We start from the raw sequence: 144,179 nt of genomic DNA on the forward strand, positions 1-144,179 counted from the left end.
TGGAAAGTCACTTAATGCTTTTCAGTAAAGTTTTTCCATTAGACTCTATATGTACATATTTTTCAATATCTTAATGTGCTGTATATTAGACATAAGAACATATATAACATGAAACCACAGTTTAAACAGCAACAGCAATAATAATAAAAAATGAATATTTGGACACATTTATTTTAAAAAAGGAAATTACCAGTTCCTTTGAGGCTCTTCAGTTTCCCTTCTGAATACATGTCTGTCCCATCCAGAATGAGCCATTCTCCTGAAGTTGTGTTAAACATGCTATTCATTTTCTCTTTTATTTTACCACATGTATTTATGTTTCTAAATAAGTTTGTCCATTTTTACACTTTATATACATTGCATCATAATATGTCTATTCTCCTGGAATTTGCTTTCTTTAAATTATGTATTATACTTTTTTCTTCTTTAGATTATTGTTATGATTAATTTTTCATGGCTATATATTATTTTGTTGTATAAATATTATGCAATCTATGACCCAATCTATTATTTTATATAGGCATACCTCAGATACATTGTGGGTTTGGTTCCAGACCACTGCAATAAAGCTAGTCACATGAACATTTTGGGTTCCTAGTGCATATTAAAGTTATGTTTACACTATACTGTAGTCTATTAAGTGTGGAATAGCATTATACTTAAAAAAAAACAATGTACACCTCTTAATTAAAAGTAATGCTATTGAAAAAATTGAAAAAATTGAAATTGAATGCTATTGAAAAAAAACTGATATAATTCTTTGACACAGGGTTGCCACAAACCTTCAACTTGTAAAAACTGCATTACCTGTGAAGTGCAATTAAGTAAAGTGCAATAAAATGAAGTATGCTTATATAGCATACTTTTTTTCAGTTTTTGCGGTACGCGGGCCTCTCACTGCTGCGGCCTCTCCCGTTGCGGAGCACAGGCTCCGGACGCGCAGGCTCAGCGGCCATGGCCCACGGGCCCAGCCGCTCCGCGGCATGTGGGATTCTCCCAGACCGGGGCACGAACCCGTGTCCCCTGCATCAGCAGGCGGACTCCCAACCACTGCGCCACCAGGGAAGCCCTTTTTTTCAGTTTTTTAACCTCATTATCTTTGCCGCTATTTGTTTGTATGGTATATCAAATACTGGCAGGGCTGGATTAAAATCTTCACTATTTTGATGGATTTATTTCTTTCTTGTCATTCTCTGAGTTTTTGCTTTGTAGGGTTAGATGTTAACTTACAGATTTATATTCTTATATATTCCCTGTGAATTAGGCATCTTAATCTTCTTTGAAAGAGTCCATTTCTACTAGCTATATAGCTAAACCAGCTTTATTTTCAATTTTTTTTCTATCCCTTTTCTTTCAAATTTTCTATATTCTTATGTTTTAGATATATCTCTTCTAATTGGCGTATAACTGGATTGTGTTTAAAAATCCTGATAATCTTTAGAAAGAGAAAATTTAATCTATTTTCATTTAATGGAATTACTGAAATATTTGGATTAATGTCAGAAATCATATTTTGTACTTTATGTCCCACATTTCCTATTTTTAAAACTCCATTTCTTTTTTTCTTTTTAACATCTTTATTGGAGGATAATTACTTTACAATGGTGTGTTAGTTTCTGCTTTATAACAAAGTGAATCAGTTATACATATACATATATCCCCATATCTCTTCCCTCTTGCGTCTCCCTCCCTCCCACCCTCCCTATCGCACCCCTCTAGGTGGTCACAAAGCACAGAGCTGATCTCCCTGTGCTATGCGGCTGCTTCCCACTAGCTATCTATTTTACATTTGGTAGTGTATATATGTCCATGCCACTCTCTCACTTTATAACAGCTTACCCTTCCCCCGCCCCGTATCCGCAAGTCCATTCTCTAGTAGGTCTATGTCTTTTTCCCGTCTTGCCCCTAGGTTCTTCAAGACCATATTTTTGTTTGTTTTTTAGATTCCATATATATGTGTTAGCATACGGTATTTGTTTTTCTCTTTCTGACTTAGTTCACTCTGTATGACAGACTCTAGGTCCATCCACCTCACTACAGATAACTCAATTTCATTTTTTTTTATGGCTGAGTAATATCCCATTGTATATATGTGCCACATCTTCTTTATCCATTCATCTGTCGATGGATATACGACAGATGTTGTGGATATACTTAGTCATAAGATTTTTCTAAAAGTTGCCTGAAAGGATCTTTTCTTGGCTCTGAATGTTTGCAATTGTTGCTTTGTTTGAAGTGTTTTCCCTGCTAATATTCACATAATTTACTCTCTCACCTACATCTCGTTTAAATGTCACCATTTTAGTGACACCTTCCTTGGTCATTGTTTCTAAAATTGAGGTGATTTTCCCACCTCTTCCCTTGCTTTAATTTTCTTTAATTATTTTCTCCTTGCTTTAATTTTCTCCTTAGCATGTATCAGCATCTAACATACTATATAGTTTGCACCTTTATCTTGTTTATGTTCTGCCTTCCCCACTAGAATGTAAACTTCATGAAGTCTGAGATTTGCCTGGAACAGAGCCTAGCACATAATGTTTGCTCAATAAATATTTGTTGTATGAATTAAACGAATGACTATGACCATACTTTATTTCTCTGAAGCCACAGAGCCTACACCTGCCTGTAAGTTGACATTGTAATGCTTCAGCTCAAAAATAGGCATCCTTTACTTTAAAGCTCTACACCAGCAATCTTAAACTCAAATGTATTTTAACAGCCACATGATTCAGTTTGAGCCTCTAATAATTGTATTTCCCATCTTATTCTGATATTCAGTGAGCTCTTTAAAGGTTTCTTCAGCCCACATTGCATATACATTCCTCTTTTTGTCCCCAAAAGATGTCAAGCTACTTGGGGACTTAGTGGTCCTTCATTTCACTCTCAAAGGAATGTGAAATTGAATGATATAATTGTCACTTGTATCAAGTGTTGTCAGGAGACTGACTCAATACAGCAATTAGCTGCCTGGTGTCATTTCAAAGGTGACGTCAGAATGATAGAACATCGCAAAGGCCAGTAAAGTATTAGATAGCAGAGATCAGTGGCTACTTCATCAGTTGTGCAGAACTTCAGGCATGAGTAACTCTGTTAATCTGTCACAGGAAATTCTACTTCCTTCTGTGACCCTTTCACAGTAATTCAAATAAGTGTAATCAAAAAGGAATTCGTTGCTCTTATAACTTGGGTGTGAGAGAATGGTCCATCCAGGCTTGGGTTTGATTGGATCAGGTTCCAATGATGTTACTGGGGTTTCATCTCACCTAGTACCTGTCCCCTCTGCTCCACTTTATTCTGCGCGGAGGTTGGTCACGCAGAGTAGGCGAGGTGACCACCAGCAGCTTCAGACTCTAGTCTTTTCTTAGCAACTCAGAAAGGGATTTCTTCCCCAAGTTCATGTGGAAGTCCATAAAAAGATGTCTTATTGGTCCAATTTTGCATATTTTCACTCCTATGGCCAGAGAAAGTCAGGAAACTGTGATGGAAGGTTTCACTAAGGCGTCATGAAATGGGGACTGGTTGTTCCTGTAAGGACGTGATGCTTTAGAATAAAAACAATATGCTCACGACACCTGGTTTTAATATCTCCAAAACGGAGCTAAATTCTACCTCATAGTGTTGATAAATGATACTATGTTGATTTCTTGGCATTTGATTGGCACTCAATAAATGATAGCCATTATTATCATTTGAGCTGTGTTAACTGTGCAACGTTCTCTCATCACTGAATAGCCATCCTTATTTCTATAATCCCACCTAACTGTTATGTTATCCAAAATAACTGTCCATTGTTAGTGAAGAAAGAGGGGGAACATGTGACAAATTTTCAGCTTTAAATTATTGAACATTGTAATTGTCTATTATTTTATGATTTTAAAATGTTTTTACACACATTATCATTTAAAATCTAACCAACAACTCTGGGAGCTCGGCATGATTATCATCATCACTTTACAAAGAAAGAAATGTAGAGTTAGAGAAATTAAATGTCTTGTCTAATATCACACAGTTGGTATGTAATGAACTCAGTAGTAAAGGTGAGTTCTTTTTACTCTAAATCCTGTGTTCTTTCTGAGATACTATGCAATTATGGATTTACTTGTAGAAGGTATTAAATTTTTCATAGAACCAGGGTTCTAATGGAACATTTTAAAATTGAACACTATTTTGCTTGAAAATCGGACAACTTATAGGAAGCGTTTCATAGAGTATGAGAAGCTACACCGTCATAAAGAATTTTGACTTTGACAATGAGGGTGTTTTAAGCTAATACTATGAAAATGGCCATGCTGATAAGTAGGTAGGAAGGTTGAGAGGATAAAATTCAACTTTCCCTCAGTTTTGTTCATCTGCAGAAGAGATGACAATGATGATCAAATCTCTCAATGTTTAGGTCTCTTACAAAAGTCACAGTTTACAACTATTCTTTTTGAGGCTGTGAACTTCATGCCGCCAATGACCTGTGTTTATAAAGAGGTCAGAAAACCACTTTTTCATGATTTGGTATGGATGCCTTGTGCTGTTTAGGGCGAATGACAATATCAGTGGTCTCCAAACTGGGGCTCTTAACAATATACATGATTTGGCCCTTCCGCAGAATTAAGAGGTCACTGGAGCCTAAATTGTGAGTTGCTTTTAAGAATTCTTTTAATTCTGAGTCTGTGGTTCTCTCTCTCTATGTTCGCTATTGATCCATTTTTGAGGACACTAATATTATCAATAAAGCATATATTCAAAGATTTTCAAACTATTATGTTTTTTTATCTAGTGAGTAAATATAGAGAACCCAGACCTGATTTTTCCCATCATATAAGTTAATATCATAATGCATATTCTGAAAACCAGATATTTAGGGGAAAATGCTTTTTTCTTTCAGCTACTGTTTACTGTATAATAACCACCCCTTACTTCAAGACTTAGTGCTTTATTTAATTTTGATATGCCCTGGGGTGTTCTAGGACACTATCAAGCACTCATTCTTTGCTCCAGGGCTTTTTAAATTACCTGCCCGTAAACCTCTTTGTGCAGCTGCATTCAGTTCCCATGGCAACCTACTTGATGTCAATATATGTTTGAGCATATTCAGGTCACTTGAAAACCAAAAGATGTGCCTAAAAATGTGATAAATAAAGCAAATGCAAAGTGGATGTTTGAACATTATTATTTATTTATTGTTAGATTTACAGAATATAAAAGAAAAATAATCAATTGACAGCAGGCTTTAAGATGTCTGCAGAGGTCTGGGCTCAGGTTTACAAGCCTAGAATGAGAAAATAGATTTTTGATCTCGGAGATGACTAATAGTTGAGTCAGCTGCTGATGGAATAAGAAAAGCTCTAGTTGTCCATGACATATTGAGTTTGTCAGACTCTTTGTGATGAGTTATGATCAATAAACCAAAAGGCAGAGGGATGAAGAACGAGGCTGAGCTCTGTTACCTGAGGCTTTGGAGACCACAAGAGGTAAAGTCTCTATTTCTGCACTGGTACTTGACAATGGGGTATTCCATAAGGAAGATCTTCTGAGGGCACTTTGGTTTGGGTGAGCAGAGGGCACTCGTACCTAGAGCTGGAGTCACTGCAGATACTGAGACGAAAGGCCCATTTAGAATATACCTTTATACACATCTACACACGTTTACACATTGATACAAGAATTCCTTTAATCCCTCCAGAGCTTTTTATTTTTAATCAAGGGATAATATACATACAGTGATAGGCACATGTGATAAGTGTAGTTCGGGGATTTTTGACAAATGCCTCTACCCATGAACTCATCACCTCAAACAAGATATAGAACTTTTCCCTTGTTCCAGAAAATTCGCTCATGCTCCTTTCCAGTAAATGACCTCCTTCCAGAGGCATAGATTAGTTTTACCTCTTCTAGAACTCCATCTAAGTGAACTCATATAGTGTTTATCTTTTAGAAGTCCTTTTTTTAATCTTAGCAAAAAGTTTTGAGATTCATCTATGCTGTTCTGTGTGTGAGCAGTTTGCCCCATTTAATTGCTGAGTAGTATTTCATTGTATGGATCTACCAAAATTTGATGACTTACTCTTCTGATGAAGGACATTTGGGTTGTTTCAAGTTCGAGGTTAACATTAATAAGGTTGCTAAGTGGCATTTGTGTGCTGATATTTGTGTGGAAATGTGCTTTGGTTTCTCCTTCACCCAAGTGCAGTTGCCAAGCCATAGAAATGTTATACTACATGTTTAACTTCATAAGATACTGCCAAACAGTTTTCCAAAATGACTGTACTATGTTACATTCTCAATGGCAATATTTGAGGCTTCTGAATGCTTCACATCCTCGTCAATATCAAGTGTGTCATTCCTTTTAAATTTAGCCGCAATTACAGGTGTCTAGTGATGTCTTTGTGGTTTTCATTTGCATTTTTCTGATGACCAATGATATTGAGTACTTTTTTGAGTACTCATTGGTCATCTGCATGCTTTCCTTTGTGAGTCGTCTGTTGATTTACAATTTTTGTTCAATTTTTTGCTCCATTTAATTGGCTTTTTGTTTGCTCTTTTAAAAATAAAATTGTAGGGGTTCTTTACATATCCTGCATACAGAACACTTTTTTTTTTTTTTTTTTTTCGGTACACAGGCCTCTCACTGTTGTGGCCTCTCCCGTTGCGGAGCACAGGCTCCGGACGCGCAGGCTCAGCGGCCATGGCTCACGGGCCCAGCCGCTCCGCGGCATGTGGGATCTTCCCGGACTGGGGCACGAACCCGTGTCCCCTGCATTGACAGGAGGACTCTCAACCACTGCGCCACCAGGGAAGCCACAGAACACTTTTTCATATATATATGTTGTGAATACTTTCTTCCAGTCTGTGTTTTGTCTACTCATTTTCTTGACAGTGTCTTTTAATGAATGTGTGATTAAGTTTTGAGAAAGTCCAATTTATCGACGTTTACGTTTTTTTGTTGGCAACTTCTGTGCCCTATTTAAGAAATCTTTTCCTGCTTGTGAAGACATTCTCCTATATTGTCTTCTAGAATAACACTTTCCATTAGAACTTCTATTTGCCTTTTCCAATATCATAACCTTTAGCTACCTTGGTTGTTAAGCATTTGAAATATGGCTGCTGTGGCTGAGAAATCAAACTTTAAATTTCACTTAATCTTAAGCAGTTGAATTTAATTATATATGGTCACATGTGGTTAATGGCTATTGTATTGTACAATAGCACCATGTGACATGTGGGATCTTAGTTCCCTGACCAGGGACCGAACCTGTACCCCCCTGCATTGGAAGTGCAGAGTCTTAACCACTGGACCGCCAGGGAAGTCCCTAAAGCTTTAAAGTTTTAACTTTTATATTTATATCTACAATTCATCTCAAATTATTATATTGTTAATTTCATTATTTGAGATAGTGGCAGAAAATCATTTTTCTCTTCATTTGTTTACTCAATTGTTCTACTATCATTGAATTGCATTACCAAAAACAATTGACTCTCTACATATCAATCTATTTCTAAACCCTCTATTCTGTTCCATTGATTTATTTGTCTGTCTTTATACTCAAATATAACGTTGACTTGATTACTGTAGGTTTATATCTATGTCTTAGAATCTAGTAGTATTAAGTTCATCAAAATTTTTTTTTTTAATGTTGAGCCTTCTTTTAATTTATTTATTTTTATTTTTGGCTGTGTTGGGTCTTCGTTTCTGTGCAAGGGCTTTCTCTAGTTGTGGCAAGCGGGGGCCACTCTTTGTCGCGGTGCGTGGGCCTCTCACTGTCGTGGCCTCTCTTGTTGCGGAGCACAGGCTCCAGACGTGCAGGCTCAGTAGTTGCTCTGCGGCATGTGGGATGTTCCCAGACCAGGGCTCGAACCTGTGTCCCCTGCATTAATAGGCAGATTCTCAACCACTGCACCACCAGGGAAGCCCTCAAAATTTTTTTTAAGGTTGTTCGGCTTTTCGAGTCTTTTGCATTTTTATGTAAATTTTAGAATCAACTTTTCAATTTCTAAAATAAATCGTTGCAGAATTTTGACTGGGGAAGTATGCATCCATAGATGTTTTTAAAAAAGCCCTGATGTATGGTGACAGATATTAACTAGACTTATTGTGGTGATTATTTCACAATATATACAAACATCGGATCATTATATTGTACACCTGAAACTAATATAATGTCATATGTCAGTTATACCTCAATAAAACAAAAAACTTTTAAGAAATACTTTTTGTTATAGACTCCATTTCAATTGCTCAGTTCACCATTTTGTAATCAATCAGATATGAAATAAAATTCTCAAGGTCACAGGGAGGCCTAGATTTTTAACCTAGACTTTTCTGGTTCCTTGATTTGCACTTTTGGTAGTATTTTTACTTGCCAACTTATAAAGACATAATTTGTTGAAAATAATTGATTTTCTCAGAAGAGTAGTTTCAAGGGAATATATATGTATATATATACATATAAATGTACATAAATGCCAGTTATCACTATTCTTAAGATAGCTATAATTTTGTCCCACATCCCTCTCCCCTATATAGCAGCACAATTTCATATCCTATTACACTATTGCACAGGGACAATTCATGATTTTTAGTTCTCTTCCTTATACTTATATGGAATCATACATTATTACCTTCTATTTCGCAACTTTCTCTCCTGAGTTGGGGAAGGGATTATCTAACTTGCCTCATTCCCACTCACCTCTAAAGAACCCACACACTTACATACACATACGCTCACACACACACACGCGCGTGCGCACACACACACACACACAAATTAGATTTCATCAACATTTAAAACGTTTTCTTCTCAAAAGACACTGTTAAGAAAATAAAAAGGTAAACCACAGAATGGAACAAAGACTCTTATTTAGAATATACAAAGAACACATAACTGCTTATTAATGAGTATCAACATCCTGATAAACAGAAGGATTTGATAAACAAAAAGAAAAAGATTTGAACATTTTGCTATAGAATATGTGTACATGTTATATATATGATAAATATATACATCTATTCTGTAGTATATATATATATAAATAAATTATAAATATATATATTTATATATATATAAATTTATAAATATATATTTATATATATATTATATATAAATATATATATAAATAAATAAATATATATAAATTCTCTGAGATGTATATATATATGTAAAATAATAATAAACACTTAAAAATGCTCAACTTTACTCATTAGGGAAATGCAGATTAAAACCATAAGGAATTACAAGTACACTTTGATTAAAATATCTAAAAATTAAAAAGATTGACAATACCAAGTGTTGAGGTGGATATGGAACAACTTGAACTCTCATACAATGTTGGTGGGAATACAAAATGATACAACTGTTTTGGAAAACAGGTTGGCAGTTTTTTAAAAAGTAAACATACACTCAGCCATTCTATACCTATGTATTTACCTGAGAGAAATTCATACAACCATTCAAAACTTGTACCTAACTATTCATAGCAGCTTTATTTGTAATAGACAAAAAGTGGACACCATCCTAATGTCCACCAATATGTGAAGGGATAAACATACTGTGGCATATCCACATATTTCCCCCTAAAGTGATTTCATGACCTACAGTTAAAAAGACACAAACTTATATGACGTGGTCAAAATAAAGCCAAAGGTAACACGTTAAGTTTGGGATAGCGCTCCTGCAGTTGGCCTCGTATGCTCCTGCAGCCTGGCAAACTCCTACACTGTATTTGAGATGCTGCTTTGGCATCTCTCTTTGGCCATATTCCCACTCCTTGATCCCATAACAAAGTTTATTACTGCCTGCTTTGGATGACTATTATGGAGTCCATTTATTAAATTAAGTGACTGATAATTTTGTAACAAAGACTATATCTTATTCATCTTTGCTTCCATTTCTTAAACTACAAGGATACATAGATAAAGGTATGAATGCTTATAGAAAAGGTGCCCCAAATATTCTCTAGGTGGGTGTACGGCCATATGTAACTGAGCTGCCCCTTCTGGGCTCCTTAGATGGACTAAGTTTCACTCAAGTTTTGCAGGAAAGTCGTGGATTTTACTTTTAAAAAAGATTTTTGAGAATATAAGAGATTGTTTCCCTGTTACCTGACAAAATTCTGTGTAGTTCAGAGCAATAAAGAATTCTGAAGTGCAAGAGTAGCCTTGCATAAAATCCAAGGTGATAAATGTCATTAAAAAACCAACTTGCTTTTCTAGCCTGGCCTTGTGGGCTATGTCTTGTCAACATATGCTGTGAAATTAAGAGCTTTGGTTCTTCCTAGTAGTACAGTGGGCCACTGTCAATACTTAGCTTAATAATTTAACTTTTAACCTATTGGCTGTTTGAGAGTCTGATGAAAATTAAAGAGACTTTTCATAGCAAAAAATTTACCTAAATACATCCACAAGTTTATGTATAATATCAGGGACTTGACTTTTCTATAAACCATTATGATAAAAATTCTGCACCAGATATTAACAGGATAATATCTCACCAGGATAATCTTAAATGATGCCTTTTACAATCTCCTTGATGAAAGACTTCTGAATCTTTTCTATCTTTTTCATTCCTACCACCTCCTCCAGAGTTCAGAATTTAATAACGTCTCTCCTGAAGAGTAACAATAGCCATGTAACTAGGCTCCCCATTTCTATCTCCTTCTCTCTAATCCATGCTGCACACTCTTACTAAGTTGTCTTTCTGAAGAGCCCATCTCTTCACGACTCCATTTCCACTAATCTTCGAGATAAAGTTCAAATATATCAGAAAGCACTTGAGCACCTGAGTTTTGCCTTAGTCCCTTGCTTTCTATCTCCCGCCACTCTCCATCTTGACACTTGTCTCTAGCCGTATCAATCCTCCTAGAGCATAAATGATATAAGCAAGCTGCTGCCTCCCTCTATAGTATACTTGCTTCCTTCCCTGGTCCCCAATCAACCTCCAGCCCTGTCAGTGGCTAACCCTGTTAATCTTTTAAAAATTAGTTCTGTTATTGAGAGCATTAACTGAGCTATCCTCAGCCATCTTTAGCTAAGACAGTGGTAATTCTCTTGTTATCTCAGAGCCTGTATCTACCCTCCTGTACTTATCCCTCTGGGATTAATCACTGATTTTCTTGTCTGTCTCTCTGACCAGACCTTAGATTGATTTAGGGCGAGAATCCTGTCCTAGCACTCGAGTGCCTAATGCCGAGGTCTTTGAATGAATGAATATATTTTGCCTTTTGCTCTCCTTAGAATGGGTTTAAAAGAGGGCAGCCCCCTGAGCCCTTGGTCCAGGAACACTGGGTGAACTTGCTGGGGAGGTTTTCCTGCATCGAGGAGGCCAGCTTTGCATGACTCAGCGTCTGATCACCTTTGCTTCAGATCCTTCTAGCTTCTGCAGTACATGAGAGGCGTGACCTATATGTAGACTTTATAATTCTTTTAAAAAAATATTTTATAAAATTTTATTTTATTTTTATATAGCAGGTTCTTATTAGTTATCTATTTTATGCATATTTGGTGTATATATGTCAACCCCAATCTCCCAATCCTATAATTCTTAACTTAAGAATTAAGCTTAAATATGTAATAGGAGGGGAACTTGTCCTAGTGTAGGGAAACATCACTTTTCAGAAGTCCAAGATAATAAAAATGAAGAATTGAAGAAGCAAAGTTGCTGACAATAACGGCTCAGAAAGTAGGACAATTTAGAGAAAGTTTCTTAGAAGAAAAGGGCATTCAGTGACCCTGGAATTTTCTACTTTTCTCAAAGAGCTCCTTATGTGAAAATGACACTTTTGAATCTTTTTGACCATCTCAAGGATATTCCCTGGTGACCATTAATCTTCCAATCACCACTACAGACACCAAGCCCAAGGGTGAGAGAGGCAAGGGTCCCCAGTGAATATTCAGTAGCTGAATGCCTTTAAAAATTTAATCTCAAGTTCACTCTTGCATTCATTCAGGCTTTCCTCCTCTGAGAAATGATTTTTTAAACCCTTACTCTTTGCCAAATCTCAGGCTAGGCTCTGGGGATTTAGATATAATCAAGTGTCAATCTGCCACAGAGTTTGTTTCTTCCATTTATTTTTAGTGTGGCTGAAAAAAGCATAAAATCCACCTTTCCAACAATTTCCAAGAGTACAGATCAATACTGTCAACCATATGCACATTGTTGTGTAACAGAGCCCTGGGCGCCACCCTGCCCACCATCCTGCATGACTGAAACTCTACACCCACCACACAGCTACTCCTTATCTGCCCCCTCCCCCCAGCCCCTGGTACACCTTCTGCTTTCTGTTTCTACAAGTTTGATTACTTTAAATACCTCATGTAAGTGGAATCATGCAGTATTTGTCCTTCTGTGACTGGCTTATTTCACTTAGCATAATGTCCTCCAGGTTTGTCCACATAGCGTATGGCAGGATTTCCTTCTTTTTTAAGGTTGAATAATAACCCATTGCAGGCATACACTATGTTTTCTTCATTCATCCATTGATGGACATTTAGATTCTTCTACATTTTGCTTTTTGTGAATAATGCTTTAATAACCGTATGTGTGCAAACATCTCTGAGATCCTGTTTTCAATTCTTTTGGATATGTACCTCAAAGTGAAATTGATGAATCATACAGTAATTCTATTTTTAATTTTTTTAGGACCCTCCATATTACTTTCCATAATGGCTGCACCATTTGACATTCCCACCAACAGTGAACAAGGGTTCCAGTTTCTCCACATTATTGCCACCATTTATAATCCTTCTTTTTTCATAATAGTCATCCTGACAGGTATGAGCTGATATCTCATTGTGATTTTGATTTGCATTTTTCTGATGATTAGTGATGTTGAGAGTATTTTCATATGCTTGATGGCATTTCTTTGTGCATGAAACATATTTCAGTATTTCATATGCTCAACTAATTTTTACCACAACTCTATGAGGTAGATGCTTTTATTATTTCTGCTTTTTAGGTAAAAACCTGAGGCACAGAGAAGTTAAATAATATATTATCGTTTTTTCAGTTATACATATATTTATATATTCTTTTTCAGATTCTTTTCCATTATAGGTTATTACAAGATATTGAACACAGTTCCTTGTGCTATACAGTAAGTCCTTGTTGATTATCTATCTTTTATATATAGTAGTGTGTATTTGTTAATCCCAAACTCCTAATTTATCCCTCTCCCCTCCTTTCCCCTTTGGTAACCATAAGTTTGTTTTCAATGTCTGCAAGTCTATTTCTGTTTTGTAAATAAACTCATTTGTATCATTTTTTAAGATACCTCATATAAGTGATATATGATATTTGTCTTTCTCTGTCTGACTTACTTCACTTACTGTGATAATCTCTAGGTCCACCCATGTTGCTGCAAATGGCATTATTATTATTTTTAATGGCTGAGTAATAGTCCATTGTGTATATATACCACATCTTCTTTATCCATTCATATGTCAATAAACATTTAGGTTGCTTCCATGTCTTGGCTATTGGAAACAGTGTTGCTATGATAGTTTCTTAATTTAAAGAGAGTTTTCCTTATTATGGAAACATTGTGACCACAATGGATTTATGTAAATTGTGCTGCTGTGAACATTGGGGTGCATGTATCTTTTCAAGTTAGAGTTTCCATTTTTTCTGGATATATGCCCAGGAGTGGGATTGCTGGATCATATGATAAATCTATTTTTAGCTTTTTAAGGACCCTCCATACTGTTCTCCATAGTGGCTGCACCAATTTACATTCCCACCAATGGTGTAGGAGAGTTCCCTTTTCTCCACACCCTCTCTAGTATTTATTATTTGCAAACTTTTTGATGATGGCCATTGTGACTGGTGTGAGATGATATCTCATTGTAGTTTTTTTTTTTTTTTTGGTACATGGGCCTCTCACTGTTGTGACCTCTCCCATTGCAGAGCACAGGCTCCGGACGTGCAGGCTCAGCGGCCATGGCTCACGGGCCCAGCCGCTCCGCGGCATGTGGGATCTTCCCAGACCAGGGCACAAACCCGTGTCCCCTGCATCGGCAGGCGGACTCTCAACCACTGCGCCACCAGGGAAGCCCTCATTGTAGTTTTGATTTGCATTTCTTTAATAATTAGTGATGTTGAGCAGTAATAGAATCTAAAACTTTCTTGTACTTTTACTTTTCCATAATGTATAGATTCTTCTTCTGAAGACCTTTTTAGGCACAGATATCTCTGCAGAAAGGATAAGGATCACTGAGCATTAGGAAAGTAAGGATGCACACTACTGATCTCTTGATTTATGGAATGATTACAATGCATATTGTTTTGATTTATGGAAAGAGATATAATTCCATATTCTTCATGAAGCAGAAGAGAATTTGAATCTCTGAAATATGCAAGGTCTTGAAGCTAGGTATCGGCTTCAAGGTCAGCTAGGCCATATCACCCATGCCCCCATGCTTGTGGACATTCTTGGTGTGGTCATTTTATCTACAGGAAAGGATGCAAGAGCACACTCATGGCTACTCCAACTCCTGGTCCCAACTTCGACCATCACCCATCTCTCTGTTTTGTTTGAACTCAATCACATTATCTTGATACAGGTCTGCATAGTGAGCATTAATTCTTTAGTCAAGAGGGACCCATGAGTCTTGGACCTCGTAGATGGCTCTTGAGGTGCAAATCTTTTCAGTAAATTTCAAGAAACAGAACCCACTTTTAAATTTCTTTCATGTGGGCCTTATTCTAAGTCAGATACCAAGCCAGACAGTCCCGCGATAGAATTGTAAAATTTGGTCTCTTAAAGAGTTAATCATCTATGGGAAAAATAACATTACAGCTTGATCTTGTCTCAGTAAACATGCATATATTTATATTTGTGAATAAAAAAAATGTGGAAGAACTTACAATAAGGTATTAGTGGTTATTCCTGACTGTAGGAATAAAGTCATCTGATCTTCTTACTGTGGTATCTGTTATCTTTAACTTTCTACTCTGCATACAGATACTTGCTACATAATAAAAGTTTATTTTTTTAAATTAATTTTTATTGGGGTATAGTTGATTTATAATGTGTTAGTTTCAGGTGTACAGCAAAGTGAATCAGCCATACATATACATATATCCACTCTTTTTAAGATTCTTTTCCCATATAGGCCACCAGAAGTTTACTTTTAATAAAAATAATCTACTGGAGATAGAAATCAACATAGTGAAATGTGAGCATAAGGTCAGAGCAGGTGAGCAGCCTCATCACCTACGTGCCATCCTATTGCCCTCAGGTTCTTTACGTTCCCAGCAATGGGAATGAACTGGTCTTGGAGGAGTGCTAAGTGGCTTTAGCTGGGAGACCTCAAAGCCCTGGAGCCAGGGGTTATGGTATAGACTCTACCTGGTAGTTTAGGGACTGAAAGGGAATGTGTCTGGAGATTTAGTTGTTGAGGGGCAGGTTTTCACAGGGAGAGTGTTGGCTCACTACCTGAGCTCCCTGGGTGAAATCCGACACTGGCTCCCTAACGGAGGGCAAGAGAGACTGAAGAAAGAGGTAAGCCACTCCAGATGGGTAGGAGGTAGTTTTAATAAGCAAGGGAACTGAAGTTCGAGGCTTGTCTGGGACAATCATGAGGTGAGTAGATCTCTGCACCTACCCACCAGAACTGTAATAGTTTATATGGAGACCATTAACAGGGTTCAGTCACTGTCCAATTCAGGTGGCCTCAACACATCATTCTCTCAAGGCTGCGTCCTTAAGTGGCTCCTAGCAGGGGGACAGTGGGCCAGTCGTACATTATAAGTACAGGGGAAGGAGTAAGGAGCCTTTGATCGTTCAGGTCCAGTTCGAGGTTCAACCGGTGTCACACCCTCTTGATGACCTCCTCTAACAGAGAGATAAGTGGGAATAGTTAGGTTGCATGAACAAAGTGGTTAACATTCACTGGTGCCTAATTCATGTTTAAGCTCTGACTCTCAGCTGCTCTCTGATCACTTAATTCTTGATTTTTTGGGGTGTTATTCCTATACATTATGATGAGCCTCGGAGACCACAAAGTGCATCTTGCATCTCTTTATATCCATCGCTCAGAACAGAGTTTTGTTTTTCATTGTTCAAAACATGCTGCTTTTGGTTTGGTTTCATTTTGATCTCCCTTTCTATGCAGTGCCAGTACAAGGGCCATTCACAGGCAAATAAAATGTTTTCCCTTTGGAGATAACACAAGTTGGTTAATTAGACTCTTTACATGTCTCCTTTAATCTCCTTGATCTGTAATACTTGGTGTAGAATTGCATAAAAGTTTTCAAAGAAGAGTCTCTACTCACTGCCCTGATTTCCTGAACTCCCATTTACTTTGTACTCTTTTGCATCTGGTTTCCATCACAGCCACTCCATTGAAACTGTTCTCATAAGGTCACCAATGACCAAGTAATTACCAAACTAAAGTGGTATTTTTGGTGTTTTGTTACTCTGCATCTTTGTTTCAACGGACACTGTCTTGTAAACTACTCTCTTGGCTTGTAAAATCCCACGTGCTCCTTATAATGTAGCTACTCTTTGCAGACTTCTCTTCTTCCTCCACAGTCTCTCAGAAATGTTGTGGAGACTCTTTCCACTTTTCATATTCTTCCTGACTAATCCATTGCAATTTCCTCCTAAACTTTGTTGATCGCCAAATTTATATCTTATACCCCAAATATGTCTAATGAAATTTAAACTTGCCTATCTAATTGCTGCGTGTATATATATCCTCCTACCTGTCCAAAAGTCACTTAAACTTCAGTATTCCTGAACTGAACTTATATCTGTGGCCACTTTCTGTATCCTCTATGTCACCTGGAGGCAATCACCTAGGTAGTCACCTAAGCTAAAACCCTTATTTTTATCTTCTCCCTTTCTTATCTTTCACATTCAATTATGTAATCCTGTCCATTTTTTTCTCCTAAATATTTCTTGAATTTGTTCCCTATGCTCTATTCCAGCTACCACTACCTTATTTATCTCTTATTACTCTTAACACTTATCACTCATCACCTCTGACCTGGTTTGAGATGGTCTTTAAACCAATCTATTCTCCACATTGGGATCACCCACATGTAACATGTAGCTCTTCAGCTTAATGCTCCTTAAAGGGGATCATTACCAATAGGATAATGTCCAACTTTCCTACATGATACATCTCTTCATGATCTGACTTTTGACTTCTTGTGATCTGACTTTTACCTACATCTCCAGCTACAAATATTACTAATTTCCTTGTTATGATTTCTCTTTGGTGGTATGAATTTGCCTGAAGTCTCCTAATCTGCTATGCTCTTTTTCCTTTTAAAGCTTTTATTCATATTGCAGTGGAGAGAGGTGACAAACCCTTAATTTGGAAAGTAATTGGAGAGCAAAAGACTCTTGAGATGAAATAGTTTATTTTCTTGGTCTTGACAAATAATATGAGTGGTGGAGTGATCTAGAACCACAATTCTTAAATGTTAAAGTGTGTATAAAATACCTGGAAGTCTTATTAAAATTCAGACTCTGATTCCATAAGTCTGGGATGAAGCTTGCAGTCTGCATCTCTAACAACATTCAGGTGGTGCTGGTGGTCCCGGCCCATGGACCACACTGAGGAGTAAGGCTCTGGAGCCCCAATGTTCAGTATGGCAGCCCTTAGCCAGGTATGACTACTTAAACTAAAATTAAATACAATTTAAAATAAATTCTTCAGTTGACATTAGTTACAGTGCAAGTGCTCAATAGCCACATGTGAGTAGTGTCTATCATACTGGACATTTCCATCAATGTGGAAAGTTCTACTGGACAGGATTGCTATAGAGAAAATAGCACTGCACTATATGGTAGAAGATCTGTGCCCAGTTCTCTGTTCTATAACTTACTAGATTTATCAACATTGGACTTCATATCTATAAACCTCAATATCCTGATCTAAAAAATGGAAATAATAATGACAACCTCCTCAGAGGGTTTGGAAAACTTAAAATAGTTAGCAAAAGTGATTGACATGTTATACTCGATAAATCATATTACCTAGTGGTTAAAAGCATGTTTCAATTATGGAGCCAGACAACGTAAATTAGCAAATTGATATGTTGATACTACCACTTATTGGCTCTGTGGTCTTAGTCAAGTTACTTAATGTCTCTGTGTTTCAATGTCATCATCTGTAAAATGAGTATTATAATAGTAATGGTCTGTGGAATTTTTAAGAGGATTGAATACCTAAATATATGTAAAGCTCCTAGAACATAGTAAGAACTCAATGAATATCAATAGGAAAAAAGCAATAATTAGTTCAGAATATAATGAATGTTCTTGACATTCATCTAGACAGTTTAGAATAGGGATTCTTAACCTAGAGTATTTATCAGTGAACTTCAGAGAAACTTGGTACTCTGAATTTAAATGAATTTAAATGCATATGTGTTATGTGCATTTTTTTCCCAACATTCATCCATTCCTTGATCTGAGACCAAGAAAAAAAGGAAGGATTATTTAGAAGAACTTTTATTCCCAAGAGAGTCCTTTATCCAATGGCGACACGCTCTCAGCAACTCACTCTCCCTGATGATTTTTTTGACAGCAGAATTTATACTTGGAGTTTGGGTTCTCAGGAATATAAGAAATTTATTTTCCCAGAAATTAAACATTTCATTTCAGCTCTCTGAGCGTCAATTTCTTCATCTGTAAACTGCGGGTGCTGGACTGGATAATCATTGAATAACACTGGAAATCTAACATATGTTATCCTAAGACAAATGGAGTGCTGTTAGTAAAATGGCCACTCTGTCAAGGACCTTGGACAGATTTAAAATGAAAGCTTGACTAATATATCTTTATCAAATCTCTTAATCTTTAAACAGGAAATCCAGAGCAAGGAGCTTTAAACATAGCAGATCTCTGAGCAGGGTAGCACTGTTTGCTGCGTTGCAACCTCCCAGGCTGGAGAGTGCAAATAGAAAACTGCAGGATAGCTGAACAGTTGCAGGAGGAACCAGAACGAGGCAGCTCAGTTTTTTTTCTGCAGAAGGAACCCTTTAAGATACAATAAAGCATTGCCTAGACAGTGCAGCAGAGTTTTGGGCGTGGGCAAAAACCTCTGTCAGCCACACTGTGAGTATACAATAAATTGAAATGTGACATCCGTTTTAGAACAAATAAATTTGGTCCAAGATTTATGGTAAACAGAGACAACTCTGCCTTAAATATTTACACGTATGTGACTTTAATTATTTTATCGCAGAATATTTGTACATAGCCACAACCTTTGTTTCTGAGCCCAAAGATCTATAAAGTATGTTATTTTTTAAAAGATAAGTTTAAATAGAAAATTGCTTGAATCTAAGTCCTTAGTCATTTTGTTGAAAAATTAAATATTTCAGTTTATTCTCTTTTTCTTTATACCAGTATATGCCCAAATCATCTTTTTTCCATCTCACAATATGCTTCCTTAAGAGATCATTTTTTTGTTCCTGCTAACAGCTCTAAATGTTTGAAAGTAAAAGTCATCACATTGTAACGATGCAGAGAATCTAATGATTTTCTAATCCAGATGAAATTCATAAACCACATATTATCTAGCAGTCTCATTGTGGCAGCATATTTATACATAAATTTGAAGAAAAAGAAGGAAAATTTCTGCCTTGGAATCTTTCTGTTTATCTAGTTTATTTAGAATCACTCTCACGTTCACATCATGATTTTATTCTCAGCTAATATTATTGACCCAAATATTTCCAAGTGACAGATTGTTCTGTCTCAGATATGAAATGCAAACTGTCATATTTCCTGTTGACTGAGTCAGAAGTCACACAAAATCTTTTCTGAAACTCTTATTAAGACTATAGTTGTCATTCATCTCTGTCTTGTATGCAGTGTCTTTGCCTTTCACTTGACCTCTATCCTTGTTAAATTCAGGATCTCAGTTTTTTCTCAATATCACTAATAATATCTTTAGCTTATTAGTAAATTTCAACCATTAGCCAACCACAGGGCCAGAGTAAACAGAGGATGTGTGCAGTTACCTGATGCCTTAAGAGCAGCTCATATTTCTCCAGAGTTTCTAAGGTGAAAATGAGAAAAGGTGAAGTCAGTCCTTAACACCATAAGGAGTACACAGAACTAAGACGGTCTCAAATAAAAAAAAATGGGTACCAGTTATTTTGGTTAATTTTGTTCCCTTGCTTCTACCTGGAGAATGGGTCAGTGGAAGGAAGGAGTTGCCTCCAAAGACCATGGAAAGTTTTCTAAGTAGAATCCAAAGTAATTTTACTTTCCCCGTATCTAGAAACTCATAACCATCCCCCACTCTTCCCTCCAGCAGTATATATAGCACTTTTCTTTCCTGCCCACACAGAACTTTGTGTTTTACTGAGTAGGTAGTATTTTAAATATCAATAGAACTGATACCACAGAACAACTTTCATAAAATAATGCAGAGAAGGTAGTCTTTTGTGTTCTTAATGATGACAGGATTGTACTGATAAAAGAAGTGAAATGTATTTAAATTAACTGCTTTAGAAGACATATTTTTACCATACTACCTGCCAAACAAAATTCCCAGCCACAGAAGTAAATATTCTGTCTTAATCTCTGGCTTGGGTGCCTATATAAATCAAATAAACTGCAATTTCTAGTGCCCCAATTAATCATACAATGTTTATATTCTCTAGAACTGTGCAATTGGATATGGTTGCCACTGGTCACATGTGGCTCTTTCCACTAATTAAAATTAAATTAAAAATTCAATACCCCAGTCACACAAAACACTTTAAGTGTTCAACAGCCACACGTGACTAGTGGCTACCAAATTGTACTTTTCAGATATAGAAAATTTCCATCCTTGCAGAAAGTTCATTGGAGGGAACTGTTCTGGTATGTATGTTCCAGGTGTTCTCAACACCCAGAAACCTCTAAATACAGCCCTGCCTGCCCCTTACTGAGAAAATCAGGAGCCTCATCTTTTGGCTCTCCTTCTTCTAAATTCATGGTAACCTCTCTATTCATGGAGTTCTACCTCCACCCATCTTCCAGCCCCTTCATTTTCATCAAGAAGAACTCTCATATTTAACAAGACTGACCTCTTAATTCCACACAAAATACGCTTATTCTTAGCAATCTTTAATCTCCCCACCCCGCCCTTATATAGCATTTTGTAGTAGACATTACCAGAGGGGGACATGAAGTGATGCAGATGTACCTCTATCAATTCAGCATTGCATAGATCCTAACAAATATAGCCAGAATAATGAAGATCAAGACATGACAATTTAAGGATTGCATGCTGAGCAACTGGGGAAGAAGAAACAAGAAGTGTTTGCAGTAAGCACAGCAGCTCTGATTCACTTAAATGGACCCAGCATGGGTCAGCTTGGGACATAGATCAGCACAGGACTGGAAAGCAGATCAAAACAATGACTCAGAACAAGAGTGGTGAGAAGGAACCAGAATACAAATAGGCTCAGATTCAGTAGTGGATGGTGGCTAGTTACAATGGATGAACAGAGAATAAATGAAGACAGTTCAATCCATAATGCAGCTTAATTCTACTCAAGTAAGTACTTTCCTCTCTTTTTAAAATAAAATCTCAAATAGAAAATTCTGTAGTTTCTTGAGTGCAAAAATACTATCAAGCTCCTCATTCTGTTATTTTCATTGCTCTTTCCAAGGAGGAGAGATACTAGTTTGAGAGTCATATAGAAGATGGAATCCCTGAAATAGAACCCAGATGACTTAGGAAAACTGGCTGCTGCCTGTACCCAGCCCAGTTTGCCAGAGTTCTCTTCTCTTGGATTTCAGGGGAAAGTTCCACCCCCAAACTGCTGTTTTGAACAATTCACAATAGATTGGTTTAAACAAGACACATGATTGTGTTAACATTGAAATAAAAATGCTATTACGGTGGTGTTATGACCAGGGAAGCCCAAAGTATATGAATTCTTCCCAGGATATAGTGATGCCACCTCACCAGGTCTCTGAGAGAAATACTTGGCAAAGAAAGTCAGCATAACAATAAATTGTTAGGTGGAACATTCACCTGAAATCCGAATGGTGGGCGTGGCAAGCCTGAATCCTGGGTCAGCAGGAGTTAGCCAGTCGCCAGGGACTACTGAGATGGGCCTGGAGGCTGAGGCTGCAGGGACCACCTGGCACTGGGGTGGGGCGGGAGCCTGGGTCCTTGGGAGCCTGCCTGGAGCCTGGTGATACTGGGATGGGGACCCTGGGTTCGTGGGAGCTGCCCTGAGCTTGGGACCACAGGAATGGCTCCCTGGGGGAGACAGTCAGGGCTGGTGTGGGCCTGGTGCTGGGTCCCTGATGAAGGTTGGTACTCCCTTCACTTTCCTTCTCTCCACAGGGAGGGTTTCTGTGGGCTGCCTGGTGTTGGGAGAGGAGTGACAGGGGAGTACTGTGCAATTGCCTTTCCTACCGTCTTCAATGCGTCTTTTCTTACTTCTGTGCTTCACCCTGGTGTTCTAATCCTTCAGCTGAAATTCTTAGCTCTTATAAAGTTATTTTTGTGAGTGGATAGTTGTTCAAACTGATGTTTCTGCGAGGAGATGCACACTAGAAATCCCTATAATTCCATCTTGTTGATGTCACTCCACCCCCACCATTTATTTCAGTCATCCTAATTTGTGTATAGTCATTTCTCACTATGGTTTTAATTTTTGCATTTTCCTAATGGCTAATGATGATGAACATCTTTTTGCATGCTTATTTGCCATTCGTCTTGTCATTTTTGATGAAACGTCTGTTCATGTCTTTTGCCCATTTTTCTAATTGAAAAATCTTTTTGATGTTGAGTTTTAAGAGTCATTTATGTAATCTAGACACAAGGGTTTTTTTTTTTTTTTTGGTCAGATATGTGGATTGCAAATGTTTTCTTCTAGTCTGTAGCTTATCTTCTCATCCTCTTAACATCTGTCAACCAAAAGGACCACAAACTGTAAAAAGGAAAATAGGCAGTGTATTTCATCTTTGAATTGCAATTTGAAGATCACAGATTCTTGGAGGAACCCAGAATAGTATTCCACTGGAAGAAAATGGGCAGGGGTTTTTATAGGAAAAAGTGGGGAGTTAATGCAGGCTTATACCAAGTGTTTACCAAGAATTGGATTGGAGGGTAAAATTATTCTATCCATATGATTGGCTTATGGAACGCATCTCATTTACTGCTAGGGAAAGGTATATTTTCTTTAGTCCAGAAAAATTCCAGTTGTCAACCTTGTTCTTTCTTTTTAGCAACTCAGCAACTGTTAAATTGCAGTTTTAATTTAGAATGTCCAGCAAAAGTCCAGTATGGGCAGCATAACATGGAGGTCCTCAGGTCATGTCTCAGTCATTCCTAACATAGTTCTTTTTACACATCCATTTGCTAAAAGGTGTATCCTTCCTACACTGAATTTACTTGAACTTGTGTCCAAATTCAATTAGATATATTTGTGTGGGTCTATTTCTGGGTTTTCTGCTCTGTTCCATTGATCTACACCTCTTCACACTGTCTTGGCTACTGTAGCTATGTAAGTCAGTCATCTGGTAGAATGATTTCACCAACTTCATTCTTTTTCAAAAGTGTTTTAGTTATTCTAGTCCCTTTGCCTTTCCATATAAATTTTATAGTAAATTTTTTTATACATACAAAGATCTTGGGATTTTATAGAATTTGCATTAAACCTATATATCAATTTGGGGAGAATTTACATCTTCCAACCTATGAACACAATATGTCCATTTATTTAGATCATCTTTGATTTCTTGCATCAGTATATTATAATTTTCAGCCTGCAGATCTGGTACATTTTTCTTGTTTTTAGGCTTTACTTAAGAATTTCATTTGGGGGAATTATTGTAAATGGCATTATATTTTAAATTTTGGTCTCCACAAATTTGTTGCTTGCATATAGACATATGATTGATATGTGTGTGTTGATTTTGCATTCTGTGACCCTGATGAACTTACTTAATTTTAGGAACTATTTTTCCTTTTTTTGTAGATACATAAGTATTTTCTACATAGACAATCATGTCACCTGCCAAAGATATTTTTATTTCCCCCTTCTTTCCTTCCTTCCTTCCTTCTTTCTTTCTTTCTTTCTTTCTTTCTTTCTTTCTTTCTTTCTTTCTTTCTTTCTTTCTTTCTCTCTCTTTCTTTCTTTCTTCTTTTCTTTTTTTAAAACATCTTTATTGGAGCATAATTGCTTTACATTGTTGTGTTAGTTTCTGCTGTTTAACAAAGTGAATCAGCTAGAGGTATACATATAACCTCATATCCCCTTCCTCTTGCGTATCCCTCCCACCCTCCCTATCCCACCCCTCTAGGTGAACACAAAGCACAGAGCTGATCTCCCTGTGCTATGTGGCTGCTTCCCACTACCTATTTTACATCTGGTAGTGTATATATGTCCATGCCACTCTCTCACTTCGTCCCAGCTTTCCTTCCCCCTCCCCATGTCCTCAAGTCCATTCTCTACATCTGTGTCTTTATTTCTGTCCTGCCCCTAGGTTCTTCAGAACAATTTTTTTTTTACGTCCCATATATATGTGTTAGCATAGGTATTTGTTTTTCTCTTTCTGACTTACTTCACTCTGTATGAAAGACTCTAGGTCCATCCACCTCACTACAAATAACTCAATTTTGTTTCTTTTTATGGCTGAGTAATTGTCCATTGTATATATATGCCACATCTTCTTTATCCATTCATCCATCGATGGACACTTAGGTTGCTTCCATTGTAAATAGAGCTGCACTGAACGTTGTGGTACATGACCCTTTTTTTTTTTTTTTTTTAATTTTATTTATTTATTTATTTACCCTTGGCTGTGTTGGGTCTCCGTTTCTGTGCGAGGGCTCTCTCCAGTTGTGGCGAGCGGGGGCCACTCTTCATAGCGGTGCGCGGGCCTCTCACTGTCGCGGCCTCTCTTGTTGCAGAGCACAAGCTCCAGTCGCGCAGGCTCAGTAGTTGTGGCTCACAGGCCCAGCTGCTCCGCGGCATGCGGGACCCTCCCAGACCAGGGCCCGAACCCGTGTCCCCCGCACCGGCAGGCAGAGTCTCAACCACTGCGCCACCAGGGAAGCCCACATGACCCTTTTTGAATTATGGTTTTCTCAGGGTATATGCCCAGTAGTGGGATTGCTGGGTCATATGGTAGTTCTATTTTTAATTTTTTAAGGAACATCCATACTGTTCTCCATAGTGGCTGTATCAAATTACATTCCCACCAATAGGGCAAGAGGGTTCCCTTTTCTCCACACCACCCCCAGCATTTATTGTTTGTAGATTTTTGTATGATGGCCATTCTGATTGGATTGTGGTGATACCTCACTGTAGTTTTGATTTGCATTTCTCTAATGATTAGTGATGTTGAACATCCTATTATGTGTTTGTTGGCAATCTGTATATCTTCTTTGGAGAAATGTCTATTTAGGTCTTCTGCCCAGTTTTGGATTGGGTTGTTTGTTATTTTGATATTGAGCTACATGGCTGTTTGTAAATTTTGGAGATTAATCCTTTGTCAGGTGCTTCATTTGCAAATATATTCTCTCATTCTGAGGGTTGTCTTTTTGTCCTGTTTATGTTTTCCTTTTCTGTGCAAAAGCTCTTAAGTTTAATTAGGTTCAATTTGTTTATTTTTGTTTTTATTTCCATTTTTCTAGGAGGTGGGTCAAAAAGGATCTTACTGTGATTTATGTCATAGAGTGTTTTGTCTATGTTCTCATATAAGAGTTTTATAGTGTCTGGCCTTACATTTAGGTCTTTAATCCATTTTGAGTTTATTTTTGTGTATGGTGTTAGGGAGTGTTCTAATTTCATTCTTTTATATGTAGCTGTCCAGTTTTCCCAGCACCACTTGCTGAAGAGACTGTCTTTTCTCCATTGTATATCCTTGCCTCCTTTGTCATAGATTAGTTGACCATAGGTGCATGGGTTTATCTCTGGGCTTTCTATCCTGTTCCATTGATCTATAATTCTGTTTTTGTGCCTGTACTTTATGGTCTTGATTACTGCAGCTTCGTACAGTAAGTTTTGTACAGTACAGCTTTGTACAGTAAGCTTTGTACAGCTTTGTACAGTAAGCTTACAGATTACTGTAAGCTTTGTACAGTAGTTTTGTACAGAAGTCAGGGAGTCTGATTTCTCCAGCTCCATTTTTTTCCCTCAAGACTTCTTTGGCTATTCAGGGTCTTTCATGTCTCCATATAAATTTTAAGATATTTTGTTCTAGTTCTGTAAAAAATGCCATGGGTAGTTTGATAGATATTGCATTGAACCTGTAGATTGCTTTGGGTGGTAGAGTCATTTTCACATGTTGATTCTTCAAATCCAAGAACATGGTATATCTCTCCATCTGTTTGTATCCTCTTTAATTTATTTCATCAGTATCTTATAGTTTTCTGCATACAGGTCTTTTGTCTCCTTAGGTAGGTTTATTCCTAGGTATTTTATTCTTTTTGTTACAATGGTAAATGGGAGTGTTTCCTTAATTTCTTTTTCAGATTTTTCATTAGTGTATAGGAATTCAAGAGATTTCTGTGTGTTAATTTTGTACCCCTGCTACTTTACCAGATTCATTGATTAGCTCTAGTAATTTTCTGGTAGCATCTTTACTATTCTCTATGTATAATATCATCAAACTTTGTCATCTGCAAACAGTGACAGCTTTACTTCTTCTTTTCCAATTTGGATTCCTTTTATTTCTTTTTCTTCTCTGATTGCTGTGGCTAAAACTTCCAAAGCTATGTTGAATAATAGTGATGAGAGTGCACACACTTGTCTTGTTCCTGATATTAGAGGAAATGGTTTCAGTTTTGCACCATTGAAATGATGTTGGCTGTGGGTTTGTCATATATGGCCTTTATTATCTTGAGGTAAGTTCCCTCTATGCCTACTTTCTGGAGAGTTTTTACCAGAAATGGGTGTTGAATTTTGTCAAAAGCTTTTTTTGCATCTGCTGAGTTGATCATATGGTTTTTATCCTTCAGTTTATTAATATGGTGTATAACATTGATTGATTTTCATATATTGATGAATCCTTGCATTCCTGGGATAAACCCCACTTGATTATGGTGTATGATCCTTTTAATGTGTTGCTGGATTCTGTTTGCTAGTATTTTGTTGAGAATTTTTGCCTGTATGTTCATCAGTGATATTGGTCTGTGGTTTTCTTTTTTGTGACATCTTTGTCTGGTTTTCGTATCAGGGTGATGGTGGCCTTGTAGAATGAGTTTGGGATGTTCCTCCCTCTGCTATATTTTGGAAGAGTTTGAGACGGATAGGCCTTAGCTTTTCTCTAAATATTTAATGGAATTTACCCGTGAAGCCATCTGGTCCTGGGCTTTTGTTTGTTGGAAGATTTTGATCACAGTCTCAATTTCAGTGCTTGTGATTGGTCTGCTCATATTTTCTATTTCTTTCTGGTTCAGTCTCAGAAAGTTGTGCTTCTCTCAGAAATTGTCCATTTCTTCCAAGTTTTCCATTTTATTGGCATATAGTTGCTTGTAGTAATCTCTCATGATCCTTTTTATTTCTGCAGTGTCAGTTGTTACTTCTCCTTTTTCATTTCTAATTCTGTGATTTGAATCTTCTCCCTTTTTTTCTTGATGAGTCTGGCTAATGGTTTATCAGTTTTGTTTATCTTCTCAAAGAATCAGCTTTTAGTTTTATTGATCTTTGCTATCATTTCCTTCACTTGTTTTTCATTTCTTTCTGCTCTGATCTTTATGATTTCTTTACTTCTGATAATTTTGGGGTTTTTTGTTCTTCTTTCTCTAATTGCTTTAAGTGTAAGGTTAGGTTGTTTATTTTAGATTTTTCTTGTTTCTTGATGTAGGATTGTACTGCTATAAACTTCCCTCTTAGAACTGCTTTTGCTGCATTCCATAGGTTTTGGGTCATCGTGTTTTCATTTTCATTTGTTTCTAGGTTTTTGTTTTGATTTCCTCTTTGATTTCTTCAGTGATCTCTTGGTTATTAGTAGCGTATTATTAACCTATGTGTTTGTATTTTTTACAGAATTTTTCCTGTAATTGATATCTAGTCTCATAGCGTTGTGGTCGGAAAAGATACTTGATACAATTTCAGTTTTCTTAAATTTACCAAAGCTTGATTTGTGACCCAAGATATGATCTGTCCTGGAGAAAGTTCCATAAGCACTTGAGAAGAAAGTGTATTCTGTTGGTTTTGGATGGAATGTCCTATAAATATCAATTAAGTCCATCTTGTTTAATGTGTCATTTAAAGCTTGTGTTTCCTTTTTTATTTTCATTTTAGATGATCTGTCCATTGGTGAAAGTGGGGTGTTAAAGTCCCCTACTATGATTGTGTAAATACTGTTCCATTGATCTATATTTGATCTAAAATATTGATCTAAAATCCCCTATAATTCAAATGTTGGTGTGTTTAATGTTGTCCCACAGGTCTCTGAGACTGTCCTCAATTCTTTTCATTCTTTTTTCTTTATTCTGCTCACAGTAGCTATTTCTAGTATTTATCTTCCAGGTCACTTACCCGTTCTTCTGCCTCAGTTATTCTGTTATTGATTCCTTGTAGAGAATTTTTAATTTTATTTATTTTGTTGTTCATCTTTGTTTGTTTGCTCTTTAGTTCTTCTAGGTCCTTTTTAAATGTTTCTTCTGTTTTCTCCATTCTATTTCCAAGATTCTGGATCATCTTTACTATCATTACTCTGAATTCTTTTTCAGGTAGACTGCTAGTTCCTCTTCATTTATTTGGTCTGGTGGGTTTTTACCTTCACCTGCTGTGTATTTCCGTGTCTTCTCATTTGCTTAACTTACTGTGTTTGGGGTCTCCTTTTCACAGGCTGCAGGTTCATAGTTCCCATTGTTTTTGGTGTCTGCTCCCAGTGGGTAAGGTTGGTTCAGTAGGTTGTGTAGACTTCCTTTTGGAGGGGACTGGTGCCTGTGTTCTGGTGGATGAGACTGAATCTTGTCTTTCTGGTTGGCAGGACCACATCCAGTAGCGTGTTTTGGTGTGTATGTGAACTTATTATGATTTTAGCCAGCCTCTCTGCTAATGGGTGGGGTTGTGTTCCTGTCTTGCTAGTTGTTTGACATGGGGTTTCCAGCACTGGAGCTTGCTGGTCATTGAGTGGAGCTGGGTCTTAGTGTTGAGATGGAGATCTCTGGGAGAGCTCTTGCCAATTGATATTACGTGGGGCCTGGAGGTCTCTGGTGGTCCAATGTCCTGAACTCAGCTCTCCCACCTCAGAGACTTAGGCCTGACACCCAGCCGGAGCACCAAGATCCTGTCAGCCACATGGGTGTGGCATGCACCTAACACTTGAGAGAGCAGAAGTGTTTAAAGTCAGAAGAACTGGGTGAAGTGATGCTTCAGTCTCTTGCTGGTTGGGGAACCCAGGCACAGCCCAAATCTCCCTGAGCCTGTTTCTCACCTCCACTCAGCCCGGGGCTGTTTCAACGTTGTCAGGGTTCCGCCTGTCGCTCGGGGCTGGTGCACCTCCTTCCCAGTGTCCGGCCCTGAGTTGACCTGGAGAGATGCCGGCTTTTTACATTTTGTCTTCCTCCTGACTGAGGATGAAACTGGTCGAAGTGGTGCTACCGTCGGATCTTTTCAACCTGCCCCTGTGGTGTCTTGGGCCACCACATCCACTAACAAAGACTCTCAGGGTGCGGGGTCCGAGTCACTGGCATGGGCTGTGGAAGGCTGTGGGCTCCAGAGTGGGAGCACAGAGACTGCAACCATTGTATTTCTTCTTTTCCAATCTTTAGGCCTTTTATTTGGGAAAGAGTAATTTTGCTCCATAAGGCAAAACAATCTATTCGAGACCCTTTTCATAACAGCTACTCCTGGAAGACAATGTCTATCTAGACATTATTCATATAGCTTGGTTGATTGGAAAGAAATTCAACCTTTTTTTTTTTTTTTTTTTTTTTTTTTACTGCTTTAAGAGAAAAAACAATTTCTATGAACAACTTGAATTGAAAGACACATGTCATTTGCTTCTTCTCACATATTTGTGAGTGCAGATTTCTTACTCCTTCAAAGAGGAGCTCCACCGTGAGTACTGGCCTACCCTGGCTGCAGGCTCTGAAGACTTCACCCAATCCCTGAATTTGTCCTTCACTAATGAGTGCCAGGCTACCCTCAGACGAATGTCTAGAGCTGAGATTAAGACTGTTTTGCTGTACTGGATACTTGCTGAGCTTCTTTTATGAAAATTTCTCTGATCCTCACATTCAGAATTATTCCATCTTTTGTGAGTTCCCACAAAAAGATGCCCTTTTGAGAGCATTTTATTATGTCCTTCCTCTCTCTCTCTTTGCCTATTGAGGTGGATAATTCTGTTCTAACCCTCACTCTTTTCACTGAGGCCATAAGATAGGGTTTTGTGTCATTTCTTGTTTGTTTTCAAACTCCTGCTGAGACAGGAGCTTGCCTTAAATCTCACTTTCCTTGACTGAGTCCATATACCTTGTTAAGCCCTTTTTATTCCCTTTCCCTCATCGATGAAACCACTGGCTTATATCATAAAAAACAGGTGAAAATAACTCCCCTGAAACCAAGACCATTTTTCTCATCTACCTATCATGCCTACCAGATTCTTGAAGCATTGCCTCCACTGTAAGATTGAGACCTTGGAAAGGTAAACTAAACCATATTTCCTCAATAGAGACAGTAATTTGGATGAGTTGACTCTCTTTTTAGAAACTAATCTGTCTTGATATTTGCATATTTTCTACCTCCTTATAGTTGGCCTTTGACATCTCATCCTATCTCATAAAGGAACAACAAGGAAGAGAATATCTTTGCCTTTTTTTTTTTTTAGATTTCTAGGGTTATGGTGGTTCATTCTCCACACTCTATTAAGGCAAAAATTTATTTAAACTAACCAAAATTTATTTAAACTAAATTTATTTAGCCCCCACCCCCACCCCGGATGTGAAGTCTCAAGTAATTTCAGATGCTCACTAGCTGGATGGAAATATAATTATATACCCTACTATGTACCCATCAATGTGATGTGTAAGCAAAGAGATGTATAAGACATCTCTTGTACAGTTACAGTCCTCTCAGGGTATATAATCTGACTGAGGACACAACAGGCACAAACAAACACACAATTCATCCTGGCTCTGTGATAAAATTAGCTGTGATTCATGACCTCAAGATAGCTTCTTTATAGTTAGCTTTTCCAGAATTTTTTTTTGGGGGGGTGGTTAGTTTTCTAATCCATAACTTCTTTGCTCCAATTTGCTCTGTTGTATGTACCAAATAGGTCACTTCTTCAACTTGACATATTCTAGTCTCTATAAGCAAGCAGGCCTTGAGAGATGTTGGGATTGCACTGCCAGTCAGGATCTTTTTATTGGCTTCTGTGTTGCTCATGACCAGCCTGTGAATCATTTTACCTAAAAAACTGAGATGAAAATTGACTGCTCTGTGGAGTTCCCTAATGCTTTACCACACATCACGTGCAAGTGGGTTAGCTACAGAAAAGTTGGTTGTGTAGAAGGTCATTTGAGATTGCTATGAACTCTGGGTCAAACTGTGAGTATCACAGAACTGAATTTCTCTGTTCTGATAGCCTTTCAAACTTCAAATTGCATTCTACTTTCAAATATTTACTGAGTGTAAGGTTTTGTCTTGAAGGCTGTATAAATTATTCTTCTTGCAAGGTTCGTATAGTTTGGGAAGGGACAGAAAATACACACTATCAGCTGTAGCACGAGGTATCCTGTGGTAAATGCCATCAAAAAGTTGCTAACAAAGACTGATAGGGACCTAGAGCTGAGAAAGTTTCTGACCCAGAGATCATGGGGAAGTTGGTAGAATTGGAGTGATTTATTTTAGTCTGAGTAGGAGGGTCACAGGTAAATTTGTGGAGAGGGCTTTCCAAGCAAATAAGATGGAGAGTAAAAGGATGATAGTAGGGGAGAAGTTTATGGAAAATGATGAGTAATCTGAACTGGCTGGATTTGGATTTGTGAGGCTATAGCAGGACACAGGACATTTATATTAGTGTTAGTGTCTAGAAATAAGGGAATTGGACATTGTTGACATTATTGTGTGGCCAATACAGTATTCATATACAGAGGATGCAGTCATAAGTTTGTTGTTTAAGGAAACCAACTCAGGAAGCAGTAGAGTGCATGGATTTTGTGGACAGAGAGTTCATTTGGGATCTGCTTCTTCATTCATGTTGGACATAACAGAAGCTTTCTCTAGGGCAATAATCATGAAAATGGAAAGATGAGATCAATCTTGGTGACTTTTGGGGATGACTGGAACCCTCAGGTGTTTCTTTTCTTTTCTTTTTTTTTTTGGATGTTGGTGTATAAAAGTACCTTTGTAGAATGTTGGATCACCACTATTCAATAGGAATATAATCAAAGTCATAAATGTAAAATATATGTAATAAAAATGTTTAAGAGCTGCATTAAAAAAAGGAAAAAAAGAAACATGTAACTTTAATTTTAATAATTGTTAACTCAAATATAAAAAATATTACCATTTCAACATGTAATCAATATAACAATTATTAATGAGATATTTTCATTCATTTTTTTCTTAGCAAATCTATGGGATCCAGTATGTTCTCAGTACTTAAGAACACATCTCAGTTTGGATGAACCATATTTCAAGTGCTCCCTAAAGACATTTGCTAGCTAGTGGATAAACTTTTACTTATCTACTTATTACTAATCTACTTTTGCTAATCTACTGTTACTTGGATAAACTCTACTAATCTACTTATCCCATTGTGTCATATTAATTTGTTTCAGTGACATTGAGCTTCTAGAAGTGTGGTCTGGTTTTACTGATGTTTAAAGCTCTAAGGCATGACAGGGTTTCTAACAGAAGTTAAGTCCTCCCAGAATGATTACTATATAGGTGGAGCAGAGAATGTTGATTTTAGGCCTGATATTATATTTGGAGGTAGAAATATGGATGTAGGTGTGGGGATAAAAGGGAAGGTTTATACTTCTTAGCCTAACTCAGCCCTGACTTAGGAAACTATACCTTTCCCCTGTAACCCCCACTGAAGCAAATGTGGCTGAGAAAAATGAGGGGTATTTCTTTCATTCCCATATTTATAAGAAGTACTCACAGACAAGGAGTTGGTATGATAAAGTTGTTTAGAGGCACTGATGAGAGATTCATTAAAAATATTTAGTGCTAAAAAAAAGCATCATGGCCGGAATGCATTTTTTTCTATTAAAAATGGCATCAATTGTTCCCCATTTTAAAAATGCTTCTTTTTAACACCATACAACTGATTTTCTTTCTCTTTTCCTTATTGTATTAATCATGTTATTAATTTTCATTATCTTACGATGTTTTGACATCTTAAAAATCTTGCTGGCTGGGGAGGGACTGCCCCTCCCAGGGCCAGCCAATTCTTAGAGAAAAAAGGGCTTGTCAGGGAGTATGCCTTTCTTATCAAAATCAACCAATCTTGAGTTTATACCCCCAACAACCCGCTTTATTACCTTACATACCAACTCTTCTACCCTAAATCATCCCAGGGTTAGGTACCAGGCAGCTACAGACTCCTAGAGATCAAAATCTGCCAAAATATTCAAACTAGCCAATCCTAAATTGTTTCCCCTGCTCTGTCTTGCCTTTTCCATGGAAACCCCAATAAGTGCTCTGGCCTAGGCTTTACCCTCACTCCTTCTTCTGTGTCCTGACCAAACTTGATGCTTCCCATGTGGCCCTGCATAGCATGGTGTGTTCCCTTGTCTCAAGAGATTTAAATAATAAATTCTTCTTTCAATAGCAATGACATCTCTGTGTTGTCACTCAGTCACCTCCATAAATTAAAATCCCATGAGTAAAAATGAGACACCTGTCTGCTTCTTTGTGTCAGTTATTTTACATTTCAATTATGCTGAACATGTATCCTTGCCAGAAGGTAAATTTAGGACCCATGCTGAAAGGTACATTGAAGGATTTTTAAATTGTACTTGCACAGTGAAGGGAAGTCCCCTCATCCCCATTGTGTGGGTAGGGTGGTGTGGTTTGTGGGTAATGAGAAAAAAGGGAGCAAAACACTAGTTAAACATTCTTATAAAGAATATTATGAAATTATAAAGAAGACTTAAAACACCAGAATGTGGATTATGTATCTAGTACATGCTGGGTGATTTTTTCTATGCTATCTCATTCAATCATCCTCAGTATACAGGTGAGATACAAAAAGATAACTTGCTCAAGGTCACACAACTAGGTGTAGGCTGGATTTGAATCAGGTCCTTCTTATTCCATCACCCATGTTCTCACCACTACATGACATTCTCCTTTTCTAAAAGATCTCAAGTTCTGAATAAAAGAATGGATCTAAACACTATCAAACTCTTAGAGGAAAACATAGGCAGAACACCATGACCTAAATCACAGCAAGATCCTTTTGGACCCACCTCCTAGAGAAATGGAAATAAAAACAAAAATAAACAAATGGGACCTAAGGAAACTTAAAAGCTTTTGCATAGCAAAGGAAAACATAAACAGGACAAAAAGAAAACCCTCAGAATGGGAGAAAATATTTGCAAATGAAACAACTGACAAAGGATTAATCTCCAAAATATACAAGCAGCTCATGTAGCTCAATATCAAAAAAACAAACAACCCAATCCAAAAATGGGCAGAAGACCTAAATAGACATTTCTCCAAAGAAGATATACAGATTGCCAACAAACACATGAAAGGATGCTCAACACCACTAATCGTTAGAGAAATGCAAATTAAAACTACAATGAGGTATCACCTCACACCAGTCAGAAGGGACATCATCAGAAAATCTACAAACAATAAATGCTGGAGAGGGTGTGGAGAAAAGGGAATGCTCTTGCACTGTTGGTGGAAATGTGAATTGATACAGCCACTATGGAGAACAGTATGGAGGTTCCTTAAAAAACTAAAAATAGAACTACCATACAACCCAGCAATCCCACTACTGGGCATATACCCTGAGAAAACCATAATTCAAAAAGAGTCATGTACCACAATGTTCATTGCAGCACTCTTTACAATAGCCAGGACATGGAAGCAACCTAAGTGTCCATTGACAGATAAATGGATAAAGAAGATGTGGCACATATATACAATGGAATATTACTCAGCCATAAAAAGAAACGAAATTGAGTTATTTGTAGTGAGGTGGATAGACCTAGAGTCTGTCATACAGAGTGAAGCAAGTCGGAAAGGGAAAAACAAATACCATATGCTAACACATATATATGGGATCAAAAGAAAACAAAAAGTGTTCCAAAGAACCTAGGGGAAGGACAGGAATAAAGACGCAGACGTAGAGAATGGACTCGTGGACATGAGAGGCAGAATGATAAGCTGGGACGAAGTGAGAGAGTAGCACTGACATATGTACACTACCAGATGTAAAATAGATAGCTAGTGAGAAGCAGCCTCATAGCACAGGGAGATCATGTCGGTGCTTTGTGACCACCTAGAGGGGTGGGATAGGGAGGGCAGGAGGGAGAGGCAAGAGGGAGGGGATATGGGGATATATGTATAGCTGATTCACTTTGTTATAAAGCAGAAACTAACACACCACTGTAAAGCAATTATACTCCAATAAAGAAGTTAAAAAAATAAAATAAACATACTTGGAGGGCTGCAGAATTAGTAATGTTTTCTTATTCTGGATGCCTGATGCATGGCTTATTTTTAGATGTAGTGATCAGGGGTCAGTCGAGAATATGGGGGAAGAATGCAGATTTTATTTAGCAATGAACAGGGTGTGAGGTATAGTGATTTGAGGTAATGTGGAAGACAATGACAGACCTTGACAGCCAAGGAGTGTTTCTCATATTAGGAAAGGAGCAATTCAGGCTCCAGAGGTCTGGCCAGAATGCCGGCAACTGTTGGAAGAAGTCTGTGCAGAAGAGAGGGACTTATATAGCTGCCAAAACAAGTGGAAAAGAAAAGGGAGTGGCAAGTTTCAGCATTTTTTTAGACCAATTTATGACTTCATGATCTAATTTATTAATTTTCTCAAGTCTACTATATTAATGCTATAACTCAGTTTGTATTTGTAAATTTTTCATGAAAACAGAGGCTCTGATGCTTTAGACTTAAGATACATAATTTGGGAGTTTCCTAGGCAATGAGTAAAAATAAGAGGAATGCAATATAACAATAGAACACTTACCTTTCATAGCTCCTCGAGGATAATGAATCATTCAAAGATTTTTCTTCTATAATAAAATACTTTATGTCAACACACTTTTCACATGGATAAATGAGTAGATAGGAAAAGAAGGATGGATATGCATAATAAACTACATGAAAAGCAAACCAAACTAGTGCCTCTGGAAAGGGCAAAGGAAAGGGTGTGAAATTGGATCAAGAAGGAAATATCATTGGAAATATGAGATTAGCTGGAAAGTAAACATCTAATTTGATTATCATAGGCAATTATTAAAATTATTTTTGCATTAAAATATTTATTTATGGTTTAATAGATTCTGATTATACTCACTGATGACCTCCTTGAGTCTTCAGATGACTTCAAATTACAAAATTTCAAGACAACAATTTCCCAAAGATTAAACTGAGACATAATTGGATTCCTAATACTTGGAAACTTGCATTCAAATTTTTAAATTAAATAGAAATGTGGAAAAGATAAAGTGACATAACATGGGTTTAGCAGAAAGATTCTCCATGTGTTCCCCTGCTAAATAATCTCTGCTCATAGATTACTGGAAAATGTCAGACAACGCAAAAGAAAGGATATTCCTATGCTGGATGAAGCAGTGAAAACTTGAAAAGTGACTCATTGCCTCTAAATAGGAGCTATTACAGTTCCCTTTTATTTATATATCTTTTAGTTCAGTGCAAGAAAATATAGTGTGACTTCTAGATGTTCAACATATTCTAGAGCAGATTTTGTTCTAGTTTCCTGAAAATAGATAAAATAACCAGAGTTTTCTAAATATAGAGATAGGAAGTAAAAACAGGGAGATATGGAGGAGGAATTAAGAATGATGAGTCAGTTGGTACTGAGCTTCAAGGACTCTTAAAATTAAATCTGTTTTCCCCATAGTACCAAAAGCAAGACAGTGACAACATAATTAGAGTTTAGCAATAAGAATGGGCTTTAAATTTAGTGTTTGCCAGAAGACTTTTCTCCCTTGGGCTCAATCTAATTTCCTTCTGAAAAAATATCCAGATTAAGGCATTTTGTGAAAGGATCCACCCTCTCAGTTTTTTTGTTTGTTTGTTTGGTTTTTTGTTTTTGTTTTTTTTTTTCATTCTGGAGAAGAGAACTTCTGAATTCTGGAGGAAAAGAAAATCTAAAATATGTGAGGTAATTCCTCCCCTGCAAATTCTGAATACACATGTAAAAATATGAAAGATAATAGATTTTCTTTTGCTTATAAATTTCTTGTTTTTCTGTGATTTCTTCCTTCCTTTGTTTCTCACCTCACTGAGGGCATTCAATAAGAGAAATGGAAAATAAAAAAACAAAAAGTTCTCATTTACAGTATAGTAGTGGTCTTAGGCTTTAAAAATTATGAAATATTTGATTGGGTTATTTATTTATTTATTTTGCTAGTGAGTTGTCAGTGTTCCTTATATATTTTGGAAATTAATCACTTATTAGATATATGATTGGCAAACATTTTCTTCCATTCTGTAGGTTGCCTTTTCATTCTGTTGACTTTTCTTTTCTGTGCAGAAGCTTTTTAGTATGATGCAGTCTCACTTGTTTATTTTTGTTTTTGTTGCCTGTGCTTTGGGTAACATATCCAAGAAGAATGGTTCAGCAGCTTTGGAAAACAAGATGGAGTTTCCTCAAAAAATTAAAACTAGAACTACCATATGATCCAGCAATCTCACTTCTGGGTATACATCCAAAATAATTGAAATCAGGATCTTAGAGAAATATCTGCATTCTCATTCACTGCAGCATTATTCATAACAGGCAAGATATGGAAACTACTCAAGTGTCCACTGACAGATGAATGGATAAAGAAAATGTGGTATATGGGTACAATGGAATATTATTCAGCCTTAAGAAAGAAGGACATCTTGCTATTTGTGACAACATAGCTGAACCTGGAGACATTATGCTAAGTGAAATAAGCCAGTAATAGAAGGACACATACACTATTCTACTTATATGAAGTATTTAAAATAGTCAAACTCATAGAAGCAGAGAACACAATAATGGTTGCCAGAGTTTAGAGGGTGGGAGAAACAGGGAGTTGCTTGATGGTTATAAAGTTTCAGTTATGCAAGATGAATACATTCTAGAGATCTGCTTTACAACATAGTACCTAAAGGGAACAATATGGTATTTGCACACTTCAAACTTTGTTATGTGGATAGATCTCACATTAAATGTTCTTATCATAAAAACAAAAACAAATAAACCCCACCAAAGCAAAGGGACACAAGAAACTTTAAGAGGTGATGGATATGTCTGTTACCTTGATTGCGATGAGGGTATCATGGATGTTTGCATATGTCCAGGGGCATCAATTGTGCACATTAAATATGTGCAGTTTTTTTGTATATTAATAGCTCAATAAAGCTGTTAAAGTTATGAAATGTTTGAAACTTACAGAAAAGTACAGAGATTAATATAAGTACAAACTCACATTTAACTATCACCCAGTACTTTCAAATATTAACATTTTGTCATATTTTCTCTTTTCTTTTAATGAAATCACATATTTCAGAGAAGTTTAACACTCCTGGATATACTTCTGTGATCCCATCTCCTCTCTCCCCAATGATAAAGCCAATTCTCCTGAATTTAATGTTTAAGGCTCCCATGAAGGAACTTTATGAGCAAAGAGAATCCTATTCATGCTGTCATCAGGTTTATAAATTGATAAACCTTTGAGTAGAGCAAGAAAAGAAAAATAATATCTTTAAGATAGATATAAACATTTTGTTAGACTATGCATTTTTAAGGCTTTATTCCCATTGGTTTAGTGAGCAGTAATCACACCCTTCTTATTCAAAGTGTGGTCCATGGACCAGAGCAAGGGCCTCTCCTGGGAGAGTGTGTGTTAGAAATGCTGAGTCTCAGGTTCCACTCCAGGTTTACTGGATTAGAATCTGCATTTTAACAAAAATGCCAGGTGATTTATATATGTACTAAAATATGGAAGCACAGGTCTAGAGAAGCTACTCTGAATTTCTGTGTCTCAGCAGGCTGATGGGTCATGATGAGTTGTGAGGTGAATACAAATATACTGTTACTGAGAATAAATAAAGACACACTTTTTGGGAAAGACTTTAAAATAGAACAAATTTGAAGTACTTCAAACAGTACCCTCACTCAAACTCATGTGCATTTCCTGAGTGGGAGACTAAGTATTGAGATCAGTCTTTAGAGATAAATATATGAACCACTACATACATTGCACATATCTGAGTGATTGTGTTGAGATGCTGTGGCTATTGGAGGGTAAGTTGGTGACTGTAGTAGAGTTATCATCACACAGAATATATAACCCAGTGAGTATCTGCTCTCAGAGATGATCATTCACTCAGTGAACAAATATTTACTCATCCCTTATACAAGCTACCTCCTCTGCTAGACCACAGGGAACAGTGGTGAACACCAAAGACACAGTGCCTGCCTGACAGTTTCTCAGGGGAGGCAGATATTTAACAAGAGATTGGTCAGTGAATCTTAGGGGAAGAGGAGCCTGAATCTTATGAACCTAACTAGCTAGCTAGCTAGATGATAGATGGTAGATAACAGATAGATGATAGAGAGATGATAGATAGTTGATAGATAAATAGAAAGATGATACACAGAGACAGAGAGAATGAGAACATATAGCAGAGGTACCTATTGGAGTCTGTGTGTCAGATCCAGAGATTAGAAGCATTTGAAAAATTAGAGAGAAGAGAAATGTCTGATTTAAACAGAATATGTGGAATTCTTAGAACATACAGATTCAAAGAGAAACAGGACAACAGAACTTTGGGGCATTTGCTTTAAATATAACCAGACATATCAGATTTTTTAAAAAATGTTATTTACTATGATTAGATATAACTATCTAGTAGGGCAGTAGGTTATTTGTGAAATGGCATTTGGAAACCTTGATTCAAATATTATTCAGATTTCTCAAGACTTAGTTTTTGAGTCTTTCAGAAGCACTTACTTAGTTTCTGAGGCTTTCAGAAGCACTTATAGTTTAATTGCAGATTGAACCCTAGACTTCTTCCCAGGCGCATGGAGCTGGAAGCTCACTCTCTCTTTCTTTCTCAAGGGTCTCACAGGGGATTCCCAAATTTCTTTAATTTGAAAAAATGAGGACACTAAGCTAGTTTCTTTTCCTTAAATGTATTATCTTCTACCTACTAATGCTATTTTTGCAGACTGCCACTGTGACAGAGAGGCAAGAAGAGACAAGGGGAGAATACAGGCTGCCCTGTCCAGTAATTTAGGTTTTGATTAATAGCGCAATGGTTTCAGGAAAATATTATAATATATACATATATTATATATTACTATATACAATATGCCATATAATATATTGTTATATAATATATAATGTATATATTATAAATAATATATTATATATAATAACACATATGTGTATAAATTGTGTGTGTGTGTGTGTGTGTGTGTGTGTGTGTTCTTCTGATATTTCCTTTTACTCAGTGGTCCTTCTGCCATTCCAACTTTATCACCTCCTGGGAGAAAGAGCAGACAACAGAAAGAGAAAACAAAAACAAAAACTCAGGGTTTTCCTCTGGGTTTTGAATTTCAAAAGTCTAGCCCAGCCTTCAGAGAGAAAAGGCATGAACATTAAGAGACCTCAATAAAGGAAACATACCCATCTTCCCTGATGATCAAATTCAATGAAGGTCCTTGGTGTGAGGAAGAGTCAGAAGGAAAATGAAAAGTGTACTGGGCCCTGGACAATGTGGAGGGTGAGAGGTTATTTCCCATGCTTCCTACAAGGCCATGCTTTAGGGGGATAATAAAAATCCCAGATATGTTTGGGGGACCAAGAGCAAAGACAGCCTGGACCTTGATTCTTGGGCAGAGTTGGGGAGGTGGCAGAACCCCAGATAGGGAATGACTTCATGATGAGTTTAGGCAGAGGGGCCTGAATTAACCCCGGGAGACTTTCACTTCCCCTGTGTGATTAGTACAAAAGAATAATTCTGATAGTCCAAAGTGGCAGAGAAGTTAGATGGTGCTGTACGTAGTTCAGTTTCCATGGTCCAACTAATATGGAAGCTATAGGATGAGTGTATGAAACCACAAGCACTCCTAGATAGCTACGGCCGAGCTGGACCTAAGGGCACCTGCAGGCAGGAAGCATGGAAGACACTGACCCACCTGGTGGACTGATGGCCAGTGATCTGATAGGAACAGACTCTTTCATCTGATGCCAGATGTATGTGTTCCCAGGCCGTACATTCACCCTTGGTACTATGTAAACCCTCTAGAATTTACCTGTAACCTCAATATAGGGAGGGGACTAAATTGCTTAAAATGTAGTTTTCTTCACTCAGTAGAATGAAGACCCAAAGTATAAATCGAGTTGAAGAAAAATGGTACATTTCTCCATGATCAAAATTTTGCCTAAAATTTGCGCTTATTGCAGTAGCTTTCTCAACATTTGTGTACGATTGAGGTTGGGGATGAGATATATTTAGGGGAGAAGGGGGTTGTCATCTCTCTTTTCTTTCCTTCTTAACTTAGGGCATTGGGTTATCTACAATAAAAGCATTTCTGTTCCTCCAGTACACTGCCATCTTTTCCAAATTTGTCCATCAATACCTCATTTATCCATTGCTGGTCACTGTCCAGAAATATGTCCAAGGACACCCTCACCCTCATATAACGCCATTTCTCACAGAATCATGCAGGTATCAGAGGTTCTATCAGCTCCCAAACCCTCTTACCTTCCTTTCTGAGGCCCAAGTTATTCTGGAGGCAAAGACACAAAGCCTTTTTAGCTTAGTGAACAAATACCAAACATGTATATGTAGGAAAAGGATGGACAAAATATAGGCAAACATGAAAAAAGATGGAAGAATTGACCTGGCGAAAAAGGAGACAGTGGAAATATGAGCACTCATTTTCTTGTTGAGAATGTAAACCAGTTTGCTGATGAGTCATTTTCCCTGCTAGGAGGAATATATTTTTGGTGTGATCATGCTGAGTAAAGTATATGCCATATGCAGAGACTTTGGTGTGAACATGGGAGCACTTGGGAGCAATGTCTAATTCTCTGGGGAGCTGGGGATTGTATTTGCCTTTTTAGAACCTTTTTCCTTTGTTGAGATAGATGCTGTCACAAGGACACTTGCTCTTGCTGCTCTGTTTCTGCATGGCTGGCTGCTTGGCCACTCTTTGTCAGACGGTAACCAGAGAGCAGAACAAGGGCACCATTTCTATACTGTGAGCAACAGAAGCCATTATTGTGATGACAGTGGGAACCCCCTTGTTTCCCCTCCAGTGAAGTTTGCCATGTGTGTTCCCCATGGGAACTGGCTGCCATTCCCCCACTGAATTTAATGAGGTGCTTGGTGTGGTGGGGCCATGGGTCATGGAGACCTGTGGACAGCTGTCCACACCAGTCACATTCACAGGGGAAATCACCCTTGATTTGTTTGTGTCTAAGACCAATGCTTGTCTAGGAACCAAAACCACAGCATCACTTAGAACAATTTAGAGTGGTCAGTGGCAAGCCCTGGGGAGACTGTGAGGAAGGAGGAGAGGTGTGTGTTCCGGGGATCTCTGGTTGTGGCTCTAACCTGTGTGGAGAAGCCAGCTCAGTGTTATCTCAAGCTCCAGTGTCGAGTTTCTCACTTTAGGGAGCAATAAATCTACACAGCTGAGCAGAGAGCTTGGGTGGAGGTGGGAGAGAAGAGGAGAGGCTCCATCGACCTGGGAGATGCTGCTCTATCTTTGTCTGTTTGCTTTTCTTTCTGCCACCCCACCCTTAGCATGTAATTCGTGTCCACTACATATTTGTTGAAAGAATAAATAAATATTTTGGGGTGAAATGGTTGATTCTACTATAGTTACTTTAATAATTAAGTGATTATTAATAATGAGTCTATAAATATTTTGTCTATTTTTTTTTTGTTATCTGCAGTTCTGTTATTTTTATGACCAAATTTTCTAACAATCTTACTAATAACTCAGCCGTGATGGTCAGACAGAAACATCATTGATAAAAATAACTATGGGTCCAATAACTCTGTGGATGTTTTTGTATTTCTGAGAACATGGTCTTAGGCCCCAGAAAAGGGAATCTGCATACATGGTGACATTAACTGACACTCCCTCTCCTCCAAAGGGAAGCATTTGGAGTTTGAGAGAATTCATTCGGTGACTGCAGTATTTATGATCTGATGGCTCAGACGCAGCCAATATTCCTTTATGTGAGAGGAGAGGGCTTTGCAATGAAAGTAGGGCAGGAAGGAAGCAGCAATCCTTGGATGCACTAATGTCGAGGTTTTATTCTCAAAGAGTAGAAGAAAAACCCTGCAAATGGGAAGAATGTACTTTCCTCTTAGGAGATTATACTCTCTTTTCTTTGGTGATTCTAGAGGAGCATGACTGCAGCCATCACTGGGAAAGAGCTTCTACTCATGGGTGCACAGCACATGGTTGCCCCCTTAGAATCAGCAGGAGCCTGGGAAAGAGAAAACTCCTAATAACACTTTGCTAAAGTCTGAGTTTGCAAAATGCAAAATGAAGTAAAGACATCAATAGACTTTTGTTCTGTGGGAGACGTAGGATTTTCCTGGAAGTGGAGTGGGTTCTGGTGAAAGGGGATTTTTCCAAGGGAAGAGGGAATCAAAGGGTCACTGTGGGAATGGAATGGGATTGCTAGGGAGAAGAGCTTAGGGAACAAGGGCATTCCCATGTAGGGGGGTTTCTCTAAGGGCCTGGATGGAGAAGCTCTATTTTCAAGGAAATGTGTTAATTAAATTAGGTTACAACTGGTCCTATGTTGTAATCCTTTCAGATACTTACTTGATATTTCTGTAAAAGATTATTCAGACTTCTGTTGGATCTCAGGGACAGGGGCTTCTTGGCCCTCTCACATCGTGTGTTACCAGGCAGAGGATGCTGACCAGCAAATAACCCCAGAGAGCTGGTAAAACGCATTCTATAACCTTCTCCTCTTGAGACACACTGATGATGCACATTGATCCATCCTTCAAGGTAAAAAGAGGGTTCTCTGCATTCTAGTACATAGAAACCCATCTCCCACTCTCTTTGCCAAAGACTGAGGTATCTTATGGGCCAATATGATCCTGCAAATCAGAATTTTTGTTGCTTGTGGTTTTAAGGAAGCTGAAATTTGAAGAGAGCATTACTCTTTCTTTTTCCATCTAAATTACACACTTAAATGACATTCCTAAATGAGAATTTCAATTATCCTAAAATATAAGAGGATAAAATTAGAAAAATTATTAAAAAAACTATTTTTGCAAGCTGTTAAAATTTCATTAGGCAAACTTCTGTTTACTTTAGACTTGTTCTTCATTTCATATATATTGGATATGTGACCTTATTTTCCAGATCATTTTAGTTTGCATTTTGTGTACATTTAAGTCAGTATGTATCTTTGCATGTACTTGGTGCTTTTAGTGGGAAGCCACATCTATTATATGTATTTTATAATTACATGTGGCACTTGGATATTGCAGATTCAATTGACAAGCCCTCATCAATTTGTTATCCTGCCTGTAGAATGAAAACATGAGATCCGTCTGTTATTTGAATCTAGGTCCTTCTTACCATTATCCTCTTTTGTAAGCAATTGATGTTACCTTAGCAACAATATTAAGTTAAATAGTTACTCAGGGTCTTTCTTCTAGGACTGTATTCATTTTCATCTTTTTAAAATTATTTTCATAAGCTTGCTTTGTTAATTATGGTTCTTACATTAAAGTACTAGTTGTTTATAGTGTTGCGCTCACCTTCACAATTTGCAGGGAAATCAATTGTTAAACCTCTGGAATTTCACCTAGTGCATGTCATGTGGTCAGCTGGCTCATGGAGGGGACACTTTTCATGGTACCATTAAGTATGCTTTTTAATTATATGGAAAAGACCCCAATATTTGAAAATCGAATTATTAATACCAACCATCTTGAATTTAGCTTGGGAAGTACTTAAGTAGAATACTGGGGACAAATTTTTTTTGTATATTAATAAATTGTTGTTTCTTAAAATTAATCTGATAGGAGAAAGGATAATCTTTTCAATAAATAATGTTGGGAAAACTAAATAGCTACATGCAAATGAATGAATTTAGACCACTATCTTGCCATAGAGAAAAATAAACTCATAATGAATTAAAGACTTGAACATAAGACCTGAAACCATAAAACTCCTAGAAGAAAACATAGGCAGTATGCTCTTTGACATCAGTCTTAGCAATAACATTCTGTAAATGTCTTCTCACTCAAAGGAAACAAAACAAAAATAAACAAATGGAACTACATCAAACTAAAAAGTGTCTGCACAGAAAAAAAAAAAGAGAGAAAAACAAAAATTCCCCTGAAAAGCCATCAACAAAATTAAAAGACAATATACTGAGTGGGAGAAAATATATGCAAATTATATATCCTAAAAAGGGTTAATATCCAAAATAAATACAGAACTCATACAACAGAACAACAACAAACAACCCAATCAAAAAATGGGCAGAGGACCTGAATAGATATTTTTCCAAAGAAGACATAGAGATGACCAACAGGCAATGCAAAGATGTTCAACATCACTATTAAGGAAATAAAAATCAAAACCACAATGAGATATCACTTCATACCTGTTAGAATGGCTATATCAATAAGCCAAGAAATAGAAAGTGTTGAAGAAGATGTGGAGAAAAGAGAACTCATACATTGTTGGTGGGAATGTAAATTGGTGCAGCCACTATGGAAAAAACACTATGGAGATTCCTCAAAAAATTAAAAATAGAACTACAATATGATCCAGCTATTCCACTTCTGGATATTTATCCAAAGAAAACAAAAACACTAACTCAAAAATTTACATATAACCCTCTGTTCAGAGCAGCATTATGTACAATTAACAAAGATATGGCAGCAACCTAAATGCCCATCGATGAATGAATTATACAGAACATGTAGAGAGGGCAGACAGCAGAAGCAAGAAGTACTAAAACCCTGCAGCCTGTGGAAATAAAACCACATTCACAGAAAGATAGACAAGATGAAAAGGCAGAGGGCTATGTACCAGATGAAGGAACAAGATGAAACCACAGAAAAGCAACTAAATGAAATGGAGATAGGCAACCTTCCAGAAAAAGAATTCAGAATAATGATAGTGAAGATGATCCAGGACCTCGGAAAAAAATGGAGGCAAAGATCGAGAAGATGTAAGAAATGTTTAACAAAGACCTAGAAGAATTAAAGAACAAACAAACAGAGATGAACTATACAATGACTGAAATGAAAAATACACTAGAAGGAATCAATAGCAGAATAACTGAGGCAGAAGAATGGATAAGTGACCTGGAAGACAGAATGGTGGAATTCACTGCTGTGGAACAGAATAAAGAAAAAAGAATGAAAAGAAATGAAGACAGCCTAAGAGACCTCTGGGACAACATTAAATGCAACAACATTCGCATTATAGGGGTCCAAGAAGGATAAGAGAGAGAGAAGGGACCTGAGAAAATATTTGAAGAGGTTATAGTCAAAAACTTCCCTAACATGGGAAAGGAAATAGCCACCCAAGTCCAGGAAGCGCAGAGAGTCCCATACAGGATAAACCCAAGGAGAAACATGCCAAGACACATAGTAATCAAATTGGCAAAAATTAAAGACAAAGAAAAATTACTGAAAGCAGCAAGGAAAAAATGACAAATAACATACAAGGGAACTCCCACAAGGTTAACAGCTGATTTCTCAGCTGAAACTCTACAATCCAGAAGCGAGTGCCATGACATATTTAAAGTGATGAAAGGGAAGAACCTACAACCAAGCTTACTCTACCCAGCAAGGATCACATTCAGATTAGATGGAGGTATCAAAAGCTTTACAGACAAGCAAAACCTAAGATAATTCAGCACCACAAAACCAGCTCTACAACAAATGCTAAAGGAAACGCTCTAAGTGGGAAACACAAGAGAAGAAAAGGACCTACAAAAACAAACCCAAAACAATTAAGAAAATGATAATAGGAACATACATATCGATATTTACCTTACATTTGAATGGATTAAATGCTCCAACCAAAAGACAAAGACTCACTGAATAGATACAAAAACAAGACCCATATATATATGCTGTTCACAAGAGACCAACTTCAGACCCAGGGACACATACAGACTGAAAATGAGGGGATCGAAAAAGATATTCCATGCAAATGGAAATCAAAAGAAAGCTAGAGTAGCAATACATATATCAGATAAAATAGACTTTAAAATAAATGTCACAAGAGACAGGAAAGGACACTACATAATGATCAAGAGATCAATCCAAGAAGAAGATATAACAATTATAAATATATATGCACACAACGTAAGAACACCTCAATACATAAGGCAACTGCTAACAGCTATAAAAGGGGAAATTGACAATAAGACAATAATAGTGGGGGACTTTAACACCTCACTTACACCAATGGACAAATCATCCAAACAGAAAATTAATAAGTAAACAGAAGCTTTAAATGACACAATAGACCAGAGAGATTTAATTGATATTTATAGGACATTCCATCCAAAAACAGCAGATTACACTTTCTTCTCAAGTGCACACAGAACATTCTCCCAGTTACATAACATCTTGAGTCACAAATCAAGCCTCAGTAAATTTAGGAAAATTGAAATCATATCAAGCATCTTTTCTGACCACAATGCTATGAGATTAGAAATCAATTACAGGAAAGAAATGTAAAAAACACAAACACATGGAGGCTAAACAATATGTTACTAAATAACCAAGAGATCACTGAAGAAATCAAAGAGGAAATCAAAAAATACCTAGAGACAAATGACAATGAAAACATGACAATGCAAAACCTATGGGATGCAGCAAAGGCAGTTCTAAGAGGGAAATTTATAGCAATACAATCGTATCTCAAGAAACAAGAACAATCTCAAATAAACAACCTAATCTTACACCTAAAGGAAATACAGAAAGAATAACAAACAAAACCCAGAATTAGAAGAAGGAAAGAAATCATAAAGATCAGAGCAGAAATAAATGAAATAGAAACAAAGAAAACAATGGCAAATATCAATACATCTAAAAGCAGGTTCTTTGAGAAGATAAACAAAATTGATAAACCATTAGCCAGACTCATGAAGAAAAAGAGGGAGAGGACTCAAATCAATAATATTAGAAATGAAAAAGGAGAAGTTACAACAAATATCACAGAAATACAAAGCATCCTAAGAGACTACTACAAGCAACTCTATGCCAATAAAATGGACAACCTGGAAGAAATGGACAAATTCTTAGAAAGGTATAACCTTCCAAGACTGAACCAGGAAGAAATAGAAAATATGAACAGAAAATCACAAGTAATGAAATTGAAACTGTGATTAAAAATCTTCCAACAAACACAAGTCCAGGACCAGATGGCTTCACAGGTGAATTCTATCAAACGTTTAGAGAAGAGGCAACACCCATCCTTCTCAAACTCTTGCAAAAAATTGCAGAGGAAGGAACACTCCCAAACTCATTCTATAAGTCCACCATCACCCTGATACCAAAACCAGACAAAGATAATACAAAAAATGAAAATTACAGACCAATATCACTGATGAATATAGATGCAAAAATCCTCAACAAAATACTAGCAAACAGAATCCAACAACACATTAAAAGGATCATACACCATGATCAAGTGGGATTTATCCCAGGGATGCAAGGATTCTTCAATATACACAAGTCAATCAATGTGATACACCATATTAACAAACTGAAGAAGAAAAAACATATGGTCATCTCAATAGATGCAGAAAAAGCTTTTGACAAAATTCAACACCCATTTCTGATGTAAACTCTCCAGAAAGTGGGCATACAGGGAACCTACCTCAACATAATAAAGGCCATGTACCACAAACTCACAGCAAACATCATTCTTAATGGTGAAAAAATGAACGCATTTCCTCTAAGATCAAGAACAAGACAAAGATCTCCACTCTTGCCACTATTATTCAACACAGTTTTGGAAGTCCTAGCCACAGCAATCAGAGAAGAAAAAGAAATAAAGGGAATACAAATTGGAAAAGAAGAAGTAAAACTGTCACTGTTTGCAGATGACATGATACTATGCATAGAGAACCCTAAAGATGCCACCAGAAAACTCCTAGAGCTAATCAATGAATTTGCTAAAATTGAAGGATTCAAAATTAATGCACAGGAATCTCTTGCATTCCTATAAACTAATGATGAAAAATCTGAAAGAGAAATTAAGGAAACACTCCCATTTACCATTGCAACAAAAAGAATAAAATACCTAGGATAAACCTACCTAGGGAGACAAAAGACCTGTATGCAGAAAACTATAAGACACTGATGAAAGAAATTAAAGATGATACAAACAGTTGGAGAGATATACCATGTTCTTGTATTGGAAGAATCAATATTGTGAAAATGACTATATACCCAAAGCAATCCACTGATTCAATGCAATCCCTATCAAATTACCAATGGCATGTTTTACAGAACTAGAACAAAAAATCTTAAAATATGTATGGAGAGACAAAAGACCCCGAATAGCCAAAGCGGTCTTGAGGGAAAAAAACGGAGCTGGAGGAATCAGACTCCCTGACTTCAGACTACACTACAAAGCTACAGTAATCAAGACAATATGGTACTGGCACAAAAACAGAAATATAGATCAATGGAACAGGATAGAAAGCCCAGAGATAAACCCATGCACATATGGTCAACTAATGTATGACAAAGGAGACAAGCATATACAATGGAGAAAAGACAGTCTGTTCAATAAGTGGTGTTGGGAAAACTGGACAGCTTCATGTAAAAGAATGAAATTAGAACATTCCCTAACACCATACACAAAAATAAACTCAAAATTGTTTAGAGACCTAAACATAAGACTGGACACTATAAAACTCTTAGAAGAAAACACAGGAAGAACACTCTTTGACATAAATCACAGCAAAATCTTTTTTGATCCACCTCCTAGACTAATGGAAATAAAAACAAAAATAAACAAATGGGACCTAATTAAACTTAAAAGACAGCAAAGGTAACTACAAACAAGATGAAAAGACAACCCTCAGAATGGGGGAAAATATTTGCAAATGAATCAATGGACAAAGGATTAATCTCCAAAATATATAAACAGCACAAGCAGCTCAATATTTAAAAAACAAACAACCCAATCAAAAAATGAGCTGAAGACCTAAATAGACATTTATCCAAAGAAGACATACAGATGGCCAAGTAGCACATGAAAAGCTGCTCAACATCACTAATTATTAGAGAAATGCAAATCAAAACTACAATGAGGTATCACCTCACACCAGTTAGAATGGGCATCATCAGAAAATCTACAAACAACAAATACTGGAGAGGGTATGGAGAAAAGGGAACCCTCTTGCAGTGTTGGTGAGAAAGTAAATTAATACAGCCACTATGGAGAACAGTATGGAGGTTCCTTAAAAAACTAAAAATAGAATTACTATATGACCCAGCAATCCCACCACTGGGCATATACCCTGAGAAAACCATAATTCAAAAAGACACATGCACCCCAATGTTCATTGCAGAACTATTTACAATGGCCAGGACATGGAAGCAACCTAAATGTCCATCGACAGATGAATGGATAAAGGAGGTGTGGTACATATATACAATGGAATATTATTCAGCCATAAAAAGGAACGAAATTGGGTCATTTGTAGAGACATGGTTGGATATAGAGACTGTCATACAGAATGAAGTAAGTTAGAAAGAGCAAAACAAATATCGTATTTTAACGCATATATGTGGAACCTAGAAAAATGGTACAAATGAACCGGTTTGCAGGGCAGAATTTGAGACACAGTTGTAGAGAACAAATGTATGGACACCAAGTGGGGAAAGAGGCGGGGCAGGGTGGTGGTGGTGTGATGAATTGGACAATTGGGATTGACATATATACACTAATATGTATAAAATGGATTACTAATGAGACCGTGTTGTACAAAAAAATAAATAAAATTAAATTAAAAAAATTAAAAAGAAAAGTTAAAAAATGTAATATATATATATATATAATAGAATACTACTTAGTCAATAAAAAGAAGGTAAAATTTTTCCATTTGTGACATGGATGGATGGACCTTGAGGGTATTATGCCATGGGAAATAAGTCAGATGGAGAAAGACAAATCCAGTATGATTTCATTCATTTGTGGAATATAAAACAAAACAAAATAAATGAACAAATGAAATCAAATAGAAACAAACACACTGATTAATATGGAGAACAGAGTAGTGGTTACCAGAGGGGAAAGGGGATGGAGGGAGGGTGAAATGCATAAAAGGTGTCAACTGTATAGTGATGGATGGATACTACACTTTTGGTGATGAGCATGCTGTAGCGTATACAAAATAGAAATATAATGTTGTACACATGAAACTTATATAATGTTGTAAACCAATGTTACCTCAATAAAAACAAATTTAATCTGATAAAGTATCATTTAGCAGATTTAGTCATTTAGTCAGTCAGTGAAATGCATAATGTTTTTCATTTAAGTTTTTTTTTTTTTTTTGCAATATTAAAATGCCTGGTAATTGACTACAACTCACAGGCCAAGAAGCAGCATTAGGGAACTCGAAGGGTCTTCTTACGAACGTGAAGAGAGAATGTGATAATGGAATTCACATCCTGCAGACATATGTTTGCTCATTATAATTTGGCTTCCTGCAGCTCCTCCAAATGCCTTTCAATGTGAGAAGCTAGACAAGGAGCCTACAGACCTGCCTTCTGTGGTCTAACTGTGTGTTAGTGAAGTAATGCAAGAGTCCCATATGACAGAGGTTAAGATAGCACTGCCTCTGCTATTATATGGAACCCAAACACCAGTCTTTTGAACTGTGAACTTTGACTTAATTGTTTGAATGGTGTGATAGAAGAGTTCATGGGGCAGGAAATCTATGTCACACACAGATTCTTCATATAAATCATATAGTATAGGGACAAAAATATATAAACTGGTAAATATACCAATAAACAACTTTTAAATAGTTTTTCCTGATTCTGGTAATAGATTGGTGAATTCATCTTATTTGGGAGGTTGGGAGGTCAGGAGTAAGGGGGGATATAGAACAATGTGTGGAAAAAAATATTACGTTCATGAAAGTGATTTGTAAATCCTAAGTGATGAGCAAATTGCAGCTGCCATTATTATTTTGTCTATTTTCTTCCATGATAATCTGACTACATTCATAGCTCACTGAATCACCTTAACTCAGGGACAATATTCTCTAGGTGATTTTCATTGTAATTGAATTTTCCAAAAGAACAAGATGGCATAGTTACTTTGCATTTTAGTAAAATGAAGGGTTCAAATCTCTAATACATTGCATGCAAGGGAAATAAAATTTCTTCAGAAAGTTCATAACTATGATCAAAATACAATTTGAATAACTAGGTAGTTACAACGTTATAGAAACTCCTCATTGCTTTTAAAAGGTCCAATTAGGAATGTGACTTTACAAATGGTACATTCCTTTTCTGCTTAAACAGTATAAATACTAGATGCTACCAAAATAAAATACCTAGTATTGTAGAAAAGTATTAATTAATTTTCTTGGAAAATATTTTGTTATTATGGAAAATTTCAAGGTAACAGAAAAGTTTATAGAAGCCCAAATATATATATATATATATAATTATCAAGCTCCAATGATTCCAGACATTCAGGAGGTCAGAAATTTCAAGAGTAAAACACTATAAATCTCAGATCATTTTTTTATTGCTGTGAATCAGGCATACTTGCAGATTTTGTATATATATGATATATATCATATATAATATATATTATATATATATTATATATTTTATATATATATATATATATATATATATATATATATATATATATATATATATATATATATATGTGATAGAGAACAAATAACCAGAAAAGGTGACTTAAAGTCTGGTTCCTATATGTGCAGCTTACATCTTGGGATAGCCATCAATCCTCCTTGAATTCCTGTCATGGAGTGGTAGTTTCTGGTCTCTCTTTTGATCCTGCCCTAAATCTGTGCTCTCTGCAGTGGCAGATATAAAACATTTCCTCCAACTTCAACAAATTTGGGTCTACTGAGTCCATCTCAAAGAATAACTTTCAGAATTCTCCCTCCCTACACATTTACTAAAAACAAAAACAAAAACACCCCAAAAGCAAAAAACCTTATTACACTCTGCAATATGGTTAGTTCACACCTATCTCCATAGGTTTATTCTCCAGAACAGATGACTGTGAACAATGTGTATGTCTCCCCATTCCTACCTCAACTATAGGCATTAATGGGCTCTAGAATATTAGGAAAAGAAAAAGTCTTTTTTCCTATTGAACTGAAATGATTTGTCACTAACTCAGTCTGTGACAGGCCAAATTACTCACCTAGCACCAGTCACACAGAATTTGGCAACCTCAACAAGGAAAAACAATACAAAACAAAACAAAACAAAAGAACAAAAAAAACCCTAGGCAAATAGATAAATGAGATGTGGAAAGGAGCACACAAGGACCAATATCAACTATAATAAGCTTTTGGCTAAACTTTCCCAAATGTAGCCGACTTTTGGGATACAGCTGGTGAATATGGAAGAGGATTTCAAAATCCCATCACTACTCCATTAACCTCAACCTCAGCCTCCTGCTAATGCTTACTGATATAAATACAGTCCATTCTTTACTTTCATGTAGTAACTGAGTTTTCTTTCAGCTCCTTTATTTAGTCTCAGTCAGGGGAAATTTGCACCTTAGGGGACTGTGATATTGTGATTTATGAGAAAAATATATATTTGGTTATTCAGATGGCCAAAATATATTTCTCATATATATTTGGTCTTCGTTCAGGGTTCTTGGCTCACAGCTTTCAAACCCCTTGGAACTGAGAGTGGGAAAGGTGTCTTTTTTATGTTAATGAGGTGACTTTTGGGAAGCACCTAAGGATGGGGGTTGGTTGCCAGTGGAACAGATCATGGGATGAGAGTTGGAATTTTCAGTCCCACATCCCTGATCTCCAGAGAAGGGGAGAAGTTGAATCAATTGCCAATGGCTAATTATTTAATCAATTATGCCTATGTAATGAAGCCACCATAAAAACCCAAAAGGACTGGACTTGAAGAGCTTCTGGGTTGGTGAACACGTGGAGGTGCTGGGAGAGTGGCTTTCCTGGAGAGGGCATGGAAGCTTCCTGCCCTTTCTTCATGCCTTGCTCCCTTCATCTCTTCCATCTGGCTGTGCCTGAGTGTCATTCACTTATAATAAACTGGTGATCTAATAAGTAAAATGTTTCTCTGAGTTTTGTGAGTCACTCTAGCAAATTAAATGATTCCAAGGAGGGGGTTGTTTGAATCTCTGATTTTATAGCCAGTTGGGCCAGAAGTACAATTAACAACCTAGGCTTGTGACTGTTGTCTAAAATGGGGTAAGGGGTTGTCTTGTAGGAATTTGATGCTTTTCCTGGGTAGGTGGTGTCAGAATTGAGTTGAATTTTCAGACATCCTACTGGTGTTCGAGAATTGCTTGTTGAAGTGGAGACCGCGCCTCCCATACACACACATTGGAATTGGTGGAATTGGTGACCAGAAATTTTAGGGACATTTGCAATGTCTGGAAATATATATGTATATGTCTTTAATTTGTCATTATGAGGTGCTACTAGTATCTAGTTGGTAGAACCAGGAATATTGCTAAAGATCCTGTCATGTACAGAATATCCATCTAAAGCAAAGAATTATCTGGCCAAAATGACCAATGTGCTGCTGAGGATCAGAAATCCTGCTCTGATGCCTTTCCATTTTAAATAAGTGGTTCCACTTTTGGAAAGCCAATTCATGTCTTATGTAAGTGAGTCCCAGTGTCAGGCATGAAAAGCATATCTTATGCTTTTAATAAGTCCTTCCTTTAGGTGGATGCTGGAGAAAAAAAAAGAGAGAAGAATATTGATCTCTTTCTGTTCTAAATAGTTTCAGTACCATGGGTATATGTTTTTCCCAAATGACAAATTGTGGTTAAGCCCAAAAGTTTCCAGTGTGAGCTTCTTATTTATCTTTCTGATGACTTCTCATTACCACTTTGCCTTGGAAATTTTTACCTCCTGGCTGCTGGGTTTGCTGGCCGAAGTTCTTCTTGAGCTTCTGCAACGTGCATGCCAATGAACACCTAGAAGCTCTGGCCCAGTCAATTTGTCCTTTACCAACGTATGTTTGCTTCATCACTGTCACTACTTGTTGACACAAAATTTCTCCTTCAGCGTTATGCTAAAAAGTACACTTCTCCACATTGTCCCAGCTCTGATGTTGACTATTTATCTTACCCTGGCCACTCTGCTAGATTGTTCCCGTTATCCTTTTAGAGAACTGGAAAGATCCATGCAGGGTTTCTGGTTCTATCTTTACTTCCAGAAAGTGAGGATCCATATTAAAGTGTTCTACTTGAGGATGTCAGTCCCCAGGGGAGCTGGGAAATATCTCTAATTTATGGTATTACCCACACTTCACCATAAGGGAGTCTTTGGTATAGTACCTTGCTCCTCACTCAATCTATGAGTCTATGGCCCACCCTCCCTCATTAGGGGGTTAGCTAGGAGGAGCTCTTTTATTTTTGTACGTATCTGTTCGCTTCTTTGTCTGTAGCTTTCCTTGTTCACAGTGAAAGACATGGCTACACACTCTAACCTTTAAGATGATAACGTGTATTGAGATAGGAAATGGAAAGTATAAGGGACTTCCCTGGTGGTGCAGTGGTTAAGACTCAGCGCTCCCAATGCAGGGGGGCTGGGATTGATCCGTGGTCAGGAAACTAGATCCCACATGCATGCTACAACTAAGGAGCACACATGCCACAACTAAGACCCAGCGCAACCAAATAAATAAATAAAATAAATTAAAAAAAAGCTGTCATCATCGTTTTAAAAAAAATTGCAAAGGAAATGGAAAGTATAAAGTATAAGTGTATCCCAAATTTATTTGAATATAGATTATCTTTTCATAGGAGAATATTAACCAAGCCTTTACTGTAATAATATGGTGGGATATTATATGGAAATTTATATTTTCAGGGCAGAGTTTATAAAGACAACTTGATTGCCTTATTCTTGCTTTCTGTGGAAGGTAAGGCCAGATCAATAAGCAGTATTCCAGGGTCATTTGTATTTATCCTCAACATAAGTTTGAAAAGTTTAAAGAATTGAATGAGAATTCCCTAAATTAAACATAACACTTCTTTTGAAGGAATCTCAAAGGATTAGGTATCCATAGAATACCTTTGGAAAATTATTTAATAGAAAAGAAAGTGAAAATTAATTGTGGATATTATTATGGGCTTTGAAGAAACCTGTAGACTCTGGGATGTCATGTTAGTTGAAATCAGTTTATTTGTATTCTTTATTGTGTTCTTACTACACACTGAACATTGTGTACTATTATATCATAGCCTCAACTCATGAGGCTTTTATTAAATAATGCAGGATTCTCCTAACACAACACTGTAAATCAACTATACTTCAATAAAAAAATAAATTTAGAACAGAATTCTTAAAATGAAATATAGAGAGATATATGTTACATATGTATTCAGATATAAGAGGTCCTGTGTAAAAACCATCTACATGTAAACAATCCAATTAAAAAATGGGTAGAAGACTAAATAGACATTTCTCCAAAGAAGACACACAGACAGCTAACAGGCACAGGTAAAGATGCTCAACATCCCTAATTATTAGAGAAATGAAAATCAAAACCACAATGAGGTATCACTTCACACTGGTCAGAATGGCCATCATTAAAATAAATAATAAATGCTGGAGAGGGTGTGGAGAAAAGGGAACCCTCTTACACTGTTGGTTGGAATGTAAATTGGTGCAGCCATTATGGAGAACAGTATGAAGGTTCCTTAAAAAACTAAAAATAGAGTTACCATATGATCCAGCAATTCCTACTCCCTGGCCTATATCCAAAGAAAACTCTAATTCAGAAAAATACATGCACCCCAATGTTCACAGCAGCACTAATCACAGTAGTCAAGACATGGATGCAACCTAAATGTCCATCGACAGATGAATGGATAAAGAAGATGTGGTACATATATACAATGGAATATTACTCAGCCATAAAAAAGAATGAAATAGTGCCATTTGCAGCAACATGGATGGACCTAGAGATTATCATACTAAGTAAAGTAAGTCAAACAAAGGAAAACAAATTATATCACTTATATGTGGAATCTAAAAATGATACAAATGAGCTTACTTACAAAACAGAAGCAGACTCACAGACATAGAAAACAAACTTACAGTTACCAAAGGGGAAAGGGTGAATGGAGGGATAATTAGGAGTCTGGAATTAGCAGATACAAACTACTATATATAAAATAGATAAACAACAAGGTCCTACTGTATAGCACAGGGAACTCTACTCAATATCTTCTAATAAACTATAATGGAAAAGAATATGAAAAAGAATATATGTAAGTATAACTGAATCACTTTGCTGTATACCAGAAAATAACACAACATTGTAAATTAACTATACTTCAATAAAAAATATAAAAATTATTTAAAAATTCGTGAGAAATAAAACACATCTACATGTGTGTGCCTTCATCTGTATATTCAAAAATATTACATTTGTGTATATGTCTATGCTTGTCATTCCATAGACATTTTAGAGACCACTTTTGTGTTAATCACTGTGCTAGAAACTAGTCATTAGATTTCACTGAGAAAATATCAGTTACTCTGTAGCTTCCTTGGTCTCTAAGATGCAGTTGAGAAATATTGCTAATGATTAGAGAAGAGGAGCTACATGTAAACAAATTAACAAATGTGAAACTGATTTGCCAGGCTTTTCAACAAGGAAGTTCAAACTTGTGTCTTTTTGTTGGACTCACATGAAATAGCTTGGTAAGCATACCCTTGAGGCATGCTCTGACTCATTTATCATTTTTTTTAATACATATATCCCCTCTTTTTTGGGTTTCCTTCCCTTTTAGGTAACCACAGAGCATTGAGTAGAGTTCCCTGTGCTATACAGCAGGTTCTCATTAGTTATCTATTTTATACATATTAGTGTATATATGTCAAGCCCAATCTCACAATTCATCCCACCCCCACTCCCTTCCCTCCTTGGTGTCCATACATTTGTTCTCTCGGTCTGTGTTTCTATTTCTGCCTTGCAGACAGGTTCATCTGTACCACGTTTCTAGATTCCACATGTATGTGTTAATATATGATATTTGTTTTTTTCTTCATGACTAACTTCACTCTGTATGACAGTCTCTAGGTCCATCCATATCTCTACAAAGACCCAATTTCATTCCTTTTTATGGCTGAATAATATTCCATTGTATATATGTATCACATCTTTGTTTGAAACCAAATGGAGACAGAATAAGGTTCTAGATATTGATAAAGTTCTATAGTCCTACTTATTCACCTATAACTTCTTTTTCTTTTTTAACATCATTATTGGAGTATAATTGCTTTACAATGGTGTGTTAGTTTCTGCTTTATAACAAAGTGAATCAGTTATACATATACATATGTTCCCATATCTCTTCCCTCTTGCGTCTCCCTCCCACACTCCCTATCCCACCTCTCTAGGTGGTCACAAAGCACCGAGCTGATCTCCCTGTGCTATGAGGCTGCTTCTCACTAGCTATCTATTTTATGTTACGTAGTGTATATATGTCCATGCCACTCTTTCACTTAGTCACAGCTTACCCTTCCCCCTCCCCATATCCTCAAGTCCATTCTCTAGTATGTCTATGTCTTTATTCCCGTCTTGCCCCTAGGTTGTTCATGACCATTTTTTTTTTAAGATTCCATATATATGTGTTAGCATATGGTATTTGTTTTTCTCTTTCTGACTTACTTCACTCTGTATGACAGTCTCTAGGCCCATCCACCTCACTACAAATAACTCAATTTCGTTTCTTTTTATGGCTGAATAATATTCCATTATATATATGTGCCACATCTTCTTTATCCATTCATCTGTTGATGTACACTTAGGTTGCTTCCATGTCCTGGCTGCAATGAACATTGTGGTACATGACTCTTTCTGAATTATGGTTTTCTCTGGTTATATGCCCAGTAGTGGGATTGTTGGGTCATATGGTAATTCTATTCTTAGTTTTTTAAGGAACCTCCATACTGTTCTCCATAGTGGCTGTATCAATTTACATTCCCACCAACAGTGCAAGAGGGTTCCCTTTTCTCCACACCCTCTCCAGCATTTATTGTTTGTAGATTTTTTGATGATGGCCATTCTGACCAGTGCGAGGTGATACCTCATTGTAGTTTTGATTTGCATTTCTCTAATAATTAATGATGAACATCTTTTCATGAGCTCTTGGTCATCTGTATGTCTTCTTTGGAGAAATGTCTCTTTAGGTCTTTCACCAGTTTTTTGATTGGGTTTGTTTGTTTTTTTGATACTGAGCTGCATGAGCGGTTTGTATACTTTGGAGATTAATCCCTTGTCTGTTAATTTGTTTGCAAATGTTTTCTCCCATTTTGAGGGTTGTTTTTTCATCTTGTTTATGGTTTCCTTTTCTGTGCAAGAGCTTTTAAGTTTCATTAGGTCCCATTTGTTTATTTTTGTTTTTATTCTCATTACTGTAGGAGGTGGGTTAAAAAAGACTTTGCTGTGGTTTATGTCAAAGTTCTTCCTATGTTTTCCTCTAAGAGTTTTATAGTGTCTGGCCTTACATTTAGGTCTTTAGTCCATTTTGAGTTTATTTTTGTGTATGGTATTAGGGATTGTTCTAATTTCGTTCTTTTACATATAGCTGTCCAGTTTTCCCAACACCACTTATTGAAGAGGCTGTCTTTTCTCCATTGTATATTCTAGCTTCCTTTGTCAAAGATTAGGTGACCACAGATGCATGTTTTTTTTTTAATCTCTGGGCTTTCTATCCTGTTCCATTGATCTATATTTCTGTTTTTGTACCAGTACCATATTGTCTTGATTACTGTAGCTTTGTAGTACAGTCTAAAGCAAAGGAGCCTGATTCCTCCAGCTCTGCTTTTCTTTTCTCAAGATTGCTTTGAGTATTCAGGGTCTTTTGTATCTCCATACAAATTTTAAGATTTTTTGTTCTAGTTCTGTGAAAAATGACATTGGTAATTTGGTAGGGATTGCGTTGAATCTGTAGATTGCTTTGGGTAGTATAGTCATTTTCACAATATTGATTCTTCCAATCCAGGATCATGATATATCTCTCTATCTGTTTGTGTCATCTTTGATTTCTTTCATCAGTGTCATAGTTTTCTGAGTATAGGTCTTGAGGTTTATTCCTAGATATTTTATTCTTTCTGTTGCAGTGGTGAATGGTATTGTTTCCCTAATTTCTCTTTCTGAAATTTTGTTGTTAGTGTATAGGAATGCAAGAGATTTCCTTGCATTAATTTTGTATCCTGCAACTTTACCAAATTCATTTATTAACTCTAGTAGTTTTCTGGTGGCATCTTTAGGATTTTCTATGTATAGTATCATGTCATCTGTGAACAGTGACAGTTTTACTTCTTTTCCAATTTGTATTCTTTTCATTTCTTTTTCTCCTCTGATTGCCATGGCCAGGACTTCCAAAATTATGTTGAATAATAGTGGTTAGAGTGGACATCCTTATTTTGTTCCTTATCTTAGAGGAAATGCTTTCAGTTTTTCACCATTGAGAATGATGCTTGCTGTGTGTTTGTTGTATATGGTCTATAGTATGTTGAGGTAGGTTCACTCTATACCCACTTTCTGGAGAATTTTTATCATAAATGGGTGTTGAATTTTGTCAAAAGCTTCTTCTGCATTATTGAGATGATAATATGTTTTTTGTTCCTTAATTTGTTAATATGGTGTATCACATTGGTTGATTTGCATATATTGAAGAATCTTTGCATTCCTGGGATAAATGCCACTTGATCATGGTATATGATCCTTTTAATGTGCTATTGCATTCTGTTTGCTAGTGTTTTGTTGAGGATTTTTGCATCTATATTCATCAGTGACCCACGTATCACTGATCAATGGGGAAGGAGAGGAAGCTGAAACCCACTTTGGGAAGTCACCCCAGTTGTTAGATTGGCTACTAAGTGGCAACTAACTGTAGAATCAGGGTCTAAAATGGATAGGGTATTCTAGCTAAAGTTAAAGAAATTGTACTTTTGATGGGCCTGGCACAGGCCTGTCTTACAACTATGTTTTTGATTTTGATTATTATTGTAATAGTTATTAATTGAACTAATCTTTATTAATTGTAGTTATTAATAAGACTTTCTTTTAGTCTCACAAGTAGCTTAGCTGAGGCAAAAAATATTTCTTCTAATTAAAGAGGAAAAAACATGGGGTTTAGTAGTAGCTAGACCTTGGTTTTAATCCCAGTTTTGATGTCTACCAAGTAGGTGGCATAGTGTAAGTTACAAAATCTCTTTGAGCTGCAGTCTTTTTATAAGTAAAATGGAGTTAATAATTCTGCAAGAATTGTTGAAAGACTTATATAAATGTAAAATATCCATCTGAGGCCTGGCATATGGTAGACACTAAATCAGTCACAACTACTTTTGCTATTCTGATTGGTATTTTCATCTAAGAAAGTTCAATTCCAAGAGGACAAGTTAACAGAAATCCAGAGAAGAGGTGATACTTGAAGTTAGATCCTATTTATTCTACCTCCAGGGAGCAGTCTGTGGCCAGCAACCAAAGACATGGAGGAGAATGCCCAGTTCTCCATGGCAGGGCCTGGCAGAATCTGAGACATGTGGTCAGAGGTTCACACCAACAAGCTTGTTCAAAGGCAGGACATAGGTCCTACTGAAGAAGTGTGCCAGAAACCCAGTTATATGTACTAGGCAAGTGTAAAGGAGTCATGGAAATGAGTAGCCATTGCAGTGCTCAGGATGCAATGGCCCACATGCCAGATACCATATCTATAGGAGTGTTATGAATTCCAGTTTCCACTTCATAATGCACTAAGCCTGTTGATAGTTTCCATAATCTGTTTCAGACTACCACAAGATCGAGATATTTTGAGTGTACAGCTTTAGAATCTGTGGTTGAGCTACACTGTGGAGAGGCTAACCTAATCAAAATTGATTTCTTTTTTCCTGGTTGAGTAGTATGCTTACATTTGGGAGAGAATGACCGTATTTCCATAGCAGGAATACCTCAGAGCTTCATCACATTATAAGACATCTAGAGCCTTGTAGTAATGGATTGTAACATTTTACACTGCTTGTGTATATAAATAAATCCTATTGAAATAACCCTATTACTTCAAAAAAACAAAATGTCTAACTTTTTAAAATATAAAGTAGCATTTTATGGTAGTGTTATTCTTACAAGCATCTATGGTAACAGAATTCTAATGTTCCCACCCCTGTGCACACATTCTGTAAAATTTTTCTCCTTTGCTATTGGTAAGACTTGTGGATATGATGGCATATCACTCCCATGATTATGTTACGTTATAAGGCTGAAGGAGATTTGCAGATATAATTAAGCTCCCTAATCAGTTGACTTTGAGTTAACGAAAAGAGAGATTATTGGGATGAACCTGAGCTAATCAGGTGAACCCTTAAAAGAGGTAAAGAGATTCAAAGTGAGGGAGATTCTTATGCTACCCTTGAAGGAGCAAATTTCTATGTTTTGGAAAAGGCCATGTGGTAGGTAATAGCGAGTAGTCTCCAGGAGTTGAGAGCAGTCCCAAGTTGACATCCAGCAAGGTAGCAGGAACCTTGGTCCTACAACTGTATGGAACCAAAGGCTGGACAAAACTTAAATAAGTTTGGAAGAGGATCCTGAGGTCTGGATGAGCCCACGGCTCCACTCATCACGTGGTTTCAGGCTGGCAAGACCCTGAGCAAAGAATCTAATTATAAACATTCCCAGTCTTCTCAAACTGTGAGAAAATAAGCAGATTATTGTAGGATACTGAATTTGTGGTAATTTGTCACACAGCAACAGAAAAAGAATACGTCTACTGCACAACCTTACTATGAATTTTAAATCTAATAGTACTGGAAGCCAACTAAAACTGAATGTAAATTCTTGGTTTTATGTCCGTAGATTTGGCCAACTTTAATCAGGATTGAAAAGTTTAATGTGAGATTATTCTATGTCTAATGAAACTCTTTAATTTAAAATTAAATCTGAAACCAGTTAGATTTGGGTTATTTTTCACAAATTTCTGAATCACTTAAAATGTGATTTTAGAGAATTTATTTAAGGTACGTTCTTTAAAATCTTTTGTTCCAAAGTATGTAGAAGAAAAATCACAGATCATATGTTTTATGTTTGCTAAATACAGGAGCAGATTTCTGAGCTATCTAGCTTGCTAGATATCAGGGATTTCAGAATATTTTATGTATTAGAAAAAATTCTTTCGCAACACTTTTTATTCACTAAACCTGTGTAAATCAGAATCAATGGAAACCTAAAAAGAATAAGATGTACGTCTATCCTTGATGGGTGAATAGCACAGATCTATTTCAATCTAGACAATGGATATTCCCATTAAAATCAGTAAATTAATTAATGTCTGGCCATGTGAGAAAATGAATTCCTACCTTTTTGTTGACTTTTTGACTTTAGAAAAGCTTTTTGTTTTGCCATATGCTGCCTGGTTTTCATTCTCATTTATATGTAATGATATTGAGATTGTCATATTTTTCAGACTAATTGCAGTGCTTTATTTTATGTCTTTTCTGGAAGACCATAACATAAGATGAATATACACTAGATTTAAATCTTTTTGGATGATTCAGAAGAGAAATGAACTTGAGATGTAAGGGAGGCCCTTCTAATCTGAACTATGTCACTGTAACTTTAATTTAAAACTTTTATTCTACTAAAAACTCTACTTGATAAGAGTCAGTTATTTCACCTTCATCATGCCGCATGCTTTTTCTCCTTTTGCAAGTGTCCTTCTGTTAAAAGACCCATACATTCAGCACCCTTTAAAAGGATGTTATCCCTTGTTTAACTTCAAAGTAAATGTTTGAAATAACAAGAGAAGTGCTAAAGTAGTGAATATAGGACTGTGTATGACTGAGCTTGACAATATGATAGTTGATTAGCTCTGATGTTTTTTTATGCATTTAGAAAAAATTGCAGTGGTTCAGATTGCTTTTATGATCTGTTGCTTAAAATCAACAATAGTGATGTGTCTTTGAAAGAATATTTTCTCCCGTTTACTTCCATTGTCTTAGACTCCTAAGCAACACATGAGAGACTGATCTATAATTTTATAAGTAACAAGGGTCTTTAAAGGACATTGATTAAGCATTTCTCCCCCTCCTCTGCCCTTAAGCTGTTTTCTTTCCAGAAGATCCCAGAAATGGAATATTTATTGAGACTGCCAGTGGGTTCCATTAGTTGGACTACACCTCGTGGTTTACTAATGAGGCTAGGTTGTTTTAGCTGTCACTAATGATGATTTGAAAGAATGCTTTAATTATCTCTTTGCATTGATCGTGGTTGCTTTTCTTATGGCTTTAGTGCAACTATGTTGTACGATATCTTTCTTTCAGAGTATTTTTGTACTACTTGATATTTTGTTGTTGATGGTCATTCTACGTTGGCAGAAAAATAGAGTAAATTAGCTTTCTTGCTTGTCATTTGGGGGAAGATGATTTATAGAGTTTTACATTTAGTTAATTTCCTACCTCCCCCAACATATTGTGGGTAAACACCCAGGAGGCTGCAGAGGTTGCTAAGCTTCTCTTTCACAAGGAAAAACATCATTTTGGATCATATTTACTTGCATCTAATAATGGCAATGTTCCTCCTTTTATTTGAAGTTTAGGTTACTTCTTTTTGTAAATAACTTGTATCATACAGTCTGATGTGTAGTCAGGTTAACCCATTCTTAAAGCTGTTAGATATTATTTCAGTCCCTATACTTGAGGATGTTTCTTCCTTTGTTTGCTTGTTGTTTCTAACTCAGATGTATTTGGCAGAAAGCTAAAATCTTTTGAGTACCCCCAGGGTCTGAGTCACCTCAGGATTTGGGCAAATTCCAGTGAAATGACTTTAGTAGAGCAGATGTTTAAATGATCTTCACTTGATAAATTTCACCAGAGATCATATCTTCTTCCATGATATAGTACAAAGCATGTAGGCTTTGAAAGAGACAGACCGGAGTCAGAAAGCATCCTTCTACTACTCCTGCTTATGTGAACTTGAGTAGGTTACTTAAGCTTGCCGAGCTTCAGGTTGCTAGTTGTAAAATGAGCATATTACTTATCTTTCCGTCTTCTTATGAAGATTAAAGATTACCATAGGGCTTCCCTGGTGGCGCAGTGGTTGAGAGTCTGCCTGCTAATGCAGGGAACGCGGGTTCGAGCCCTGGTCTGGGAAGATCCCACATGCTGCGGAGCAACTAGGCCCGTGAGCCACAACTGCTGAGCCTGCGCGTCTGGAGACTGTGCTCTGCAACGAGAGAGGCCGAGATAGTGAGAGGCCCGCGCACCGCCATGAAGAGTGGCCCCCACTTGCCACAACTAGAGAAGGCCCTCACACGGAGATGAAGACCCAACACAGCCAAAAATAAATAAATAAATTAATTAATTAAAAAAAAAAGGTAGATTACTTTCAAAAAAAAAAAAAGATTACCATAAGTAAAATATATGCAATGTAATACACGTATACATATATATGTATGTACATATATATATGTACATATACATATATAAAATATATGTAAAACATTATTTATGATACACAGTAGGCCCTCAAGTGTATATTGTCTTCAGGAGAAGGTTCTTCTTTTTCATTTTCCTATGCTTTCATAAGAATAGTAACAAAAAGTATCTTACATAACTTTATAGAAACTATCTTATGCACAAATAAAGAGTGAGTTCTCATCTACTCCTGCTCTCTTGATAGAATAAGTGTAAAAAAAATTGTAATGTTGTAGTTTCTAGGAGTAGTTAGAGCTTGATTAGCACTGTGGATTGATTTATATCATCACACTTATCTTTAGGATGAATTTAATGCTGAAGATGTGTGCAACTGAAATATTTCAGTTTTTTGCCTTCATTATTTATTTTTAATTTAATTTATTATTTGCAATTTTTACACAACTGGAGCAGAGCTGGCTTGATGAGTATTCCACTGAAAGTTATATTGATGGTCATTTATAATGAGCAATGAACAATGGGGATGAGGATATCTGGAGAATGAATGTCAGTTCCAGCTGATTTAACAGTGAATTCCCAAACAAGTTACTAGTTAAATTTTTAATTACACAGAGTTACATGTAGTCTTGTAGAATACTTAGAATTTCTTAAATGTTTCTTTTTTAATAATAAATATCCATGCATTATACTCTATGGCATCTTCTTACAAAGCTACAGTAATCAAGACAGTATGCTACTGGCACAAAACCAGAAATATAGATCAGTGGAACAGCATAGAAAGCCCAGAGATAAACCCACACTCCTATCATCACCTAATCTATGACAAAGGAGGCCAGAATATACAATGGAGAAAAGGCAGCCACTTCAATAAGTGGTGCTGGGAAAACTGGACAGCTACATGTAAAAGAATGAAATTAGAACACTCTCTGACACCATACACAAAAATAAACTCAAAATGGATTAGAGACCTAAATGTAAGGCCAGACACTATAAAACTCTTAGAGGAAAACATAGGCAGAACACACTTTGACATAAACCACAGCAAGGTCTTTTTTGACCCACCTCCTAGAGAAATGGAAATAAAAACAAAAATAAACAAATGGGACCTAATGAAACTTAAAAGCTTTTGAACAGCAAAGGAACCCACAAACAAGACAAAAAGACAACCCTCAGATTGGGAGAAAATATTTGCAAACAACTCAATGGGTAAGGATTAATCTCCAAAATATACAAACAGCTCAGGCAGTGCAATATCAAAAAACAAACAAACCAATCAAAAAACGGGTGGAAGACCTAAATAGACATTTCTTATAAGAAGACAAACAGATGGCCAAGAGGCACATGAAAAGATGTTCAACATCACTAATTGTTAGAGAAATGCAACTCAAAACTACAATGAGGTATCACCTCACACCAGTTAGAAGAGGTACCATCAGAAAATCTACAAACAACAAATGCTGGAGAGAGTGTGGAGAAAAGGGAATCCTCTTGCACTGTTGGTGGGAATGTAAATTGATACAGTCACTATGGAGAACAGTATGGAGGTTCCTTAAAAAACTAAAAATAGAACTACCATATGACCCAGCAATCCCACTACTGGCCTATACCCTGAGAAAACCATAATTCAAAAAGAGTCATGTATCACAATATTCATTGCAGTACTATTTACAATAGCCAGGACATGGAAGTAACCTAAATGTCCATTGAAAGATGAATAGATAAAGAAGATGTGGTACATATATACAGTGGAATATTACTCAGCCATAAAAAGAAACAAAATTAGGTCTTTTGTAGAGACATGGATGGACCTAGAGACTGTCATACAGAGTGAAGTAAGTCAGAAAGAGAAAAACAAATATCGTATATTAACGCATATATGTGGAATCTGAAAAAATTGGTATAAACGATCTTATGTACAAAGCAGAAATAGAGACACAGACATAGGGAAAAACACATGGATACCAAGGGGTGGGAGTGGGATGAATCGGGAGATTGGGATTGATGTATATACTATTGATACTATGTATAAAATAGATAAAAATTGAGCACCTACTGTATAGCACAGGGAACTCTACTCAATGCTCTGTGGTGACCTAAATGAGAAGGAAATCCAAAAGAGAGGGGATATATGTATACGTATAGCTGATTCACTTTGCTGTACAGTAGAAACTAACACAACCTTGTAAAGCAACTATACTCCAATAAACATTTAAATAAAGAATGCGATTCAAGGAATGATTTGAGGGCATATTGTCACAAACACATATATGAAAGGGAGGGAAGACGTTTGAAGAGGATGAAGGATGAATGGATGAGAGATACATAGACTTCTCTTCGGAAACAGTGAACTCAAGACGGAGAGCATGGGGTAAAGCATGAGGGGAGGGGATATTGTGAATTCTATTATTATAGAGGTGGATGGAATTGATGTGCACACTCTTGTTAACCAGGCATGAGCATTGAGATGCTAGCTCCCCTTTCCTGCCCCACTTGATAAGTCATTTCAATAACGTCTGCATTTGACAGAAGGCATTTTGAAGACATGAGAATTGTGCAGGAGAAATATTGGAATATAAAGAAGAATTTGTACCCTCTGACCAGGAAACTAGAAAGTGTCTTGAGGATAGGAACATGGGGAATCTAGGAATGCAAATAATTTCATGCTCTAATCAGCCAAGAGTTACTGGTTCCTGTCCTCATGGTGTTTTCAGAGTGCTGTATAGTGACTAATAAGCAAATTAAAGTACTTAAACTTTTGAAGGACATATTAAATCAATGGATCTCCATCCAAACTGTGTATTACCCACTCACCTCCACCTGCAGCCTCATCTGTCAGGCCAATCACCATGCCCTGAAAAGATAGACACTCAATCACATAGCATGAAGAAGAATGCAGTGCAAAAAGAGGTACAGAATCAAAGCATTCATCCAGATATATCTTTTCGAATTCAACATCTTCGTTTTGGGAATTAAAAGAGCAGTTTATATTTTATACAGTAAAAGAGTACAAAAGAGAGAAACCCATTTGTTGGGGTTACTGTGGTCAAAATGACATGTAGTATGTCATCTTGTTCTCCAGCCCCATACCTCAGTATTTATTACTTTAGGAAGAGGGAGTCAGGGGGGCCTGGTCAAGTTTTCATATCTGTTAACATGGGAAGAGGTGTTGACATTGTTCTTTTTATTCTATTTTTAGATTTTATTTATTTATTTATTTATTTTAGGTAAGCTACTTTTTATTGAAGTTAATTGACTTACAATATTATATTAGTTTCTGGTGTACAACATAGTGATTTGATATTGTTATACGTTAGGAAATGATCACCATGATAAATTTAGTTACCAACCAACACCATATAAAGTTATTATAAAATTATCGACTATATTCCCTGTGCTGTAAAATTCATCTCTGTTATTTATTTTATAACTGGAAGTTTGTACTGTCTTTTTAGATCCTTTTGTCACCTGATGGTTTCTGGATCTTCCATGTTATTTGTTCCATACAGGGAATGAATGAGTTAACGTGATGGATATGACCCTAGTCTTCAGAAGTTGGTGACATACCAACTTCCTGGCTCTGCCCACTTGGTTTAGCACAGAGACTTTGTAGTATTAGTCTTCTGCTCTGTTGATGTCAGACATATGAGCTGGATTAAAGATTTGCTCAGCTTCTAATCTAGGATTTATGCCAAAACTGGGAAATGTTCCCAGATTTGATAGGGCATCCATCATTATTGTTAATTCTCAGATCTTCCATTTTTGGAATTTATTTGCTTTCTAAAAATTTGTCTGACAAACCTTCTTGTTTTTTTTCTTCAAGTTTTCTCAATGGGGAATTTTTGTAGTTTTATGTATCCCCTCCAAAACATACCTTAACCCTCTTTGTATCTGTCCTGACTATGAACTTTGGCCTGACAGATGCATCCAATGCCTAAAAGAATATTCCAAAAGTGAATTTTCATTGGCTCCTTTTTCACGTACCTCAGGTAATTGTCTGTTTATATTTTAAAGCATCACACAATTCTAATTAATTTTAGACATCAGGGGATATGCAAATAGTATAAGCACTGATTCATCTTTAAGTGTGAAAAAAAGCTACTTAAAATTCATTATATCCCACTAAAATAATTTTGAATAAATAAGAGTTTTCAAAGGCTGTTCCACCCCAAGATTTCCCCCCAGAGTTTCAAAATAAATATATCTTTCATTAGCAACAAGGAATTCTTTTAGTCCCACCAAGGAGCTGATGAAATAATCCTAACTGAAGAGCCACTTAATGACTAAGGCAGTCACTGATGGGACAGGTCTCCTCAAAGACATTTACATTCATCTTCCTTGTTATAAGAACTCCGATTTTATTCAGATATGGGGGGATCCATATATTTTAGGGAGTGAAGTATATATGCTAAACCAATATATATTTCCATTGTCTTTGTTAGAATTTCATGTCATAGAATCCTGACCCATCACAGGTGAGGGTAAGTTTCTTAGGAAAGTAATCTTTACTTTTAAAAAGATACTTAGGACAGCATATGTCCCCTTTTTTCTTTGCATTGGACTTTGTGGTATAGGGACACAATGCTTGGAGATACTGTGGTCATTCTAATACAATGAGAAGTGAAGCCTACAGTTGTCAAGAGCAATCTTTATATTAGAATACTGATTTAACTGATGATCTATTTTGGGACATCTTATTACATGAGATAATAAATTTGCCTTATTATGTATAAAAATGTTACACCAGTTTTACTAAGGTATAATTGACATACAATAAATTGTACTTTAAGGTGTGCAGTTTGACAAGTTTTGACATCTCTACATACTTATGAAATCACACAATCAATATAATGGACATATCTACTACCCCAGAAGTTTCCTGTGTACCTGTCTTTGACATTGCCTGTGGTCCAGTGTCTTGAAAAGCCACTCTTTCATATAATTTGTCTATTTTTAAAATTTTTTCAGGCAAGGTGGAAAATGCCGTTCCTGTTACCCCATCTTGGCCAGGAGAAAGTCTCATATAAACTAATTTTGTTTTGCTTAGTTATTTTTATTTGCAGCTAAAAACAATCTTATATATCCTGACTTGAAGAAATAGATGAAACTTTTGAAAATTATTTATTTGGCAAGAAAATCTACTTGTTTATTTATTTATATAACTTTCTTACATGTCTATTCCTTACTCATAATTGAAGGGTAGGGGCACATCCCAGTTTATTAGTAAAAATTGTTATATTTAAACATATCTAGAAGTTTTTATGTTACATTTGAAAGGAGGAAAAGAAGTAGAATTTTATAACTGATTCTTTATAAGAAAATGCTAGTTGACTTTGAGGTTATTTAGCACATGCAGCAGAGGTTGTGAACTCATGACCCAAAGGCCTCTGTGGTCTGCAGGCATGTTTTATTTGGCTCTCGCTATCTTGGTTCTTATGATATCTTTTTTTTAAAAATATCTTATTTATTTATTTGGCTGCGTCAGGTCTTTGTTGTGGCATGCGGGATATTTTGCTGCAGTGTGCGGGCTTCTCTCTAGCTGTGGTGCCTGTGTTCTAGAGTGCATGGGCTTAGTTGTCCTGTGGCATGTGGGATCTTAATTCCCCAGCCAGGGCTTGAACCATGTCCCCTTCATTGGAAGGCAGATTCTTAACCACTGAACCACCAGGGAAGTCCTGGTCCTTAAGATATTGCTAAAATATATACATGTTGCTATCATTAAAAAATGTTGGAGAATTTAAATGGAAATCTAGATTTCCAGCTTCCCTTAAGACACTTTGAGTATCTAGAGCTACTCATAAAGTATTGCAACAAAGCAGCAAAGTGTTGGAGCTGAGTAGTGGCTGCCTCCTTTAGATGTACATGCATCCTTTAGCTTACCACAGTCTATACCACAGCTTGTAGTCTCTTATACGAGACACTCACTCATACATCATATGTCTGATGACTGAAGAGACTTGTTTGAACTTTCTCCAATATACGGATTATCTCTGGATCCAGCTTCTCTCTACTGTCTTTCTAGATTTATTGTACAATGAATTGTAAAAAGCCTCTGAAATTCAGTGAAGTAAAACAAACAGAAATTCTTTATCTTTTCCTAATTAATCTCCTTTTTTGGAAGATTGAGGAGGAGAATTTCTTTGTGACTTCTCTCTCTACCTCCTTAGTAAATATGGGCATGTTCTTATTCCTCCTCATTTGCTTTTTGTCCATCCTTTTGGTGAAAAAAGGGCACAACATAGCTTTGCATCTAATTTTTAAAAACATTCCTATTCATTGAAATATGCGGACATATTTTCTGGCACCTGCAACTGGCTTCCTCACAGGATCTCTACTCAAAATGTACATATATCACCTGGTTTAACGATAATCAGCACCAAGTAAGATTGGAAACTTAACATTGTGCAGTGACACTCCAGGGTTGGGTTTTGGTTACTATCTAATTTACAGTTTTTGTTTCTATATGGGATTTGTTTGTAGTGGATAATTCATCATGTGACCATTTCACTTCTCCAATTATGGTTGGGCCATCTTTTTAACTCCACCTCAGAATTAAAATGTTGTATAGCCTAGTTATTTTGTTTGCCTACATGATTATAATATTCTTGACAAATAAATAGTATAAAATTGTAATAAAGAACATCAAGTTTCCAATTTTCAAATCTCAGTTTTCAGGTAACTGTAATCTGAAGGGGATAATTCATAAGAAATATATAAGCTTCATCTTTTAGTCTTCAGATCCTCTGACTTCTTCTTGAATTCTAAAACACAGGTTTATAAATGTGCATTGTATCTCTTGTGGCACCTATGCTAGCCTTCACATTTGCGTGATTCATAGTTCTGGCTTTTGACTTCCATTTAATGCAGTGGTTCTCAGTCTAGGGTGATTTTGCCCACCTATGGGGATGTTTGGGAAGGTCTAAAGATTTATTTGGTTGTCACACTAGGAAACCTACTGGGTCAAGACCAGGGAGGATTTTAAACACCCTACAATGCACAGTGCAGCTTCCTACAACAAATAACTATCTGACCCTAAATGACAGTAGTGCTGAGGTTGAGAAGGTCTGATGTAGAGAGTTTTGAAAAACCCACAGTTGATACAATACTCTGAAAAAAAAAAAAAAGATGACCCAATTTTATTGAATACATAGTATGTGCCACATGCTGGTTTAAGATTTTTACATGCTTAAATGAGTTAATCTTCAGAAAATTCCAGCAAATGTAGGTAATTACAACTTACATTTTATAATGACAAGTTAAAGTAATTTGCATCACTTCATACTGCTAGTAAGTTGTGGAGCCAGTTTTCAACCCTTGGAGATCCAATTACAGAATTTACTTACCTGACCATTCTGGTCTGCTTCCAAGACTTTCAGCTGCAAGAGTCTCACCAATAGAGAAAAGTGTTTGAAGGGAATTTGCAAAAGGCCTGAAGTTCTCAGAAAATAAAGTTTATACTATCAAAAAAAATGGTTGGACAGATAGAATGATATTGTAAGAGCCTATTTTATAATCATAAAGGAGATAATTTTTGATGGCTCAGGGAAGACAATAAAGTGAACAGCTAGAAAAAGACAATTGGACTCCCTAAGTCCAATTAGAGGAAAGGAGATAGAGACCCTCGTTGGGTTTAGGAGGTATTTGAGAACAGAGTGAGTCTGTATTTCACCTGCTAGGGAGTAACCTTACACAGAAATTTGCACACCAGCTTGGTATGTCAGAATGGAGAATCCAGGCTGAGATTATGCCCAAGTCAGGGAATGTTTATCAGGGGCTAATGTTGAGACAACACCTGCTATCTCCACTTCTCCACCCAGCAAACTGTGTCACCTTCATCTCAAAATGGCATGGGAGAGGATGCAGAAGTTGCCAGTTGCTCAGACTGAGAAAGCTCTAAAAACTAGAAGACATCATGGTAATGGTGAGGTGATACCATCTATAAATGTGGTGTGTGGACCCTAGCAGCCAGGCTCCATGAAGAAGCTGGGACTTCAGCAGTAGATGGCAGTAAAGATAGATGTCAATGAGCAAAGATTACATCCTATAAGGATCAAAGCTGACACTGGTTAAATATGAAACATACACCTTCTCTTCTCCCAGCATGTTATGCTAATATTTCAGGCTGCCTTAGCTCTGTGGAGATGAAGGGAACAGGAGAATCCTGATTTTGAGTTTTGCAATGGAAATGACTGAATAACACTAATTGGGATTAAATATGCCTCCAACAGTGTGATGGAGACATGATAAAAATAGTTTGGTGAAGAAAATAAATTTACATTTTTGAATTCCAGAGTATCATGTCTTTGAAATTCAATTCTCCTACATGTATCTATGCAACATGCAAATAAGAAGTGGAAGCTAATAACATTTCCAAGAGAAAAACGTGTGACCTTCTGGTTTGCAATCTTTCTCTACTTCAATCTATCCCTTATACTACTGCTTAAAGAATATTTTAAAAATACTTCTTTGCACACATCACCTAAGCTTCCCAAATTTCAGGGTTTCCCTTAGTTTATAGATAAAATCTAGACTTTATGCTAACCTTACACAATTGGGTTCCTGTGTAACTGTTTCCAACTCTAACTGCTATTTCTCCCTCCAAACCCAGGCAAGATTCTCCCTTTTACCCAAGCCTATTAGATTTCTTACAGATACCTGGACACGACTTACCTCTTTGTCTTGGATCGTAACACTCTCCTCGTCTGGAATGTCTTTTTCCCTCCTTTCTGTACGTTTAATTATAAATCTCTTTCAAAATCTATACTAATGTCACACATGGTTTATGAAGTTTTCTCCAAATGCCCCAATCCTAATTCCTATGAACTGCTACAGAAATGACAGCTATATACTCATTGGCATGTGGACAATCTGGCTATGCTTTTATCAAGGATTTTATTTGAATTGCAAAGAGGTCTCAGTTTTTCTCTCTGTAATTGCTCACATTTTGAATGCTGAGCTTCCAGCCACCATAATTCTTTATGGCTCCTAATTTACTTCTTCACAGATTCATGCAATGCTCAATTTAAAAGCTTCCTTCTTTCAATGCATTATCTTTAAAATAACTTTTACTCAGGAATCACTTTACTTTCCCTGTAATGTGCTCTCTGAATTGTAGTCAAGAAGTAAGAATTGTAACAAAGATAATCACAGCTTTTAGGGTTAAGAGACATCAACCAGATAGGATGCTACCTGGAAAAGTTTTCCTTTCTGTGCAGAAGTTACCTTTATCAAACAACCCTCCCCATCTAGGATAGAGAAGCATGTTTTGTGTGTACTTTGTGTGGATCATAAATGGTTGAGATAATTAATAAGCAGCTGATATTAAAAGGTCAGTTAGGATGAATTAATTTTAGCAGGAATCCTCTTATCTTATCCAAAGAAATTGGGTCATATATTTGGTCAATTAACCCAGTCAAATGTGAAAGTATAATATGGTTTTGTGCAGTGAAGAATTAAGTTAACTTAAACACAGGTCTGGCCTTTCCCTTTGGCTGCTGGGAGGTGATCTTTAGTCTCCTGGGACGTCCTACCTAATAGAAGTGTCTTTTTTCCTGGAGGAAGGGACTGAAGACTAAAGGTATCAGCCTGAGCCTCTAGGAGAGACTGGAGACCAAAGGACAGCCACATGGGTGGTATGTGATAGAGCCCCAATAAAAACTCTGGACACTAAAGGCTTGGGTGTCCAGAGTTGGAAATACTTCCTGGTTGGCAATACTCTGTACATACTGTCATGCATCAATGCTGGGAAAGTACTACATTCAAGATTCCTTGGGGAGAGGATAGAAGAAACTCCACATTTGCTACCTTTCTTGGACTCTTCACTGTGCTTCTTCCTTGGCTTATATTAACTTGTACCCTTTCCCTGCTGTAAACGATAACTGAATATAACAGCATTTAGTAAATTACTTGAGTCCTTCTAGTGAGTTATTTAACCTGAAGGTGGTTGGGGGACTCTCCATCCTACTGAATTTCAATCAGTTTTAGAAGTGAGGGTAGTCTTGTGTGCACTGTAATTTTGCAGTTGGCTAAACTCAACACAGGTGTTCATCAGAGACATCCATAAATATTTAAAGTCTACTTCTTCTAGGCATATTGTAATATATATATAGAATGTGTGATAAACTGTTGTTTGAAATGACTGAAATTTGTACATTGTAATTCCAGTGTAACCTAGACATCTAGCTGATGAACATACAAAAAAATCCTTTGGCTTAAATTTGAAACACAGAAGGGCAAATTTATTTGCCTATATTTTGAAAGGCATTTTCTATGAGTATGGACTCAGTGGTGATAGGTCTGTGGCATCTTTCTTGAATAAATCAATCCCATAACTCACTATCTAGTATCCAATTATTATTTCTCTGAAAGTTGAGCACAATCAATCTCAGAGCAGGATCCTTCTAGATTTCCTCCCTTATTTTTGTACTTGTATTTCATGTGTATGTGTAATATTTCCTTGAGTAATGTAATCATAATACAAATACAACAGACAAACTGGTTTGGAACTGCATATGATAAACTCTTATTAGGCATACAATTAAACTGCAAGAGGAAGTATTCAGGCATACAAAAGGGTAGTTTAGGGTTGGAGAGTATTTTGTGTTCTGTGAGCATCTGTATTTAGGTTTTACATAAGAAATGGAAAATGTTAGTTTATAAGACAAATTAAATGGTGGTCAGTTAGGAGAGCTTCTGCAGTAATCAATTAAAAAGATAAGGTTGGGAGGTCAATACTCATACTTTGATATAGTTCACAAACTATAAACATCAGACAGTATTTTAAATTACATCACCTGATCTGTTTGCTTTTTTAACCTTTAATTTCTGTTCTGTTTTCCTTTGTTTCACTTAAATTATGGAGTGTCCCAGAAACTTATTATCAAGAGAAAGACTCAACAGCACAAATGAGAAAATAGGAAACTTTTTGTATTATTAACAGTTTAATCTCTGACTCAAGATAGTATATAGTTATAAAATAATTTGCATGTTTTAAAAATAAATTTAGAATTCTTAATGTATACCTGAGGAGTGTGAAGAATTAAGCCAATTAATGTTTGTTTCCAACAAGTAGTTACAGGGGAGTGGCTTGACTTACCCATCTGGTCCATTTTTCTTATCACTATGCTTTCTTGTCAATTCAAGTCTAGAAAATTATCACACACCTAACCACTACTGTTTTCTTTCACCACTAAGCCTATTTGCTCCTTGTTTTATCACCTTATCTAGCAAATGTTGACTTTTCTTTTGCAAACTCCCTGACAATTATTTTCATAGCCTCTTCTGTAATCTGCTTTTTTCTCTCAGTAAAAATTTTGACCATTTTTCTAGGTCAAGAAATATAGGGCTAAATCATAATTTTAAATGAATACATAGTAACCTGATATGTGAATGTGTGTGTCTACACCATAAAATATTTAAAAAAATTAAGCAGTTACTTTTCAGTAGAGGGGAATTGGGGTAACTACCTGACTTTGCTCTGCCCTCTGGCCCTTGGCTTAATTGATTGCTCCAGGGGTGGAAACACTGATGCCTGAAATTTCACAAGTATATACATAAATTTCACATCTGTTTTCATTTAATTTGCTTATCAATCATGTCCTTTCAATTTAACAACTGTTGTTTCCTTTGAAAACTGGGGAAAGTTATCATATCATTGTTTTTATTTTAAAAATAATTTCATCTCTAGTTTTCTTTCTTCTCTCTATATGAGATTCCTATTACTAGGACTGAGGGTGCTCTTCTTTTTTAAGTTACTATAATTATGTAACAAATTACTCCGGAACTTAGTTCTTCAAAAGAACCTTTTAATTTTACTCATGACTTTGTAAATTGAGATTTTTGGAAACACTTTTTGTTAGGTGGGTCCCACTTGGGGATTCTAATGGAGTTGCAGCAGACTCAGCTGGGATTGTAGTTATCTGAAGACTCTGTTGGGCTGGAAATTCAAAATAAATCATTCATAAGGTGGTAATTGATGCAGGCTGTCAGCTGAAAGCTCAGGGGCAGCTGTCAACTGGAGCGGATGCACGTGACTTCTTCATGTGGCTTGGACACCACTTGATTTCTTTCTGCAGAAATTTGTTGAATTCCCTAAGCTTCTGATGACCCTCACTTCATCATGTGGTGGTTTTGTGTTATGTCTTTTGGATATCCCTTTGTTACTATGTTTTTTAACATCAATATTTTAAGGACGCATGACATAGTTACAAAAATGTGCACAGATTTTTTTAACTCAATGAATTTTCATAAAGTGAACATATCCATGGAATTGTACCTAGATCAATATGTAGAACATTACCAGCATCACAAAAGTCCCCAATCCCAGTGTCTCTTCTAGAACCCCTCTCCTCTATCCTAATTTCAAATCCATTGATTAATTTTGCTTGCTTTTGGGTTAATTTTAATGGAATCACAGAGTATGTACTCTGAATGTAGCTCTTTTTACTAGATGCTATGTTTGTGGGAGCCAATCACACTGTAATATATGTTGTTTCATTCACCTTGTTATATTATTACATTGTATGAAATGTCATAATTTAATTTGGCATTTTTATTGTTAATTTACTTTTTGCATTTTTTGGCTTTTATCAATAGTGACCCTACAATTTAGTAATTCTAGTAGCTTATCATTCTTTTGAATTTTCTACCTACACAATTCATTTGTGAATACTGACTTTACAATGCCTTTATGAAGCTGTTGGGTGAGAGAAAATATAGATGCACTTACTTAGACTGACTTCTTGACCAGACATGTACACATTTTACATATAGACAATTTACTAAAACTTCCTTCAGAAATGTATCAGTGTGTCTTCCTGGATGTACGAATAGTTGCTTTGTCATAGGTTTTCTGATACTGTGTACTTTTCTGTATTAACTTTTGCCAATCTCTTATCCCAAAATAAGACTTTAAAATTTGTATCGATTATTGAAAATCTGCACTGAAATTTTTTTTGTAAATTGCCTTATTATATCTTTTGAACATATTTCTTCTGACACACCTTGTGAATTAAGTTGTATTTGATGTAGAAGAAATCTACCATAGAGTGTCTTAAATAGTAAAGGTGGATATTGTAGACTCCACAATTTTTTTTTCACACTCTTAACATGTGGTTTTCATCTCATAATTGTCACCTTCTGGTATAAGATGGATATTCTCACTATTTCTCCAGGAGCAAGAAGGAGATGGGGTAAAGGCTTATATCATTTATGTTTCTCCAAATTCTAAAGTTTTCCCAGAAGCTTTGTCCTGTAACTTCTGCTTCTATCTTATTATCCAGAACTAAGTCATGTTGTGACCCCTAGCTACTCTGAAGCAGGGAACATACCTCTCTATGGACAGAGGAATTGTCACTTCAAAAAGAATCAGGGGCTGTTTGTAAGAAAGTATGGAAGAATGGATTGGGTAGGCAACAGCAAAATCTTTCACTCTATACCAGTCTGGCTCCCCAACACCAATAGATATCTTCTCATACGTAGGATCTATTTACCATCATCCCAAGGAAGTATTCCAAGAAAGGCATCTCATGGTCTGGTGACTTATAAGCTAAAAGACTAGTCACCTGCCTCTGATATATTCAATACACACCATAAAGTAATAATTTTATGGTTCTTTCATAATTACAGTTAAAATTCCAATTCAGAAAAGGAACAATGGGAACTACACATTGACTACTTTTCTCAGCAAATGCCAAACCCTTCAGGGCAGCTATAGTAAAGTTTCACTGGCTGCAGTTGTGATGTAAGCTCCTTGGCAATACATCAGGTATGTTTCACTAGAAGCAGAGCCTGAGATGTTGATTCTTATGCACATCATTTATTGAGACAGTATCCTCAAGAGAATCTTGTAAGGAAATGAGGGAAGTGTGAGGGGAAGGCGGAAGAAGCTAGGCAAAGGGATGCGTTTAACTTGAGACTCAAGTTCATCCCATGGGGAGTTTGCAAGTAGGAATGGCACCAGGGAGTTGTCCCTCCTTGAAGCAATGGTGTTGGGCTTTTACACTTGTATCAGTGAGTTCTTAGCTGCTGGCCACCACTCAGCTACAGGGTTTTGGGTAACTACCCAGACATCTCTGAGTCAGGAGGCTCTGATTGGCAAGTAGCAAATCTCTGGAGGAGGATGCAGCTGTCAGCCATTAGCAGCCGACAGCACAACAACTGGGCCTGGTAAAGGACATCTGGGCAGGTACCAAACAACATCAGAAAGGTAATCTGGCAACTCCTGGTTCTCTCTAGGAAATGTCTGTAGTTTGTTTTCTTTGGCTTCTTCTACTCTATATGTTTTGGGAGGAAGTTGTGGGGAGGATTCCTGTTTACTCCTTCCTTCCACTGATTCTTCTGAGGAGGGCTTAAAGGAGGGAGGATGTCTTGGTGAATCACCTTTCTAAAACCTCTCCCATGGGTATAATTTGGGGGACCTAGAGATAGATTTAGGGGCTCAAAAAAGCTGTTGCATAGATTTAGGGGTTCAAAAAAGCTGTTGCAGCCAAGCCTGAGATTTTGTTGGCAAAGTAAGCTCCTCAGAAGAGTTCTAATTTGCTCCCAGTTATGTGCAAATGGATGCAGTTAGAAGGTTTCATATACATGATGCTTAAATATGAAGATTGGTTTTATTTAATGGCCTTGTCACTCAGGCTACTGCCCTAGGGATATATACGGGTATTTCAGCTCCTTGGTGATGGCATTTACTCCACTACTTTCTACTCATTATGAAACTGAGGAACAGAGAAGTTAAATGCCTGGCAGCAGGCTACACACTTGTGTAGATAGCTTCAGTTTTCCTTCATTCAAGTCCAATGTTTTGACTAAATTGTACTTTCATCAACTTGTGATTAAGAGATAACTGTAATATTAATGGAAGCTTATTTTTATTGAGTGCTTACTATATTATAGTTATTATTCCAAATGCTTTACATAATGTAATTTCATCCTTCCAAGAAATCTACAATGAACTTTGGAAAGGTAACATGGCTAAAAGAGACTGGGCTGTTTGAGACTAAGTATAATATTTAGTAGAAAATATTGTTCTTCTCAAATTGGACTCCCTAATTCCAAGTATCATTTCCTTGGTCTTCAAAACCATTCTTTTTTTAAAAAAAATGTACTTCCCTTTGACCCTGGTCTGGTGCATGTCATGATAATTTCACATCAAGACCATTGAAATTGCCACTTTCTGTATGTTCTATAACTGATCTCATCTCATCTTATTCTTAAGGCTTCTTTCCTTCCCAAAGCAGGAAAATTTCAACTTTGCCCTTTAAAAAGAAATCGGTCTCATTTAAAAGTTCTCTTTGTGATAAGTATTTAGTCAATTTAAACTCCCTTTCAGGACTGTTTTTTTCCTCTAGGATTTCATCGCTCCCTTTCTCCATGATTGCAACCAGGCTTGGGTGGAAAGTCAGCTATCCTTACAATGGTGGGGAAAGAGCCTCTTGTCCTCCTGCTGTCCTTTGGGTCTGCATCAACCACAGGGGAAGAGAATGCCTCCATTCCTCCTGTTCCTGCATCTTCTGCTATGGTCTGCTGAGATGTAGTCCCATCTTCTTTCATTCTGGACAGTGTACTGGCACTTGTTGCTGACATTTGTGGTCCCTGCCTCAACCATCTAGTTGATGTCCCCACTCCCTGGCATCCTGGCATTTACCAGTCCCCTCACACCCCTGCACTCCACTTGGTGTCATGGGAGCTCCATTTGGACACCTGCACACAGTCAGTGGGCCAGGATGCACTGGTGCAGGTAGCTTCCCCTAGAGACCATCTTCTTGTGCCATATTGGAAGAGGTGGGAATGCAAGGAAACTGCCAAAATGTTCTTAGATTCTCTCTAAACTTATTTGGAGTCTCTGTTAGTTTTCTGTCATGCTTTCTCCTCCCTTTTGCAGGGATTCAGGCAATATCTTTACATGAATGCATCGCTTCAAAATCTCTCTCAAGCTCCTGCCAAACTGAAACCCAGCAGGACTTGGTGGGGCTCCTGGACACAAAAATATTTCTGTGGCCCCTGTTTCTTGATTACAGGAAATAGGCTTCATTCAGCCTCCATGACCTTCCCTGAGTTCCAACAGGCAAGTTCAAATAGTTGCTAATCAGGGAAGGGAGAGGAAGCAGAGACAAAGGAGGAGCAGTCAAGAAGCAATAGTGCAGCCTTGGGACAGGGTCCTGGTTCCCCCTCAAGGGATAAATAAAACAATATCTTTGAGCTGTTTTGCAGATACTGAAATCCCCACTAGGTGGAGAGGTGAACTGTATGCTGCCCACAAGCATGTAGACCCCAGACAGACTGGAGCCAGAAGGTAGATGATGCTGACTCCCAATTACCTCACCACCAACCAATCAGAAGAATGCCCACGAGCTGATCACACCCTCTTTGAACCAATACTATAAAACTTCTCACTACCCCCTCCAGGTCGGGACACACAGTTTTGAGTGCATTAGCCCGCTGTGGCCCCCTTTGCCTGGCAAAGCAATAAAGCTATTCTTTTCTACTTCACTCAAAACTCTGTCTCCAATATTTAATTCGGTGTTGGTGTAGAGAAGCTGGATTCAGCATAAAAACCAGAAAGGCATTTCTCAATATCTCTGTAGAGTATTACTTATAGTAATTGTATTCTTAGACCTCTCAGCTTTATTCTTAATACGTACAAGGGAGTTGTGGAATTAAGGAAACCTTTTGTTCTCTCATCAAATCCAGGCTTTCAAGACTCACTAAAATGAAACATTTCAGCTCTTACAGCATGCAGAATAAAGTCTTATATTTTTAATCTGGAATCAATATCTTTCACAATTCGATTGCCAACCTATCTTTCTGTTTTTAAAGTCTCTGTCTCCAAAAGGACTCATAGCTTTATTTCTGCTTAGACCACTTACCCAAACTGAAATGCCCTTCTCTCTTCACTCTCATCTGCTCACAATTCCCTCCTGAAGAAAACTATTTCTGGCTTCTCCTCTTCACCTTTCTTGCCTGTTTTGCCCCCTACTTGATTAATTTTGCAATCTCCTCCATCATTTTATTTTTCTTTCTCAGCCCTTCTGAGCATTGGCAGCTCTCAGGGTTTGTTTCTTTGTCCTCTCCTCTTGTCTTGTGGGCTTTCTTTGGCTTATTGTACCTGTCCCTTGTTCTTAACTACTATCTCTAGCTAATGGCTCCCACGGCTGCATCTCCACTCCCAACATTTCTCTTGAAGCAGGTCATTTCTTTAATGGAGCCATTTATCTCTTCTGCAGGCTCTGCTGACTGCAGATGTTCAAAGCTGATCTTAAAGAAATGGGGGAAAGAAAGCTGCTGTTCTTATATTCTTAACACTTTAAGCCAGTTCTGTTGTCTCAAGATGAAGAAATCTTCAAGAATGATGAAGAATTTAGAATGTAGGAAGTTTAGATTTATGAGTGTTAGATGTTAATTTACCATAGAGAAAAGTCAATAGATGCATGTAGGTTTAAAAATTCATCCCATCTACCCAAGTTTTGGAAGGAGCAACACTATGATTCTTTCATTTATGTTCTGTTTCATTTTTATTCCTTAAAAACATTTTTGTCCTGATCATAAATGTAATAAAATTTATTACCAAATAATTAGAATAAAAATTTAAAAAAACAAAAGGAGAAAAATAAAAATGACTCTTAAGTTCACCATCCAGAAATTAGAACAGGTAAAGTTTAAAATTATATTTCATTCTGATCTTTTTTGTATGAGTATATATTTAATCTACTTAATAGAATGTTGTTTATTTATCTATTTATTTTGAGGTAAAATTACCACAATACTAAGTACAGTTCTGTATTTGCTGTTTTCACTATTATTATATAGGGAATATTTTTATGTCATTAAAATTTCTTGTAATTCCCACTTTTATTGACTGTAATGTGTCCCATGGTCTGAATATACTATTATTTATCTCATTATTCTCCCTTTATTGGTACTTTAGATATTTCAATTTTTATTTTTCTATTTTTAAAACCCATAAGTCAAGAGGAGAGGGCAAAAAACCCAACTCTGAGAACTGACAAAACTCAGAAAGAAGCTGAGAAAGGAAAATGAAATGATGGAGGAGATAGCTCTTTGATGAACATGCTTTACCTATATCTTTGATCTCATGTCTGATTATTTTCCTTAAATTAATCCTAGAAATTGCTAGGACTAAAGTTAGGATTTTTTTTTCTTTGCCTCAACTAACTAACCAAGATCCAATCTTTCTTATTCAGTCTGATTTGGAATTAATCAGTAGCATAGCATGAATGTTCCTGATTTTTTTTACTATAGCTTTTCTTTCTCCAAGGGAAAAAAATCAATAACTTGTCTTTGTAAACTACTTGTAAAAAACTTGTCTTTGTAAATTGGCGACTGCTCCAGAAGCATATACCTCTCCACACACCCTTTCTTCAGATTCTTCCATCAGGAACACAATAACTCCTCCCAGCTCCTGCCTTTGAAAGATGTTTAGGGTTCTGCAGCAGATGAAGCCAGAGAACAAAGCCAATGTTTAAGGGAGGACATTGCAAGTATTCTCCTTGGTCCTTTAAAGAGAATAAAATTATGTAACACACAACAACTTATTGAATGTTTTAGGGATTATACAATGTTCTGGATATCTGTGCATTTTAGAAAAAAGATGTAAACACAGCCCATTTCATTTAAGGTTTTTTCCTTCATCATAGGTGATACTATTAAACACATCTTGAAACCAGCTAAGTTTGATTCTTTTGAGTAAAGTAATTGGTTATTATTATGGCCTGAATATTTGTATCTCCCTACAAGTTCATATGTTGAAGTGTTAACTCCCAGTGTGGTTGTATTAGTAGATGGGGCCTCTAGGGAAGTAATTAAGTTTATATGAGATCAGGTGAGATGAGATCCCCTAGGATTAGTGTTCTTATAGAAAAAAAGACACCAAAGAGCTCAGACTCTCTCTCTCTCTCTCCACCTGCACAGAGAAAGAGTCATGTGAGGATATAGTGAGAAACTGGCTATCTACCAGCAGGAAGAGACCTCTCACCAGAAACCAACCATGCTGCCACACTGACCTGACTTCCTGCCTCCAGAGCTGTGAGAAAATAAATTTCTGTTTAAGCCACTCACTCTGTTGTATTTTGTTATGGCAACCTAGAAGATTAATAGTTACTAACCTAATGTCAGACAGAACCTCGGAGCACAGAGAAGACAAAGTGTCACTTGTTGAACACTAAAGAGCAACTAGGCATAAGAATCTGAAAAAAGACTTGGACTCTCATGTGTGGAAATACAATCAATTTAAATAAATAAAAAAGAACACTAGTTTTAACTGAGATTTTTCAAACTTAAGTGATAAAAATGAATTGTGGAGCTTCTTAAACAACCATATTCTTGAACCTCAAGCCCAGATTCTAAGTTTGTCAGTTGGGTGGGGTCTCTGTGCTTTATTTTTTATTTTAAGAAAGCATCCCTAGTAATTCTGATGATTAATTTGGTTTTGGAACCTCTAATCTAAGAATTACAGTGTTTACTTTTTACTGCTTTTTAAAGAAAGATATCGTTTATTTTATATTCATCACAAAGTGAGTATAACAACACAGTGGCCAACTGTTTCACTACTAAACAGTCTTCTCTTATAATTAACAAAAATTTAATAAAAACTTGTGCTCACTCTGTATTTTTATCACTTCATTCTTTTCAAATTCTCTTTTTAGGAAACTGGTCTCGAAGGATGACTCACCTTTTATCCAGCTTCAAAAGAAAACATTTTAGTCTTTGTGTTAATTTCCAGGGTAAGGTTTGATTGCCTTAGAGAATTAAAATAAAACAAAACAAAACACAATAGATTCATTTTTCCTCCACAGGAATATTTCAGAATAACAGACCTTGAATTCATTTTTAATCTCTTTTGTTCTACTTTTTTCTCTTTCTGAAGAAAATTTTCTTTTCTCTCTTTTATCCTTTTTCCCTCTCCTCACCACCTCCAACCATTGTCATAACTCTAACTTTTGTGATCTTATTTTTTAAAATTTGGAATTTGATCAAAGCTATTAAAAAAGAGCAGATGTTTCCTGAAAAATACTGTTGTGCCTTGATTTAGAGATTGTTCTGTATGAATATCATGGATTTCTGTATTTCTCTTTTATTTGCCACTGTATGCCTTGGTTTGATTCACAATCAACTAATATCGACTCTTTTAATACTCTAAAAACCATTGTGGGACTGATATTATTATATGTCATATTGACTCATATAAAATTGCTATGTTTGAAGGTTAAAAAACTCAATTCAGTATTGGCAATTTCATATGATCCAGTCTAATATACTTGTTGGCTGAATAAGCTGAATTTCAGGGAGTCCCTGAATATACCTTTTTAAAGTGAGGAATAACTATTATCATTTATAGAACTTAATATTGCAGTATAAATAATTTTTAGATTGATCAAAACTACACTGAGGTACTTTCCTGGCGGTGCGGTGGTTAAGAATCTGCCTGCCAATGCAGGGCACATGGGTTTGAGCCCTGGTCTGGGAAGATCCCACATGCTGCGGAACAACTAAGCCCATGCACCACAACTACTGAGCCTGAGCTCTAGAGCCCGTGAACCACACCTACTGAGCACCTGTACCCTCACCTAGAGCCTGTGCTCTGCAATGAGAAGCCTGCGCACCACAACGAAGAGTAGCCCCTGCTCCCTGCAACTAGAGAAAGCCTGTGTGAAGCAATGAAGACCCAACACAGCCAAAAATAAACAAAACAAAACAAAACAAAACAAAACAAAAAATCCACACCAGTCAGAATGGCCATCATTAAAAATTCTACAGATAAAAATGCTGGAGAGGGTGTGGAGAAAAGGGAGCCCTCTTACACTGTTGGTGGGAATGTAAATTGGTGCAGCCACTATGGAAAACAGTATGGAGGTTCCTTAAAAAACTAAAAATAGAGTTACCAGCAATCCTACTCCTGGGCATATATGTGGAGAAAATGCTAATTCGAAAAGATACATGTGCCCCAATGTTCATAGCAGCACTATTTACAATACCCAAGACATGGAAGCAATTTAAATGTCCAGTGACAGATGAATGGATAAAGTTGTGGTATATATAAACAATGGAATACTGCTCAGCCATAAAAAAGAATGAAATAATGCCATTTGCAGCAACATGGATGGACCTAGAGATTATCATACTAAGTGAAGTAAGTCAGGCAAAGACAAATATCATATGATATTGCTTGTATGTGGAATCTTTTTAAAAAGACACAAATGAACTTATTTATAAAATAGAAATAGATTCACAGACATAGAAAACAAACTTATGGTTACCAAAGGGGAAAGGGGGTGGGGGAGGGATAAACTAGGAGTTTGGGATTAGCAGATACAAGCGACTATATATAAAATAGATAAACAACAAGGTCCTCCTGTATAGCACAGGGAACTATATTCAATATCCTCTAATAAACCACAATGGAATATAATATGAAAAAGAATATATATGAATATATACATAATGAATCACTTTGCTGTACACCAGAAACTAACACAACATTGTAGATCAACTATACCTCAATTAAAAAAAAATAATTTTTAGATTGGACTGCTTTGTGTGTTATATTGGAAAAACCTAATATGTAAAGTATAAAAGAGGTAATGTTATTTTATTTATGTTCTACTTATTATGTCTTGTAGATATTGCAAACAATCAGACCAAAAGAGAATTAGTCATAGCACAGGATCCAAGTCCTGGAAATTTGTTCTAATAAGATCGAAAATTATGGAAAACATTATGGGCTTGGAAGAGAGTCTATACTAGAGCAAAATTCCTGAACTTATAACTGCTAAGGTACATTTACTGTTTTAACAGCCCAGTTCTTCCAATCTACCTGTATTCATACCCCTTCCCACGTAACTTTGCCATGAGCAAGTTGGTCTGCGCTTCCTCTTGCTTCATTCTCCATCTAACTTGTTTTGGCCAATAGGATGAAGTAGAAGTGATGGTGTGCAGCTCCAAGCACAGGACTCACGAAGCCTTGCACATTTCTGCTGCTAGAGAAGTAGTTCTCACCTGGGGAAATTTTTCTCCCAGGGGAATTTGGCAATTTCTGGAAACATTATTAGTTGTCACGATTTGGGGGATTCTACTGGCATCTAGTGAGTAGAGGCCAGTGATGCTGGTAAACATCCTGTAATGGACATGACAACTTCCCAAAAGAAGGAATTATTCAATCTAAAATAGAAATACAGTTGAATTTGAGAAATCTTGCTCTTTATAGACTCTGTCATAATGCAAGAAGAACGTGCTTGGACTGATCCTCAGGGCTTAAGAGGAAGATGAGAGACACAGGAAGTAGAATTAACTTGTAGAAATATGAGCAAGCCTAGTCAAGATCAACCAACACACAGCCTTGTGACATAAGAGATTTAATAATTATTATTTTAAGTAACCAAGTCTTGAGATGGTTTGTTATGCAGCAATAGCTAAATGATACAACTTTGCAACAAAGAAAGAAAAGCTGAATATTGAGTGGCAGAGTCACAAGTCAGAATGCCATGTTAATCAATTAGTAACGAAAGGATAAAAATTAACCTATTGCAGCTCCTATACCCTACCAAAAGCACATATTTTTTATTTTAGGGGGAAACTAAAAGCAGTTTTAAGATTTGTACAATAAATTTATTTCACAAGTCAAAGGATAAAGAATAATAGTATGTTAGCATAAGTGAGAACCTCTGTTCTAATTAAACTATTTGTTATTAAGTATAGCATATAAAACTCAATTAAATCTGTATTTATTGAGTGCCTCCATTGCCAGGCATCATTATGAACACTGTAATTATACAGAAGAAAGAAACATATTCCCTGCCACAATAAGCTCCCCACAAAGTTGATATATTAAAAATACTGTGTTTATGTATATTTAACTAATGCACCTTATTATTGGTTGAGGAAGAGCATCTAACTTAAAACAAACAAATCTATTTCTGGAGGCAGAGTTATAGCTCAAAATATTAATTTCTGCTTCTTCTGAGTTTTTGCCCCTCTCTTCTACTCTCTATTATTAAGCTGGGAGCTATTTTTACTTCCCTAACCCTACACTGAAATAAAAAAAGACTCAAAAAGATACGTGTACAAGTACAAGTCAGAATGACACACCTATGTACTAATGGAGGTATATTTTTGGTAGTCAAAGATTAGTAAAGCAAAGACAGTGGGAAAGGAGGACTATATCTAGAGAGGAAGAGTAGAGGGGTCTGATTCCACCAAGGAGAGGACAAGGTTGGACTTTTCTATTACAAGTACTGGGGAGCAAAACTGAAAGAGTTCATTACTCGTTATTCTCCAATATGTGTTCCCCCTCCTCCTTACTGACCCATTGTCTATAGACAAATGGAAAACATACTGGAAGTTTAACTGAATGAAAATTGGAGGTCTTCGAAACCTGGTGAGGAGATGGGAGTTTAAAAAACACTTCACTTCCTGACCAATGCAGAACTAATCAGGATCCATTTGGACTTTCCCTATGACCATTTGGACTTTCCCTATGACCAGGTACAGCTGGGGACATGTATATATGTATACATACACACATATTTCATGCTCATTCAATATTTAAACATTTCTCACCTTTTAATTTTCAAAATATTCTTTGTCAATTGCACATATAATCAAGTTTGTGATTATGCCTACTGACATCTGAAAATATGGAATATCAGAAGTGTTGTTTTTCTTATATCTATAGTTATCCAACCTATTTTTATAATGGCAAGGCAGAATCTCCTGTAACATGGTTTCTATATCTCCCATAACAGAAGCTCTAAAAAAGCTTCAAATTAGAGGGACTATGCATTTTTCCTCCTGCGACATCAAAAGTTGGTGCAGTACATAGACCCCAGGGTGACTGTCAGTGATCCCCACTCCCTGGTGTTTATGCTTGTTGTAAACACTCTGCAGAAACGGTTGGACCCTGCACCTGAAATCTGGTTCAGAAGTCAAGAATGATGATGTCATACTTACACCAGAGGGTATGAAAAAGTGTATCACTCACATAACGAGGCTTTGTAGGAGAGCAAGACAGGTGTCTTGGCCTGGTCTGACAATGGCCTCACAGAGCAGGGAAAGGAATTTGATTTGGGGTTGTTATGGTAGTTAGAGTGGGTACTGAGGTCAGTGTACTTACATGTAGACAGGGCTTGTGTGATGTGACTTTCCCACAGGCCCCAAAGAGGAAGGACTTTGCTATCACTTGCTCAGATGTGAGCAGAAGGGGAAGAAGGAAGGGTGAAGCATAAAAGTTGTATGCAATAAAACATCAAAAATGGAGTCAGGCTATTTATTACCGTTCTTTTGTGTAATCCATTCCCCTTGGGTGTGAGTGGGACATGTGACTTGTTTTGAACCAATAGAATATAGAAACTGGGATGGGCTGTCACTCTTGTGATTATATTATACTGTAAAGGTAAGGATAGTACTCCCATGATTATAGCACATTATCTATACACATTATGACTCCAAGCAGACTCAGTCTGCTCTCCTGCTGACCTTGAGGAAGCACACTGCTGTGTTGTAAACCACCTATAGAGAGGGTCACATGGCAGGGAACTGTGGGCAATCTATAGGAACCTAGCGTTTCAGGTCTTCAGCTCCAAGGAACTGAATTCTGCCAACAGCCACAATCATATGAGCTTGAAAGAGAACCCTGAGCCTCAGATGAGATTCCAACCCTCCTGACAACTTGATTGCTACCTGTGAGGCCCTGAAGCAGAAAACTGTGTCAGACTCCTGATCCATGGAAACTGTGAGATACTTAAATGTGTGTTGTTGTAAGATGCTAAATTTATGGTAGTATATTCCTCAGCAACAGATAACTAATGTACCAAAGGATAACAATGTTTTTCTTAGTTCCCTCCCCATGTCTTTTGATACAAGGAAAACATATCAGATTTGAAAAAAAAAGATATTTCATAAAAAAATATATATTTTTTAGTAAATTGAACATAAAGCCAGAGGTGGAGGGTTTTAAACATAGCAGAGGGTTTCATAATGGAATGGAAGGAAAGAACTGTAAGGTGTAGTTAACAGCAACAATGGGAAACTAATACATCTTTTTTATACATTCCAGAGAAAAGAAAACAAGAAGGCATTAATTCTATGTAATCCTTTACCTGAATCCAAAAATGAATCTCTTAAAAATATCCTGGATTATTTTTTCTATTTCCCTTCAGTATGCTGTTATGGTATTGAGACATTTTCCCTTTTATTGTCTGTAAAATGTACATTTTTCTTCATGACTTCAAGAAAAGTTTCTGTGAAAGCTAGAAACTAACACTCTCAAGACAAAGCATGTTATTCCAATAGTGAGCAAAAGAGACTAAAGGAAGCAAAGAGTTTAAATGTCCAAGGTCAGAACATTTTCTAAATAATGACTTCATGTCACATTTAAAAAGAACTTTTTCTCTGTTTTTATTTTTATAGCTTGGGAGTGTTTGGAAGCTCAAGAGTGAGGGTGTTTCACATGAATTTCTATACACAAAAGGATGGTCACTAGTAAATATTCTCAAACTCTTCTTGCAACCCATTCAAATCAACAAATCGTGTGCTTTTGTGATAATAATAAATATTTTGTAATTTTTAAAAATAAGTGTTGTGATAAATAATAAATATATGAAGCACTTTAAAATGCAGTATGGGCTAAGGGCTAAAATATTACCTATTCATTTATATAAGCCTAACATGCTAGTCTGTACTAATGACACATAGCTTAGCATTAAAGGGCAATGTGTTTCAGGACAGAGGTTGTCCCCAAATTCCTTCAAGTGTGATGTGAGGGGTGTCATGCAAAATTCTCATTCCTAAATATATCCCCAGAGCAACAGAGCCTAACCTTGAAGATACACAACAGATATTTACTTAAGAATATATGTTGCCAAGAGACATTTAAAACAAAACTAATTTTTATATGAGCATATTTACTAATCTACTCATTTAGAAAAGCTTGATGGTATGGCAAAAATATAGTAAAAAATTACAGATATTAGAACCCACGAGTTTGGGTTAAAATCAAGTTTAGCTTACGGTAACTAGATTTATCATGGTGATCATTTTGAAATGTGCAGAAATATTGAATCACTATGTTGTGTACAAGGAACTAACATTGTGTTGTAGATCAATTATACTTCAAAAACAAGCAAAGAAACTCATAGAAAAAGAGATCAAATTTGTGGCTACCAGAGGTGGGGTTAGGGTAGGGAAAAGTGGAATAGGATGAAGGTAGCCGAAGGGTACAGTCTTCCAGTTATAAGATAAATTGTTTCCAGGAAAGTAATATACAACATGATAAATATAATTAACACTGTTGTACATTATATATGAATGTTGTTAAGAGAGTTAATCCTGAGTTTTCATCACAAGGAAAAAAAATTTATTTCTCTAATGTTGCATCTATATATGATGGATGTTCACTAAACATTGTGACAATTATTTCATGATAAGTCAAATCATTATGCTGTATACCTTAAACTTATATGGTAAGCTATATTGTAAGTCAATTATATCTCAATAAAATAGTAAAAAAAAAGGTTTAATTTCTTTTAAAATTCTTATGAACTACTTATGAATATCATATCACTCTCTCTGACCTCCAATTTCTTCATTTGTAAAATAAGGATAAAATCCGCCTTATGTAGGAAGTGGTATTGTCTTATAATTAAAGCACAGACACACATATTGCGTGGGTTGAAATTTTGGCTCACCCATTCACTCCATGTCTGTGGGCTAGTTATTCAGTGACCTTGGGGAATAACTTTGCCTTTGTTTTCTAACAGTATAGTACCTACCTGGTAGAGTTGTTGGTAAGATTGCATAGAAAATATAAGAGCACATTGTGTGTGCTCCGTGTTCCCTACTGTAGTTTGGTTGTGGGGAGGAATGGATGAGATCACATGTGAAAAACACTTAGCACTCAGTATCATTCAGATTCATTTATTTGAATATTATATAACATAAATATGTTATAGATAGGTATAACATTTAGTATATTGTATAACATTTCCTCAATTTTAGAACACAACTTTTTTTTCATATTATTACATTTCAAATATTGGAATGTATCTTACAATTGACTTTTATGTTTAACATAGTGCTTTTCCCCCAAAAAACTAATATTAAATTTGTGATGGTATCTTACAAATGAGGAAATAATACACATATGTATGTCATATATATATGTATGCGTATATCAGTCAGAACATTTCCTTACTCACCTCTGTTTCCCAAGGGCCAGCACACTGTGGGCCTTTGTATTGATATTTGCTCAATCAACATGTGTTACACTATAAATAAATAACTTAACAACATCTCCAGATTTAAACTGGCCTCCCCTTTTCCCACTGCCCTCTCCCCCATATTTCAGTCTAGCTTAAAACACTTTTGGCTAGTGGTTTGCTTTTAGATATAATACTGGGCTGCCTTTGCCTTTGAAATAAATACAACTCTCATCACATTTGAAATAGTATCTATTCTAAAACCTAGGTTCCTGCTCATCTGTCTACTTTGGGCCTCTGTTATCACCTTTCAGTTTCCACTCAGCAGGCAAGCTCCTGCTCCAACATTCCTGCCTGGTTCCCTGGCTTTCTCCCCATCTCCTTTCCAGCAGAGCACAGGCAATGTGAGGCTGAGCAATCAGGAGAAAGGGCATGGGCTTTTGAGCCAACGTGTGCAGGGTGTCTGCAGGAAACCTTCCTGTGCATTTTTCTCTATTTTTGCCCTCATGACCAGGAGCCTCTTTTTACTCATCTTCAAGGCACAGTACAATGCCTGACCCACAGTATGTAATACTGTTGAATTGAATTATTAAACTGGAATAAGCCACAAATTGTTCATTCATGCCTGATTTCTTAGTTGACCATCTACTGAGAACTATGAGTTAGTAGCTGGAGAAAAAAAGATGAATAAAATTTCTTTCCTTCCACAGAAATTCTCACAAGGAGTGGGGAGATAGATTTATAAACTCATAATTATAACAACAATAATAAAACACTCAACATATTTATGTATGAAACGTTATAAAAGCAGATAAGATGGAATGATTTACTCACTGTTCGTGGGAGAGAGGAAAAGTGAAAATGCAGTTGGATTTTGAAGGAAGACTATGTATTTAAGAGGCAAAAATTTGAGCCAAGGAAATTACAGTATGATCCAGCTCCTACTGGACACCCTATTTGTTCACCCAAGGGAAACAAAAACATATGTCCACACAAATATTTATGTACACATAGCATATTAGCAATATTAGTCATAATAGCCAAAAAGTAGAAACAACTCAAATGTCCATAACTGACGAATGGAATAAATTAAATGTGGAAAATGCATACAATGGAATATTCAGCAATAAAAAGTACTGATATGTACTATAATATAGATGAATCTAGAAAACATTATGAGAAATAAAAGAAGCCATATTAGAATTCTTTAAAGAACTTTAAAAATATAATTCTCTTTACTATATGAAATGTTCAAAATAGGCAAAACTGTGGAGGCTGAAAGATTAATGGTTGCCTAAGGCTGGGGGTGAGATATTGAGGAAACATAGAGAGTGATTTTTAATGGGAACAGGGTTTCTTTTGGGTGTGACAAGAATTTTCTAAAATTGTGGAGATTGTTGCAGAGTTCTGTGAATATACTAAAAAGGATTGAACTGTGTACTTCAAATGGCTGGTAAGTGAATTACCTCACAATAAAATTGTTACACAAAAAAAGGAACAGGCAATCCAAAAATTTACTATAAATGTTCATGTGAAATTTTTACAACTAAGATGTTTTGTTGTTATACTGCAAAATAATTATTCTTAAAATAAACAACAAAATATGTAGAGAAGAAGAAGTTGACAATACATGAGAGAGATGGAGGGGAGAAAGCAGATAGAGGAGAAATCTCTAGACTGAGGTCCTTGAAAAAGTTGTGAGCAGATGGCATCTGGAACACAGAAGGATAACATTTTCCACTATGAGGGGGAAGGATGCAAGCAAGAATAGGCAGGAAAGTAGGTATACGAATAGGTGGGGCTACAAAGACTTGAGAATGTTTCTACCAAATGGATTCTATTGCCTCTGGGAAGCATGGCATCTTCTGTGAGTGTTGAAGGAAAGAGGAGGGTTGAAAGATTGCAGAAATAGCTGCCAGAGTGACAAAGCAGATATTCACCAAGCATTTTATTCACTCATCTGTGCCATAACAATGCTGATAAAATAAAATACAAGAAATAAGTGGACAATCTTAGCATGAGGCTTAATGTGGACAAAACTCCAGGAAATAGAACATCAGTTTTCATAATAATCTTAATGTTGTCATGAAATGGAAAAAATTAATTATGAAAAACTCAAAACACTTTCCTTGAATTTGATTCCATTTATATGATTCCATGTCCCATGCTAATTTAACTTTTACATAAACAAGTAAATTCCTTTTTTAAGGAAGTCCAAGTCAAGGAGAAAATTCTTTACAACAAAGTAAATGTTGTAAAAGTAAAACCTTCAAGTAGGCGGAGGAGTAAGACATCGAGATCACCTTTCTGCCCACAAATACATCAGAAATACATCTACATGTGGAACAACTCCTACAGAACACTTACTGAACGCTGGCAGAAGACCTCAGACTTTTCAGAAGGCAAGAAACTCACCACATACTTGGGAAGGGCAAAGAAAAAAGAAAAACAGACAAAAGAATAGGGACAGGACCTGCACCTCTGGGAGGGAGCTGTGAAGGAGGAAAAGTTTCCACACACTAGGAAGCCCCTTCACTGGCGGAGACAGGGGTGGCAGGGGCAAAGCTTCAGAGCCACGGAGGAGAGCGCAGCAACAGTGGTGCAGAGGGCAAAGTGGAGAGATTCCCGCACAGAGGATAGGTGCCAACCAGCACTCACCAGCCAGAGAGGAGCGCCACCTAAACGAGCTCTAGAGATGGGCATAAGCCGTGGCTATCAGCACGGACCCCAGAGACGGGCATGAGAGGCTAAGGCTGCTGCTGCTGCCACCAAGAAGCCTGTGTGCGAGCCCAGGTCACTATCTACACCTCCCCTCCCGGGAGCCTGTGTAGCCCGCCACTGTCAGGGTCCCGGGATCCAGGGACAACTTCCCCTGGAGAACACACGGCATGCCTCAGGCTGTTGCAATGTCACGCCGGCCTCTGCCACTGCAGGCTCGCCCCACATCCGTACCCCTCCCTCCCCTCGGCCTGAGTGAGCCAGAGGCCCCGAATCAGCTGCTCCTTTAACCCCGTCCTGTCTGAGCGAAGAACAGACGCCCTCAGGTGACCTACACGCAGAAACAGGTCCAAATTCAAAGCTGAACCTCGGGAGATGTGCGAACAAAGAAGAGAAAGGGAGATCTCTCCCAGCAGCCTCAGAAGCAGCGGATTAAATCTCCACAATCAACACCCTGTATCTCTGGAATACCTCAATGCACAACAAATCATCCCAAAATTGAGACAGAGGACTTTGGAAGAAACTGGAGCCTTGAGGTTTGCTTTCTGCATCTAATTTGTTTCTGGTTTTATGTTTCTCTTACTTTAGTATTTAGTTTGTCAATATTGGTAGATTTGTTTAGTGATTTGGTTGCTCTCTTCCTTTTTATATATAGATAGATAGATAGATAGATAGATACTTTTTTCCTTTTTCTCTTTGTGTGAGTGTGTGTGTATGCCTTTTTGTGTGATTTTGTCTGTATAGCTTTGCTTTTACCATTTGTTCTAGGATTCTGTCTGTTTCGTTTGTTTGTTTGTTTTTAGTATAGTTTTTAGCACATGCTATCATTTGTGGATTTGTTTTTTGGCTTGGTTGCTCTCTTCTTTCTTTCTTTTTTTAATTACTTTTACATTTTTCAAATTTTGTTATTTTAATAAGTTTATTTTATTTTATTCTTTCTTTCTTTCTTTTTTCTCCCTTTTCTTCTGAGCTGTGTGTCTGACAGGGTCTTGGTGTTCCAGCCACGCATCAGGCCGGGGCCTCTGAGGTGGGAGAGCCAAGTTCAGGACATCTGTCCAACAAAGGTTTACCAGCAACATGTAATATCAAATGGCGAAAGCTCTCCCAGAGAACTCCATCTCAATGCTAAGACCCAGCTCCACTCAACGACCAGCAAGCTACAGTGCAGGACACCCTATGCCAAACAACTAGCAAGACAGGAACACAACCTCACCTATTAGCAGAGAGGCTGCCTAGAATCATAATAAGGTCACAGACACCCAAAAACACACCACCGGATGCAGTCCTGCCCACCAGAAAGGCAAGATCCAGTCTCATCCACCAGAACAGAGGCACCAGCCCCTCCACCAGGAAGCCTACACAACCAACTGAACCAACCTTAACGCACTACGGGCAGACACCAAAAACAATGGGACCTACGAACTTGCAGCCTGCAAAAAGGAGACCTCAAGCACATTTAGTTAAGAAAAATTAGAAGACAGAGAAACACAGAGCAGATGAAGGAGCAAGATAAAAACCCACCAGAACAAACAAATGAAGAGGAAATAGGCAGTCTACCTGAAAAAGAATTCAGAGTAATGAGAGTAAAGGTGATCCAAAATCTTGGAAATAAAATAGAGAAAATACAAGAAACGTTTAACAAGGAACTAGAAGAACTAAAGAGCAAAAAAAAAAAAAAAAAAGATGAACAACACAAGAAATGACTGAAAAATTCTCTAGAAGGAATCAATAATAGAATAACTGAGGCAGAAGAAAGCATAAGTGACCTGGAACATAAAATAGTGAAAATAACTACTGCAGATCAGAATAAAGAAAAAAGAATGAAAAGAATTTAAGACAGGGCTTCCCTGGTGGCGCAGCGGTTGAGAGTCCGCCTGCTGACGCAGGGGACACGGGTTTGTGCCCCGGTCCAGGAAGATCCCACATGTCGTGGAGCAGCTGGGCCTGTGAGCCATGGCCACTGAGCCTGCGCATCTGGAGCCTGTGCTCCGCAACGGGAATAGGCCACAACAGTGAGAGGCCCGTGTACCACAAGAAACAAACAAACAAACAAAAAAGAATTGAAGACAGTCTCAGAGATGTCTGGGACAACATTAAATGCACCAACATTTGAATTATAGGGGAGGGGGTGCCAGAAAAAAAAAAGAAAAAGAAAGGGACTGAGAAAATATTTTAAGAGATTATAGTTGAAAACTTCCCTAATATGGGAAAGGAAATAGTCAGTGAAGTCCAGGAAGCACAGAGAGTCCCATACAGGATAAATCCAAAGAGAAACATGGCAAGACATATATTAATCAAGCTATCAAAAATTAAATATAAAGAAAAAATATTAAAAGCAGCAAGGGAAAAAACAACAAATGACCTACAAGGGAATCCCCATAAGGTTAACAGCTGATTTCTCAGCAGAAACTGTGCAAGCCAGATGTGAGTGGCAGGACATATTTAAAGTGATGAAAGGTAAAAACCTACAACCAAGATTACTCTACCCAGCAAGGATCTCATTCAGATTCAATGGAGAAATTAAAACCTTTACAGACAAACAAAAGCTGAGAGAATTCAGCACCACCAAACCAGCTTTACAACAAATGCTAAAGGAACTACTCTAGGCAGGAAACATAAGAGAAGGAAAAGACCTACAATAACAAAACCAAAACAATTAAGAAAATGGTAACATGAACATACATATCTATAAATACCTTAAATGTAAATGGATTAAATGCTCCAACTAAAAGACATAGACTGGCTGAATGGATACAAAAACAAGACCCATATATATGCTATCTAAAAGATACCCACTTCAGACCTAGGGACACATACAGACTGAAAGTGAGGGGATGGCAAAAGATATTCCATGCAAAAGGAAATCAAAAGCAAGCTGGAGTAGCAATTCTCATATCAGACAAAGTAGACTTTAAAATAAAGATTATTACAAGAGACACAGAAGGACACTACATGATTGATGATCAAGGGATCAATCCAAGAAGAAGATATAACAATTGTAAACATTTAGGCACCCATCATAGGAGCACCTCAATACATAAGGCAAATGCCATATTTGGGGAAATTGACAGTAACACAATCATAGTAGGGGACTTTAACACCCACTTTCACCAATGGATAGATTATCCAAAATGAAATAAATAAGGAAACACAAGCTTTAAATGACACATTAAACAAGATGAACTTAATTGATATTTATAAGATATTCCATCCCCAAAAAACAGAATACACTTTCTTCTCAAGTGCTCATGGAACATTCTTCAGGATAGATCATATCTTGGGTCAAAAATCAAGCCTTGGTAAATTTAAGAAAACTGAAATCATGTCAAGTATCTTTTCCAACCACAAGGCTATGAGACTAGATATCAATTACAGGAAAAAATCTGTAAAAAAAAAAAAAAAACACATAGAGACCAAATAATACATTACTAAATAACCAAGGGATCACTGAAGAAATCAAAGAGGAAATCAAAAAATACCTAGAAATGAATGACAATGAAAACACGATGACCCAAAACCTATGGGATGCAGAAAAAGCAGTTCTAAGAGGGAAGTTTATAGCAATACAATCCTACCTCAAGAAACAAGAAAAATCTCAAATAACAACCTAATGTTACACCTAAAGCAATTAGAGAAAGAAGAAAAAAAAATACTCCAAAGTTAGCAGAAGGAAAGAAATCATAAAGATCAGATAAGAAATAAATGGAAAAGAAATGAAGGAAACATTGGCAAAGATCAATAAAACTAAAAGCTGATTCTTTGAGAAGATAAACAAAATTGATAAACCATTAGCCGAACTCATCAACGAAAAAAGGGAGAAGACTCAAATCAACAGAATTATAAATGAAAAAGAAGTAACAACTAACACTGCAGAAATAAAAAGGATCATGAGAAATTACTACAAGCAAGTATATGCCAATAAAATGGACATCCTGGAAGAAATGGACAAATTCTTAGAAAAGCACAACCCTCTGAGACTGAACCAGGAAGAAATAGGAAATATGAACAGACCAATCACAAGCACTGAAATTGAGACTGTGGTTAAACATCTTCCAACAAACAAAAGCACAGGACCAGATGGCTTCACAGGCGAATTCTATAAAACATTTAGAGAAGAGCTAACACCTATCCTTCTCAAGCTCTTCTAAAATGTAGCAGAAGAAAGAACACTCCCAAACTCATTCTACGAGGCCACCATCACCCTGATACCAAAACCAGACAAAGATATCACAAAAAAAGAAAACCACAGACCAATATCACTGATGATCATAGATGCAAAAATCCTCAACAAATTACTAGCAAACAGAATCCAACAGCACATTAAAATGATCATACACCATGATCAAGTGGGGTTTATCCCAGGATTGCAAGTATTCTTAAATATATGCAAATCAATTAATGTAATAAAGCATATTAAAAAACTGAAGGAGAAAAACATATGTTCATCTCAATAAATGCAGAAGAAGCTTTCGACAAAATTCAACACCCATTTATGATAAAAATCCTCCCGAAAGTAAGCATAGAGGGAACTTTCGTCAACATAATAAAGGTCATATATGACAAACCCACAGCCAGCGTTGTTCTCAATGGTGAAAAACTGAAACCATTTCCTCTAAGATCAGGAATAAGACAAGGTTGTCCACTCTCACCACTATTAGTCAACACAGTTTGGGAAGTTTTAGCCACAGCAGTCAGAGAAGAAAAAGAAATAAAAGAAATCCAAGCCAGAAAAGAAGAATTAAAGCTGTCACTGTTTGCAGATATACTATACATAGAGAATCCTAAAGATGCTACCAGAAAACTACTAGAACTAATCAATGAATTTGGTAAAGTAGTAGGATACAAAATTAATGCACAGAAATCTCTTGCATTCTCATACAGTACTGATGAAATATCTGAAAGAGAAATTAAGGAAATGCTCCCATTTACCATTGCAACAAAAAGAATAAAATACCTAGGACTGAACATACCTAAAGAGACAAATTTCTGTATGCAGAAAACTATAAGACACTGATGATAGAAATTAAAGATGATACAAACAGATGGAGAGGTATACCGTTGTGAAGAATCAACATTGTGAAAATGACTATACTACCCAAAGCAATGTACAGATACATTGCAATCCCTATCAAACTACCAAAGGCATTTTTCACAGAACTAGAACAAGAAATTTCACAGTTTGTGTGGAAACACAAAAGACACTGAATAGTGAAAGCAAGCCTTAGAAAGAAAAATGGAGCTGGAGGAATCAGGCTCCTTCACTTCAGACTATACTACAAAGCTATAGTAATCAAGCCAGCATGGTACCAGCACAAAAACATCAATATAGATCAAGGGAACAGGATAGAAAGCCCAGGCATAAACCCACGCACATATGGTCACCTTATTTTTGATAAAGGAGGCAAGAATTACAATAAAGAAAAGACAGCCTCTTCAATAAGTGGTTCTGGGAAAAGTGGACAGCTACATGTAAAAGAACGAAGTTAGAACACTCCGTAACACCATACACAAAAATCAACTCAAAATGGATTAAAGACTTAAATTTAAAACCAGACAGTATAAAACTCTTAGAGGAAAACATGGGCAGAACACTCTGTAACATAAATCACAGCAAGATCCTTTTTGACCTACCTCCTACAGAAATGGAAATAAAAACAACAAAAAAAACAAATATGACCTAATAAAACTTAAATCTTTTGCACAGCAAAGGAAACTATAAACAAGACGAATAGACAACCCTCAGAATGGGAGAAAATATTTACAAATGAAGCAAATGACAAAGGATTAATCTCCAAAATTTACAAGCAGCTCACGCAGCTAAATAGCAAAAAAAAAAAAAAAAAACACAAAAAACAAAAAACAATCCAATCCAGAAATGGGCAGAGGACCTAAATAGACATTTCTCCAAAGAAGGTATATAGATTTCCAACACAGATGAAAGGATGCTCAACATCACTAATCATTAGAGAAATGCAAATCCAAACTACAAAGAGGTATCACCTCACACCAGTCAGAATGGCCATCATACAAAAATCTACAAACAATAAATGCTGGAGAGGGTGTGGAGAAAAGGGAACCCTCTTGCACTGTTGGTGGGAATGTAAATTGGTGCAGCCACTATGGAGAACCCTATGGAGGTTCCTTAAAAAAGTAAAAATAGAACTACCATATGACCCAGCAATCCCACTACTGGGCGTATACCCTGAGAAAACCATAATTCAAAAATAAGCATGTACCACAATGTTCATTGAAGCTCTATTTACAACAGCCAGGACATGGAAGCAACCTAAGTAAGTGTCCATCGACAGATGAATGGATAAAGAAGACGTGGCACATATATACAATAGAATATTACTCAGCCATAAAACTTAGCAAAATTGAGTTATTTGTAGTAAGGTGGATGGACCTAGAGTATGTCATATGGAGTGAAGTAAGTCAGAAAGAGAAAAACAAATACTGTATGCTAACACATATATATGGAATCTAAAAAAAAACAAAGAAAAGTTTCTGAAGAACCTAGAGCCAGGACAGGAATAAAGACACAGATGTAGAGAATGAACTTGAGGACATGGGGAGGGGAAGGGTAAACTGGGACGAAGTGAGAGAGTGGCATGGACATATATACACTACCAAATTGTAAAATAGATAGCTAGTGGGAAGCAGCCGCATAGCATAGGGAGCTCAACTTGTTGCTTTGTGACCACCTACAGAGGTGGGATAGGGAGGGTGGGAGGGAGACATGAGAGGGAGAAGATATGGGGATATATGTATATGTATATCTGATTCACTTTGTTATAAAGCAGAAACTAACACACCATTGTAAACTAATTATACTCCCTTAAAGATGTTAAAAAATCCCAGATATTAATTTAAAAAAATAAATCAAATGAGAAGGAAAATAATAAGTAATAAAATAATAAATGAAAAAAAGTGCAAATGTCTGAAGTGCTGATAATAATATTAAAATATTAATAACTAGCACTTATGTTGTACTATATATCAGGCTCTATTCTAAGCCACATACGTACTCATTTAATACTCATAAAATCCCATGAGTTGGATATATACTCCAAATTTACACAAATTAAGATGAGGCATAGATCAGTTATGTAGTTTAGCAAAATTCACTTAGGTAGTAAATGTGAAAGGAAAGATTCAAACTCAGGCAGCTATGTTCTGTAAACACTATGCAACACTAGATAAATTGCAAGATATGTCCAGGAAATTATCAGCTGTTATTTGCAGCTGAAATGAATATAGGCTTTCTACTGAGCAGTTTCAGAAGAGGAAGCTAGAATGCCAGAGTGGGATAAGTTTGTCAGTATCCTCAGATATGGAGCCCAAATTAGTACCACCCCAGCTGAGTACTTGTTCAATGTATTTATTTATATGGAGCTGCATAAAATCACTGGGTGCTAATAATTTATGAGAAAGTTAATAATATAGAGGAAAGCATATTTACTGTGATACATCTCAGAAAAAAATTCTGAATGTGTTAGCAAAGAAAACTTATTGGCTACTTGTGTCAAGGGATGATACCACAGAGGAATAGGTTCAAACAACAAAAGATGAGATGGCTCATAACTACCTTATTTACTGAGATAAAATTAACATAAAATAAAGTGCATGCCTCTTATGCATTCAGCTTGATAGACTTTGACAATTGTATATGCCTGTGAAATCATCTCCCATAAAGAAACAAGATATAGAATATCTCCATCTTCCAGAAAGTTCCATATACCCCTTCTAGTTAATTCTCTCTCCTGCACACTACCTGTTCTTTCACCATAGATTAGTTCTGCCTGTATTTAGTTTTCATATAAAAGAATGTATGTAGTATGGAATTTTTTGGTCTAGTATCTTTCACTTAACATACCATTTTTGAAGTTCATTCATGTTTCTGTGCGTAACAGTTATTTGCTCTTTTCTATTACGGAGTAGTATTCCATTGTGTGAATGTAGGACAATTTATTCATTTTCCTGCTGAAACACATTAGTGCTTTTTTTCAAGTTTGGGGTAATTATATTATAAATAATTTTTTGTGAATTTCTTTTTCATGGACATATGTTTTTATTTTCTTGGGCAAACATGTAGGAGTGGAATTGCTACATCATAAGGTAGGAGTATCCTAACTCCCTCTTAAGAAAGATCAGACTGTTAATGTGACTTTCATTTGGCAAAACAAGTTAAGCAAGTTGGAACCGGAGCTGAATTGTGCATGACTGTTGGAGGGAGGCTGAGTGCTTTCTTCTGCCTCTTTTCACATGGATGCTCAGCCTCATCCATAAATAATAGAGGAACAAGTATTGAAAGACTATTGGTTTCAAGCAGTGATAAATTAATTACCAACTAGAGGCAGCAAAATGTCTTAATCTGGCTTAAATATACCATAGTTATGAATGTAGATTTTGTTTTGAAGATTTTGTGACATGATTAAATCTATGTCTAATGACAGTCACATTTGCATATTATGGAAGGTGAACAAAGATTGGAGAAGTAATTTTAAAGGCTCTTGCAAAAGTCCAGGTGAAAAATAATGAGGTAAGCATCTTTGGGAATTCTTAGGAGGGAACTGAATTCAGAAGATATGTAAACACTGCTTGTGAATGTGTGTGTGTGTTTGTGTGTGCGTCTGTGCACGTGAATCCATGTGTGTGCATGTATGTTGCAGCAGAAAATAATTGTGTAATAATACTCTCTTTTCACATTCACTGCATTTATTGCATCCACACACAATAGATTCTGTATTACAGATTCAGCTTAACCAAAATACTCAGAGCAGCTAGTAAGCTGGATATCCCCATCCTGCAAGCCTCATGCCTTGCACTCATCTGATGCCTATCTAATGAGACCCATAACACTCTCAATACATCATGGCTTTTTAGTTTGTGTCAGAATGTTTCTAAAACTCTTGGCCTTTACAACATAGTAGTTTGGAAAGTGCTTCAGTGTTCTAGTATCAGTTCTGAAAACCACAGAAAACAAAACATCCAACTGAAATAATATATGAGAAGGATGTGAATATCAAACTCTGACCCAGGCCTTAATGGTCCCTCTTTTATTGTGTTTCTCAGCCATCTTCACAAGAGGACAGGCAAGGACTGGTTAGGGATTCACTTTTTTATTCAGATTCAGAGAAAGGTTCACAAGATATTTTATTTTTTAGCCCAGAAAGTCCTGGAAGAGCTTATCTTTATCCTCTCCTTGCTGTGACAGGCTTTGCCATTCTGCTAGCTGGCATGTCCAAGCATGATCTCTGACTGAAATAAAATTGGTTGGTCATGGTTTAGGTCACTTTAACACAATGTACGGTCTCACTGTTTATTCAAAGTATTGACCCACAATTCTAGAAGATATGAAAAGACTAAAAGAAGAATTGAATTAGAGAGAGCCATTGGTTATATATTTTCTTCGTCTTGTGACTAGTGTATTCATAAAAACTCCATTATCCAGGTTTAGCCCACTATCTACTTCATAAATTCACTGTGAGTGATTGGTCTATTATTTATATTACCTCATCTCTTTTCCTTATGGAATCTTCTGAGTGTTTTTCAAAATTGAAAATAGATCCTGAATCAATCTTCTATTATTAAAAATCAAGGATGTTAATTTAAATATTTGGTACTTGTTGGGTAGAAATGAAACCCCTGAGTAATTAACTAGTAGGAGTACTTTTTTTTATTAACATCTTTATTGGAGTATAATTGCTTTACAATGGTGTGTTAGTTTCTGCTTTACAACAAAGTGAATCAGTTATACGTATACATGTGTTCCCATATCTCTTCTCTCTTGCGTCTCTCAGGAGTACTTATTAAAGGTTACAGATTGATAGTTTTCATAAACAGGGTGGTACAATTTTTTTGTGGGTCACTAGCCAGTCAGGATCGTCGGCCTCTGGGATGTTCGAAACAAGAGCTGTGGTGTGTCTGCTGGGAAGGTGACTTTATTTGGAAGGTAACATGCCTCCAGAGTCACCAGGAGAAGTGCATGCTAACTCTGGCCCTGTAATGCTTTCATTGATTTTGCAAACCATTTATGTAGCAGCCGTGAACACTAACTGTACTATGTCAGAGTCAAAAGGAAAAACGAGCTTTTTACATGTTAGAGAAATTTGCTTAGCCTTAGATGGCTAGCTCAGCAAGCTCTGAAGTACTTCCACACATAGTGAAAAGCAAGACATGAAGGTTCTAGTTTAAAAAAAAAAGAGATTCTCTCTGCAATATAAAACTTGATGCAGGGGCTTCCCTGGTGGCGCAGTGGTTGAGAGTCCGCCTGCCGATGCAGGGGACACGGGTTCGTGCCCTGGTCCGGGAGGATCCGACGTGCCGCGGAGCGGCTGGGCCCGTGAGCCATGGCCGCTGAGCCTGCGCGTCCAGAGCCTGTGCTCCGCAACGGGAGAGGCCACAACAGTGAAAGGCCCGCGTACCACAAAAAAAAAAAAAAAAAAAACTTGACGCAGGATTCTTCATCTTGGTGCATCTTTCATCAAATTAAAATTCCAGGCTTGAAACAAAAATTGCTGATGAGAATGTTAGGATGCTTCAGGCTCTACTCTCTGTAGGGAGAAGACTGCAAACTGTAAAATCAGAGTGACTCATCTAATTATGTAGGAAAATAATACAAACTTTATTGGAAAAAGAAATAAAAGCCTGTATTGGCCTACATTTTCTCTTGCAACTAGATCAGTTTACCTGAATTTGAGTATCCAGGACTTAAATGTCACCCTCAGAACAATCATACCTACTCCAGGACAAATGGAATTTGTTCAATAAGACCCAGTGCCCACACAATATCTCAATAAGGGCTGAATAAAGCTAAATTCTGTGAAACAAGCTACAGAAATGTAGCTTGGAAATGTATTTGGGACACTATCTGTATTTGCCAAATATATCTTTACCTAGCTCTTTATTTGCAATCATATTGTACCATGCATCTTAATTTTTTGCAGCATATAGCCAAATTTTAATTCATATGAGTTGTCTTTAAATGAGTTTTATTTTATATTTAGTTTAACAACTTTTTATAAATATTTTGATTTACTTCCCAGGAGTAGGAATACTGTTATTGGGACCAACACATGGGTTAGAGGTCTGTAGAAGTCAGGCCATGCTATATTGAGGCGATGTTTCTCTCATCGTAAATGATGCCTCCAGGAGCCAAGACTTATGCATAAAAACTAAATGAAGCAGAAATGAAGCATGAAGTAGAGATGGACAGAGAAAATGAAGAACAGAACCAAAGGATGTGTATGGAGAGAAAAGTTAACATTTTATTTTAGGACTGAGTCTGAAAATATATAATTATTAGAATTCCCCTTTTATGCTGCTCCTTGTACATAATTTAGAAAACAATAAGGTTTAACAGGCTCATTTTATTTATTTTTTTAATTAAAAAATTATTATTATTATTTTTTAATATCTTTATTGGAGTATAATTGCTTTACAATGTTGTGTTAGTTTCTACTGTATAACAAAGTGAATCAGCTATATGTATACATATATCCCCATATCCCCTCCTCGTTGCACCTCCCTCCCACCCTCCCTATCCCACCCCTCTAGGTGATCACAAAGCACAGAACTGATCTCCCTGTGCTATGAAACTGCTTCGCACTAGCTAGCTATTTTGCATTTGGTAGTGTATATATGTCAACGCTACTCTCTCACCTTGTCCCAGCTTACCCTTCCCCTTCCCCTTGTCCTCAAGTCCATTCTCTACATCTGTGTCTTTATTCCTGTCCTGCCCCTAGCTTCATCAGAACCATATATTTTTAGGTTCCATATATATGTTTTAGCATACGGTATTTATTTTTATCTTTCAGGCTTATGTCCCTCTGTATGACAGACTCTAGGTTCATCCACCTCACTACAAATAACTCAATTTCTTTTCTTTTTATGGCTGAGTAATATTCCTTTGTATATATGTGCCACATCTTCTTTACCCATTTATCTGTCGATGGACACTTAGGTTGCTTCCATGTCCTGGCTATTGTAAATAGAACTGCAATGAACATTGTGGTACATGACTCTTTTTGAATTATGGTTTTCTCAGGGTATATGCCTAGTAGTGAGATTGCTGGGTTGTATGGTAGTTCTATTTTTAGTTTTTTAAGGAACCTCCATAGGGTTCTCCATAGTGGCTGCACCAATTTACATTCCCACCAACAGGGCAGGAGGTTTCCCAAAGGGTTCATTTTAGCTTGGACTTTATTATCTTCATGTGGTATGCTTCTTGTTTAAAGAACTTTTTTTTTTTCATTTTCTCATTCTATTTTTTAGAGGGGCTATATAAACTAAGTATGTTTTGTCTTAACTTCTGCAATAATTTACATGGTATGTATTCAATTTTTAATTGAATTAGTGGTTATCTTGTGTTTTTAAACACTTTAAAATTATATTTATGTAAAAATTCTTAAAATTATATTTGCCTAATTTTTGAAATAAAACCAGCAGATTTTAAAAGTTTATTATTATTTAAGGAGCATCTATTTTCTTTTTATATTCATTTATCTACTATATCTCACACCCCTGCAGTTTTCCTGGTTTTCTGTAGTGTAATTCAGGGGATATAAATCTGTATTTTTTAAAACTCTTTCCAACATACAGATTTTTTTCACATAACTTTTATGCATTTAACTCTAGCTCCAAATTCCATAGTTACTTAAGTAATTTCATTGGCTTTTTTTGGCTTAAATATTTATCATCAGTCTCTTTTAGCTACAACTCAACATAGATTCTAAACTTTGATTCAATAATTGAAGGGCATCTATCTAGGAAGGATAACTTGATAGAAAAATCTATTTTTATTTCTATAAACATCTAAAACACCTTGCTATACGTTTCATCCACAAAAATTAACATGGTTACATAAAGACGTTATGGGTAGCAGGTTTTATTTTACTGTTTTCCAGAAGCTAATCCTGTGGGAAGAGACTTAAAGTTAACATAAGCTGTACTCATTTTTAATTTACTTGGAAATTTGTAAGGTAATTTTAAATGTGTTCTGAATATGGGTAGATAATCAAGCTTCTCTTAAATTTCTTGAACCATGTCATTTTCAGTTCAGAAACCATTTTTGCTATGATTTTTTTGTTCTAGATTCTATTCATGAGTTCTATTATCGCCTTAAAAGGGACATATTGCCTTTGCCTCATTTTCTTCATATTTATTCTCATCATTTTTGTCTCTTTATACTTTTGTTTCTGATCTAGAGATGTATCTCCAGTGAGTCTTTTACTTCATGAATTGAAATTTAATGTTTCTGAGGTACTAAACCTGAATACTCTATTCATTCACAAAAAAACTTTGCTCACATTGCCCTCTTCTGATGATCTGCTACTATTCAGACAGTGGATATTTTTTATATTGTGTTGCTTTGAATCTAAAATATTCTTGTTTTGCTTTTAGGAAACAGCTTAAAGCAACACCAATTTATTATCTCACAGTTCTGGAGGCCAGAAGTCTGAAGTGGGCTTCAGTGGGCTAAAATCAAGGTGTTGGCAGGGTGTGTTTCTTCTGGAGCTTCTTGGGGAGAATCTATTCCTTTGTCCCAGCTTCTAGAGGCCACCTGCATTTCTTAGCTTGTGCTCCTTCCTCCATCTTCAAAAACAGAAACATAGCATCTTCAAATCTCTCTCTGATGCTACCACTTCCCTCTCTTACTTTATAAAATCTGTTTGTAATTACATTGATTACATGGGACCACCACCCAGATGATCAGGAAAATCTCCCCATTTCAGGATCCTTAAGCACTTCTGCAGAGTTCCTTTCCCATGTAAGGCAACATAGTCACAGATTGCAGGGTTTAGGGCATGGACATCATTAGTGGGTCTATCTCAGCAGAATAGGAGCATATATTTGCAATTTCTGTCTTCTTATGATATGAAGTTGACCATCAGATGGGCAGAAAGAAGCTGATTAAATACTCTGATTACTGGATATACTGTTATAAGATATGTCAGAATATTAACTTTTGGTGAAATTCATTTCTGAACTTATTCTCTTGGAACTGTAAACTTCAGAATCAAACAACAGGAAGCTTTTCCTTACACATGAAGCCAAAGCTATCATTTGTCAAAATTCCTTATTAACCAGATGTTTTTGGAGCACTTGAGTTGAGGCTACTAAATAATTAAGCAACTTCCTCTTCTGTCTCTTGAAACTCCCATTTCAGGCATATTTATTAAGGTGTTTATAAACAGCTGGTGTGCATGAAACAGCTCTGACTTAAATTTCAAATCTGTTTTAATTAAGATCTGTATATATATTTAATATTAGAAACAGAACAAGAGGAAAGCTCGCTGAAAAAGGAGAGTTATGTGACATATCTAAAACACAGGAAAATTTAAGGTCTCTAGGAACTTGGAGAAATTGAAAAACATTTCAATCCCTTGTGTATCATTTAATTCAAGAAGGATTTCAAGCATGTAAGAATATTAAAGAAGTATTGTAAAGCACATTAAAATAATAAGGACCGTTGTAAAAGGATGTTTTAATGTCATAGCAAACTCCTGTCATGAAGAGGATTACAAGCCTTTTCTATGCTCAGTGGAAAGGATGGCAATAACAATGGATGATGTCTGCTGTGGGTGTGGACCACATATTAGCTCTCCCTATTTTTGATGTTTTGTTTGGATTCTTCTGAATGAGCACACTAGAAAATATTAGGCTTTATCAGAAACATGTGGAAAATGTGTTCTCAATATTATTTCTAGTTTCTTAGTACCACTAGAAGATAAGGAAAGAGTTCTTCTGTTCTTCCAAGGAAGTTGACAGATATCTTGCCAAACAAGCATTCTATTAAATGCATTCGTAAAGACCATGGGATAAGTATATTACTTTTCTTATTGTCATTCCTAAAATTATTTTATTATGACCACAAAAGATAAGAAAACCAACATTTTCCTTATCTGGTTCTGTAAAGGCAAATGACAAGATGTTTTATTTTTAAAATATAAAAACAAAAACACAAAGTCAGAAGGAAGAAAAACAAAACATTTCTGGAGTGGCGTTCCCCTTAATCAGCTGGTCTAGGGAAAGGATTTATGCATTTTTAATTCTACAGGGGGAATAAAAGTAAGGAAAAAGAGAAGTTTTGTACATACATACACACATACATGTTTTGTCTCCTCAGCTATAAAAAGACATGTTTGAAGGAGTATTTTCATGTTTCAAATAAAAATTCTACTACAATGTTAATGTGGTAAGGGACCTCTTCCTGATTCTCTCTGTGCTTTCTGTCTCCACTCCCGACACACTCTGGGATTCCAGGTATTTAGTAATGACATTGGGAGGCAGGAAACCTAGCTTTATCTGGACTCAGCAGTGCAGCCCAACAACTCAGAGCCAGTCTCACCACAGGATTTAGATTTTTCTATTCAATAGAAGAAGAAATGTTATTATAATTGAGTTATTGACATTTTCCTCTTCATTTCACAGGTCTGTTCACTCATTCATTAGCTCAAGCAATATTCAGTATATGATTCCTGGATTGGGAGAAAATAGAAGACTAGAGGATCATAAAAGATATAATTCTTTTTTTTAAAGCTGGCATTGAAATTTTTATGAGCACAAAGCAAGATATTTTGGAATTAGAGTGGTTACAGGTAAGGCAAATGACCAGGGTGAGGTCATGGGAGTGAGCAGCTATAGTGGAGCAGAGTTATATGTCATTGGATATATGAGACCACTGAAGAATTGAGAGGTCAGGGAGTTGGATAGTTACCACCTGAGTGCTGAATTCTCCCAGGATTATGGGAGGACTTGGAGTAGACATGAAGTCTATCTCAGATGTGGGAGTCTGCTGTAAATGAGGAGTATTCAGTGAGAGGTCTGTAGATGAGAGCAACAAGGAGAGGAAAGGATGGTATTTCCAGATGCTACGTCTTTCAAGATGATTGCTTTAGAGGGTCAGGAAGTAATGGCATTGATCAAGATTCAGGAAGACGTTGATCACACCTCCTGACCCTGAGGATTTTAAGAGTGAGCAGCCAACACACCAGAGGACTGGGAAGGAAGCATAGTCTTGGTGCAGCACCAGGAGCCAAAGTAAGACTAGGAGACAGCATTTATGAAATAGCCCTCTCCATTGTCAGTTAGAAGTCCAAAGTGAGTGAGCCGAAGAAAATAGGGGAAAAATGTAATTTTACATAGTCTTGTTCTTATTCACAGGCCACATTTCCTCTACCCTCACTGAAGCCTGACATTTGGAAATGGCTGGGCTGTAATAGGGAAGAACATTTTGTGTTCTACTGATATTACAAGTTAATCACTAAAGGGATGTTGCCTATAAGGTTAAATTATACACAATGGCCCATCTCTGGGAACCCTGCTTCCCTGGTAATGAGCATTAAGCTAAAATACCTTTGTTTAGGTCACAGGAAACATCCTGACCAGGCCCACCTGTGAAGAACTGCAGGAAGGAAGACATGAACACATCCCCTCTGGAGGCTGATGGGAACCAGGAAGTGTTCGACTTTACTCCCTCCCCTTTTAGTATAAAAGGAGCCTGAATTCTAACTCGGCCAAGATGGTTTTTTGGGGCACGAGCCCACCATCATCTCAGTTTGCCAGCTTTCCAAATAAAGTCATTATTCCTTGCCCCCACCACCTCATCTCTCGATTATTGGCTTGTCACACAGGGAACAGTATGAGCCTAGACTCGGTAACAGGAATCCATTATAGATGGTGGCTGCAGTTACATCCAAGGGCAGAACTCATTTTGCCTCCCTCCTTATCTGTGGACACTGGGGTAAAAACTCAGAGTAGGTCAAATAGAAATAGGACAGCAAACTTAATGGGAACAATAATAAACTCATATCTTCTTTCTCTTATTATGACTTTGCAGATCTCAGATGGATACCTGTGTTTTCTTTATTTGTTTTGAGAGAAGCGTATGAAACTAACACGAATTTAGTTAGGGGTATCATATTTTGTGAAACAATTACTCCCCACATGTGTTATGCAAAGGAATTTTTGAAAACCCTTTGCAAAGTTGTTTCAGAGGTTAAAATGAGTGTTCCTTCTGTCATTTGCTAGTACGTGGAAGACTGTGGAAGCTTAGAGGTTAAGTTTGAGGAAAAGTATAAAATAGGCCTTTTCCCTCAAACCTTCTTTTCTTCATACCATTCCTATCTTTGGAGGATGCTGCTGCCTTTTTCAGGCACCATGTCTTATGGCGGCCCTTAGATGCCTGACCCCATTGTGATGACCCAGCCAATGTTTCCTGATAGAGCGGTATCCTCGTTCTCTCCATTCAATCAGAATCTTTCCTGTACAGTGTCCCGTTTTTGATTATGTACTCGCATTCTTCCCAGAGGGTTTTTAGCTGGAATATTTAAATTCAAATGAAGGGATTTTCCAATAATCATGATATTGGGAAACAGGATAGTATTCCTTAAATTTGAATATGCAAACAATTGTTTACTACACCTATGACAATCTATTGCAGTCATTGTATCAGATTTGTCCTTTCTAAAGAGAGTGAAGCCAAAGCCTCCAAACTTCACCATTACAGGATTATTGACAGGGCCCAGGAATCAAGGAATCCAATAAAATATTCGCTGAAATCTGCTAAATATGCCATTCTGGATTCATGTTAATTGGCTAAGGTGTTGCTCACCAGAGAAAACCTTGGATATAAGATCCAGTCACCAACGTATCTCAAGTAGACACAAGATGCAGAGTTCTTGTCACCATGGAGACAATAGAAAAAGGACACCATGTCACTATCCTTGAGGACTTCGGCTACCACAGAAGAAAGAATATAAAGCCTTGCTCACACCATCAGCACCAAGTCCATATGAATATAGTGAAACCTGTACTACATGAAGGCAGAGATGAACAAGGAGGTGATTTCTTAGGATACGTGGCTGGCTACTCACCTGTTGTGTTTGTGTTAATCATCCTCTAAAATTTACCTTCTTCAGCTAGATGTGGTGACATATATAATATTTCCTCTGAAGTAATTTGGGTATTGAATATAAAGTTACAATAAATATAGTTCAGTTGGGGTGTTGGTATTGGAATCAGGAACAGAGATATCATTCATTTATACATTCATTCATCCATCGTTTATGAATTAACGTGTCAACTAATTTTCATTCAGGACTTAATATGTGTCAGGCTTTGATAATAAGGGTAAATAATATGTAGGTTCTACCCTTAAAAAATTCTAAACTCTAATTTACCAATGAGTAAAGGCCCTAACTGCATTGTAAAGTAGAGGCTGTAGAATCTTGTATGCCGCTGGCATAACTTGACCAGTTAAGTTTAGTTAGATGCTTTGTAATTAAGCTTATTGTAGGTGGTATTGGCATTTATAAGAAAAAATAGTATGTGAGTACATATACACATAAATACATACAACTGGGCTGAATAAAACTTGGCTGAATTCCCAATACAGCGTAGACAACTGCAGATTTATAGCCGAGGAGCAGAGTGAATGGAACATTACTAAAAGGAGACATCAGAGGTAAAGGGGAAATTCTGGCTAAACAACTTGACAGGATTCTTGCTGAAGGTTGGCCAAGGTGATTAGATATTGCCTGGGGAATGATAGAGGATGAAGAATTTGATCAAATATCAAGGGTGATCAGATATCAAGGGCTGGGGTGTCTGGCTAAGTAACTTAGCAGGATTCTTGCTAAGAATGGGCAAGGCAAAGATGAACAGGGAAGCCCAAAGGTTAAGTCTAAAAGATGACTCAGAATATTAAATTTGGTCAAGGAGAGAGAATCTTTGTTATGACATAGCCCCAAATGGTACCCATAACTGTGTAACTCTACCTAGCTGAAAGAGTGAGAAAAAATCAAATGAAGAAATTGACTGGGCTTGGGGAAGCTTCAATTTTAGTACTGACCTTAATGCTAATAGAAAGCAAGTCAATCTGTTTAAACCTCTCTGGCTCTTAGTTTCTTTATTTGTAAAATGCAAAGATAGGACTAAGCAGTATCTAATTAGATGACAATAGAATGGCTCCTAAGCAGTTCATCCTGGTAGCATGAAATCAAAAGACCACAAGCAGATCTTTCTCTATGTATTTATTCTATTCTTCGTGAAACAGCCTCTCTCATTTCTCCTTCGTGGAACTGCATTTCATGTGTGCTTGGCCTTCACACTTCATCGTTCAATCAACTTGATCATCCAGGAAGCACTGAGTGCCTACTCTGTCCCAGAGCTTGTGCTGGGAACTTCTCTCCTGGATCTCACATTAGTGCACAAACTCAGTCTCCTGAGAATCACCTTCCTTTCTGGCCAGAGTAACAGGTTTCTCTGGTCACAAGAAGACCTTCGAGGATGGTTCAACCTACCATGAAGTGAACATCTCTTAAGAAGGCATTTGGCTCAGAAACGGTTTAAATAAAAACAGGGCGGCTGTGTAACTACTCAGGCTCTGCGCTCAGAGTAACTTGAGGAGGGAATTTGAGAATATTTTAAATATGAAACTTAGCCTTCACTTTCATGAATTGGGTCAAGTGTTGTGACACCACAAATGGTTAGATGTAAGAAGATCTTTTGCAAAGAACCCTTTCTGAAAATAACCTTTGAGGTGACGGTCTAAAAAATCCAAATATGTGTCTCCTTGGGATATCCAGTGTTATGGATTGAATTGTGTTCACCTCAATTCATGTGTTGAAGTCCCAACCCCCAAACCTCACAATGTGACATTATTTAGAAATAGAGTTGTTGCTGATGTTATCAATTAAGATGAGGTCATTAGGATGAGCCCTAATCCAATATGATTGGTGTTCTCATTATAAGGGGGCAATTTGGCCACAGAGAAATGTACACAGGGAGAACACCATATGAAGATGAAGGCAGATATCGAAAAGCCAAAAATTGCTAGCAAATCATCAGAAGCTAAGAGAAAGGCAAGGGGACAGGTTTTTCTCACAGTTTTCAGAAGGAACAAACACTGGCAACAACTTGATCTTGGACTTCTAGCCTCCAGAACTGTGAGACAATACATTTCTCTTGTTTTAAGCCACCCAGTCTAAAGTTCTTTGCTACTGCAGCCCTAGCAAACTAATACACCAATTGAGAAAGCTCTGTACTCATTGATTCACTCTTTATTGTAATAGCCATGGGGCTGAAAATGTTGCGCTGACATTTATACAAGAATAGTTATGTGCAATGGGCTTAAGACAGGTGGGAACACATTTTGAATATTTATTACCTTACTCCCAGGACTTAAACTCAGTATAAGGGAAACAACCAAACAAAATCAGCCTAAATGTACATTGAGAAAATAAAAAGATATCACAACACAGTTTTTCTTCTTAAAATGTATGTTGACAGGACCTTTAAAAAAGTACTGAAAAAAAACCCATGCTTATATAACCTTCTGAGAACAATAGACACAAAAGAAATATAGAGAAAATAAAAGATAGTAAAGGAAAATTCAGCAGTGCTCTAAAATGTCACAGTCACAATACGTTCGTGAGAAGTATGGCCACATGCGGTGTACAGTAGATAAGGAGAATGGCATTTATAATTTTTTCTCATGTTATAAGCCCTACAACCAATAATAGAACAGCATGTGAAGGAATGCCAGGGTCAGGCAGAAAGGGACAAAGAGAAACGAGGAATACATGTGAGGCCAGTTGTTTTTTTTTTCATGTTCACTACCCAGCTTTCTAGAAAATCAAAGCAGAGGACTTCCCTTTGATCTGCAGTTGTTGTTGAACTGATTTACAGATCAGTGATTCTCACAAATAGTTTGAAAAAACAATTTTAGGAATACAGGGAAGTTTGGATGGATTTTCTGATCCAATATTGGAGAACTCTGAATGACTTACTCTCCTGGCCAGGCCAATCCAATCACTTGTCAGCTGCCCCCATTGTTGGTTGTTTGTGTCTCTTGATTTAACACCTGGGAACTCTTCATCCCTTCTCCTCTCTCATTCACTTTCTTCAGTGAACTTGTGAATGAACAGGAAAAGAGGGGTGAAATATGTTGCATTTATTTATAGGCTTTTCCATTATTTTTATATTTTTAAGTAAAATATCAGTATGTTTTTCTCTTTTGCCCCTTTCCACTATTTGTCATCTTCCTTAGCAAAACTATAGCATCTCTTTCTCTGCAAGGATGAGGTGGGCATGAGAGTGGGAATAAATTGCTACAATAAGGTCAAAAAACATTCAAAACAGGATTTTACAGTATTTGACAATAGACTTGAAAGACTTTTCATATATGAAGGAGATCTTCTCTATTCCATTAATACAGAGCTGTGTACCTCAGCACACTAGTGTGTCAAGAATGAGTTACAGGCATCAGAAGTATTGATTTACTCAGAACTGCTGGCAAGCAGACTGCATGGGGGTTAAAGTAAAGCTTGAGGCCTGGAATGCAGATGGGCCAAGCTTTCAGGTCCTCACCAAGACAAGAAAATGTGCACCAGGAGTTTACACAGGCTGCTAGCTTTATCCCAGCAGGATGAAAAACAACCAAAGGAACAAAAACATCACCATGGAAACCAAATGAATCAGAGGACAGAACATAGATGCAAGATTTCCTTTCCTTTTTCTCTGTGAGGTCACATAAGCCACAAACCTCTGCCAGGAGAGAAGGAAATGCAAAATTTGAGCAGTTGCATATTTTACCTAAAAACACTATTTAAATTATTGCATCAGGCTGGTATTTAAAGATTGGACAGATTAAATGCAGTCTTCCTCTTCTACTATCAAGGATTTGAGGGCTTTTGAGGAAGATAAAGGCAGTCTCAAAAAATAATGAGAATGTGTACTCTTTGTACATCTATGTGACAGTGGGAGTGTATTTGCTTTTCTGCTTAATTTTACTGACTTTTGCTCAGTTTTCTGACTAATATACAGGATGAGATGGATAGGAAGTAGATACCAGCAACCAATGGGAAGGGGATATAAACAGAAGCATTCTGTTTCCTCAACAATATCTCCCAATGACTTGTAATCTTCACTTCCTGAGAGAACTGAGAATCTGTGGCTGGTCTGCAATCTAGAAGGACTGTACAGAAATCTTTTTCTCATATTTAATGTAATTGTGGGCACTGCTTTTTCAGCCCTGTAGGTTACTGAGTAGACTGAAGACGACTAGGTTGCTCAAAGAAACTTGGTAAAGTAGGCAATATTGTGTTTCTCAAATGATAATGTATGACCAGCTTTTTTTTTTTTAATTTCTAATCCATTATAAATTTAGTGCTTTTATAAAATACAATAAAAACAAATCACTGAGTTTTGGAGAATTTCAGCTTATTGCTAAAGATCACGAAGCATTGGTGGTGGCTGGTAAATGGCAGAGCTGGGACATGAATTGAAATAATCTGCTTTTATTCTCATCCTTCTTGCATTTTTCCTTTTCTTTACATTCAGAGCTATTCAGTTTTGCTATGGAATATCTCTTCCAATCTTTGAAAAAAAGATAAGTGTTTAAGGGTTATCAGTTAAGCATTTGAAGTTAAGGCCTTGCACCGGGTACTGTACGACCACTAGTATACATGGTGCAGTTCTGCCTACTCCAAGCTTACACAGCTAGAAGTGATGATTGGGGAGTGAACTTTGTATTGAGATCATGAAACATGAAACAAAAATCCTTCAAACAAAGACAGCCAAATAAAACACCCAGGATCCTTGTTTTATAAATGACAATGCTGCATTAGGAATGTTCTTGAGTTCAGATAATACCTATCAAAAAGAATTGGAGGTGGAAAATTAAGATTCTTAAGTACATTATTTTCAAGTTTCTGAAAGATAAAAACTTTTATGTTTTAATATGAAGATTGAAGATATTAAAAGAGGTTTAAGAGAAAATGTTAATGAAAATAAGAACAGGGGGTATGTAAATTCCTAACAATAATCTCTGTAATTTGATGTATAATTTTCTGGTGAACAGGAAAACAGAACAGTTAGAAGAGAGCATGCTGTATTTGTTAGCTTAACTGCATTGGGCTCCATTAGCCATTAAAGAAAGTATTTGTTTCTATTTTATCTTTGGTTTTATGAAAGATATTTTTTCTATGCTTTGAATTAAGTGTTAATAGGATAACTATTTCACATTGGATAACTACAAATTGCTTATTTAGGTGTTTCTATGGTTCAGTAACTAAGCATAGATGACTACATAATTAGCTTTTAAACTCTACCGTAATAGACAATATACCATTGCTGCTTTATGGAACTTCATTTAACATGTCCCTAAGCATTTTTACAATGTTAAATAGAAAATGCTACCTGGTATTTGCCTCAGTGAAGTGAATTTATCCCCCAATAGACACATCTATATAAAAGTTTGAGAACTATTTAGCAAAGCGATATTAATGCAAAATCTGCTGTAGGGACTAGAGAACACAGTACATTTAGGAAATTGAGAGGAAGTAGCCATATACCTGGAAAATTCATAAAGAATTCAGTTTCATTTGAAGATACAATATAAAGCACCAAAATAGAATATGTATATGTGTATATATATATATATATATATATATATATATATATATATATATATATATATATAGTCTTAGAAGTAAAGTAACAAACACTTAAGGAGGTGTTGGCCAGCATGACTGGAGGTTAGGATGACTAGCTGAAATTCAGTAAGACAATTTTTCATAGTTCTAAAATTCTATCCAGAAATGATAAGAATGTTTCTGAAACTGTTAAAGAAAATTCTTTCTCCTCCTAAAGGTTACATTATGAATTATGAGATGCTAAGAAAGATTTCTGTAACATGTTTTGATAGCAAGAAGGATCACAGGGCTTAGGGGAGATAGAAAAATAAAGTTGTTTTCTGAAATACTATGAAAATAATAATAACAATAAAAACCCTAAAACTTTCCACTACTTTCTCAATTGAATTTGGAACTAAAACAACTCATTCCAGTTCTATCAGTAAGTATTTTATTGGAGTCGGGGAGAATATTTCATGATTATTTCATACAGATTAAAAGCTCCTATAAACCTTTGGACTCTGATTTTGACATATTTACACGAGGTAAATGGATTCCAACAGCATTTAAAAAAAAATCTCTCTTTATAATTAATAGTCTTGGGAATTATGTAGAAAGTCATAACAAAAGATTACTTCAAAATACTTTCCGTAGACATATAAATTAAATGACTTAAGAAAATATTTCTTCAATTTCTACTTGATTATTCAGGCATATTCCAAATTCAAGTATCTTTGTATAAAAGACTTTCATTATATCATGTATATAAAAAATATATATTTATTTCTAGTTCTGAGGGAAAACTTGTCTTCTTAATTAATTTATTTATTTTGCGCTACGTGGGCCTCTTACTGTTGTGGCCTCTCCCGTTGCGGAGCACAGGCTCCGGACGCGCAGGCTCAGCGGCCATGGCTCACGGTCCCAGCCGCTCCACGGCATGTGGGATCTTCCTGGACCGGGGCACGAACCCATGTCCCCTGCATCGACAGGCGGACTCTTAACCACTGCGCCACCAGGGAAGCCCTATTTGCAGACTTTTTGATGATGGCCATTGTGACTGGTGTGAGATGATATCTCATTGTAGTTTTTTTTTTTTTTTTTTTTTTTTGCAGTACGCGGGCCTCTCACTGTTGTGGCCTCTCCCGTTGCAGAGCACAGGCTCCGGACGCGCAGGCTCAGCGGCCATGGCTCACAGGCCCAGCCGCTCCGCGGCATGTGGGATCTTCCTGGACCAGGGCACGAACCCGTGTCCCCTGCATCGGCAGGCGGACTCTCAACCACTGTGCCACCAGGGAAGCCCCCATAATTTATTTTTAAAATTTTACTTTATGATTACTTTCTTGATTGCATATTACTAGTTTTCTTGATTATTAAAGTAAAGCATGCTCTTTGCATACAATGAAAAAATATAGCCATGTGTATGCTGATTTCCTGTTCTACTCCTCACCCTGGGTAGACGCAAGACTTTTGAGTGAGGATGAATGGGGCTAGGGGGGTTAATAAAAAGAATTATTGGAGATAGAAGAGGCATAAAAGTTAATGAATATAAATAAAAAGAATTACCTTGAAATATATAGAAGAAATTCCAAGGGTTTCTAGACTTTGTAGAGATATACAACAAAGAGAGAAGACCAAACTATTCAATGGTATTTTGCCCCCCAAAGTAATTTCCAGCTATGGCTGAATTGTGCATGCCCCACTCTGTTTCCCTGGTAAGAGATTTCTCTCCCGGCATATGATATATCAATTAATTTTCACAAAATGCAGCCAGTAATTAGAGGGGGAGCCACAATAGTTTAATTAGCTCCACCTTGAGGGAATGGTCTGCGGAGGAATTTGGGAGGCGTTTGTGATGTAAACCAAGAGCTAGCTCATGAGGGTTATATAAAAAGTTGCTAAGGAGCTTCTGGATACTGGTAACATATTGCTTCTTCTCCTGACTAGAATAAAGGGGCGTCCTGGTTTCAGCAACATTATGTAGAAGCACCATGGATGGGAAAACTGCCGATGTTCACTCTCCTGGTAACTTTATATAGTTGAGCTGGGTGCTGAGCAGTCTTGACAACTCTCTATGAAGATTGCGTCTCTGCTCCTATCATCACCTATAAGGTTTACATCTTTTGGAGCAGGACTTCACGGTAAATGAGCAGAAAAATCAATCAGTACCTCCTTACTCAGAAGCAACATAAGCAACATTGTTAACAAGTATTTTGCTTTGCTTCTTTTCCCATGAATTTTTAAGAAATACAAAGCGAGAGAGAGGCATGGACATATATACACTACCAAACATAAAATAGATAGCTAGTGGGAAGCAGTCTCATAGCACAGGGAGATCAGCTCTGTGCTTTGTGACCACCTAGAGGGGTGGGATAGGGAGGGTGGGAGGGAGGGAGATGTAAGAGGGAAGAGATATCGGAACATATGTATATGTATAACTGATTCACTTTGTTATAAAGCAGAAACTAACACACCATTGTAAAGCAATTATACTCCAATAAAGATGTAAAAAAAAAAAAAAAGAAATACATGTCTGAGATTATACTGTATCATGTCATTTTATTTTTTGCCCTACTGCATATATATGCACATATATCTCTTTATGTATGTGTATATTTTCCATATCATTAATCATTCTTCACAAACATGATTTTAATGGTTACATTTTTTTGCCATTGTATGTGTTATTTTTTCATGTTAATACATTTTTCAAATTTCTAAATATTCTTTCACATTGTCAATATTCTTAGCTTACTTAACCTTTCTCCTCTTAATAGAAGTATAAATCATTTCCTTTTTTCACTATTACAACAATGTGGCAGTGGAAACCCTCACGTATGCTTCTATGTATGGATATCTGTCCATGATAGGTTTTTCAACATATGATTATTGGGTTGAAGGGTACATGTCTCTCGGGTAGGTATTGCCTCAATCATGACCAAGATGTCATTCCAAAAAGGAGGTGTTATATGTCTGCTCCTTTATCCTCATTTTCTTCCAAGTTCCTCCTTTCCCAACATATATCGCTCTCTCAAAATCCTTTCCTGCTCCTTTGGGAAGCCCCATTTGTCTCCACAGGAAGAGATTTATCCTCTTGATCCATTTCACTATTGTGTAAACTTAAATGAGTCTAAAGAGGGGCATCTTAAGAGGGCCTCCTCTGCTTGATTGTGACAAGCTCTGAACAATGCAATGGGCTCTCTGAGGTTCTGGGGTTCAGTTCTAGTTCACACTTCTCACTGAAATTCCCCTCAAATTAGCCATGGCTAGTATTCTCACCACGTCTGTAGGATGTTGGTTTATTCACCAATGCAGTATCATGTTTGCTCACAAATAATTCAGTCTACATTTGCATGTAGGGAAAGAAGCTTCTATCAGTTTGTCTTTGTCTTTGATCCTTTTAGAATAATAGATCCCACCATAATTATACTAAAGCTAAGCGCAGCTTGTAACCCAAGAGAAACAACACTGGATAAGCATGATGCTGCCCTGTAGGCATGACATGAACTCTGGTGATATATTTTTGCTCCAAATTTGAAGGGGCCTTGCAGACTCATATTCATCACACTACACATGCACCCTCACAAGATGCCAAGTGGTAGTTACTGTCACTCCCTTTTAGTAGATGAAGATACGGAAGTTCAGAATGATTACATTTGTTTAAGATCACAAAGGTAATACAAAAGAGCAGGGGTTTGTCTAACTTTGGAGACCATGAAATTAATCCCCTGGAAATGAATCTGTTTCCATGGCTCCTAATTTAATGAGCTGTTATTCATTACCCAGAAGGGCTTTATGTTATCTACCAACTGGTACATGAATTTTTTACTTCAATTATTCTATCAACCATTTATCTGAATTGTCCAGTTCTAGCTCTGAGGAGGGAAAAAGATCATGTTTACTGGAAATTAAAATAAAATAAAATAAAATAATAATTTTACTTCCAGTAAACGTGATCTTTCTTTTTTTTCCCCTCAGAGCTAGAACAGGAGAATTCACCTGTTTCCTTGATTAAGACAGGTTTCCTATTTCCTTAACATGACCTTTCCTAATTTAGTCTATCTGAAAACTTCTGGGAAACTTCAAAATTCCTTTAGTCACTATCTTCCTTTAAGTCTTCCTCTTTTCAACCTAATTCTATTCTCTGTATGTACCTCTGTTCTCAATTCTTTGTTTTGTAGTTGTTTGTTTACCTTACTACCCAGCTCTCCCCATTCCCAGATTGAGAATTCCTTGAGGACAGATGTTTCCAACATTTCTGTGTGTTCTTACAGCCTAGAAGCACTCCCAGGCAAGGAAAACCAAACACATGTTAAATGAATGAGTGACTTAGGACAAATTCCAGATGAACTAGTCTTTGCTTTTACTCCTTTGGAGTTTATGATCTAGGTATGACCATCACAGGCAACAATGATTTAAAAACAGCACCTGGTGATACAATATACCCATATTTTAAAATTCTCCAAATAAACATTGTTTTGCTGCACTTATAAGGTTGATGTAAGATTTTACAATAATGTTTTAATTTTTCTCATCATAAAAATCATACATGTTCACTAACAAATCATATGCTTTCCTAACAAAGTAGGAAATAAACTCACTTATAATATATTCAGAAATTCTTTGTTAATGTTCTGCTGTATTTTACAGTTTTTCTTTTATAAGAAAATATTATAATAATCTTGTGATGAAGAACGACTCATTTCAAGACACAAAATCAGAAACCACCAACACTTGAGTACAAAATTTAAACACATTATGTAGCAAAAGGAAATTAAACAATAATATGCAGTATTTCATCCTTCAACCTGGCAAAATTTTTTGAGCTAATTAATATCCAGATCATCTAATGTTAGGATAAAACGTACTTTTATACCCTCTAAGAGGGAATGTAAATTAGTGCAATGCAAATTGACAGTTTATTTCAGAAACAGTGGCATAAAAGAACCATTAAAATTTTTCTTTTTCTTGACAATTTGAAAGATGAAAAATTCCATGTCATATTTAATAATTTTATGTAATCTTTTTTTAAAACATCTTTATTGGAGCATAATTGCTTTGCAATGTTGTGTTAGTTTCTGCTATATAACAAAGTGAATCAGCTATACATATACATATATTCTCATATCTCCTCCCTCTTGCGACTCCCTCCCACCCTCCCTATCCCACCCCTCTAGGTGGTCACAAAGCACGCAGCTGATCTCCCTGTGTGATGCAGCTGCGTCTACTAGCTGTCTATTTTACATTTGGAAGTGTATATATGTCAATGTTACTCTCTTACTTCGTCCCAGCTTACCCTTCCTCCTCCCTGTGTCCTCAAGTCCATTCTCTACATCTGTGTCTTTATTCCTGTCCTGCCCCTAGGCTCTTCAGAAACTTTTTTTTTCTTTTAGATTCCATATATATGTGTTAGCATATGGTATTTCTTTTTCTCTTTCTGATTTACTTCACTCTGTATGACAGACTCTAGGTCCATCCACCTCACTACAAATAACTCAGTTTTATGGCTGAGTAATATTCCATTGTATATATGTGCCACATCTTCTTTACCCATTCATCTGTTGATGGACATTTAGGTTTCTTCCATGTCCTGACTATTGTAAATAAGCTACAGTGAAAATTGTGGTACATGACTCTTTTTGAATTATGGTTTTCTCAGGGTATATGCCCAGTAGTGGGATTGCTGGGTCATATGGTAGTTCTATTTTTAGTTTTTTAAAGAACCTCCATACTTTTCTCCATAGTGGCTGTATCAATTTACATTCCCACCAACAGTGCAAGAGGGTTCCCTTTTCTCCACACCCTCTTCAGCATTTATTGTTTGTAGATTTTTTGATGATGGCCGTTCTGACTGGTGTGAGGTGATACCTCATTGTAGTTTTGATTTGCATTTCTCTTTTTTTTTTTTTTTTTTTTTTTTTGCGGTACGCGGGCCTTTCACTGTTGTGGCCTCTCCCGTTGTGGAGCACAGGCTCCGGACACGCAGGCTCAGCGGCCATGGCTCACGGACCCAGCCGCTCCGCGGCATGTGGGATCTTCCCGGACCGGGGCACGAACCCGTGTCCCCTGCATCGGCAGGCGGACTCTCAACCACTGCGCCACCAGGGAAGCCCTGATTTGCATTTCTCTAATGATTAGTGATGTTGAGCATCCTTTCATGTGTTACTTGGCAATTTGCATATCTTCTTTGGAGAAATGTCTATTTAGGTTCTGCCCATTTCTGGATTGGGTTGTTTGTTTTTTTGATATTGAGCTTCATGACCTGTTTGTATACTTTGGAGATTAATCCTTTGTCAGTTGCTTCATTTGCAGATATTTTCTCCCATTCTGAGGGTTGTCCTTTCGTCTTGTTTATGGTTTCCTTCACTGTACAAAAGATTTTAAGTTTCATTCAGTCCCATTTGTTTATTTTCATATTTATTTCCATTTCTCTAGGAGATGGGTCAAAAAAGACCTTGCTGTGGTTTATGTCAAAGAGTGTTCTGCCTATGTTTTCCTCTAAGAGTTTTATAGTCTGGCCTTATATTTCTAATTTCATTCTTTTACATGGAGCTGTCTAGTTTTCCTAGTGCCACTTATTGAAGATGGTGTTGTTTCTCCATTCTATATTCTTGCCTCCTTTTTAAAAAACAAATAATTTAATTATTTTTTTATACAGCAGTTTTTTATTAGTTATCCATTTTATACATATTAGTGTATATATGTCAATCCCAATCTCCCAATTCATCACACTACCAACCCCCATCCCCCACTACTTTCCCCCTTGGTGTCCATACATTTGTTCTCTACATCTGTGCCTCAAATTCTTCCCTGCTTTATCAAAGATAAGGTGACCATATATGTGTGGGTTTATCTCTGGGCTTTCTATACTATTCCATTGATCTATATTTCTGTTTTTGTGCCCGTACCATACTGTCTTGATTACTGTAGCTTTGTAGTATAGTCTGAAATCCAGGAGACTGATTCCTCCAGCTACGTTTTTCTTCCTCAAGATTTCTTTGCTATTCGGGGTCTTTTGTGTTTCCATACAAATTGTGAAATTTTTTGTTCAAGTTCTGTGAAAAATGCCAGTGGTAGTTTGATAGGGATTGCATTGAATCTGTAGATTGCTATGGGTAGTATAGTCATTTTCACAATGTTGATTCTTCCAATCCAAGAACATGGTATATCTCTCCATCTATCTGTCTTGTCTTTAATTTCTTTCATCAGTGTCTTATAGTTTTCTGCATACAGGTTTTTCATCTCCTTAGGTAGGTTTATTCCTAGGTATTTTATTCTTTTTGTTGCAGTGGTAAATGGGAGTGTTTCCTTAATTTTTCTTTCAGACATGTTTTCATTAGTGTATAGGAATGCAAGAGATTTCTGTGCATTAATTTTGTATCCTGCTACTTTACCAAATGCATTGATTAGCTCTACTAGCTTTCTGGTAGCATCTTTAGAATTCTCTATGTATAGTATCATGTCATCTGCAAACAGTGACAGTTTTACTTCTTCTTTCTGATTTAGATTCCATTTATTTCTTTTTCTTCTCTGATTGCTGTGGCTAAAACTTCCAAAATTATGTTGAATAATAACGATGAGAGTGGGTAACCTTATGTTGTTCCTGATCTTAGAGGAAATGATTTCAGTTTTTCACTGTTGAGAACGATCTTGGCTGTGGGTTTGTCATACATGGCCTTTATTATGTTTAGGTAGGTTCCCTCTATGCCTACTTTCTGGAGAGTTTTTATCATAAATGGGTGCTGAATTTTGTTGAATGATTTTTCTGCATCTGTTGAGATGATCATATGGTTTTTATCCTTCAATTTGTTAATGTGGTGTACCACATTGATTGATTTGCATATATTGAAGAATCCTTGCATTTCTGGGATAAGCCCCACCATGGTGTATGATCCATTTAATGTGCTGTTGGATTCTGTTTGCTAGTATTTTGTTGAGGATTTTTGCATCTATATTCATCAGTGACATTGGCTTGTAGTTTTCTTTTTTTGTGACATTTTTTTCTGATTTTGGTATCAGAATGAGTTTGGGAGTGTTCTTCCTTCTGCTGTATTTTAGAAGAGTTTGAGAAGGATAGGTGTTAGCTCTTCTCTAAATGTTTGATAGAATTCTCCTGTGACACCATCTGGTCCTGAGCTTTTATTTGTTGGAGGAGTTTTAATCATCATTTCAATTTCAGTTCTTGTGATTGTTTATATTTTCTATTTCTTCTTTGTTCAGTCTCGGATGGTTGTGCTTTTCTAAGATTTTGTCCATTTCTTCCAGGTTGTCCTTTCTATTGGCATATAGTTGCTTGTAGTAATCTCTCATTGTCCTTTTTATTTCTGCAGTGTCAGGTGTTACTTCTCCTTTTTACTTTCTAATTCTGTTGATTTGAATCTTCTCCCTTTTATTCCTGATGAGTCTGGCTAATGGTTTATCAATTTTCTTTGTCATCTCAAAGAACCAGTGTTTAGTTTTATTGATCTTTGCTATCATTTCCTTCATTTCTTTCAGATCTGATCTTTATGATTTCTTTCCTTCTGCAAACTTTGGACTTTTTTGTTCCTCTTTCTCTAATTGCTTTAGGTGTAAGATTAAGTTGTTTATTTGAGATGTTTCTTGAAGTAGGATTGTATTGCTAAAAACTTCCATCTTAGAACTGCTTTTGCTGCATCCCAAAGTTTTCGCGCAGTCGTGTTTTCATTGTCATTTTTCTCTAGGTATTTTTTTGATTTCCTCTTTTATTTCTTTAGTGATCTCTTGGTTATTTAGTAGTGTATTGTTTAGCCTACATGTGTTTGTATTTTTTACAGATATTTTCCTGTAATTGATATCTAGTTTCATAGCATTGTGCTTGGAAAAGACACGATATGATTTCAATTTTCTTAAATTTACCAAGGCTTGATTTGTGACCCAAGATATGATCTATCCTGGAGAATATTCCATGAGCAGTTGAGAAGAAAGTGTATTCTGTTATTTTTGGATGGAATATCCTATAAATATCATTTAAGTCCATCTTGTTTAATGCGTCATTTAAAGCTTGTATTTCCTTATTTTCATTTTGGATGATCCATCCATTGGTGAAAGTGGGTGTTATAGTCCCTCATTATTATTGTATTACTGTTGATTTCCCTTTTTATGGCTGTTAGTATTTGCCTTATGTATTGAGGTGCTCCTATGTTGGGTGCATAAATATTTACAATTGTTATATCTTCTTCTTGGATTGATCCCTTGATCATTATGTAGTGTCCTTCTCTGTCTCTTATAATAGTCTTTGTTTTAAAGTCTACTTTGTCTGATATGAGAATTGCTACTGCAGCTTTCTTTGATTTCCATTTACATGGAATACATTTTGCTATCCCCTCACTTTCAGTCTGTATGTGTTCCTAGGTCTGAAGTGGGTCTCTTGTAGACAGCATATATACAGGTCTTGTTTTTGTATCCATTCAGCCAGTCTATGCCTTTGGTTGGAGCATTTAATCCATTTACATTTAAGGTACTTATCAATATGTATGTTCCTATTACCATTTTCTTAATTGTTTGGGGTTTGTTGTTATAGGGCTTTTCCTTCTCTTGTGTTTCCTGCCTAGAGAAGTTCCTTTAGCATTTGTTGTAAAGCTGGTTTGGTGGTGTTGAATTCTCTTAGCTTTCCTGTAAAGATTTTAATTTCTCTGTCAAATCTGAATGAGATCCTTGTTGCATACAGTAATGTTGGTTGTAGGTTTTTCCCTTCCATCACTTTAAATATGTCCTGCCACTCCCTTCTGGCTTGCACAGTTTCTGCTGAAAGATCAGCTCTTAACCTGGGGATTCCCTTGTATGTTATTTTTTGCTTTTCTCTTTCTGCTTTTAATATTTTTTCTTTGTATTTAACTTTTGACAATTTGATTAACATTTGTTTTGGCGTGTTTCCTTGAATTTATCCTGTATGGGACTCTCTGCTCTTCCTGGACTTGATTGACTATTTTCTTTCCCATGTTAGGGAAATATTCAACTATAATCTCTTCAAATACTTTCTCAGTCCCTTTCTTTTTCTCTTCTTCATCTGGGACCCCTATAATTCAAATGTTGGTGCATTTAATGTTGTCCCAGAGGTCTCTGAGATGGTCCTCAATTATTTCCATTCTTTTTTCTTTTTTCTGCTCTGCAGTAGTATTTCCACTGTTTTGTCTTCCAGGTCATTTGTCTGTTCTTCTGCCTCAGTTATTCTGCTCTTGATTCCTGCTAGAGAATTTTTAATTTCATTTATTGTGTTGCTCATCATTGGTTTTTTGCTCTTTAGTTCTTCTAGGTCTTTTTTAAACATTTCTTGTATTTTCTCCTTTCTATTTCCAAGATTTTTGATCATCTTTCAATTTCTTTGAATTCTTTTTCAGGTAGACTGCCTATTTCCTCTTTATTTGTTTGGTCTGGTGGGTTTTTACCTTGCTCCTTCATCTGCTGCATATTTCTGTGTCTTCTCATTTTGTTTAACTTTCTGTGTTTGGGGTCTCCTTTTCACAGGCTGCACGTTCCTAGTTCCCATTGTTTTTGGTGTCTGCCCCCAGTGGATGTTGTTTGTTCAGTGGCTTATGTAGACATGCTGGTGGAGGGGACTGGTGCCTGTGTTCTGGTCAGTGGGGCTGGATCTTGTCTTTCTGGTGGGCAGGGCTGAATCCGGTGGTGTGTTTTAGGGTGTCTGTGAACTTAGCATGATTTTAGGCAGTCTCTCTCCTAATGGGTGGGGTTGTGCTCCCATCTTGCTAGTTGTTTGCCATGGGGCATCCAGCATGGGAACTTCCTGGTTGTTGGGTGGAGCTTGGTCTTATAATTGAGATGAGATCTCTGAGAGAGCTCTTGCCGATTGATGTTATGTGGGACCAGAGGTCTCTGGTGACCCAATATCCTGAGCTTGGCTCTCCCACCTCAGAGGCTCAGGCCTGACACCAGGCCAGAGCACCAAGACCTTGTCAGCCACACAGCTCAGAATAAAAGGGAGAAAGAAGAAAGAAAAAATTATAATAACAAATTAAAAAATAATAATTATTAAAAAAATAAACATATATTTTAAAAAAAGAAGAGAACAACCAAACCAATAAACAAATCCACCAATGATATCAAGTGCTAATAACTATACAAAGATAAACATAAAAATCAGAAACAAATCAATCACAGGCAGCAATCCCCAAGTCTACAGTTGATCTCAAAGTCCACAGCCTCAACTTTGGGATGATTTGTTGTCTATTCAGGTATTCCACAGGTGCAGCATGCATCAAGTTGATTGTGGGGATTTAATCCACTGCTCCTGAGGCTGCATGGAGAAATTTCCCTCTCTCTTCTTTGTTCGCACAGCTCCTGTGGTTCAGCTTTGGTTTTGACCCCACCTCTCGTGTAGATTGCCCTCAGGCATCTGTTCCTTTTGGGAAGTCTGAGGTCTTCTGCCATCATTCAGTAGGTGTTCTGTAGGAGTTGTTCTACATGTAGATGTATTTTTGATGTATTTGCGGGGAGGAATGTGATCTCCATGTCTTACTTCTCTGCCATCTTGAAGATCACAGTCTTATTTTAGGTAAACTTGTGCTTTTCTGAGTCAGTTTCTTGGTACAACTCTTCTTCCTTTTTCTCTCTCCAGGTCATGGGTTCAGGTCATCAAAGATGTCACTTGCACAGATGTTTCCCAGCTATACCTTGGAGCAGAGCGAAGAGATGCAGCTGTCCTTTTCCCAGTCCAGCAGGTTTATTCTACTGTTTTAAAAAATATAAATATACAGTCGTCCCTCAGTATCTGTGGTGGTTAATTCCAAGACCCTCAAGAATACCAAAATCTGCAGATACTCAAGCCCCTTATGTAAAATCTCACAGTATTTGCTAATATGTATCCTATACATATATATGTCCTATACATATAAAAATCCTATACATGTATATAGCCTATATATATATCCTATACATATCCTTCTACATACTTTAAATCATCTCTAGATTGTTTATAATACCTAATGCAATGTGAATTCTATGTAAATAGTTGCCTGCGTGTAACAAATTCAAGTTTTGCTTTTTGGAACTTTCCGGAATTATTTTTCTGAATATTTTTCATCTGCTGTCAGTTGAATGAATCTGAGGATAAAGAGAGCCAGCTGTATAAACAAAATTGGGTTCATTACTATATTTCCATTTTGTGTCTTCATATCTCAATTTTGTCTTTCCTATAATGTTTATTTAGAAAGTTTGTTCTAGGAACCCCAGGCTTTGGGAGGCAAAGTGACTTTCTTCTAGTTATATATTTTAATATCAGGGGAAGATACATGGCTTCTTATACTTATTGAATTTTCTTATCCAGTTTGGGACATATATTTATGTGTGGACTTTTCCCCCTTAACTCCTAGATTCGAACTGTCTGTCACTTAGTACTTGTACTTAATTTTGACTATTTCTGTTTTACTTTCCTCTTGTCAATTCCTGAGCATCCACTGAAAAATTACCAGGGGTCTATGAGGGCATTTTGTTGAGCATCATCCTTGCTGGTGATCATTAACGAAATATTTGTGAATTGGTTTCAAAAGTACCATTTTTAGAAGCTCTTTTTGGTCTATTAAGCTCACAGGTAGTCAGACCAAGCAACTCCAGCCAGAGCTGTTGTTTATCATTTGTCATCCCACAACCCTTGCTTTGACCCTAACGTGGGAGATGGACCACATCCTGATCATCCTTGGCTAGGGAATGTAAACCAAAAGACAGTATTTCAGCACATGAAATGAACTGAATTTTAAGCAAAGAATGAAGTGATGGAATCAGCATATTTTTCCTGAACTGAAATAAAATCCACATGTAAAATCTAAAATCTCTATTCAATCTTTATTTCAGAAACTATGTATTTATGAATCCTATATAAAATTTATATTATTCTATGTATTTTAATAGCAGAGGCTAACACACTTGGGTGCTTATAATGTACCAAAAATGCCCTAAGCACTTCAAATGCATTATTTCATGTAGCCAACAGCACATTCATGAAGTGTTACAGACTGAGTGTTTGTGTTCTTTCAAAATTCATATGTTGAAGCTCTAACCCCCAATTTGATGGTATTGGAGGTAGGGCCTCTGGGAAGTAATTAGGTTTAGATGAGATCATGAGGGTGTGGCCGTCATTAAGGGATCACTACCCTTATAAGAACAGACCAGAGAGCTTGCTTCCAATCATTTTTTCTCTCTCTGTGCTATGTAAGGACACAACCAGAAAATAAAGGTAAGCCAGAAAGAGAGCTCTCACCATGAATAGGAACATGCTGATGCCCTGATCTTGGATTTCCCAGCCTCAAGACTATGAGAAGTAAATGTTTCCTGTTTAAGCCACCCAGCCTGTGTTATTTTGTTATAACACATTGAACAGACTAAGATGTGAGGTAATTACTATAGGATTACAGATGAAGTAGAAGAAATTTGGGGAGGTCATGAAATAACTCAGGAAAGGTCATTTTTCTAGTGAGCAGGGATACCCCCTGACCACTGATTCTAGTATCCATATACCTAACTACCATGTTGTACTGCCTCCCCTTAGAAAGCCAAGCATGGGAGAAAAACAACCCTTCTTTGAAAAACTGACAATCCATGTGTGAAGCTATTAATACACTCTTGAACCTAGTCCTGGAATTCAGGAGATCCATCTTATTGGTATTGCACTGAGGTCAGCATCACAAATGATCACAATAACTTCCAGGATGGTAAAAATTCAAACGCTTTATCTATATTACCAATTTGACTAGAATTTATCCCTTTGTTAATTATTATATTTCATTTTGAGGTAATACTTTTTATCCCACAGTAATTAAAGGGATAATGACTTCACCCTTTCATTCACTCAGTGTCAATTATGTGCTAGGCTTGGAGTAACTGAATATTTTGTCCTTAGATACTAATTCTTTTTCATTTATTTATTCTACATACACTTATTTAGTGCCGTCTCTCTGTGAAGCACTCTTCAGAGCACTGGGGAAACACTGATGAACAAAATAGATAAAGGTACCTGTTTTCATAGAATTTACATCTTGGTGGGGAGAAGGAGACTGATAATAAACAAGTAATCAAGTAAATCTATACTTAAGATAATTTCTGCTAGCAAGAAATTTTATGGAGGAAATAAAACAGAGGCAAATGCATGAGGAGGTTAATGTGGTGGTAACATTTCTTGAAGGTGCTAACATTTGAGTTGATACTTGAATTATAAGTCAGAATATCTGGGGAAAACTTTCCAGGCAAAGAGAACAGTGAGTGCAAAGTCCTTGAGTTGGAATTGACTTTCACGTTCCAGAGAATGAAGCAAGATGTTTTTCAGAGTCACTGTCCAATTTTCTTTAGGCTCGGATTGACTTGTTTTAGACCCTAGGCATAAGCCAATTTGCATGGCTAGATTAACTAAGCTGATGAACTCTGACTCATGTGCTTGGGCATTAAGGATGTCAAGTACCCATTTGGGTTTATGTCTTCCTTCCTGTTGAATGTTATCTGTATTTGAAATCTTTCCAGCACTGACTTTAAAAAGGAAACATAAGTCATTTAAATGAGAGAGCAAGCAGACAGGAGATACTGTAAATCAGAGCATTACTGATCATGATTTGATTTTGAACATCTTCCAAGAATACTCTTTGCATACCTTTCTAACCTCTGGTGATCTGATTGATTTATGCCAGAAATTATGATGTCATGTTACAGTCTTCCATTGGTTTGCTGCTGGTATACCACTAGCGATCTATAATGGCTGTGATAATGAACATGATGGAGATCATTAAGTTACTACAGACATTAGCAGAGAAATTTGTGGTGGGAGACATTATTTTCTTATAAAAGAATTAAATTCCCATTTGAGTCATTAATCCAGTGAAAATTCACATGCCGCCAATGATTGAGAACACTTCTCCAGGAAATGCCTTTGTGTACATGTAGGACAAGGTCATCAAGGCAGGTGACAACTTCAACACATGCAGTAGAGGAAGGATTTACTATAAAGGGGTCTAAAGTAGGAAGTGTGTGTTGTAGAAGAAATATTTCTTTTCTTTAACAGATCTTCTCTTCTATATCAATGTTATGTCCAACTAATAGCCTAAAAATATACACAGAATTATATAAGCTTGTGTCTAAATTTTAATTTCAGAAATAATGAAGAAAATATATAGGGAAAGAGATGTTTCCATATATCATGATGCCAAAATGAGAACGTTCAAGAAACAAAGGTCAGTCTTAAGTTATTAGAACCATCAAATGGCAAGGCTCTGAGGAAACCTTAGAAATAAATCTATATCAATTGTAAAGTGAAAATTTATTTGTTAAATAATTTTGAATATTTAATGATATATTGAGAAAGTTTAGTATTTATTTTTAAAATGTAGTAAGCCTTTTTAACTCTTGAGATTTGCTTTTTTCTATTTCAAAAGAAGTTGTATAATCACGCTGTTATTAGCCAATGTGCCAGGAATGCTAGCGACATACCTGACTTGGGGGAGACAAGTATTGTTTTCTCAGAGGCTTTACAGAAAAGCTTAATGCTACATTTACCTTTAAAAATTAAATTTCATCACATTTAGTAGATTTTTTTTCATAAAAGCCTCTTTAGTTTTGTTTCCTAGTGAATCTAGCTCTGTGCAAACAGATACTTGTCTTTTAAAAACCAGGTTGCAAGTTCCTGCTGCAGCACATCTGTCATAGGCAGAGGTGGTGTGCAGTCATAAAAGTCTGCAGTGATAAATAAAGAAAGCAAATTACCTTATGGCATCTGGTGATTTGGAAACCCATAGATTCAGACATAAATGGGGACTCAGATGCCTCTCTCATGCTTATCTTTATGGTAGGACAGGGTATATCAGGTGGTGATTAGCACAGAGTTCTACAGATTCTACTCTTCTTGCCATATTGGCACGTGTTCTCAAGGTACCACTTGGAATTCCACCATCACTTATTTTGTGGGTGTTAGTTAGCATGTCAGAAAACCAGAGCTACTCCTCATTTTGCCTTGTTGAAGAACCAAGTTGGGCTGATCTTTACCAACATCAGCAACCATCATCATTTTTTAAAGCAGAATTTATATGAAACATCTGTAAAAGCAATGGTGTTTTTCTAGGGTTGCTGATGGTAGTATACTTAGTATCTTGACTGGAAAAAGAAACATTGAATATCTTGCATGGTAAATTTGAAAAAAAAATTATCCTTTTCAATAATTATACAGAAGTCATCAGCAATACCTAGAATGAAAAAATAATCTATTTTTTGCTCATTTAAAGTATTATTAATATTCTTCAAATGTTAACCATGCATGCATATAATCTGATAAGACAAATACTCAGAGAATTACCTTGGAAATTATTTTGTATTATCTGAAAGACAAGTAAAATTTTAAATGCTAAGCATAACCAGAACAATTATTTGATAGTTACATGTAAATCCATTAAAAATATGTAAATATAAGATAATATATTACTAAATCTTAACAAGTCATTTTTATTCAGAACACTTTTGGAGCTTTTGTACATAATGAAGTTTGTTGGGAATATTTCAGCTTAGTTAATAGCATGTCTTTTAAAATGCCATATTAAACATTTCTTTAAGTCACAGGCTGGGAAATGTTTGCAAAATGAATTCAAATCATTAGAATTACTTAAATCCATCTAGATTTTTTTAAACCTAGAAATGTACCAAACTATTATAAGGCTAAGAAAACAGGGATTTAAAAAGAAAATATATGGTTGATGGTGACATTAAACCTAACTAAATAATAAGGATGATTTATTAGAAGTTTATCTTTTTAAGGCCTAAAAGGGAATATTTTAGATTTGTTAAGTAAAACTTTTTTCTAGATATGCCAAGTTCATGATACCTGCAGTTCTGGAAACACATATCACTGACAATGGCATTTTATCAGAGTATCAGAAAATATAGAAATGAGTAATAAAACATTACATCAGATTTTGTTGTTTATTTAACTGTCCACAGAAGCGCTCCTCATCACATACTACTGAAAGCATCATTAGTCAAAACTGTGATTATAAGTATTATTTATTGCTTTCCTAGGTTGAAATGCTAACACATCTATTCATTCATTCATTCATTCATTCATGCAATGAATAGAGTGCCCACCATATATCAGACCCATTTTAGGCACTGGCCATTCAGAAGTGAACAAAACAGGAAGAAACAGCCCTATTGTGAATGAAACTATCAATTAAGTATAAAAATCGTAAGTATAAAAATAGATGTGTCATACTGGCTGAAATTCATTTCTTTTAATAAACATTGGTTGCATTCAAGGCCAAAAGGTTTCAGGAAATGACATTTGCCCTAAGAAGAATAAAGTGTTAGGATATTTTCACATGTGACATAGTTGATCTGCAATATTTTAGAACTCTTACTTCTTTGGGAAAATATATTCTTAAACTGAAAATCTGAATCATAATTTCTCACTTGTTTTTTCATTTAAGTAAGAAAAAACAACCTATAAGTAGATGAACTGCTAGGTAAATAGACTGATGATAAACAGAAAAACAAACACAATGTTCTTTATCCATGTTCCTCCAATATTCTCTAGAAGCAGTTCAATTAGTTGATGGCTAGTAATTAGGAAGGATATTTAAGTCTGATGTGTGCCAAAACTAAAATCATTTTTGGCACAGTTGCTTTGGCAACCAGGTAGATGAACTAAATAACTCTATCCAACAAGTGAAATCACTTAGTTATATGGGGGTTCACTTTGAAGCTAATTGATCCTGATGGGTTTCTAAGGATGCATCCAAATGTACACATGTTATAGGAACTGACTTAAAGTTATACCGTGATTCCAGTAGGTATTTGATAAGTCTTGCTCTCAAAAGTTTCTGCTTCTTTAATTTATTGACATGAATATTTTGGAGTTTTTATCAAATAATTGTGTGACCATTAGAGTAGATCCATTTCTACTTCTGAGCAAAGTCCTATCCTTGATTTCAAGCGTCCCTGTGGGCCACTCTTATGTTCTGAGATAGTAATAGTAATAACAACAATGACTAATATTTGTTATTTTGTGACAACAATCATACTAATAATAGCAGTAATAGTTTCCATTTGTTGACTTACTCTATGCCAGCACTGTACTAAATGTTTTGTGTGCATTATCTCATTTAATCGACCAGGCAACTTAAGATTTTAATTTTATTTATTTATTTATTTTTTACTTAAACATGAACATTTCAATAGCCATATGATATTCTTAAAGCAAACTTTCAGATATAAGGTGATTTAAAACTTTATAAAAATATATATACAGCTTCAAACTATACAATTTACTCAATTTAACAGAATGCCCATTTTTTAAGACATACATAATTTCAAAGAAATTTTCAATTTTATCCCAATTTCTCATTTAAAGTCTCAGATTACATCTACCTATTATGTACAAACACATGAATAAATAATATGGCAGAAATGTCCTCAAAGTTCCCAGGGTTTGGGTTACAAAGAAAACTTAGAGAATTTCATCTTCTCTGTGTATAGGAATTAAGTCTCAGCCCATTGTATACCTGTCTTTTCTATTTTCTTGTCAAATATTGGCTCTTCTTAAATAGATGTACTGATTTTATTCATTGTTTTTCTCAGGAAGGATATGTGTGATCCAGTAATTAAAGAAAGCAACTGAAATGTAAGGAGAGAGTAAATTATAACTTATGCAGACAATAAGCCGGGGGATCTGGGATTTGGCTCATATTTAACCAATTCCAAAGACTATATCTATAATCCCAGTTCAAGATAAAACCTCAATCCTTTACCCACACTTGTGGAATCTAAGGTTATACCAATCCTTCTTTAACCACAACCTAGATAATGTCCGATAGTGCAATTCTTTCCAGCAATCTTTATTTTGAAGAGTTTTCCCTAAATCTCTTATAAATCTCAGCTGGATCAGTGGACGTTCATAAAGGATAACCCCAAAATTGTAATTATATAACTTTAGGATTATTCAAGCTTTATTTTAGTGTTAAGATAGAAATATAAAAGCTACATAATTTGATTATTAAATTGACTTTACAAAACCAGAGATTCATCTTATTTCCTTTAACCACCAAGTTCCATAAAGTTTTTGAAGATTCTAAAAATGCATACAATTAAAATGCTGAGATAAATAAATGATGTAGGCAAGATGAAGGGGAAAAGATGAAGAAGACAATTAGAAAGAACTGCTGGGATGAAAGACTAAAATTGGGACACAGCCAAACATATCATATGATCCTGAAATACGCCTGCAAATTTGATTTGAAAATTCCTTGAAGGCCAAAGTGGGGTGGGAAATATAGTTGTTTACAAGATTTAGAGTCTCCAAAAGATGAAACACTAAGTAAAATTCAGAAGAAGCACAGCATTTCCAGATTCTGAAATTTCTCTTCTGCCATCTAATAAAGAAGACTGTTTTTCACAGCAATTGACACAAGGTTAAATATGAATTTCATGAAGCTGATTCTTCTATTGTCCTCTAATGTTGAGCTAAAACAATGATGTTTAAATTTGAGTTTCCCTGGTAGACAATGGACAGAGTTATATAAAGATTATTCCACAAATAGCATTTCGACTGGCCTGGCATCTGATAAGGTTGAGATAGCAGGAGTTCAATGCTGTAGTCTCTGGCAAGGATTTTTAATGCCTGGTGTTCTATGTCCTGATGAAGAGCAATTCCATTTGCTTTGATATAGGTTTAAGATATATTATTTTAACGAAAGGGCCGTGATCCTAACGAAGATGCTTTTCTAAATAGTTGTCTATCCCACCTTTGGGTGGAACCAGGTCACGAGGAATGAAGCAGTAGAAAGGGTTATAGAAATGTATTATGAGGTCACCCGGATGGCGTGCCGGTGGCCGGACATGGCTTTCTTGACCAGATTGGTGGGTCACCTGTTGGGTCCAGTCAGTAGGTCAGCGGCCCTATTGGATGGCAGGTGGCTCCAGCCCCGCGCCTGGCTGGGTCTCCCCGACTCCTGGGGGACTCCCGGCGGTGCAGAAGACCCGGGACAAGGCGCGCGGGAACGAGTATCAACGGGGCAACATCAAGCGCAAGAACAAGCATGGTTGGATCCTGCGCTTGAGCACGCCAAACGGCGTCCAGGTCATTCTTCGCCGCAAGCACAAGGGTCGAAAATCACTGAGCCACTGCGGAGCACGACGCTGCCAGCTGGACCCCCCATTAAAGCATTTTCCTTGCTGACGACTGGGACTCGGACAGACATGAATCCTCAAATTTCGGGGTTGGCCCAGGGGAAGAATTGTGGGATTGGACTGAAAGAGGGGGTGGGAAATCAGACCTTGCCAAGTGCCTTTTTACCCTTTTGAATTAGGAAGAATTTCGAACATATGCAACAGTCCACAGAATGGTACAGTGAACGCCCGTGTAACCCAGTACACAGCTCTACCCACAACCCATCCCTCTCCGGAGGTGCAAATCTTGGGCAACAGGTTATTTTTTCTGTAACGATTTCAGAACTCACCTTTCTAAGATAAGGGCCCTTTAATACATAGTCACAAAACTTTTCACAGCTAAAAAAAGGTCAACAATTCCTTCATGTCGTTAAAAGTCTAATAAATGTTCAGATTTTCACTTGTCTTATAAAATGCCAATTCTCACAGTTCTAGGAAAGCTTGTGGAGAGGTAGGAGGGGTTTGAATCCTCCACCTGCCCCTTGGGAATGGGCTGTGTGACCTTGAGCAAAATCTTAGCCCTCTGAGGTTCATTTGGTTCCTATAACATGGGACTTCCTTGGCAGTCCAGTGGTTAAGACTCAAGGCTTCCACTGCAGGGGGCGCGGGTTCCATCCCTGGTTGGGGAACTAGGGTCCTGCATGCTGTGCCGCCAAAAAAATAAATAAATAGATAAAATAAAGTGGATCCATCCTTAAAAAAGAAATGTATTATGAGAACCAGGGTTGAGAACCTGTTTCAGCATCACTGGTATGAGACTTTCAGTGAGTTAATATACTTCTGTGGACATCGGTTTCCTTCCTAAAAATTGGAGCTAGTGGCAATTGCTTCTTTCACATGGTTGTCATGAAAAGTAAGGAGATATGGCAGAGATGGAAACGTACTATTGCAGCATTCTTTTTCAGAAAAAAATTTTAAAAATTTTATTGGAGTATAGTTGATTTACAATGTTGTGTTAGTTTCAGGTGTATAGCAAAGTGATTCAGTTATATATGTACATATATTCATTCTTTTTTAGATTATTTTCTCATGTAACTTATCATAGAATATTGAGTAGAGTTCCCTGTTCTATACTGTAGGTCCTTGTTGGTTATCTATCTTATATATAGTAGTATGTGTGTGTTCATCCTAGAACATATTTTTTAAATTATAAGTTTTCTTTGCCATTGACATTTTACCAGTTGGCCTATGGTGTTATTGTATCTGTTATAGCAAATCAAAATTAGATATATGTTGGGATGAGTAAGTAACCATTCATGTACGCATTCATGTATGTCATGTACATAAGGCTATACAAAATGAAAAGCAGAGTAATTATCCAGTGGACTTGATCAGTGGAAGCAGATGTGCCAACTCTTCCGTGTGTGTGTGTGTGTGTGTGTGTGTGTGTGTGTGTGTCAGAGAAAGGAGAGAGAGAAAGAGACAGAGAATAATGCAGATGCAAGTGTCTTAATACTCTTAGATTAAAAACCAGAGGTGGGAGAAAGGTCCATACATGTTTGGGTGACTGTGGTGCCTAGCTGCTGGTGGGTCACTCTCTGGGTGAAGCCTGGCCATACTGCTTGCCTCTTGGAGAAATCCCATAATTGTATGCCTGCACATTGAACATGACGTTGAAACACTAGATTAGAAGTGACTGAGGGAGGTGCTTGGGCAGATGGTTCTAGTCTGGTTATGTATTGCTGTTTAATAAGCAGGGATAGTTAAGGGTTATGCCCAGAACTGGCACAGTATAAGCCCCATAGTATTCTATTGGTAAAGGTGTCACCAGAAGGAATTCAGAAAGAGTAGCATAGACACTATGAAGAAGATGAGCATAAGAGAATTTGACGTGAATATTGGTTTCAGCATTAAAGGTGAAGGTTAAAAGGCAGTGTTGATTTTGAAATCAGGAATTTTCTACTTCCAACAGTCAGCCACCCTGTTGATGAGTTTGTACCACGGGGTGAGTGACTAGAAAGAGCTGTCACATATTGGCCGATGGCCACCTCTGTCTGAGCCTATGTGATGGGAACAGATGTCCCCCTCCCTCTGTGCTTAGTCTGACCTCTAACAAGTGAGCCCCGTGTCAGCAGGAGGCAGTAGCCTGATTGGTGGCACTAGTCTGTGATAAGGACAGAAGAAAAGAGTAAAATTGCTACACCAGGATAACCCTGTATTTGTTTTCCATTGCTGCCATAACAAATTATCATAAAGTTAGAGGCTTAGAACAGCACACATTTATTATCCTACAATTCTGTTTAATTTCTGGTCAGAAATTAAACACAGGTCTCACTGAGTGAAAATCAAGGTGTTGGCATGGCTGTATTCCCTTCCGGAGAAGAATCTGTTTCCTTGCCTTTTCCAGCCTCAGAAAGTGCCTGCGCATTTTGGTTCATGGCTTCTTCTGTCTTCAAAGCCAGAGACACTGTATCCCTTTGATCCTTTTTCCTCTGTTACATCTCCCTTTGACTCCGACCTTGGCTGAGAAAGGCTCTCTGCTTTGAAGAACTCATAGGATTAGGTTGGCTCCAGGATAATCTACCTGTCTCAAGGTCCTTAACCTTAATCACATTTGCTAAGCCCCTATTCCCTGTAAGGTAACTTACTTATGAGTTCCAGGGATTAGGATTTAGGCATCTTTGAGGACTATTTTGCCAACAGCAAACCATTACAGATGAGGAAACTTTACCATAGACTCCTGTTCCTCCGTGCCATCCCCCATCCTTACCTGTTTCATGGATTTCAGAGGTACTAAGTTCCTCATCAGTGACCACAGAAGTAACAAATTTCCTGTATGGCTACCATGGTGGGCAGTGGTTGCCAACACTGGCTTCAAGGAAAGTGTGACAGACAACTCATAGAGTCCCTGGTAGGCTAAAAGGCTGACAAGAACTGGTTCTCAGGCACTTGTTCCCAACTAGCACTCTAGCTAGCTAGGAACAATTTGAAGAAGAGAATCTGGGGAAAGACTGGACTTTCTTGCATGGGCATTTGGAGGGTCAGAAACAACAACATTTGGGAGATTAAATGTAAACTAATTTCTTCTCAAAAGTTGGTGAAGGCTGGGACATAACAGAGTTGAGTGAATAAATATATTCGTCACTGCCACTGCTTTTATAAAACACTCCAAAGCCTGACTTACTATTTACAAGAATAAATACTGGAGTTACACAAATGTAGGCACACACACAGAGAGATAGAGAAAGCCATTTTAAAAATGAAACTTCTATAGATATACAAGATTTAGCTTCTTTCTTCATTCCCCAGGCGGAAGCTGGCAAGAGTCTATTAATAGCCTCCCCTAGCATATAAAACTGCAGATGTTCCCTTACTGCTGAATTTTTTTCTACATCCAAACTTATCAGTTATCTATGTTTTCATTTCGGGAGTCTAGATTCAGAAGGAGTATTAACTATGGTGCAGTTATAATGTTTCTTCTCAGTGTCAGCAAGGTTGTAGTAATTTTTGCATAAAATATCTGTTAAAATTCAATGAGCATTTTCCTTGTGGAGTTTACTAAAACTCAATATCTGTCATGAACCAAGGAGGCCAGCCTTGGAGATGTACAGCCTTATTACATCTTTCACCTGTGAAATCCTAAAATTCGGATAATGGAAATAGTAACAGCGGCCCTCATCAAAATGCAAGAGAGGGGATGGTGAAGCGTAGAAAGGAAAAGAGAATGACGTGCGTGTTTTTCACATTTAGGGAGAAAGCACTGATTAACAGCAGGTTCTCAGCTCTCTACGCGAGTTCATTTTTTAGTGTTTCCGGGAGCTCTATTTTGAGCACCAAGTGAAACACAACAATCTGGAAAAAGACTTTCATTTCTTTATATGCAAGAAAAGCATCCTGTAAGTATGGAATGACCTTTTTTTTTTTTTTTTAATTCTGGCAGGATTGTTGCTGAATTGATATACTACTCTCCTTGGGCATAAACATATGTTAGAAAGAAAAGGAAGATACATGATTAAATACTTCACCTGTTCAATGAACCTTCCTTAAATACACCTTAGCTCAAATATTTTTTAAGACAAATAATTCAATATATGTTTTGGATTTCAAATGTTACGTTTGATTTAAACAAATAAAGAAAGCAGACTGTATTTTCCTGACCTGCTGAGCTTGAGTGTGACTCATAACTGTCTCACTCTGTATCCGTTTGCATCCAAGAACTGGAATATTGGTCTTAGTCACCTTTTATGAGAGAATTCTTGGCAACAAGGGAGAAGGATACTGAGTGATGATTGGTCTCTAATGTATTTTAACAGGAGCTTCTTAACATAAAAACAAATAGGCAAAACTGAAAATGTTATGCTTATTTTATGGTGAGAAGGCATCCGCATGCCAATAAAGTTCATCCTTCCTTTTTTTTTTTTTTTTTTCTGGTACGCAGACCTCTCACTGTTGCGGCCTCTCCCGTTGCGGAGCACAGGCTCCGGACGCGCAGGCTCAGCGGCCATGGCTCACGGGCCCAGCCACTCCGCAGCATGTGGGATCTTCCCGGACTGGGGCACGAACCCACGTCCCCTGCATCGGCAGGCGGACTCTCAACCACTGCACCACCAGGGAAGCCCCATCCTTCCATTTTAGTAAGGCCTGGAACAAAAATTTTGGAGAAAGCTGGAGGCTCTGTGCTTTTGGCTGTGCTATCTCTTCAAAGAAATGGGCCTCTGTGGATCCTCCAGACCCATTCATTACACTTTGCAAAACATGGATGTTGGTCACTTGGTCCTGTCCAGCTGCTGATATTCATTTCATTTTCCGTGGGGTGTTCCTCCCAGGCTGGGGCTCTCTGCTTCCAACAACAGAGAACTCTCAATCATGTGAAGTCCTCTCAGAAAGAAGGTGGAACGTTTAAGTTCTCATCGATACAAATGGGGTTTTAACTTCTAAAGGTTGTTTATTTGATAAAGAACAGACAAGATA

At 36.8% G+C, this 144,179-nt stretch overlaps 1 long non-coding RNA gene across 1 annotated transcript; it reads left to right on the forward strand.

Moving 5' to 3' along the window:
- The first annotated feature begins 21,363 nt into the window (after nucleotides 1–21,363).
- Nucleotides 21,364–85,694, forward strand: LOC137210764 (uncharacterized). The gene is made up of 3 exons (XR_010936704.1): nucleotides 21,364–21,496; nucleotides 84,692–84,805; nucleotides 85,426–85,694. It is a non-coding gene; the product is annotated as an uncharacterized lncRNA (long non-coding RNA).
- The last annotated feature ends 58,485 nt before the right edge of the window (nucleotides 85,695–144,179 follow it).

Source organism: Pseudorca crassidens, chromosome 17, assembly GCF_039906515.1.
Source record: "Pseudorca crassidens isolate mPseCra1 chromosome 17, mPseCra1.hap1, whole genome shotgun sequence".
Classification (NCBI taxonomy): Eukaryota; Metazoa; Chordata; class Mammalia; order Artiodactyla; family Delphinidae; genus Pseudorca; species Pseudorca crassidens.